Here is a 144179-nt window from a genome sequence, read left to right on the forward strand (position 1 = left end):
GATTTCATCTGAGGATATTTCCATTTTCACCATAGTCCTCTAGGGGCTTCCAAATATCACTTTGCAAATTCCACAAGAACTGTCTTAGCGAAAGGCTTCTTGAGGGGAAAGCTGTAACTCTGAGAGATGATTTCACAGAAAACAAAGAAGTTTCTCAGAAAGCTTCTTTCTCTTTGTTATCGGAGGATATTTGCTTTGGCCCTATAGTCTTCAAAGGGATCCGAAATATCTGTTCTCAGATACCACAGAAATAAGACTAGCAAAGAGATCCACGAAATACAGATGTAACTCTGTGAGATGAATTAACAGAACACTAAGCAGTTTCTCAGAAAGCTTCTTTCCAGATTTCATCTGAGGATATTTCCTTTTTCACCACAGCCCTCTATTGTCTTCCAAATATCACTTTGCCAATTCCACAAGAACTGTCTTAGCGAAAGGCTTCTTGAGGGGAAAGTTCCAACTCTGTGAGAAGATTTCACAGAACACAAAGAGGTTTCTCAGAAAGCTTCTTTCTCTTTGTTTTCGGAGGATATTTCCTTTGGCCCTATAGTCTTCAAAGGGATCCGAAATATCTGTTCTCAGATTCCACAGAAATAATGCTAGCAAAGAGATCCACGAAATACAAATGTAACTCTGAGAGATGAATTAACAGAACTCTAAGCAGTTTCTCAGAAAGCTTCTTTCCAGATTTCATCTGAGGATATTTCCTTTTTCACCAGAGCCCTCTATGGGCTTCCAAATATCACTTTGCCAATTCCACAAGATCTGTCTTAGCGAAAGTCTCCTTGAGGGGAAAGCTCAAACTCTGTGAAATGATTTCACAGAACACAAAGAAGCTTCTCACAAAGCTCCTTTCTCTTTGTTATCGGAGGATATTTGCTTTGGCCCTATAGTCTTCAAGGTTATCCGATATATCTGTTCTCAGATTCCACAGAAATAAGGCTAGCAAAGAGATCCACGAAATACAGATGTAACACTGTGAGATGAATTAACAGAACACTAAGCAGTTTCTCAGAAAGCTTCTTTCCAGATTTCATCTGAGGATATTTCCATTTTCACCATAGCCCTCTATGGGCTTCCAAATATCTCTTTGCCAATTCCACAAGAACTGTCTTATTGAACGGCTTCTTGAGGGGAAAGCTGTAACTCTGTGAGATGATTTCACAGAACACAAAAAAATTTCTCAGGAAGCTTCTTTCTCTTTGTAATCGGAGGATACTTCCTTTGGCCCTGTAGTCTTCAAAGGGATCCCAAATATCTGTTCTAAGATTCCAAAGAAAAGGCTAGCAAGAGATCCACCAAATACGGATGTAACTCTGTGAGATGAATTAACAGAACACTAAGCAGTTTCTCAGAATGCTTCCTTCCAGATTTCATCTGAGGATATTTCCTTTTTCACCATAGCCCTCTATGGGCTTCCAAATATCACTTGCCAATTCCACAAGAACTGTCTTAGCGAAAGGCTTCTTTAGGGGAAAGCTGTAACTCTGTGAGATGATTTCACAGAACACAAAGAAGTTTCTCAGAAAGCTTCTTTCTCTTTGTTATCGGAGGATATTTCCTTTAGCCCTATAGTCTTCAAAGGGATCCGAAATATCTGTTCTCAGATTCCACAGAAATAAGTCTACCAAAGATATCCACGAAATACAGATGTAACTCTGTGAGATGAATTCACAGAACACTAAGCAGTTTCTCAGAAAGCTTCTTTCCAGATTTCATCTGAGGATATATCCTTTTTCACAATAGCCCTCTATGGGCTTCCTAATATCACTTTGCCAATTCCACGAGAACTGTCTTAGCGAAAGGCTTCTTGAGGGGAAAGCTGTAACTCTGTGAGATGATTTCACAGAACACAAAGAAGTTTCTCAGAATGCTTCTTTCTCTTTGTTATCGGAGGATATTTCCTTTGGCCCTATAGTCTTCAAAGGGATCCCAAATATCTGTTCTCAGATTCCACAGAAATAAGGCTAGCAAAGAGATCCACGAAATACAGATGTAACTCTGTGAGATGAATTCAAAGAACACTAAGCAGTTTCTCAGAAAGCTTCTTTCTCTTTGTAATCGGAGGATATTTTCTTTGGCCCTATAGACTTCAAAGGGATCTGAAATATCTGTTCTCAGATTCCACAGAAATAAGGCTAGCAAAGAGATCTAAGAAATTCAGATGTAACTCTGTGAGATGATTTAACAGAACACTAAGCAGTTTCTCAGAAAGCTTCTTTCCAGATTTCATCTGAGGATATTTCCTTTTTCACCATAGCCCTCTATGGGCTTCCAAATATCACTTTGCCAATTCCAAAAGAACTGTCTTAGCGAAAGGTTTCTTGAGGAGAAAGCTGTAACTCTGTGAGATGATTTCACAGAACACAAAGAAGTTTCTCAGAAAGCTTCTTTCTCTTTGTAATCGGAGGATATTTCCTTTGGCCCTATAGTCTTCAAAGGGATCCGAAATATCTGTTCTCAGATGCCACAGAAATGAGGCTAGCAAAGAGATCCACGAAATACAGATGTAACTCTGTGAGATGAATTAACAGAACACTAAGCAGTTTCTCAGAAAGCTTCTTTCCAGATTTCATCAGAGGATATTTCCTTTTTCACCATAGCCCTCTATGGGCTTCCAAATATCACTTTGCCAACTCCCCAAGAACTGTCTTAGCGAAAGGCTTCTTGAGGGGAAAGCTGTAACTCTGTGAGATGATTTCACAGAACACAGAGAAGTTTCTCAGAAAGCTTCTTTCTCTTTGTTATCGGAGGATATTTCCTTTGGCCCTATAGTCTTCAAAGGGATCCGAAATATCTGTTCTCAGATTCCACAGAAATAAGGCTAGCAAAGAGATCCACGAAATACAGATGTAACTCTGTGAGGTGAATTCAAAGAACAATAAGCAGTTTCTCAGAAAGCTTCTTTCCAGATTTCATCTGAGGATATATCCTTTTTCACCATAGCCCTCTATGGGCTTCCAAATATCACTTTGCCAATTCCACAAGAACTGTCCTAGCGAAAGGCTTCTTGAGGGGAAAGATGTAACTCTGTGAGATGATTTCACAGAACACAAAGAAGTTTCTCAGAAAGCTTCTTTCTCTTTGTTATCGGAGGATATTTGTTTTGGCCCTATAGTCTTCAAAGGGATCCCAAATATCTGTTCTCAGATTCCACAGAAATAAGGCTAGCAAAGAGATCCACGAAATACAGATGTAACTCTGTGAGATGAATTAACCGAACACTAAGCAGTTTCTCAGAAAGCTTCTTTCCAGATTTCATCTGAGGATATTTCCTTTTTCACCGTAGACCTCTATGGGCTTCCAAATATCACTTTTCCAATTCCACAAGAACTGACTTAGCGAAAGGCTTATTGAGGGAAAAGCTGTAACTCTGTGAGATGATTTCACAGAACACAAAGAAGTTTCTCAGAAAGCTTCTTTCTCTTTGTTATCGGAGGATATTTCCTTTGGCCCTATATTCTTCAAAGAGATCAGAAATATCTGTTCTCATATTCCACAGAAATAAGGCTAGCAAAGAGTTCCACGAAATACACATGTAACTCTGTGAGATAAATTAACAGAACACCAAGCATTTTCTCAAAAAGCTTCTTTCCAGATTTCATCTGATGATATTTCCTTTTTCACCATAGCCCTCTAAGGGCTTCAAATATCACTTTGCAAATTTCACAAGAACTGTCTTAGCGAAAGGCTTCTTGAGGGGAAAGCTGTAACTCTGTGAGATGATTTCACAGAACACAAAGAAGTTTCTCAGAAAGCTTCCTTCTCTTTTTTATCGGAGGATATTTCCTTTGGCCCTATAGTCTTCAAAGGGATCCGAAATATCTGTTCTCAGATTCCACAGAAATAAGGCTAGCAAAGAGATCCACGAAATACAGATGTATCTCTGTGAGATGAATTAACAGAACACTAAGCAGTTTCTCAGAAAGCTTCTTTCCAGATTTCATCTGAGGATATTTCCTTTTTCACCATAGCCCTCTAGGGGCTTCCAAATATCTCTTTGCCAATTCCACAAGAACTGTCTTAGCGAAAGGCTTCTTGAGGGGAAAGCTGTAACTCTGTGAGATGATTTCACAGAACACAAAAAAATATCTCAGGAAGCTTCTTTCTCTTTGTTATCGGAGGATATTTCCTTTGGCCCTATAGTCTTCAAAGGGATCCGAAATATCTTTTCTCAGATTCCACAGAAATAAGGCTAGCAAAGAGATCCACGAAATACAGATGTAACTCTGTGAGATGAATTAACAGAACACCAAGCAGTTTCTCAGAAAGCTTCTTTCCAGATTTTATCAGAGGATATTTGCTTTTTCACCAGAGCCCTCTATGGGCTTCCAAATATCACTTTGCAAATTCCAAAAGAAGTGTATTAGCGTAAGGCTTCTTCAGGGAAAAGCTGTACCTCTGTGAGTTGATTTCAAAGACCACAAAGAAGTTTCTCAGGAAGCTTATTTCTCTTTATTATCGGAGGATATTTCCTTTGGCCCTATAATCTTCAAAGGGATCCGAAATATCTTTTCTCAGATTCCACAGAAATAAGGCTAGCAAAGAGATCCACGAAATACAGATGTAACTCAGTGAGATGAATTAACAGAACACTAGGCAGTTTCTCAGAAAGCTTCTTTCCATAATTCATCTGAGGATATTTCCTTTTTCACGAGAGCCCTCTATGGGCTTCCAAATATCACTTTGCCAATTCCACAAGAACCGTCTTAGCGAAAGGCTTCTTTAGGGGAAAGCTGTAACTCTGTGAGATGATTTCACAGAACACAAAGAAGTATCTCAGAAAGCTTCTTTCTCTTTGTTATCGGAGGATATTTCCTTTGGCCCTATAGTCTTCAAAGGGATCCGAAATATCAGTTCTCAGATTCCACAGAAAAAAGGCTAGCAAAGAGATCCACGAAATACAGATGTAACACAGTGAGATGAATTAACAGAACACTAAGAAGTTTCTCAGAAACCTTCTTTCCAGATTTCATCTGAGGATATTTCCTTTTTCACCAGAGCCCCCTATGGGCTTCCAAATATCACTTTGCCCATTCCACAAGAAGTGTCTTAGCGTAAGGCTTCTTGTGGGGAACGCTGTAACTCTGTGAGTTGATTTCACAGAACACAAAGAAGTTTCTCAGGAAGCTTCTTTCTCTTTGTTATCGGAGGATATTTCCTTTGGCCCTATAGTCTTCAAAGGGATCCGAAATATCTGTTCTCAGATTCCACAGATAAGGCTAGCAAAGAGATCCACGAAATACAGATGTAACTCTGTGAGATGAATTAACAGAACACCTAGCAGTTTCTCAGAAAGCTTCTTTCCAGATTTCATCTGAGGATATTTCCTTTTTCATCATTGCCCTCTATGGTCTTCCAAATATCACTTTGCCAATTCCACAAGAACTGTCTCAGTGAAAGGCTTCTTGAGGGGAACGCTGTAACTCTGTGAGATGATTTCACAGAACACAAAGAAGTTTCTCAGAAAGCTTCTTTCTCTTTGTTATCGGAGGATATTTCCTTTGGCCCTATAGTCTTCAAAGGCATCCGAAATATCTGTTCTCAGATTCCACAGAAATAAGGCTACCAAAGAGATCCACGAAATACAGATGTAACTCTGTGAGATGAATTCAAAGAACACTAAGCAGTTTCTCAGAAAGCTTCTTTCCAGATTTCATCTGAGGATATATCCTTTTTCACCATAGCCCTCTATGGGCTTCCAAATATCACTTTGCCAATTCCACAAGAACTGTCCTAGCGAAAGGCTTCTTGAGGGGAAAGATGTAACTCTGTGAGATGATTTCACAGAACACAAAGAAGTTTCTCAGAAAGCTTCTTTCTCTTTGTTATCGGAGGATATTTGCTTTGGCCCTATAGTCTTCAAAGGGATCCGAAATATCTGTTCTCAGATTCCACAGAAATAAGGCTAGCAAAGAGATCCACGAAATACAGATGTATCTCTGTGAGATGAATTAACAGAACACTAAGCAGTTTCTCAGAAAGCTTTTTTCCAGATATCATCTGAGGATATTTCCTTTTTCAACGTAGACCTCTATGGGCTTCCAAATATCACTTTTCCAATTCCACAAGAACTGACTTAGCGAAAGGCTTATTGAGGGAAAAGCTGTAAATCTGTGAGATGATTTCACAGAACACAAAGAAGTTTCTCAGAAAGCTTCTTTCTCTTTGTTATCGGAGGATATTTCCTTTGGCCCTATAGTCTTCAAAGGGATCCGAAATATCTGTTCTCAGATTCCACAGAAATAAGGCTACCAAAGAGTTCCACGAAATACAGATGTAACTCTGTGAGATAAATTAACAGAACACCAAGCAGTTTCTCAGAAAGCTTCTTTCCAGATTTCATCTGATGATATTTCCTTTTTCACCATAGCCCTCTATGGGCTTCCAAATATCACTTTGCCAATTCCACAAGAACTGTCTTAGCGAAAGGCTTCTTGAGGGGAAAGCTGTAACTCTGTGAGATGATTTCAAAGAACACAAAGAAGTTTCTCAGAAAGCTTTTTTCTCTTTGTTATCGGAGGATATTTCCTTTGGCCCTATAGTCTTCAAAGTGATCCGAAATATCTGTTCTCAGATTCCAGAGAAATAAGGCTAGCAAAGAGATCCACGAAATACAGATGTAACTCTGTGAGATGAATTAACAGAACACTAAGCAGTTTCTCAGAAAGCTTCTTTCCAGATTTCATCTGAGGGTATTTCCTTTTTCACGATAGCCCTCTATGGGCTTCCAAATATCTCTTTGCCAATTCCACAAGAACTGTCTTAGCGAAAGGCTTCTGGAGGAGAAAGCTGTAACTCTGTGATATGATTTCACAGAAAACAAAGAAATTTCTCAGAATGTTTTTTCTCTTTGTTATCGGAGGATATTTCCTTTGGCCCTATAGTCTTCAAAGGGATCCGAAATATCTGTTCTCAGATTCCACAGAAATAAGGCTAGCAAAGAGATCCACGAAATACAGATGTAACTCTGTGAGATGAATTAACCGAACACTAAGCAGTTTCTCAGAAAGCTTCTTTCCAGATTTCATCTGAGGATATTTCCTTTTTCACCGTAGAACTCTATGGGCTTCCAAGTATCACTTTTCCAATTCCACAAGAACTGACTTAGCGAAAGGCTTATTGAGGGAAAAGCTGTAACTCTGTGAGATGATTTCACAGAACACAAAGAAGTTTCTCAGAAAGCTTCTTTCTCTTTGTTATTGGAGGATATTTCCTTTGGCCCTATAGTCTTCAAAGGGATCAGAAATATCTGTTCTCAGATTCCACAGAAATAAGGCTAGCAAAGAGTTCCACGAAATACAGATGTAACTCTGTGAGATAAATTAGCAGAACACCAAGCAGTTTCTCAGAAAGCTTCTTTCCAGATTTCATCTGATGATATTTCCTTTTTCACCAAAGCCCTCTAAGGGCTTCAAATATCACTTTGCAAATTCCACAAGAACTGTCTTAGCGAAAGGCTTCTTGAGGGGAAAGCTGTAACTCTGTGAGATGATTTCACAGAACACAAAAAAATTTCTCAGAATGTTTTTTCTCTTTGTTATCGGAGGATATTTCCTTTGGCCCTATAGTCTTCAAAGGGATCCGAAATATCTGTTCTCAGATTCCACAGAAATAAGGCTAGCAAAGAGATCCACGAAATACAGATGTAACTCTGTGAGATGAATTAACCGAACACTAAGCAGTTTCTCAGAAAGCTTCTTTCCAGATTTCATCTGAGGATATTTCCTTTTTCACCGTAGAACTCTATGGGCTTCCAAGTATCACTTTTCCAATTCCACAAGAACTGACTTAGCGAAAGGCTTATTGAGGGAAAAGCTGTAACTCTGTGAGATGATTTCACAGGACACAAAGAAGTTTCTCAGAAAGCTTCTTTCTCTTTGTTATTGGAGGATATTTCCTTTGGCCCTATAGTCTTCAAAGGGATCAGAAATATCTGTTCTCAGATTCCACAGAAATAAGGCTAGCAAAGAGTTCCACGAAATACAGATGTAACTCTGTGAGATAAATTAGCAGAACACCAAGCAGTTTCTCAGAAAGCTTCTTTCCAGATTTCATCTGATGATATTTCCTTTTTCACCAAAGCCCTCTAAGGGCTTCAAATATCACTTTGCAAATTCCACAAGAACTGTCTTAGCGAAAGGCTTCTTGAGGGGAAAGCTGTAACTCTGTGAGATGATTTCACAGAACACAAAAAAATTTCTCAGGAAGCTTCTTTCTCTTTGTTATCGGAGGATATTTCCTTTGGCCCTATAGTCTTCAAAGGGATCCGAAATATCTGTTCTCAGGTTCCACAGAAATAAGGCTAGCAAACAGATCCACGAAATACAGATGTAACTCTGTGAGATGAATTAACAGAACACCAAGCAGTTTCTCAGAAAGCTTCTTTCCAGATTTCATCAGAGGATATTTCCTTTTTCACCAGAGCCCTCTATGGGCTTCCAAATATCACTTTGCCAATTCCACAAGAACTGTCTTAGCGAAAGGCTTCTTGAGGGGAAAGCTGTAACTCTGTGAGATGATTTCACGGAACACAAAGAAGTTTCTCAGAAAGCTTCTTTCTCTTTGTAATCGGAGGATATTTCCTTTGGCCCTATAGTCTTCAAAGGGATCCGAAATATCTGTTCTCAGATGCCACAGAATTAAGGCTAGCAAAGAGATCCACGAAATACAGATGAAACTCTGTGAGATGAATTCAAAGAACACTAAGCAGTTTCTCAGAAAGCTTCTTTCCAGATTTCATCTGAGGATATATCCTTTTTCACCACAGCCCTCTATGGGCTTCCAAATATCACTTTGCCAATTCCACAAGAACTGTCCTAGCGAAAGGCTTCTTGAGGGGAAAGCTGTAACTCTGTGAGATGATTTCACGGAACACAAAGAAGTTTCTCAGAAAGCTTCTTTCTCTTTGTTATCGGAGGATATTTGCTTTGGCCCTATAGTCTTCAAAGGGATCCGAAATATCTGCTCTCAGATTCCACAGAAATAAGGCTAGCAAAGAGATCCACGAAATACAGATGTAACTCTGTGAGATGAATTAACAGAATACTAAGTAGTTTCTCAGAAAGCTTCTTTATAGATTTCATCAGAGGATATTTGCTTTTTCACCAGAGCCCTTTATGGGCTTCCAAATATCACTTTGCAAATTCCACAAGAAGTGTCTTAGCGTAAGGCTTCTTGAGGGAAAAGCTGTACCTCTGTGAGTTGATTTCAAAGAACACAAAGAAGTTTCTCAGGAAGCTTATTTCTCTTTATTATCGGAGGATATTTCCTTTGGCCCTATAATCTTCAAAGGGATCCGAAATATCTGTTCTCAGATTCCACAGAAATAAGGCTAGCAAAGAGATCCACGAAATACAGATGTAACTCTGTGAGATGAATTAACAGAACACTAGGCATTTTCTCAGAAAGCTTCTTTCCATAATTCATCTGAGGATATTTCCTTTTTCACCATAGCCCTCTATGGGCTTCCAAATATCACTTTGCCAATTCCACAAGAACCGTCTTAGCGAAAGGCTTCTTTAGGGGAAAGCTGTAACTCTGTGAGATGATTTCACAGAACACAAAGAAGTATCTCAGAAAGCTTCTTTCTCTTTGTTATCGGAGGATATTTCCTTTGGCCCTATAGTCTTCAAAGGGATCCGAAATATCAGTTCTCAGATTCCACAGAAAAAAGGCTAGGAAAGAGATCCACGAAATACAGATGTAACACAGTGAGATGAATTAACAGAACACTAAGAAGTTTCTCAGAAAGCTTCTTTCCAGATTTCATCTGAGGATATTTCCTTTTTCACCAGAGCCCCCTATGGGCTTCCAAATATCACTTTGCCCATTCCACAAGAAGTGTCTTAGCGTAAGGCTTCTTGTGGGGAACGCTGTAACTCTGTGAGTTGATTTCACAGAACACAAAGAAGTTTCTCAGGAAGCTTCTTTCTCTTTGTAATCGGAGGATATTTCCTTTGGCCCTGTAGTCTTCAAAGGGATCCGAAATATCTGTTCTCAGATTCCACAGATAAGGCTAGCAAAGAGATCCACGAAATACAGATGTAACTCTGTGAGATGAATTAACAGAACACCTAGCAGTTTCTCAGAAAGCTTCTTTCCAGATTTCATCTGAGGATATTTCCTTTTTCATCATTGCCCTCTATGGTCTTCCAAATATCACTTTGCCAATTCCACAAGAACCGTCTCAGTGAAAGGCTTCTTGAGGGGAACGCTGTAACTCTGTGAGATGATTTCACAGAAAACAAAGAAGTTTCTCAGAAAGCTTCTTTCTCTTTGTTATCGGAGGATATTTCCTTTGGCCCTATAGTCTTCAAAGGGATCCGAAATATCTGTTCTCAGATTCCACAGAAATAAGGCTACCAAAGAGATCCACGAAATACAGATGTAACTCTGTGAGATGAATTCAAAGAACACTAAGCAGTTTCTCAGAAAGCTTCTTTCCAGATTTCATCTGAGGATATATCCTTTTTCACCATAGCCCTCTATGGGCTTCCAAATATCAATTTGCCACTTCCACAAAAACTGTCCTAGCGAAAGGCTTCTTGAGGGGAAAGCTGTAACTCTGTGAGATGATTTCACAGAACACAAAGAAGTTTCTCAGAAAGCTTCTTTCTCTTTGTTATCGGAGGATATTTGCTTTGGCCCTATAGTCTTCAAAGGGATCCGAAATATCTGTTCTCAGATTCCACAGAAATAAGGCTAGCAAAGAGATCCACGAAATACAGATGTAACTCTGTGAGATGAATTAACCGAACACTAAGCAGTTTCTCAGAAAGCTTCTTTCCAGATTTCATCTGAGGATATTTCCTTTTTCACCGTAGAACTCTATGGGCTTCCAAGTATCACTTTTCCAATCCCACAAGAACTGACTTAGCGAAAGGCTTATTGAGGGAAAAGCTGTAACTCTGTGAGATGATTTCACAGAACACAAAGAAGTTTCTCAGAAAGCTTCTTTCTCTTTGTTATTGGAGGATATTTCCTTTGGCCCTATAGTCTTCAAAGGGATCAGAAATATCTGTTCTCAGATTCCACAGAAATAAGGCTAGCAAAGAGTTCCACGAAATACAGATGTAACTCTGTGAGATAAATTAGCAGAACACCAAGCAGTTTCTCAGAAAGCTTCTTTCCAGATTTCATCTGATAATATTTCCTTTTTCACCAAAGCCCTCTAAGGGCTTCAAATATCACTTTGCAACTTCCACAAGAACTGTCTTAGCGAAAGGCTTCTTGAGGGGAAAGCTGTAACTCTGTGAGATGATTTCACAGAACACAAAAAAATTTCTCAGAATGTTTTTTCTATTTGTTATCGGAGGATATTTCCTTTGGCCCTATAGTCTTCAAAGGGATCCGAAATATCTGTTCTCAGATTCCACAGAAATAAGGCTACAAAAAGAGATCCACGAAATACAGATGTAACTCTGTGAGATGAATTAACCGAACACTAAGCAGTTTCTCAGAAAGCTTCTTTCCAGATTTCATCTGAGGATATTTCCTTTTTCACCGTAGAACTCTATGGGCTTCCAAGTATCACTTTTCCAATTCCACAAGAACTGACTTAGCGAAAGGCTTATTGAGGGAAAAGCTGTAACTCTGTGAGATGATTTCACAGAACACAAAGAAGTTTCTCAGAAAGCTTCTTTCTCTTTGTTATTGGAGGATATTTCCTTTGGCCCTATAGTCTTCAAAGGGATCAGAAATATCTGTTCTCAGATTCCACAGAAATAAGGCTAGCAAGGAGATCCACGAAATACAGATGTAACTCTGTGAGATAAATTAACAGAACACCAAGCAGTTTCTCAGAAAGCTTCTTTCCACATTTCATCTGATGATATTTCCTTTTTCACCAGAGCCCTCTATGGGCTTCCAAATATCACTTTGCCAATTCCACAAGAAGTGTCTTAGCGTAAGGCTTCTTGAGGGAAAAGCTGTACCTCTGTGAGTTGATTTCAAAGAACACAAAGAAGTTTCTCAGGAAGTTTCTTTCTCTTTGTTATCGGAGGATATTTCCTTTGGCCCTATAGTCTTCAAAGGGATCCGAAATATCTGTTCTCAGATTCCACAGAAATAAGGCTAGCAAAGAGATCCCCGAAATAAAGATGTAACTCTGTGAGATGAATTAACAGAACACTAAGCAGTTTCTCAGAAAGCTTCTTTCCAGATTTCATCTGAGGATATTTCCTTTTTCACCATAGCCCTCTATGGGCTTCCAAATATCACTTTGCCAATTCCACCAGAACTGTCTTAGCGAAAGGCTTCTAGAGGGGAAAGTTGTAACTCTGTGAGATGATTTCACAGAACACAAAGAAGTTTCTCAGAAAGCTTCTTTCTCTTTGTTATCGGAGGATATTACTTTTGGCCCTATAGTCTTCAAAGGGATCCGAAATATCACTTCTCAGATTCCATAGAAAAAAGGCTACCAAAGAGATCCACGAAATACAGATGTAACTCAGTGAGATGAATTAGCAGAACACTAAGCAGTTTCTCAGAAAGCTTCTTTCCAGATATCATCTGAGGATATTTCCTTTTTCAACGTAGACCTCTATGGGCTTCCAAATATCACTTTTCCAATTCCACAAGAACTGACATAGCGAAAGGCTTATTGAGAGAAAAGCTGTAACTCTGTGAGATGATTTCACAGAACACAAAGAAGTTTCTCAGAAACCATCTTTCTCTTTGTTATCGGAGGATATTTCCTTTGGCCCTATACTCTTCAAAGGGATCAGAAATATCTGTTCTCAGATTCCACAGAAATAAGGCTAGCAAAGAGTTCCACGAAATACAGATGTAACTCTGTGAGATAAATTAACAGAACACCAAGCAGTTTCTCAGAAAGCTTCTTTCCAGATTTCATCTGATGATATTTCCTTTTTCACCATAGCCCTCTATGGGCTTCCAAATATCACTTTGCCAATTCCACAAGAACTGTCTTAGCGAAAGGCTTCTTGAGGGGAAAGCTGTAACTCTGTGAGATGATTTCAAAGAACACAAAGAAATTTCTTAGAATGTTTTTTCTCTTTGTTATCGGAGGATATTTCCTTTGGCCCTATAGTCTTCAAAGGGATCCGAAATATCTGTTCTCAGATTCCACAGAAATAAGGCTAGCAAAGAGATCCACGAAATACAGATGTAACTCTGTGAGATGAATTAACCGAACACTAAGCAGTTTCTCAGAAAGCTTCTTTCCAGATTTCATCAGAGGATATTTGCTTTTTCACCAGAGCCCTCTATGGGCTTCCAAATATCACTTTGCAAATTCCACAAGAAGTGTCTTAGCGTAAGGCTTCTTGAGGGAAAAGCTGTACCTCTGTGAGTTGATTTCAAAGAACACAAAGAAGTTTCTCAGGAAGCTTATTTCTCTTTATTATCGGAGGATATTTCCTTTGGCCCTATAATCTTCAAAGGGATCCGAAATATCTGTTCTCAGATTCCACAGAAATAAGGCTAGCAAAGAGATCCACGAAATACAGATGTAACTCTGTGAGATGAATTAACAGAACACTAGGCATTTTCTCAGAAAGCTTCTTTCCATAATTCATCTGAGGATATTTCCTTTTTCACCATAGCCCTCTATGGGCTTCCAAATATCACTTTGCCAATTCCACAAGAACCGTCTTAGCGAAAGGCTTCTTTAGGGGAAAGCTGTAACTCTGTGAGATGATTTCACAGAACACAAAGAAGTATCTCAGAAAGCTTCTTTCTCTTTGTTATCGGAGGATATTTCCTTTGGCCCTATAGTCTTCAAAGGGATCCGAAATATCAGTTCTCAGATTCCACAGAAAAAAGGCTAGCAAAGAGATGCACGAAATACAGATGTAACACAGTGAGATGAATTAACAGAACACTAAGAAGTTTCTCAGAAAGCTTCTTTCCAGATTTCATCTGAGGATATTTCCTTTTTCACCAGAGCCCCCTATGGGCTTCCAAATATCACTTTGCCCATTCCACAAGAAGTGTCTTAGCGTAAGGCTTCTTGTGGGGAACGCTGTAACTCTGTGAGTTGATTTCACAGAACACAAAGAAGTTTCTCAGGAAGCTTCTTTCTCTTTGTAATCGGAGGATATTTCCTTTGGCCCTGTAGTCTTCAGAGGGATCCGAAATATCTGTTCTCAGATTCCACAGATAAGGCTAGCAAAGAGATCCACGAAATACAGATGTAACTCTGTGAGATGAATTAACAGAACACTAAGCAGTTTCTCAGAAAGCTTCTTTCCAGATTTCATCTGAGGATATTTCCATTTTCAGCATAGCCCTCTATGGGCTTCCAAATATCTCTTTGCCAATTCCACAAGAACTGTCTTAGGGAAAGGCTTCTTGAGGGGAATGCTGTAACTCTGTGAGATGATTTCACAGAACACAAAGAAATTTCTCAGGAAGCTTCTTTCTCTTTGTTATCGGAGGATATTTCCTTTTGGCCCTATAGTCTTCAAAGGGATCCGAAATATCTGTTCTCAGATTCCACAGAAATAAGGCTAGCAAAGAGATCCACGAAATACAGATGTAACTCTGTGAGATGAATTAACAGAACACCAAGCAGTTTCTCAGAAAGCTTCTTTCCAGATTTCATCTGAGGATATTTCCTTTTTCACCAGAGCCCTCTATGGGCTTCCAAATATCACTTTGCCAATTCCACAAGAAGTGTCTTAGCGTAAGGCTTCTTGAGGGAAAAGCTGTACCTCTGTGAGTTGATTTCAAAGAACACAAAGAAGTTTCTCAGGAACCTTCTTTCTCTTTGTTATCGGAGGATATTTCCTTTGGCCCTATAGTCTTCAAAGGGATCCGAAATATCTGTTCTCAGATTCCACAGAAATAAGGCTAGCAAAGAGATCCACGAAATACAGATGTAACTCTGTGAGATGAATTAACCGAACACTAAGCAGTTTCTCAGAAAGCTTCTTTCCAGATTTCATCTGAGGATATTTCCTTTTTCACCGTAGACCTCTATGGGCTTCCAAATATCACTTTTCCAATTCAACAAGAACTGACTTAGCGAAAGGCATATTGAGGGAAAAGCTGTAACTCTGTGAGATGCTTTCACAGAACACAAAGAAGTTTCTCAGAAAGCTTCTTTCTCTTTGTTATCGGAGGATATTTCCTTTGGCCCTATAGTCTTCAAAGGAATCAGAAATATCTGTTCTCAGATTCCACAGAAATAAGGCTAGCAAAGAGTTCCACGAAATACAGATGTAACTCTGTGAGATGAATTAACAGAACACCAAGCAGTTTCTCAGAAAGCTTCTTTCCAGATTTCATCAGAGGATATTTCCTTTTTCACCAGAGCCCTCTATGGGCTTCCAAATATCACTTTGCCAATTCCCCAAGAACTGTCTTAGCGAAAGGCTTCTTGAGGGGAAAGCTGTAACTCTGTGAGATGATTTCACAGAACACAAAGAAGTTTCTCAGAAAGCTTCTTTCTCTTTGTTATCGGAGGATATTACCTTTGGCCCTATAGTCTTCAAAGGGATCCGAATTATCACTTCTCAGATTCCACAGAAAAAAGGTTAGCAAAGTGATCCACGAAATACAGATGTAACACAGTGAGATGAATTAACAGAACACTAAGCAGTTTCTCAGAAAGCTTCTTTCCAGATATCATCTGAGGATATTTCCTTTTTCAACGTAGACCTCTATGGGCTTCCAAATATCACTTTTCCAATTCCACAAGAACTGACTTAGCGAAAGGCTTATTGAGAGAAAAGCTGTAACTCTGTGAGATGATTTCACAGAACACAAAGAAGTTTCTCAGAAAGCTTCTTTCTCTTTGTTATCGGAGGATATTTCCTTTGGCCCTATAGTCTTCAAAGGGATCCGAAATATCTGTTCTCAGATTCCACAGAAATAAGGCTAGCAAAGAGTTCCACGAAATACAGATGTAACTCTGTGAGATAAATTAACAGAACACCAAGCAGTTTCTCAGAAAGCTTCTTTCCAGATTTCATCTGATGATATTTCCTTTTTCACCGTAGCCCTCTATGGGCTTCCAAATATCACTTTGCCAATTCCACAAGAACTGTCTTAGCGAAAGGCTTCTTGAGGGGAAAGCTGTAACTCTGTGAGATGATTTCAAAGAACACAAAGAAATTTCTCAGAAAGCTTCTTTCTCTTTGTTATCGGAGGATATTTCCTTTGGCCCTATAGTCTTCAAAGGGATCCGAAATATCTGTTCTCAGATTCCACAGAAATAAGGCTAGCAAAGAGATCCACGAAATACAGATGTAACTCTGTGAGATGAATTAACAGAACACTAAGCAGTTTCTCAGAAAGCTCCTTTCCAGATTTCATCTGAGGATATTTCCTTTTTCACGATAGCCCTCTATGGGCTTCCAAATATCTCTTTGCCAATTCCACAAGAACTGTCTCAGTGAAAGGCTTCTTAAGGGGAACGCTGTATCTCTGTGAGATGATTTCACAGAACACAAAGAAGTTTCTCAGAAAGCTTCTTTCTCTTTGTTATCGGAGGATATTTCCTTTGGCCCTATAGTCTTCAAAGGGATCCGAAATATCTGTTCTCAGATTCCACAGAAATAAGGCTACCAAAGAGATCCACGAAATACAGATGTAACTCTGTGAGATGAATTCAAAGAACACTAAGCAGTTTCTCAGAAAGCTTCTTTCCAGATTTCATCTGAGGATATATCCTTTTTCACCATAGCCCTCTATGGGCTTCCAAATATCACTTTGCCACTTCCACAAGAACTGTCCTAGCGAAAGGCTTCTTGAGGGGAAAGATGTAACTCTGTGAGACGATTTCACAGAACACAAAGAAGTTTCTCAGAAAGCTTCTTTCTCTTTGTTATCGGAGGATATTTGCTTTGGCCCTATAGTCTTCAAAGGGATCCGAAATATCTGTTCTCAGATTCCACAGAAATAAGGCTAGCAAAGAGATCCACGAAATACAGATGTATCTCTGTGAGATGAATTAACAGAACACTAAGCAGTTTCTCAGAAAGCTTCTTTCCAGATTTCATCTGAGGATATTTCCATTTTCACCATAGCCCTCTATGGGCTTCCAAATATCTCTTTGCCAATTCCACAAGAACTGTCTTAGCGAAAGGCTTCTTGAGGCGAAAGCTGTAACTCTGTGAGATGATTTCACAGAACACAAAGAAATTTCTCAGGAAGCTTCTTTCTCTTTGTTATCGGAGGATATTTCCTTTTGGCCCTATATTCTTCAAAGGGATCCGAAATATCTGTTCTCAGATTCCACAGAAATAAGGCTAGCAAAGAGATCCACGAAATACAGATGTAACTCTGTGAGATGAATTAACAGAACACCAAGCAGTTTCTCAGAAAGCTTCTTTCCAGATTTCATCTGATGATATTTCCTTTTTTACCATAGCCCTCTAAGGGCTTCAAATATCACTTTGCAAATTCCACAAGAACTGTCTTAGCGAAAGGCTTCTTGAGGGGAAAGCTGTAACTCTGTGAGATGATTTCACAGAACACAAAGAAGTTTCTCAGAAAGCTTCCTTCTCTTTTTTATCGGAGGATATTTCCTTTGTCCCTATAGTCTTCAAAGGGATCCGAAATATCTGTTCTCAGATTCCACAGAAATAAGGCTAGCAAAGAGATCCACGAAATACAGATGTAACTCTGTGAGATAAATTAGCAGAACACCAAGCAGTTTCTCAGAAAGCTTCTTTCCAGATTTCATCTGATGATATTTCCTTTTTCACCATAGCCCTCAAAGGGCTTCAAATATCACTTTGCAAATTCCACAAGAACTGTCTTAGCGAAAGGCTTCTTGAGGGGAAAGCTGTAACTCTGTGAGATGATTTCACAGAACACAAAGAAGTTTCTCAGAAAGTTTCCTTCTCTTTTTTATCGGAGGATATTTCCTTTGGCCCTATAGTCTTCAAAGGTATCCGAAATATCTGTTCTCAGATTCCACAGAAATAAGGCTAGCAAAGAGATCCACGAAATACAGATGTATCTCTGTGAGATGAATTAACAGAACACTAAGCAGTTTCTCAGAAAGCTTCTTTCCAGATTTCATCTGAGGATATTTCCTTTTTCACCATAGCCCTCTATGGGCTTCCAAATATCTCTTTGCCAATTCCACAAGAACTGTCTTAGCGAAAGGCTTCTTGAGGGGAAAGCTGTAACTCTGTGAGATGATTTCACAGAACACAAAGAAATTTCTCAGGAAGCTTCTTTCTCTTTGTTATCAAGGATATTTCCTTTGGCCCTATAGTCTTCAAAGGGATCCGAAATATCTGTTCTCAGATTCCACAGAAATAAGGCTAGCAAAGAAATCCACGAAATACAGATGTAACTCTGTGAGATGAATTAACAGAACACCAAGCAGTTTCTCAGAAAGCTTCTTTCCAGATTTCATCAGAGGATATTTCCTTTTTCACCAGAGCCCTCTATGGGCTTCCAAATATCACTTTGCAAATTCCACAAGAAGTGTCTTAGCGTAAGGCTTCTTGAGGGAAAAGCTGTACCTCTGTGAGTTGATTTCAAAGAACACAAAGAAGTTTCTCAGGACGCTTATTTCTCTTTATTATCGGAGGATATTTCCTTTGGCCCTATAGTCTTCAAAGGGATCCGAAATATCTGTTCTCAGATTCCACAGAAATAAGGCTAGCAAAGAGATCCACGAAATACAGATGTAACTCTGTGAGATGAATTAACAGAACACTAGGCAGTTTCTCAGAAAGCTTCTTTCCATAATTCATCTGAGGATATTTCCTTTTTCACCATAGCCCTCTATGGGCTTCCAAATATCACTTTGCCAATTCCACAAGAACCGTCTTAGCGAAAGGCTTCTTGAGGGGGTAGCTGTAACTCTGTGAGATGATTTCACAGAACACAAAGAAGTATCTCAGAAAGCTTCTTTCTCTTTGTTATCGGAGGATATTTCCTTTGGCCCTATAGTCTTCAAAGGGATCCGAAATATCAGTTCTCAGATTCCACAGAAAAAAGGCTAGCAAAGAGATCCACGAAATACAGATGTAACACAGTGAGATGAATTAACAGAACACTAAGCAGTTTCTCAGAAAGCTTCTTTCCAGATTTCATCTGAGGATATTTCCTTTTTCACCAGAGCCCCCTATGGGCTTCCAAATATCACTTTGCCCATTCCACAAGAAGTGTCTTAGCGTAAGCCTTCTTGTGGGGAACGCTGTAACTCTGTGAGTTGATTTCACAGAACACAAAGAAGTTTCTCAGGAAGCATCTTTCTCTTTGTAATCGGAGGATATTTCCTTTGGCCCTGTAGTCTTCAAAGGGATCCGAAATATCTGTTCTCAGATTCCACAGATAAGGCTAGCAAAGAGATCCACGAAATACAGATGTAACTCTGTGAGATGAATTAACAGAACACCTAGCAGTTTCTCAGAAAGCTTCTTTCCAGATTTCATCTGAGGATATTTCCTTTTTCATCATTGCCCTCTATGGTCTTCCAAATACCACTTTGCCAGTTCCACAAGAACTGTCTCAGTGAAAGGCTTCTTGAGGGGAACGCTGTAACTCTGTGAGATGATTTCACAGAACACAAAGAAGTTTCTCAGAAAGCTTCTTTCTCTTTGTTATCGGAGGATATTTCCTTTGGCCCTATAGTCTTCAAAGGGATCCGAAATATCTGTTCTCAGATTCCACAGAAATAAGGCTACCAAAGAGATTCACGAAATACAGATGTAACTCTGTGAGATGAATTCACAGAACACTAAGCAGTTTCTCAGAAAGCTTCTTTCCAGATTTCATCTGAGGATATATCCTTTTTCACAATAGCCCTCTATGGGCTTCCAAATATCACTTTGCCAATTCCACAAGAACTGTCTTAGCGAAAGGCTTCTTGAGGGGAAAGCTGTAACTCTGTGAGATGATTTCAAAGAACACAAAGAAGTTTCTCAGAAAGCTTCTTTCTCTTTGTTATCGCAGGATATTTGCTTTGGCCCTATAGACTTCAAAGGGATCCGAAATATCTGTTCTCAGATTCCACAGGAATAAGGCTAGCAAAGAAATCCAAGAAATACAGATGTAACTCTGTGAGATGAATTAACAGAACACTAAGCAGTTTCTCAGAAAGCTTCTTTCCAGATTTCATCTGAGGATATTCACTTTTTCACGATATCCCTCTATGTGCTTCCAAATATCACTTTGCCAATTCCACAAGAAGTGTCTTAGCGAAAGGCTTCTTGAGGGGAAAGCTGTAACTCCGTGAAATGATTTCACAGAACACAAAGAAGTTTCTCAGAAACCTTGTTTCTCTTTGTTATCGGAGGATATTTCCTTTGACCCTATAGTCTTAAAAGAGATCCGAAATATCTGTTCTCAGATTCCACAGAAATAAGGGTAGCAAAGAGATCCACGAAATACAGATGAAACTCTGTGAGATGAATTAACAGAACACCAAGCCGTTTCTCAGAAAGCTTCTTTCCAGATTTCATCTGAGGATATTTCCTTTTTCAACGTAGACCTCTATGGGCTTCCAAATATCACTTTTCCAATTCCACAGGAACTGACTTAGCGAAAGGCTTATTGAGGGAAAAGCTGTAACTCTGTGAGATGATTTCACAGAACACAAAGAAGTTTCTCAGAAAGCTTCTTTGTCTTTGTTATCGGAGGATATTTCCTTTGGCCCTATAGTCTTCAAAGGGATCCGAAATATCTGTTCTCAAATTCCACAGAAATAAGGCTAGCAAAGAGTTCCACGAAATACAGATGTAACTCTGTGAGATAAATTAACAGAACACCAAGCAGTTTCTCAGAAAGCTTCTTTCCAGATTTCATCTGATGATATTTCCTTTTTCACCATAGCCCTCTATGGGCTTCCAAATATCACTTTGCCAATTCCACAAGAACTGTCTTAGCGAAAGGCTTCTTGAGGGGAAAGCTGTAACTCTGTGAGATGATTTCAAAGAACACCAAGAAGTTTCTCAGAAAGCTTCTTTCTCTTTGTTATCAGAGGATATTTCCTTTGGCCCTATAGTCTTCAAAGGGATCCGAAATATCTGTTCTCAGATTCCACAGAAATAAGGCTAGCAAAGAGATCCACGAAATACAGATGTAACTCTGTGAGATGAATTAACAGAACACTAAGCAGTTTCTCAGAAAGCTTCTTTCCAGATTTCATCTGAGGATATTTCCTTTTTCACGATAGCCCTCTATGGGCTTCCAAATATCTCTTTGCCAATTCCAGAAGAACTGTCTTAGCGAAAGGCTTCTTGAGGGGAAAGCTGTACCTCTGTGATATGATTTCACAGAAAACAAAGAAATTTCTCAGAATGTTTTTTCTCTTTGTTATCGGAGGATATTTCCTTTGGCCCTATAGTCTTCAAAGGGATCCGAAATATCTGTTCTCAGATTCCACAGAAATAAGGCTAGAAAAGAGATCCACGAAATACAGATGTAACTCTGTGAGATGAATTAACCGAACACTAAGCAGTTTCTCAGAAAGCTTCTTTCCAGATTTCATCTGAGGATGTTTCCTTTTTCACCGTAGACCTCTATGGGCTTCCAAATATCACTTTTCCAATTCCACAAGAACTGACTTAGCGAAAGGCTTATTGAGGGAAAAGCTGTAACTCTGTGAGATGATTTCACAGAACACAAAGAAGTTTCTCAGAAAGCTTGTTTCTCTTTGTTATCGGAGGATATTTCCTTTGTCCCTATAGTCTTCAAAGGGATCCGAAATATCTGTTCTCAGATTCCACAGAAATAAGGCTTGAAAGAGATCCACGAAATACAGATGTATCTCTGTGAGATGAATTAACAGAACACTAAGCAGTTTCTCAGAAAGCTTCTTTCCAGATTTCATCTGAGGATATTTCCTTTTTCACCATAGCCCTCTATGGGCTTCCAAATATCTCTTTGTCAATTCCACAAGAACTGTCTTAGCGAAAGGCTTCTTGAGGGGAAAGCTGTAACTCTGTGAGATGATTTCACAGAACACAAAGAAATTTCTCAGGAAGCTTCTTTCTCTTTGTTATCGGAGGATATTTCCTTTGGCCCTATAGTCTTCAAAGGGATCCGAAATATCTGTTCTCAGATTCCACAGAAATAAGGCCAGCAAAGAGATCCATGAAATACAGATGTAACTCTGTGAGATGAATTAACAGAACACCAAGCAGTTTCTCAGAAAGCTTCTTTCCAGATTTCATCAGAGGATATTTCCTTTTTCACCAGAGCCCTCTATGGGCTTCCAAATATCACTTTGCAAATTCCACAAGAAGTGTCTTAGCGTAAGGCTTCTTGAGGGAAAAGCTGTACCTCTGTGAGTTGATTTCAAAGAACACAAAGAAGTTTCTCAGGAAGCTTATTTCTCTTTATTATCGGAGGATATTTCCTTTGGCCCTATAGTCTTCAAAGGGATCCGAAATATCTGTTCTCAGATTCCACAGAAATAAGGCTAGCAAAGAGATCCACGAAATACAGATGTAACTCTGTGAGATGAATTAACAGAACACTAGGCAGTTTCTCAGAAAGCTTCTTTCCATAATTCATATGAGGATATTTCCTTTTTCACCATAGCCCTCTACGGGCTTCCAAATATCACTTTGCCAATTCCACAAGAACCGTCTTAGCGAAAGGCTTCTTGAGGGGAAAGCTGTAACTCTGTGAGATGATTTCACAGAACACAAAGAAGTATCTCAGAAAGCTTCTTTCTCTTTGTTATCGGAGGATATTTCCTTTGGCCCTATAGTCTTCAAAGGGATCCGAAATATCAGTTCTCAGATTCCACAGAAAAAAGGCTAGAAAAGAGATGCACGAAATACAGATGTAACACAGTGAGATGAATTAACAGAACACTAAGCAGTTTCTCAGAAAGCTTCTTTCCAGATTTCATCTGAGGATATTTCCTTTTTCATCATTGCCCTCTATGGTCTTCCAAATACCACTTTGCCAATTCCTCAAGAACTGTCTCAGTGAAAGGCTTCTTGAGGGGAACGCTGTAACTCTGTGAGATGATTTCACAGAACACAAAGAAGTTTCTCAGAAAGCTTCTTTCCCTTGTTATCGGAGGATATTTCCTTTGGCCCTATAGTCTTCAAAGGGATCCGAAATATCTGTTCTCAGATTCCACAGAAATAAGGCTACCAAAGAGATTCACGAAATACAGATGTAACTCTGTGAGATGAATTCACAGAACACAAAGCAGTTTCTCAGAAAGCTTCTTTCCAGATTTCATCTGAGGATATATCCTTTTTCACAATAGCCCTCTAAGGGCTTCCAAATATCACTTTGCCAATTCCACAAGAACTGTCTTAGCGAAAGGCTTCTTGAGGGGAAAGCTGTAACTCTGTGAGATGATTTCACAGAACACAAAGAAGTTTCTCAGAAAGCTTCTTTCTCTTTGTTATCGCAGGATATTTGCTTTGGCCCTATAGACTTCAAAGGGATCCGAAATATCTGTTCTCAGATTCCACAGGAATAAGGCTAGCAAAGAAATCCACGAAATACAGATGTAACTCTGAGATAAATTAACAGAACACCAAGCAGTTTCTCAGAAAGCTTCTTTCCAGATTTCATCTGAGGATATTTCCTTTTTCACCATAGCCCTCTATGGTCTTCCAAATATCACTTTGCCAATTTCACAAGAACTGTCTTAGCGAAAGTCTTCTTGAGGGGAAAGCTCAAACTCTGTAAATGATTTCACAGAACACAAAGAAGCTTCTCACAAAGCTCCTTTCTCTTTGTTATCGGAGGATATTTCCTTTGGCCCTATAGTCTTCAAAGGGATCCGAAATATGTGTACTCAGATTCCACAGAAATAAAGCTAGCAAATTGATCCACGAAATACAGATGTAACTCTCTCAGATGAATTAACAGAACACTAAGCAGTTTCTCAGAAAGCTTCTTTCCAGATTTCATCTGAGGATATTTCCTTTTTCACCAGAGCCCTCTATGGGCTTCCAAATATCACTTTGCCAATTCCACAAGAAGTGTCTTAGCGTAAGGCTTCTTGAGTGGAACGCTGTAATTCTGTGAGTCGATTTCACAGAACACAAAGAATTTTTTCAGGAAGCTTCTTTTTCTTTGTAATCGGAGGATATTTCCTTTGGCCCTATAGTCTTCAAAGGGATCCGAAATATCTGTTCTCAGATTCCACAGAAATAAGGCTACCAAAGAGATCCACGAAATACAGATGTAACACTGTGAGACGAATTAACAGAACACTAAGCAGTTTCTCAGAAAGCTTCTTTCCAGATTTCATCTGAGGATATTTCCATTTTCACCATAGCCCTCTATGGGCTTCCAAATATCACTTTGCCAATTCCACAAGAACTGTCTTATCGAAAGGCTTCTTGAGGGGAAAGCTGTAACTCTGTGAGATGATTTCACAGAAAACAAAGAAGTTTCTCAGAAAGCTTCTTTCTCTTTGTTATCGGAGGATATTTGCTTTGGCCCTATAGTCTTCAAAGGGATCCGAAATATCTGTTCTCAGATACCACAGAAATAAGACTAGCAAAGAGATCCACGAAATACAGATGTAACCCTGTGAGATAAATTTACAGAACACCAAGCAGTTTCTCAGAAAGCTTCTTTCCAGATTTCATCTGAGGATATTTCCTTTTTCAAAATAGCCCTCTATGGGCTTCCAAATATCACTTTGCCAATTCCACAAGAACTGTCTTAGCGAAAGGCTTCTTGAGGGGAAAGCTGTAACTCTGTGAGATGATTTCACAGAACACAAAGAAGTTTCTCAGAAAGCTTCTTTCTCTTTGTTATCGGAGAATATTTCCTTTGGCCCTATATTATTCAAGGGATCCGAAATATCTGTTCTCAGATTCCACAGAAATAAGGCTAGCAAAGAGATCCACGAAATACAGATGTAACTCTGTGAGATGAATTAACTGAACACTAAGCAGTTTCTCAGAAAGCTTCTTACCAGATTTCATCTGAGGATATTTACTTTTTCACCATAGCCCTCTATGGGCTTGCAAATATCACTTTGACTATTCCACAAGAACTGTCTTACCGAAAGGCTTCTGAGGGGAAAGCTGTAATTCTGTGAGATGATTTCACAGAACACAAAGAAGTTTCTCAGAAAGCTTCTTTCTCTTTGTTATCGGAGGATATTTCCTTTGGCCCTATAGTCTACAAAGGGATCCGAAATATCTGTTCTCAGATTCCACAGAAATAAGGCTACCAAAGAGAATCACGAAATACAGATGTAACTCTGTGAGATGAATTCACAGAACACTAAGCAGTTTCTCAGAAAGCTTCTTTCCAGATTTCATCTGAGGATATATCCTTTTTCACTATTGCCCTCTATGGGCTTCCAAATATCACTTTGCCAATTCCACAAGAACTGTCTTAGCGAAAGGCTTCTTGAGGGGAAAGCTGTAACTCTGTGAGATGATTTCACAGAACACAAAGAAGTTTCTCAGAAAGCTTCTTTCTCTTTGTTATCGGAGGATATTTGCTTTGGCCCTATAGACTTCAAAGGGATCCGAAATATCTGTTCTCAGATTCCACAGAAATAAGGCTAGCAAAGAGATCCACGAAATACAGATGTAACTCTGAGAGATGAATTAACAGAACTCTAAGCAGTTTCTCAGAAAGCTTCTTTCCAGATTTCATCTGAGGATATTTCCTTTTTCACCTTAGCCCTCTATGAGCTTCCAATTATCACTTTGCCAATTCCACAAGAACTGTCTTAGCGAAAGGCTTCTTGAGGGGAAAGCTGTAACTCTGTGAGATGATTTCACAGAACACAAAGAAGTTTCTCAGAAAGCTTCTTTCTCTTTGTTATCGGAGGATATTTCCTTTGGCCCTATAGTCTTCAAAGGGATCCGAAATATCTGTTCTCAGATTCCACAGAAATAAGGCTAGCAAAGAGATCCACGAAATACAGATGTAACACTGTGAGATGAATTAACAGAACACTAAGCAGTTTCTCAGAAAGCTTCTTTCCAGATTTCATCTGAGGATATTTCCTTTTTCACCATAGCCTTCTATGGGCTTCCAAATATCACTTTGCCAATTCCACCAGAACTGTCTTAGCGAAAGGCTTCTTGAGGGGAAAGCTGTAACTCTGTGAGATGATTTCACAGAACACAAAGAAATTTCTCAGGAAGCTTCTTTCTCTTTGTTATCAGAGGGTATTTCCTTTGTCCCTATAGTCTTCAAAGGGATCCGAAATATCTGTTCTCAGATTCCACAGAAATAAGGCTAGCAAAGAGATCCACGAAATACAGATGTAACTCTGTGAGATAAATTAGCAGAACACCAAGCAGTTTCTCAGAAAGCTTCTTTCCAGATTTCATCTGATGATATTTCCTTTTTCACCATAGCCCTCTAAGGGCTTCAAATATCACTTTGCAAATTCCACAAGAACTGTCTTAGCAAAAGGCTTCTTGAGGGGAAAGCTGTAACTCTGTGAGATGATTTCACAGAACACAAAGAAGTTTCTCAGAAAGCTTCCTTCTCTTTTTTATCGGAGGATATTTCCTTTGGCCGTATAGTCTTCAAAGGGATCCGAAATATCTGTTCTCAGATTCCACAGAAATAAGGCTAGCAAAGAGGTCAACGAAATACAGATGTATCTCTGTGAGATGAATTAACAGAACACTAAGCAGTTTCTCAGAAAGCTTCTTTCCAGATTTCATCTGAGGATATTTCCTTTTTCAACATAGCCCTCTATGGGCTTCCAAATATCTCTTTGCCAATTCCACAAGAACTGTCTTAGCGAAAGGCTTCTTGAGGGGAAAGCTGTAACTCTGTGAGATGATTTCACAGAACACAAAGAAATTTCTCAGGAAGCTTCTTTCTCTTTGTTATCGGAGGATATTTCCTTTGGCCCTATAGTCTTCAAAGGGATCCGAAATATCTGTTCTCAGATTCCACAGAAATAAGGCTAGCAAAGAGATCCACGAAATACAGATGTAACTCTGTGAGATGAATTAACAGAACACCAAGCAGTTTCTCAGAAAGCTTCTTTCCAGATTTCATCAGAGGATATTTCCTTTTTCACCAGAGCCCTCTATGGGCTTCCAAATATCACTTTGCAAATTCCACAAGAAGTGTCTTAGCGTAAGGCTTCTTGAGGGAAAAGCTGTAACTCTGTGAGTTGATTTCAAAGAACACAAAGAAGTTTCTCAGGAAGCTTATTTCTCTTTATTATCGGAAGATATTTCCTTTGGCCCTATAGTCTTCAAAGGGATCCGAAATATCTGTTCTCAGATTCCACAGAAATAAGGCTAGCAAAGAGATCCACGAAATACAGATGTAACTCTGTGAGATGAATTAACAGAACACTAGGCAGTTTCTCATAAAGCTTCTTTCCATAATTCATCAGAGGATATTTCCTTTTTCACCAGAGCCCACTATGGGCTTCCAAATATCACTTTGCCAATTCCACAAGAACCGTCTTAGCGAAAGGCTTCTTGAGGGGAAAGCTGTAACTCTGTGAGATGATTTCACAGAACACAAAGAAGTATCTCAGAAAGCTTCTTTCTCTTTGTTATCGGAGGATATTTCCTTTGGCCCTATAGTCTTCAAAGGGATCCGAAATATCAGTTCTCAGATTCCACAGAAAAAAGGCTAGCAAACAGATCCACGAAATACAGATGTAACACAGTGAGATGAATTAACAGAACACTAAGCAGTTTCTCAGAAAGCTTCTTTCCAGATTTCATCTGAGGATATTTCCTTTTTCACCAGAGCACCATATGGGCTTCCAAATATCACTTTGCCCATTCCACAAGAAGTGTCTTAGCGTAAGGCTTCTTGTGGGGAACGCTGTAACTCTGTGAGTTGATTTCACAGAACACAAAGAAGTTTCTCAGGAAGCATCTTTCTCTTTGTAACCGGAGGATATTTCCTTTGGCCCTGTAGTCTTCAAAGGGATCCGAAATATCTGTTCTCAGATTCCACAGATAAGGCTAGCAAAGAGATCCACGAAATACAGATGTAACTCTGTGAGATGAATTAACAGAACACCTAGCAGTTTCTCAGAAAGCTTCTTTCCAGATTTCATCTGAGGATATTTCCTTTTTCACCAGAGCCCTCTATGGTCTTACAAATATCACTTTGCCAATTCCACAAGAACTGTCTTAGCGAAAGTCTTCTTGAGGGGAAAGCTCAAACTCTGTAAATAATTTCACAGAACACAAAGAAGTTTCTCAGAAAGCTTCTTTCTCTTTGTTATCGGAGAATATTTCCTTTGGCCCTATAGTCTTCAAAGGGATCCGAAATATCTGTTCTCAGATTCCACAGAAATAAGGCTAGCAAAGAGATCAACGAAATACAGATGTAACTCTGTGAGATGAATTAACAGAACACTAAGCAGTTTCTCAGAAAGCTTCTTTCCAGATTTCATCTGAGGATATTTCCTTTTTCACGATAGCCCTCTATGGGCTTCCAAATATCTCTTTGCCAATTCCACAAGAACTGTCTTAGCGAAAGGCTTCTTGAGGGGAAAGCTGTAACTCTGTGAGATGATTTCACAGAAAACAAAGAAATTTCTCAGAATGTTTTTTCTCTTTGTTATCGGAGGATATTTCCTTTGGCCCTATAGTCTTCAAAGGGATCCGAAATATCTGTTCTCAGATTCCACAGAAATAAGGCTAGCAAAGAGATCCACGAAATACAGATGTAACTCTGTGAGATGAATTAACCGAACACTAAGCAGTTTCTCAGAAAGCTTCTTTCCAGATTTCATCTGAGGATGTTTCCTTTTTCACCGTAGACTTCTTTGGGCTTCCAAATATCACTTTACCAATTCCACAAGAACTGACTTAGCGAAAGGCTTATTGAGGGAAAAGCTGTAACTCTGTGAGATGATTTCACAGAACACAAAGAAGTTTCTCAGAAAGCTTCTTTCTCTTTGTTATCGGAGGATATTTCCTTTGTCCCTATAGTCTTCAAAGGGATCCGAAATATCTGTTCTCAGATTCCACAGAAATAAGGCTAGCAAAGAGTTCCACGAAATACAGATGTAACTCTGTGAGATAAATTAGCAGAACACCAAGCAGTTTCTCAGAAAGCTTCTTTCCAGATTTCATCTGAGGATATTTCCTTTTTCACCATAGACCTCTATGGGCTTCCAAATATCTCTTTGCCAATTCCACAAGAACTGTCTTAGCGAAAGGCTTCTTGAGGGGAAAGCTGTAACTCTGTGAGATGATTTCACAGAACACAAAGAAGTTTCTCAGAAAGCTTCTTTCTCTTTGTTATCGCAGGATATTTGCTTTGGCCTTATAGACTTCAAAGGGATCCGAAATATCTGTTCTCAGATTCCACAGGAATAAGGCTAGCAAAGAAATCCACGAAATACAGATGTAACTCTGAGATAAATTAACAGAACACCAAGCAGTTTCTCAGAAAGCTTCTTTCCAGATTTCATCTGAGGATATTTCCTTTTTCACCTTAGCCCTCTATGAGCTTCCAATTATCAATTTGCCAATTCCACAAGAACTGTCTTAGTGAAAGGCTTCTTGAGGGGAAAGCTGTAACTCTGTGAGATGATTTCACAGAACACAAAGAAGTTTCTCAGAAAGCTTCTTTCTCTTTGTTATCGGAGGATATTTCCTTTGGCCCTATAGTCTTCAAAGGGATCCGAAATATCTGTTCTCAGATTCCACAGAAATAAGGCTAGCAAAGGGATCCACGAAATACAGTTGTAACACTGTGAGATGAATTAACAGAACACTAAGCAGTTTCTCAGAAAGCTTCTTTCAATAATTCATCTGAGGATATTTCCTTTTTCAGCATAGCCTTCTATGGGCTTCCAAATATCACTTTGCCAATTCCACCAGAACTGTCTTAGTGAAAGGCTTCTTGAGGGGAAAGCTGTAACTCTGTGAGATGATTTCTCAGAACACAAAGAAATTTCTCAGGAAGCTTCTTTCTCTTTGTTATCAGAGGATATTTCCTTTAGCCCTATAGTCTTCAAAGGGATCCGAAATATCTGTTCTCAGATTCCACAGAAATAATGCTAGCAAAGAGATCCACGAAATACAGATGTAACTCTGAGAGATGAATTAACAGAACTCTAAGCAGTTTCTCAGAAAGCTTCTTTCCAGATTTCATCTGAGGATATTTCCTTTTTCACCAGAGCCCTCTATGGTCTTCCAAATATCACTTTGCCAATTCCACAAGAACAGTCTTAGCGAAAGTCTTCTTAAGGGGAAAGCTCAAACTCTGTAAATGATTTCACAGAACACAAAGAAGTTTCTCAGAAAGCTTCTTTCTCTTTCTTATCGGAGGATATTTCCTTTGGCCCTATAGTCTTCAAAGGGATCCGAAATATCTGTTCTCAGATTTCACAGAAATAAGGCTAGCAAGGAGATCAACGAAATACAGATGTAACTCTGTGAGATGAATTAACAGAACACTAAGCAGTTTCTCAGAAAGCATCTTTCCAGATTTCATCTGAGGATATTACCTTTTTCACGATAGCCCTCTATGGGCTTCCAAATATCTCTTTGCCAATTCCACAAGAACTGTCTTAGCGAAAGGCTTCTTGAGGGGAAAGCTGTAACTCTGTGAGATGATTTCACAGAACACAAAGAAGTTTCTCAGAAAGCTTCCTTCTCTTTTTTATCGGAGGATATTTCCTTTGGCCGTATAGTCTTCAAAGGGATCCGAAATATCTGTTCTCAGATTCCACAGAAATAAGGCTAGCAAAGAGATCCAGGAAATACAGATGTATCTCTGTGAGATGAATTAACAGAACACTAAGCAGTTTCTCAGAAAGCTTCTTTCCAGATTTCATCTGAGGATATTTCCTTTTTCACCATAGCCCTCTATGGGCTTCCAAATATCTCTTTGCCAATTCCACAAGAACTGTCTTAGCGAAAGGCTTCTTGAGGGGAAAGCTGTAACTCTGTGAGATGATTTCACAGAACACAAAGAAATTTCTCAGGAAGCTTCTTTCTCTTTGTTATCGGAGGATATTTCCTTTGGCCCTATAGTCTTCAAAGGGATCCGAAATATCTGTTCTCAGATTCCACAGAAATAAGGCTAGCAAAGAGATCCACGAAATACAGATGTAACTCTGTGAGATGAATTAACAGAAACCAAGCAGTTTCTCAGAAAGCTTCTTTCCAGATTTCATCAGAGGATATTTCCTTTTTCACCAGAGCCCTCTATGGGCTTCCAAATATCACTTTGCAAATTCCACAAGAAGTGTCTCAGCGTAAGGCTTCTTGAGGGAAAAGCTGTACCTCTGTGAGTTGATTTCAAAGAACACAAAGAAGTTTCTCAGGAAGCTTATTTCTCTTTATTATCGGAGGATATTTCCTTCGGCCCTATAGTCTTCAAAGGGATCCGAAATATCTGTTCTCAGATTCCAGAGAAATAAGGCTAGCAAAGAGATCCACGAAATACAGATGTAACTCTGTGAGATGAATTAACAGAACTCTAGGCAGTTTCTCAGAAAGCTTCTTTCCATAATTCATCTGAGGATATTTCCTTTTTCACCATAGCCCTCTATGGGCTTCCAAATATCACTTTGCCAATTCCACAAGAACCGTCTTAGCGAAAGGCTTCTTTAGGGGAAAGCTGTAACTCTGTGAGATGATTTCACAGAACACAAAGAAGTATCTCAGAAAGCTTCTTTCTCTTTGTTATCGGAGGATATTTCCTTTGGCCCTATAGTCTTCAAAGGGATCCGAAATATCAGTTCTCAGATTCCACAGAAAAAAGGGTAGCAAAGAGATCCACGAAATACAGATGTAACACAGTGAGATGAATTAACAGAACACTAAGCAGTTTCTCAGAAAGCTTCTTTCCAGATTTCATCTGAGGATATTTCCTTTTTCACCAGAGCACCCTATGGGCTTCCAAATATCACTTTGCCAATTCCACAAGAAGTGTCTTAGCGTAAGGCTTCTTTTGGGGAACGCTGTAACTCTGTGAGTTGATTTCACAGAACACAAAGAAGTTTCTCAGAAAGCTTCTTTCTCTTTGTTATCGCAGGATATTTGCTTGGGCCCTATATACTTCAAAGGGATCCGAAATATCTGTTCTCAGATTCCACAGGAATAAGGCTAGCAAAGAAATCCACGAAATACAGATGTAACTCTGAGATAAATTAACAGAACACCAAGCAGTTTCTCGGAAAGCTTCTTTCCAGATTTCATCTGAGGATATTTCCTTTTTCACCTTAGCCCTCTATGAGCTTCCAATTATCAATTTGCCAATTCCACAAGAACTGTCTTAGTGAAAGGCTTCTTGAGGGGAAAGCTGTAACTCTGTGAGATGATTTCTCAGAACACAAAGAAATTTCTCAGGAAGCTTCTTTCTCTTTGTTATCAGAGGATATTTCCTTTGGCCCTATAGTCTTCAAAGGGATCCGAAATATCTGTTCTCAGATTCCACAGAAATAATGCTAGCAAAGAGATCCACGAAATACAGATGTAACTCTGAGAGATGAATTAACAGAACTCTAAGCAGTTTCTCAGAAAGCTTCTTTCCAGATTTCATCTGAGGATATTTCCTTTTTCACCAGAGCCCTCTATGGTCTTCCAAATATCACTTTGCCAATTCCACAAGAAGTGTCTTAGCGAAAGTCTTCTTGAGGGGAAAGCTCAAACTCTGTAAATGATTTCACAGAACACAAAGAAGTTTCTCAGAAAGCTTCTTTCTCTTTGTTATCGGAGGATATTTCCTTTGGCCCTATAGTCTTCAAAGGGATCCGAAATATCTGTTCTCAGATTCCACAGAAATAAGGCTAGCAAAGAGATCAACGAAATACAGATGTAACTCTGTGAGATGAATTAACAGAACACTAAGCAGTTTCTCAGAAAGCTTCTTTCCAGATTTCATCTGAGGATATTTCCTTTTTCACGATAGCCCTCTATGGGCTTCCAAATATCTGTTTGCCAATTCCACAAGAACTGTCTTAGCGAAAGGCTTCTTGAGGGGAAAGCTGTAACTCTGTGAGATGATTTCACAGAAAACAAAGAAATTTCTCAGAATGTTTTTTCTCTTTGTTATCGGAGGATATTTCCTTTGGCCCTATAGTCTTCAAAGGGATCCGAAATATCTGTTCTCAGATTCCACAGAAATAAGGCTAGCAAAGAGATTCACGAAATACAGATGTAACTCTGTGAGATGAATTAACCGAACACTAAGCAGTTTCTCAGAAAGCTTCTTTCCAGATATCATCTGAGGATATTTCCTTTTTCAACGTAGACCTCTATGGGATTCCAAATATCACTTTTCCAATTCCACAAGAACTGACTTAGCGAAAGGCTTATTGAGGGAAAAGCTGTAACTCTGTGAGATGATTTCACAGAACACAAAAAAGTTTCTCAGAAAGCTTCTTTCTCTTTGTTATCGGAGGATATTTCCTTTGGCCCTATAGTCTTCAAAGGGATCAGAAATATCTGCTCTCAGATTCCACAGAAATAAGGCTAGCAAAGAGTTCCACGAAATACAGATGTAACTCTGTGAGATAAATTAACAGAACACCAAGCAGTTTCTCAGAAAGCTTCTTTCCAGATTTCATCTGATGATATTTCCTTTTTCACCGTAGCCCTCTATGGGCTTCCAAATATCACTTTGCCAATTCCACAAGAACTGTCTTAGCGAAAGGCTTCTTGAGGAGAAAGCTGTAACTCTGTGAGATGATTTCAAAGAACACCAAGAAGTTTCTCAGAAAGCTTCTTTCTCTTTGTTATCGGAGGATATTTCCTTTGGCCATATAGTCTTCAAAGGGATCCGAAATATCTGTTCTCAGATTCCACAGAAATAGGGCTAGCAAAGAGATCCACGAAATACAGATGTAACTCTGTGAGATGAATTAACAGAACACTAAGCAGTTTCTCAGAAAGCTTCTTTCCAGATTTCATCTGAGGATATTTCCTTTTCCACGATAGCCCTCTATGGGCTTCCAAATATCTCTTTGCCAATTCCACAAGAACTGTCTTAGCGAAAGGCTTCTTGAGGGGAAAGCTGTAACTCTGTGATATGATTTCACAGAAAACAAAGAAATTTCTCAGAATGTTTTTTCTCTTTGTTATCGGAGGATATTTCCTTTGGCCCTATAGTCTTCAAAGGGATCCGAAATATCTGTTCTCAGATTCCACAGAAATAAGGCTAGCAAAGAGATCCACGAAATACAGATGTAACTCTGTGAGATGAATTAACCGAACACTAAGCAGTTTCTCAGAAAGCTTCTTTCCAGATTTCATCTGCGGATGTTTCCTTTTTCACCGTAGACCTCAATGGGCTTCCAAATATCACTTTTCCAATTCCACAAGAACTGACTTAGCGAAAGTCTTATTGAGGGAAAAGCTGTAACTCTGTGAGATGATTTCACAGAACACAAAGAAGTTTCTCAGAAAGCTTCTTTCTCTTTGTTATCGGAGGATATTTCCTTTGTCCCTATAGTCTTCAAAGGGATCCGAAATATCTGTTCTCAGATTCCACAGAAATAATGCTAGCAAAGAGTTCCACGAAATACAGATGTAACTCTGTGAGATAAATTAGCAGAACACCAAGCAGTTTCTCAGAAAGCTTCTTTCCAGATTTCATCTGATGATATTTCCTTTTTCACCATAGCCCTCTAAGGGCATCAAATATCACTTTGCAAATTCCACATGAACTGTCTTAGCGAAAGGCTTCTTGAGGGGAAAGCTGTAACTCTGTGAGATGATTTCACAGAACACAAAGAAGTTTCTCAGAAAGCTTCCTTCTCTTTTTTATCGGAGGATATTTCCTTTGGCCGTATAGTCTTCAAAGGGATCCGAAATATCTGTTCTCAGATTCCACAGAAATAAGGCTAGCAAAGAGATCCACGAAATACAGATGTAACTCTGTGAGATGAATTAACAGAACACTAGGCAGTTTCTCAGAAAGCTGCTTTCCATAATTCATATGAGGATATTTCCTTTTTCACCATAGCCCTCTATGGGCTTCCAAATATCACTTTGCCAATTCCACAAGAACCGTCTTAGCGAAAGGCTTCTTGAGGGGAAAGCTGTAACTCTGTGAGAGGATTTCACAGAACACAAAGAAGTATCTCAGAAAGCTTCTTTCTCTTTGTTATTGGAGGATATTTCCTTTGGCCCTATAGTCTTCAAAGGGATCCGAAATATCAGTTCTCAGATTCCACAGAAAAAAGGCTAGCAAAGAGATCCACGAAATACAGATGTAACACAGTGAGATGAATTAACAGAACACTAAGCAGTTTCTCAGAAAGCTTCTTTCCAGATTTCATCTGAGGATATTTCCTTTTTCATCATTGCCCTCTATGGTCTTCCAAATACCACTTTGCCAATTCCACAAGAACTGTCTCAGTGAAAGGCTTCTTGAGGGGAACGCTGTAACTCTGTGAGATGATTTCACAGAACACAAAGAAGTTTCTCAGAAAGCTTTTTTCTCTTTGTAATCGGAGGATATTTCCTTTGGCCCTATAGTCTTCAAAGGGATCCCAAATATCTGTTCTCAGATTCCACAGAAATAAGGCTACCAAAGAGATTCACGAAATACAGATGTAACACTGTGAGATGAATTCACAGAACACAAAGCAGTTTCTCAGAAAGCTTCTTTCCAGATTTCATCTGAGGATATATCCTTTTTCACAATAGCCCTCTATGGGCTTCCAAATATCACTTTGCCAATTCCACAAGAACTGTCTTAGCGAAAGGCTTCTTGAGGGGAAAGCTGTAACTCTGTGAGATGATTTCACAGAACACAAAGAAGTTTCTCAGAAAGCTTCTTTCTCTTTGTTATCGCAGGATATTTGCTTTGGCCCTATAGACCTCAAAGGGATCCGAAATATCTGTTCTCAGATTCCACAGGAATAAGGCTAGCAAAGAAATCCACGAAATACAGATGTAACTCTGAGATAAATTAACAGAACACCAAGCAGTTTCTCAGAAAGCTTCTTTCCAGATTTCATCTGAGGATATTTCCTTTTTCAACTTAGCCCTCTATGAGCTTCCAATTATCAATTTGCCAATTCCACAAGAACTGTCTTAGTGAAAGGCTTCTTGAGGGGAAAGCTGTAACTCTGTGAGATGATTTCACAGAACACAAAGAAGTTTCTCAGAAAGATTCTTTCTCTTTGTTATCGGAGGATATTTCCTTTGGCCCTATAGTCTTCAAAGGGATCCGAAATATCTGTTCTCAGATTCCACAGAAATAAGGCTAGCAAAGAGATCCACGACATACAGTTGTAACACTGTGAGATGAATTAACAGAACACTAAGCAGTTTCTCAGAAAGCTTCTTTCCATAATTCATCTGAGGATATTTCCTTTTTCAGCATAGCCTTCTATGGGCTTCCAAATATCACTTTGCCAATTCCACAAGAACTGTCTTAGCGAAAGGCTTCTTGAGGGGAAAGCTGTAACTCTGTGAGATGATTTCTCAGAACACAAAGAAATTTCTCAGGAAGCTTCTTTCTCTTTGTTATCAGAGGATATTTCCTTTGGCCCTATAGTCTTCAAAGGGATCCGAAATATCTGTTCTCAGATTCCACAGAAATAATGCTAGCAAAGAGATCCACGAAATACAGATGTAAATCTGAGAGATGAATTAACAGAACTCTAAGCAGTTTCTCAGAAAGCTTCTTTCCAGATTTCATCTGAGGATATTTCCTTTTTCACCAGAGCCCTCTATGGTCTTCCAAATATCACTTTGCCAATTCCACAAGAACTGTCTTAGCGAAAGTCTTCTTGAGGGGAAAGCTCAAACTCTGTAAATGATTTCACAGAACACAAAGAAGCTTCTCACAAAGCTCCTTTCTCTTTGTTATCGGAGGATATTTCCTTTGGCCCTATAGTCTTCAAAGGGATCCGAAATATGTGTACTCAGATTCCACAGAAATAAAGCTAGCAAATTGATCCACGAAATACAGATGTAACTCTCTCAGATGAATTAACAGAACACTAAGCAGTTTCTCAGAAAGCTTCTTTCCAGATTTCATCTGAGGATATTTCCTTTTTCACCAGAGCCCTCTATGGGCTTCCAAATATCACTTTGCCAATTCCACAAGAAGTGTCTTAGCGTAAGGCTTCTTGAGTGGAACCCTGTAACTCTGTGAGTTGATTTCACAGAACACAAAGAATTTTCTCAGGAAGCTTCTTTTTCTTTGTAATCGGAGGATATTTCCTTTGGCCCTATAGTCTTCAAAGGGATCCGAAATATCTGTTCTCAGATTCCACAGAAATAAGGCTACCAAAGAGATCCACGAAATACAGATGTAACACTGTGAGATGAATTAACAGAACACTAAGCAGTTTCTCAGAAAGCTTCTTTCCAGATTTCATCTGAGGATATTTCCATTTTCACCATAGCCCTCTATGGGCTTCCAAATATCACTTTGCCAATTCCACAAGAACTGTCTTAGCGAAAGGCTTCTTGAGGGGAAAGCTGTAACTCTGTGAGATGATTTCACAGAAAACAAAGAAGTTTCTCAGAAAGCTTCTTTCTCTTTTTTATCGGAGGATATTTGCTTTGGCCCTATAGTCTTCAAAGGGATCCGAAATATCTGTTCTCAGATACCACAGAAATAAGACTAGCAAAGAGATCCACGAAATACAGATGTAACCCTGTGAGATGAATTAACAGAACACCAAGCAGTTTCTCAGAAAGCTTCTTTCCAGATTTCATCTGAGGATATTTCCTTTTTCACCATAGCCCTCTATGGGCTTCCAAATATCACTTTGCCAATTCCACAAGAACTGTCTTAGCGAAAGGCTTCTTGAGGGGAAAGCTGTAACTCTGTGAGATGATTTCACAGAACACAAAGAAGTTTCTCAGAAAGCTTCTTTCTCTTTGTTATCGGAGAATATTTCCTTTGGCCCTATATTCTTCAAAGGGATCCGAAATATCTGTTCTCAGATTCCACAGAAATAAGGCTAGCAAAGAGATCCACGAAATACAGATGTAGCTCTGTGAGATGAATTAACAGAACACTAAGCAGTTTCTCAGAAAGCTTCTTACCAGATTTCATCTGAGGATATTTACTTTTTCACCATAGCCCTCTATGGGCTTGCAAATATCACTTTGACAATTCCACAAGAACTGTCTTACCGAAAGGCTTCTGAGGGGAAAGCTGTAATTCTGTGAGATGATTTCACAGAACACAAAGAAGTTTCTCAGAAAGCTTCTTTCTCTTTGTTATCGGAGAATATTTCCTTTGGCCCTATAGTCTTCAAAGGGATCCGAAATATCTGTTCTCAGATTCCACAGAAATAAGGCTACCAAAGAGAATCACGAAATACAGATGTAACTCTGTGAGATGAATTCACAGAACACTAAGCAGTTTCTCAGAAAGCTTCTTTCCAGATTTCATCTGAGGATATTTCCTTTTTCACTAGAGCCCTCTATGGGATTCCAAATATCACTTTGCCAATTCCACAAGAAGTGTCTTAGCGTAAGGCTTCTTGAGGGGAACGCTGTAACTCTGTGAGTTGATTTCACAGAACACAAAGAATTTTCTCAGGAAGCTTCTTTTTCTTTGTAATCGGAGGATATTTCCTTTGGCCCTATAGTCTTCAAAGGGATCCGAAAAATCTGTTCTCAGATTCCACAGAAATAAGGCTAGCAAAGAGATCCACGTAATACAGATGTAACACTGTGAGATGAATTAACAGAACACTAAGCAGTTTCTCAGAAAGCTTCTTTCCATAATTCATCTGAGGATATTTCCTTTTTCAGCATTGCCTTCTATGGGCTTCCAAATATCACTTTGCCAATTCCACCAGAACTGTCTTAGCGAAAGGCTTCTTGAGGGGAAAGCTGCAACTCTGTGAGATGATTTCTCAGAACACAAAGAAATTTCTCAGGAAGCTTCTTTCTCTTTGTTATCAGAGGATATTTCCTTTGGCCCTATAGTCTTCAAAGGGATCCGAAATATCTGTTCTCAGATTCCACAGAAATAATGCTAGCAAAGAGATCCACGAAATACAGATGTAACTCTGAGAGATGAATTAACAGAACTCTAAGCAGTTTCTCAGAAAGCTTCTTTCCAGATTTCATCTGAGGATATTTCCTTTTTCACCAGAGCCCTCTATGGTCTTCCAAATATCACTTTGCCAATTCCACAAGAACTGTCTTAGCGAAAGGCTTCTTGAGGGGAAAGCTGAAACTCTGTGAGATGATTTCACAGAACACAAAGAAGTTTCTCAGAAAGCTTCTTTCTCTTTGTTATCGGAGAATATTTCCTTTGGCCCTATATTCTTCAAAGGGATCCGAAATATGTGTTCTCAGATTCCACAGAAATAAGGCTAGCAAAGAGATCCACGAAATACAGATGTAACTCTGTGAGATGAATTAACAGAACACTAAGCAGTTTCTCAGAAAGCTTCTTACCAGATTTCATCTGAGGATATTTACTTTTTCACCATAGCCCTCTATGGGCTTGCAAATATCACTTTGACAATTCCACAAGAACGGTCTTACCGAAAGGCTTCTGAGGGGAAAGCTGTAATTCTGTGAGATGATTTCACAGAACACAAAGAAGCTTCTCAGAAAGCTTCTTTCTCTTTGTTATCGGAGGATATTTCCTTTGGCCCTATAGTCTTCAAAGGGATCCGAAATATCTGTACTCAGATTCCACAGAAATAAGGCTAGCAAAGAGATCCACGAAATACAGATGTAACTCTCTGAGATGAATTAACAGAACACTAAGCAGTTTCTCAGAAAGCTTCTTTCCAGATTTCATCTGAGGATATTTCCTTTTTCACCAGTGCCCTCTATGGGCTTCCAAATATCACTTTGCCAATTCCACAAGAAGTGTTTTAGCGTAAGGCTTCTTGAGGGGAACGCTGTAACTCTGTGAGTTGATTTCACAGAACACAAAGAAGTTTCTCAGGAAGCTTCTTTCTCTTTGTAATCGGAGGATATTTCCTTTGGCCCTATAGTCTTAAAGGGATCCCAAATATCTGTTCTCAGATTCCACAGAAATAAGGAAAGCAAAGAGATCCACGAAATACAGATGTAACTCTGTGAGATGAATTAACAGAACACTAAGCAGGTTCTCAGAAAGCTTCTTTCCAGATTTCATCTGAGGATATTTCCTTTTTCACCATAGCCCTCTATGGGCTTCCAAATATCACTTTGCCAATTCCACCAGAACTGTCTTAACGAAAGGCTTCTTGAGGGGAAAGCTGTAACTCTGTGAGATGATTTCACAGAACACAAAGAAATTTCTCAGGAAGCTTCTTTCTCTTTGTTATCAGAGGATATTTCCTTTGGCCTTATAGTCTACAAAGGGATCCGAAATATCTGTTCTCAGATTCCACAGAAATAATGCTAGCAAAGAGATCCACGAAATACAGATGTAACTCTGAGAGATGAATTAACAGAATTCTAAGCAGTTTCTCAGAAAGCTTCTTTCCAGATTTCATCTGAGGATATTTCCTTTTTCACCACAGCCCTCTATGGTCTTCCAAATATCACTTTGCCAATTCCACAAGAACTGTCTTAGCGAAAGTCTTCTTGAGGGGGAAGCTCAAACTATGTGAAATGATTTCACAGAACACAAAGAAGCTTCTCACAAAGCTCCTTTCTCTTTGTTATCGGAGGATATTTCCTTTGGCCCTATAGTCTTCAAAGGGATCCGAAATATGTGTACTCAGATTCCACAGAAATAAAGCTAGCAAATTGATCCACGAAATACAGATGTAACTCTCTGAGATGAATTAACAGAACACTAAGCAGTTTCTCAGAAAGCTTCTTTCCAGATTTCATCTGAGGATATTTACTTTTTCACCATAGCCCTCTATGGGCTTCCAAATATCACTTTGCCAATTCCACAAGAAGTGTCTTAGCGTAAGGCTTCTTGAGGGGAACGCTGTAACTCTGTGAGTTGATTTCACAGAACACAAAGAATTTTCTCAGGAAGCTTCTTTTTCTTTGTATTCGGAGGATATTTCCTTTGGCCCTATAGTCTTCAAAGGGATCCGAAATATCTGTTCTCAGATTCCACAGAAATAAGGCTAGCAAAGAGATCCACGTAATACAGATGTAACACTGTGAGATGAATTAAGAGAACACTAAGCAGTTTCTCAGAAAGCTTCTTTCCATAATTCATCTGAGGATATTTCCTTTTTCAGCATTGCCTTCTATGGGATTCCAAATATCACTTTGCCAATTCCACCAGAACTGTCTTAGCGAAAGGCTTCTTGAGGGGAAAGCTGTAACTCTGTGAGATGATTTCTCAGAACACAAAGAAATTTCTCAGGAAGCTTCTTTCTCTTTGTTATCAGAGGATATTTCCTTTGGCCCTATAGTCTTCAAAGGGATCCGAAATATCTGTTCTCAGATTCCACAGAAATAATGCTAGCACAGAGATCCACGAAATACAGATGTAACTCTGAGAGATGAATTAACAGAACTCTAAGCAGTTTCTCAGAAAGCTTCTTTCCAGATTTCATCTGAGGATATTTCCTTTTTCACCAGAGCCCTCTATGGTCTTCCAAATATCACTTTGCCAATTCCACAAGAACTGTCTTAGCGAAAGTCTTCTTGAGGGGAAAGCTCAAACTCTGTAAATGATTTCACAGAACACAAAGAAGCTTCTCACAAAGCTCCTTTCTCTTTGTTATCGGAGGATATTTCCTTTGGCCCTATAGTCTTCAAAGGGATCCGAAATATCTGTTCTCAGATTCCACAGAAATACGGCTACCAAAGAGATCCACGAAATACAGATGTAACACTGTGAGATGAATTAACAGAACACTAAGCAGTTTCTCAGAAAGCTTCTTTCCAGATTTCATCTGAGGATATTTCCATTTTCACCATAGCCCTCTATGGGCTTCCAAATATCACTTTGCCAATTCCACAAGAACTGTCTTAGCGAAAGGCTTCTTGAGGGGAAAGCGGTAACTCTGTGAGATGATTTCACAGAAAACAAAGAAGTTTCTCAGAAAGCTTCTTTCTCTTTGTTATCAGAGGATATTTCCTTTGGCCCTATAGTCTTCAAAGGGATCCGAAATATCTGTTCTCAGACACCACAGAAATAAGACTAGCAAAGAGATCGACGAAATACAGATGTAACCCTGTGAGATGAATTAACAGAACACCAAGCAGTTTCTCAGAAAGCTTCTTTCCAGATTTCATCTGAGGATATTTCCTTTTTCACCATAGCCCTCTATGGCTTCCAAATATCACTTTGCCAATTCCACAAGAACTGTCTTAGCGAAAGGCTTCTTGAGGGGAAAGCTGAAACTCTGTGAGATGATTTCACAGAACACAAAGAAGTTTCTCAGAAAGCTTCTTTCTCTTTGTTATCGGAGAATATTTCCTTTGGTCCTATATTCTGCAAAGGGATCCGAAATATCTGTTTTCAGATTCCACAGAAATAAGGCTAGCAAAGAGATCCACGAAATACAGATGTAACTCTGTGAGATGAATTAACAGAACACTAAGCAGTTTCTAGAAAGCTTCTTACCAGATTTCATCTGAGGATATTTACTTTTTCACCTTAGCCCTCTATGGGCTTGCAAATATCACTTTGACAATTCCACAAGAACTGTCTTACCGAAAGGCTTCTGAGGGGAAAGCTGTAATTCTGTGAGATGATTTCACAGAACACAAAGAAGTTTCTCAGAAAGCTTCTTTCTCTTTGTTATCGGAGGATATTTCCTTTGGCCCTATAGTCTTCAAAGGGATCCGAAATATCTGTTCTCAGATTCCACAGAAATAAGGCTACCAAAGAGAATCACGAAATACAGATGTAACTCTGTGAGGTGAATTCACAGAACACTAAGCAGTTTCTCAGAAACCTTCTTTCCAGATTTCATCTGAGGATATATCCTTTTTCACTATAGCCCTCTATGGGCTTCCAAATATCACTTTGCCAATTCCACAAGAACTGTCTTAGCGAAAGGCTTCTTGAGGGGAAAGCTGTAACTCTGTGAGATGATTTCACAGAACACAAAGAAGTTTCTCAGAAAGCTTCTTTCTCTTTGTTATCGGAGGATATTTGCTTTGGCCCTATAGACTTCAAAGGGATCCGAAATATCTGTTCTCAGATTCCACAGAAATAAGGCTAGCAAAGAGATCCACGAAATACAGATGTAACTCTGAGAGATGAATTAACAGAAATCTAAGCAGTTTCTCAGAAAGCTTCTTTCCAGATTTCATCTGAGGATATTTCCTTTTTCAACTTAGCCCTCTATGAGCTTCCAATTATCACTTTGCCAATTCCACAAGAACTGTCTTAGCGAAAGGCTTCTTGAGGGGAAAGCTGTAACTCTGTGAGATGATTTCACAGAACACAAAGAAGTTTCTCAGAAAGCTTCTTTCTCTTTGTTATCGGAGGATATTTCCTTTGGCCCTATAGTCTTCAAAGGGATCCGAAATATCTGTTCTCAGATTCCACAGAAATAAGGCTAGCAATGAGATCCACGAAATACAGATGTAACACTGTGAGATGAATTAACAGAACACTAAGCAGTTTCTCAGAAAGCTTCTTTCCATAATTCATCTGAGGATATTTCCTTTTTCACCATAGCCTTCTATGGGCTTCCAAATATCACTTTGCCAATTCCACCAGAACTGTCTTAGGGAAAGGCTTCTTGAGGGGAAAGCTGTAACTCTGTGAGATGATTTCACAGAACACAAAGAAATTTCTCAGGAAGCTTCTTTCTCTTTGTTATCAGAGGATATTTCCTTTGGCCCTATAGTCTTCAAAGGGATCCGAAATATCTGTTCTCAGATTCCACAGAAATAATGCTAGCAAAGAGATCCACGAAATACAGATGTAACTCTGAGAGATGAATTAACAGAATGCTAAGCAGTTTCTCAGAAAACTTCTTTCCAGATTTCATCTGAGGATATTTCCTTTTTCACCATAGCCCTCTATTGTCTTCCAAATATCACTTTGCCAATTCCACAAGAACTGTCTTAGCGAAAGTCTTCTTGAGGGGAAAGCTCTAACTCTGTGAGATGATTTCACAGAACACAAAGAAGCTTCTCAGAAAACTTCTTTCTCTTTGTTATCGGAGGATATTTCCTTTGGCCCTATAGTCTTCAAAGGGATCCGAAATATCTGTACTCAGATTCCACAGAAATAAGGCTAGCAAAGAGATCCACGAAATACAGATGTAACTCTCTGAGATGAATTAACAGAACACTAAGCAGGTTCTCAGAAAGCTTCTTTCCAGATTTCATCTGAGGATATTTCCTTTTTCACCAGTGCCCTCTATGGGCTTCCAAATATCACTTTGCCAATTCCACAAGAAGTGTTTTAGCGTAAGGCTTCTTGAGGGGAACGCTGTAACTCTGTGAGTTGATTTCACAGAACACAAAGAAGTTTCTCATGGAGGTTCTTTCTCTTTGTAATCGGAGGATATTTCCTTTGGCCCTATAGTCTTAAAGGGATCCCAAATATCTGTTCTCAGATTCCACAGAAATAAGGAAAGCAAAGAGATCCACGAAATACAGATGTAACTCTGTGAGATGAATTAACAGAACACTAAGCAGTTTCTCAGAAAGCTTCTTTCCAGATTTCATCTGAGGATATTTCCTTTTTCACCATAGCCCTCTATGGGCTTCCAAATATCACTTTGCCAATTCCACCAGAACTGTCTTAACGAAAGGCTTCTTGAGGGGAAAGCTGTAACTCTGTGAGATGATTTCACAGAACACAAAGAAATTTCTCAGGAAGCTCCTCTCTCTTTGTTATCAGAGGATATTTCCTTTGGCCCTATAGTCTTCAAAGGGATCCGAAATATCTGTTCTCAGATTCCACAGAAATAATGCTAGCAAAGAGATCCACGAAATACAGATGTAACTCTCTCAGATGAATTAACAGAACGCTAAGCAGGTTCTCAGAAAGCTTCTTTCCAGATTTCATCTGAGGATATTTCCTTTTTCACCATAGCCCTCTATTGTCTTCCAAATATCACTTTGCCAATTCCACAAGAACTGTCTTAGCGAAAGGCTTCTTGAGGGGAAAGTTCTAACTCTGTGAGAAGTTTTCACAGAACACAAAGAGGTTTCTCAGAAAGCTTCTTTCTCTTTGTTTTCGGAGGATATTTCCTTTGGCCCTATAATCTTCAAAGGGATCCGAAATATCTGTTCTCAGATTCCACAGAAATAATGCTAGCAAAGAGATCCACGAAATAGAGATGTAACTCTGAGAGATGAATTAACAGAACTCTAAGCAGTTTCTCAGAAAGCTTCTTTCCAGATTTCATCTGAGGATATTTCCTTTTTCACCACAGCCCTCTATGGTCTTCCAAATATCACTTTGCCAATTCCACAAGAACTGTCTTAGCGAAAGTCTTCTTGAGGGGAAAGCTCAAACTATGTGAAATGATTTCACAGAACACAAAGAAGCTTCTCACAAAGCTCCTTTCTCTTTGTTATCGGAGGATATTTCCTTTGGCCCTATAGTCTTCAAAGGGATCCGAAATATGTGTACTCAGATTCCACAGAAATAAAGCTAGCAAATTGATCCACGAAATACAGATGTAACTCTCTGAGATGAATTAACAGAACACTAAGCAGTTTCTCAGAAAGCTTCTTTCCAGATTTCATCTGAGGATATTTCCTTTTTCACTAGAGCCCTCTATGGGCTTCCAAATATCACTTTGCCAATTCCACAAGAAGTGTCTTAGCGTAAGGCTTCTTGAGGGGAACGCTGTAACTCTGTGAGTTGATTTCACAGAACACAAAGAATTTTCTCAGGAAGCTTCTTTTTCTTTGTAATCGGAGGATATTTCCTTTGGCCCTATAGTCTTCAAAGGGATCCGAAATATCTGTTCTCAGATTCCACAGAAATAAGGCTAGCAAAGAGATCCACGTAATACAGATGTAACACTGTGGGATGAATTAACAGAACACTAAGCAGTTTCTCAGAAAGCTTCTTTCCAGATTTCATCTGAGGATATTTCCATTTTCACCATAGCCCTCTATGGGCTTCCAAATATCACTTTGCCAATTCCACCAGAACTGTCTTAGCGAAAGGCTTCTTGAGGGGAAAGCTGTAACTCTGAGAGATGATTTCTCAGAAAACAAAGAAGTTTCTCAGAAAGCTTCTTTCTCTTTGTTATCAGAGGATATTTGCTTTGGCCCTATAGTCTTCAAAGGGATCCGAAATATCTGTTCTTAGATACCACAGAAATAAGACTAGCAAAGATATCCACGAAATACAGATGTAACTCTGTGAGATGAATTAACAGAACACCAAGCAGTTTCTCAGAAAGCTTCTTTCAAGATTTCATCTGAGGATATTTCCTTTTTCACCATAGCCCTCTATGGGCTTCCAAATGTCACTTTGCCAATTCCACAAGAACTGTCTTAGCGAAAGTCTTCTTGAGGGGAAAGCTCAAACTCTGTGAAATGATTTCACAGAACAAAAAGAAGCTTCTCACAAAGCTCCTTTCTCTTTGTTATCGGAGGATATTTCCTTTGGCCCTATAGTCTTCAAAGGGATCCGAAATATGTGTACGCAGATTCCACAGAAATAAAGCTAGCAAATTGATCCACGAAATACAGATGTAACTCTCTCAGATGAATTAACAGAACACTAAGCAGTTTCTCAGAAAGCTTCTTTCCAGATTTCATCTGAGGATATTTCCTTTTTCACCAGAGCCCTCTATGGGCTTCCAAATATCACTTTGCCAATTCCACAAGAAGTGTCTTAGCGTAAGGCTTCTTGAGGGGAACGCTGTAAATCTGTGAGTTGATTTCACAGAACACAAAGAATTTTCTCAGGGAGCTTCTTTTTCTTTGTAATCGGAGGATATTTCCTTTGGCCCTATAGTCTTCAAAGGGATCCGAAATATCTGTTCTCAGATTCCACAGAAATAAGGCTAGCAAGGAGATCCACGAAATACAGATGTAACACTGTGAGATGAATTAACAGAACACTAAGCAGTTTCTCAGAAAGCTTCTTTCCAGATTTCATCTGAGGATATTTCCATTTTCACCATAGTCCTCTATGGGCTTCCAAATATCACTTTGCAAATTCCACAAGAACTGTCTTAGCGAAAGGCTTCTTGAGGGGAACGCTGTATCTCTGTGAGTTGATTTCACAGAACACAAAGAATTTTCTCAGGAACCTTCTTTTTCTTTGTAATCGGAAGATATTTGCTTTGGCCCTATAGTCTTCAAGGGGATCCGAAATATCTGTTCTCAGATTCCACAGAAATAAGGCTAGCAAAGAGATCCACGAAATACAGATGTAACACTGTGAGATGAATTAACAGAACACTAAGCAGTTTCTCAGAAAGCTTCTTTCCAGATTTCATCTGAGGATATTTCCATTTTCACCATAGCCCTCTATGGGCTTCCAAATATCACTTTGCCAATTCCACAAGAACTGTCTTAGCGAAAGGCTTCTTGAGGGGAAAGCTGTAACTCTGAGAGATGATTTCACAGAAAACAAAGAAGTTTCTCAGAAAGCTTCTTTCTCTTTGTTATCGGAGGATATTTCCTTTGGCCCTATACTTTTCAAAGGGATCCGAAATATCTGTTCTCAGATTCCACAGAAATAAGGTTAGCAAAGAGATCCACAAAATACAGATGTAACTCTGTGAGATGAATTAACAGAACACCAAGCAGTTTCTCAGAAAGCTTCCTTCCAGAATTCATCTGAGGATATTTCCTTTTTCACCATAGCTCTCTATGGGCTTCCAAATATCACTTTGCCAATTCCACAAGAACTGTCTTAGCAAAAGGCTTCTTGAGGGGAAAGCTGTAACTCTGTGAGATGATTTCACAGAATGCCAAGAAGTTTCTCAGAAAGCTTCTTTCTCTTTGTTATCGGAGGATATTTCCTTTGGCCCTATAGTCTTCAAAGGGATCCGAAATATCTGTTTCAGATTCCACAGAAATAAGGTTAGCACAGAGATCCACGAAATACAGATGTAACTCTGTGAGATGAATTAACAGAACACCAAGCAGTTTCTCAGAAAGCTTCTTTCCAGATTTCATCTGAGGATATTTCCTTTTTCACCGTAGCCCTCTATGGGCTTCCAAATATCAATTTGCCAATTCCACAAGAACTGTCTTAGCGAAAAGCTTCTTGAGGGGAAAGCTGTATCTCTGTGAGATCATTTCACAGAACGCCAAGAAGTTTCTCAGAAAGCTTCTTTCTCTTTGTTATTGGAGGATATTTCCTTTGGCCCTATAGTCTTCAATGGGATCCGAAATATCTGTTCTCAGATTGCACAGAAATAAGGCTAGCAAAGAGATTCACGAAATACAGATGTAACTCTGTGAGAAGAATTAAGAGAACACCAAGCAGTTTCTCAGAAAGCTTCTTTCCAGATTTCATCTGAGGATATTTCCTTTTTCACCATAGCCCTCTATGGGCTTCCAAATATCACTTTGCCAATTCCACAAGAACTGTCTTAGCGAAAGGCTCCTTGAGGGGAAAGCTGTAACTCTGTGAGATGATTTCACAGAACACCAAGAAGTTTCTCTGAAAGCTTCTTTCTCTTTGTTATCGGAGGATATTTCCTTTGGCCCTATAGTCTTCAAAGGGATCCGAAATATCTGTTCTCAGATTCTACAGAAATAAGGCTAGCAAAGAGATCCAGGAAATACAGATGTATCTCTGTGAGATGAATTAACAGAACACTAAGCAGTTTCTCAGAAAGCTTCTTTCCAGATTTCATCTGAGGATACTTCCTTTTTCTCCATAGCCCTCCTTGGGCTACCAAATATCACTTTGCCAATTCCACAAGAACTGTCTTAGCGAAAGGCTTCTTGAAGGGAAACCTGTAACTCTGTGAGATGATTTCACAGAACACAAAGGAATTTCTCAGAAAGCTTCTTTCTCTTTGTTATCGGAGGATATTTCCTTTGGCCCTAAAGTCTTCAAAGGGATCCGAAATATCTGTTCTCAGATTCCACAGAAAAAAGGCTAGCAAAGAGATTCACGAAATACAGATGTAACTCTGTGAGATGAATTAACAGAACACCAAGCAGTTTCTCAGAAAGCTTCTTTCCAGATTTCATCTGAGTATATTTCCTTTTTCACCATAGCCCTCTATGGGCTTCCAAATATCACTTTGCCAATTCCACAAGAACTGTCTTAGCGAAAGGCTTCTTGAGGGGAAAGCTGTAACTCTGTGAGATGATTTCACAGAACACAAAGAAATTTCTCAGAAAGCTTCTTTCTCTTTGTTTTCAGAGGATATTTCCTTTGGCCCTATACTCTTCAAAGGGATCCGAAATATCTGTTCTCACATTCCACAGAAATAAGGCTAGCAAACAGATCCACGAAATACAGATGTAACTCTGTGAGATGAATTAACAGAACACCAAGCAGTTTCTCAGAAAGCTTCTTTCCAGATTTCATCTGAGGATATTTCCTTTTTCACCATAGCTCTCTATGGGCTTCCAAATATCACTTTGCCAATTCCACAAGAACTGTCTTAGCAAAAGGCTTCTTGAGGGGAAAGCTGTAACTCTGTGAGATAATTTCACAGAACGCCAAGAAGTTTCTCAGAAAGCTTTTTTCTCTTTGTTATCCGAGGATATTTCCTTTGGCCCTATAGTCTTCAAAGGGATCCGAAATATCTGTTCTCAGATTCCACAGAAATAAGGCTAGCAAAGAGATTCACGAAATACAGATGTAACTCTGTGAGAAGAATTACTAGAACACCAAGGAGTTTCTCAGAAAGTTTCTTTCCAGATTTCATCTGAGGATATTTCCTTTTTCACCATAGCCCTCTATGGGCTTCCAAATATCACTTTTCCAATTCCACAAGAACTGTCTAAGCGAAAGGCTTCTTGAGGGGAAAGCTGTTACTCTGTCAGATGATTTCACAGAACACAAAGAAACTTCTCAGAAAGTTTCTTTCTCTTTGTTATCGGAGGATATTTCTTTTGGCCCTATTGTTTTCAAAGGGATCCGAAATATATGTTCTCAGATTCCACAGAAATAAGGCTAGCAAAGAGATCCACGAAATACAGATGTAACTCAGTGAGATGAATTAAAAAAACACCAAGCAGTTTCTCAGAAAGCTTCTTTCCAGATTTCATCTGAGGATATTTCCTTTTTCACCATAGCCCTCTATCGGCTTCCAAATATCACTTTGCCAATTCCACAAGAACTGTCTTAGCGAAAGGCTCCTTGAGGGGAAACCTGTAACTCTGTGAAATGATTTAACAGAACGCCAAGAAGTTTCTCTGAAAGCTTCTTTCTCTTTGTTATCGGAGGATATTTCCTTTGGCCCTATAGTCTTCAAAGGGATCCGAAATATCTGTTCTCAGATTCCACAGAAATAAGGCTAGCAAAGAGATCCACGAAATACAGATGTAACTCTGTGAGATGAATTAACAGAACACCAAGCAGTTTCTCAGAAAGCTTCTTTCCATATTTCATCTGAGGATATTTCCTTTTTCACCATAGCCCTCTATGGGCTTCCAAATATCACTTTGCCAATTCCACAAGAACTGTCTTAGCGAAAGGCTTCTTGAGGGGAAAGCTGTAACTCTGTGAGATGATTTCACAGAACACAAAGAAGTTTCTCAGAAAGCTTCTTTCTCTTTGTTATCGGAGGATATTTCCTTTGGCCCTGTTGTCTTCAAAGGGATCCGAAATATCTGTTCTCAGATTCCACAGAAATAAGGCTAGCAAAGAGATCCACGGAATACAGATGTAACTCTGTGAGATGAATTAACAGAACACTAGGCAGTTTCTCAGAAAACTTCCTTCCAGATTTCATCTGAGGATATTTCCTTTTTCACCATAGCCCTCTATGGGCTTCCAAATATCACTTTGCCAATTCCACAAGAACTGTCTTGGCGAAAGTCTTCTTGAGGGGAAAGCTGTAACTCTGTGAGATGATTTCACAGAACACAAAGAAGTTTCTCAGGAAGCTTCTTTCTCTTTGTTATCGGAGGATATTTCCTTTGGCCCTATAGTCTTCAAAGGGATCCGAAATATCTGTTCTCAGATTCCTCTGAAATAAGGCTAGCAAAGAGATACACGAAATACAGATATAACTCTGTGAGATGAATTAACAGAACACTAAGCAGTTTCTCAGAAAGCTTCTTTCCAGATTTCATCTGAGGATATTTCCTTTTTCACCAGAGCCCTCTATGGGCTTCCAAATATCACTTTGCCCATTCCACAAGAACTGTCTTAGAAGCGACAGGCTTCTTGAGGGGAAAGCTGTAACTCTGTGAGATGATTTCACAGAACACAAATATGTTTCTCAGGAAGCTTCTTTCTCTTTGTTATCGGAGGATATTTCCTTTGGCCCTATAGTCTTCAAAGGGATCCGAAATATCTGTTCTCAGATTCCACAGAAATAAGGCTAGCAAAGAGATCCACGAAATACAGATGTAACTCTGTGAGATGAATTAACAGAACACTAAGCAGTTTCTCAGAAAGCTTTCCAGATTTCATCTGAGGATATTTCCTTTTTCTCCATAGCCCTCTTTGGGATACCAAATATCACTTTGACAATTCCAAAAGAACTGTCTTAGCGAAAGGCTTCTTGAAGGGAAAGCTGTAACTCTGTGAGATGATTTCACAGAACAGAAAGAAATTTCTCAGAAAGCTTCTTTCTCTTTGTTATCGGAGGATATTTCCTTTGTCCCTATAGTCTTCAAAGGGATCCGAAATATCTGTTCTCAGATTCCACAGAAATAAGGCTAGCAAAGAGATTCACGAAATACAGATGTAACTCTGTGATATGAATTAACAGAACACCAAGCAGTTTCTCAGAAAGCTTCTTTCCAGAGTTCATCTGAGGATATTTCCTTTTTCACCATAGCCCTGTATGGGCTTCCAAATATCACTTTGCCAATTCCACAAGAACTGTCTTAGCGAAAGGCTTCTTGAGGGGAAAGCTTTAACTCTGTGAGATGATTTCACAGAACACAAAGAAGTTTCTCAGAAAGCTTCTTTATCTTTGTCATCGGAGGATATTTCCTTTGGCCCTATAGTCTTCAAAGGGATCCGAAATATCTGTTCTCAGATTCCACAGAAATAAGGTTAGCAAAGAGATCCACGAAATACAGATGTAACTCTCTGAGATGAATTAACAGAACACTAAGCAGTTTCTCAGAAAGCTTCTTTCCAGGTTTCATCTGAGGATATTTCCTTTTTCACCATAGCCCTCTAAGGGTTTCCAAATATCACTTTGCCAATTCCACAACAACTGTCTTAGTGAAAGGCATCTTGAGGGGAAAGCTGTAACTCTGTGAGTTGATTTCACAGAACACAAAGAAGTTATTAAAAAGCTTCTTTCTCTTTGTTATCGGAGGATATTTCCTTCGGCCCTATAGTCTTCAAAGGGATCCGCAATATCTATTTTCAGATTCCACAGAAATAAGGCTAGCAAAGAGATCCACGAAAGACAGATGTAACTCTGTTAGATGAATTAAGAGAACGCTAAGCATTTTCTCAGAAAGCTTCTTTCCAGATTTTATCTGAGGATATTTCCTTTTTCACCATAGCCCTATATGGGCTTCCGAATATTACTTGGCCAACTCCACAAGAACTGACTTAGTGAAAGGCTTCTTGAGGGGAAAGCTGTAACTCTGTGAGATGATTTCACAGAACACAAAGAAGTTTCTCAGAAAGCTTCTTTCTCTTTGTAATCGGAGGATATTTCCTTTGGCCCTATAGTCTTCAAAGGGATCCGAAATATCTGTTCTCAGATTCCACAGAAATAAGGCTAGCAAGGAGATCCACGAAATACAGATGTAACACTGTGAGATGAATTAACAGAACACTAAGCAGTTTCTCAGAAAGCTTCTTTCCAGATTTCATCTGAGGATATTTCCATTTTCACCATAGTCCTCTATGGGCTTCCAAATATCACTTTGCAAATTCCACAAGAACTGTCTTAGCGAAAGGCTTCTTGAGGGGAACGCTGTATCTCTGTGAGTTGATTTCACAGAACACAAAGAATTTTCTCAGGAACCTTCTTTTTCTTTGTAATCGGAGGATATTTGCTTTGGCCCTATAGTCTTCAAGGGGATCTCAAATATCTGTTCTCAGATTCCACAGAAATAAGGCTAGCAAAGAGATCCACGAAATACAGATGTAACACTGTGAGATGAATTAACAGAACACTAAGCAGTTTCTCAGAAAGCTTCTTTCCAGATTTCATCTGAGGATATTTCCATTTTCACCATAGCCCTCTATGGGCTTCCAAATATCACTTTGCCAATTCCACAAGAACTGTCTTAGCGAAAGGATTCTTGAGGGGAAAGCTGTAACTCTGAGAGATGATTTCACAGAAAACAAAGAAGTTTCTCAGAAAGCTTCTTTCTCTTTGTTATCGGAGGATATTTGCTTTGGCCCTATAGTCTTCAAAGGGATCCGAAATATCTGTTCTCAGATACCACAGAAATAAGACTAGCAAGGAGATCCACGAAATACAGATGTAACTCTGTGAGATGAATTCACAGAACACTAAGCAGTTTCTCAGAAAGCTTCTTTCCAGATTTCATCTGAGGATATATCCTTTTTCACTATAGCCCTCTATGGGCTTCCAAATATCACTTTGCCAATTCCACAAGAACTGTCTTAGCGAAAGGCTTCTTGAGGGGAAAGCTGTAACTCTGTGAGATGATTTCACAGAACACAAAGAAGTTTCTCAGAAAGCTTCTTTCTCTTTGTTATCGGAGGATATTTGCTTTGGCCCTATAGTCTTCAAAGGGATCCGAAATATCTGTACTCAGATTCCACAGAAATAAGGCTAGCAAAGAGATCCAGGAAATACAGATGTAACTCTCTGAGATGAATTAACAGAACACTAAGGAGTTTCTCAGAAAGCTTCTTTCCAGATTTCATCTGAGGATATTTCCTTTTTCACCAGTGCCCTCTATGGGCTTCCAAATATCACTTTGCCAATTCCACAAGAAGTGTTTTAGCGTAAGGCTTCTTGAGGGGAACGCTGTAACTCTGTGAGTTGATTTCACAGAACACAAAGAAGTTTCTCAGGAAGCTTCTTTCTCTTTGTAATCGGAGGATATTTCCTTTGGCCCTATAGTCTTAAAGGGATCCCAAATATCTGTTCTCAGATTCCACAGAAATAAGGAAAGCAAAGAGATCCACGAAATACAGATGTAACTCTGTGAGATGAATTAACAGAACACTAAGCAGTTTCTCAGAAAGCTTCTTTCCAGATTTCATCTGAGGATAATTCCTTTTTCACCATAGCCCTCTATGGGCTTCCAAATATCACTTTGCCAATTCCACCAGAACTGTCTTAACGAGAGGCTTCTTGAGGGGAAAGCTGTAACTCTGTGAGATGATTTCACAGAACACTAAGAAATTTCTCAGGAAGCTTCTTTCTTTTTGTTATCAGAGGATATTTCTTTTGGCCCTATAGTCTTCAAAGGGATCCGAAATATCTGTTCTCAGATTCCACAGAAATAATGCTAGCAAAGAGATCCACGAAATACAGATGTAACTCTGAGAGATGAATTAACAGAACGCTAAGCAGTTTCTCAGAAAGCTTCTTTCCAGATTTCATCTGAGGATATTTCCTTTTTCAGCATAGCCCTCTATTGTCTTCCAAATATCACTTTGCCAATTCCACAAGAACTGTCTTAGCGAAAGGCTTCTTGAGGGGAAAGTTCTAACTCTGTGAGAAGTTTTCACAGAACACAAAGAGGTTTCTCAGAAAGCTTCTTTCTCTTTGTTTTCGGAGGATATTTCCTTTGGCCCTATAGTCTTCAAAGGGATCCGAAATATCTGTTCTCAGATTCCACAGAAATAATGCTAGCAAAGAGATCCACGAAATAGAGATGTAACTCTGAGAGATGAATTAACAGAACTCTAAGCAGTTTCTCAGAAAGCTTCTTTCCAGATTTCATCTGAGGATATTTCCTTTTTCACCAGAGCCCTCTATGGTCTTCCAAATATCACTTTGCCAATTCCACAAGAACTGTCTTAGCGAAAGTCTTCTTGAGGGGAAAGCTCAAACTATGTGAAATGATTTCACAGAACACAAAGAAGCTTCTCACAAAGCTCCTTTCTCTTTGTTATCGGAGGATATTTCCTTTGGCCCTATAGTCTTCAAAGGGATCCGAAATATGTGTACTCAGATTCCACAGAAATAAAGCTAGCAAATTGATCCACGAAATACAGATGTAACTCTCTGAGATGAATTAACAGAACACTAAGCAGTTTCTCAGAAAGCTTCTTTCCAGATTTCATCTGAGGATATTTCCTTTTTCACTAGAGCCCTCTATGGGCTTCCAAATATCACTTTGCCAATTCCACAAGAAGTGTCTTAGCGTAAGGCTTCTTGAGGGGAACGCTGTAACTCTGTGAGTTGATTTCACAGAACACAAAGAATTTTCTCAGGAAGCTTCTTTTTCTTTGTAATCGGAGGATATTTCCTTTGGCCCTATAGTCTTCAAAGGGATCCGAAATATCTGTTCTCAGATTCCACAGAAATAAGGCTAGCAAAGAGATCCACGTAATACAGATGTAACACTGTGGGATGAATTAACAGAACACTAAGCAGTTTCTCAGAAAGCTTCTTTCCAGATTTCATCTGAGGATATTTCCATTTTCACCATAGCCCTCTATGGGCTTCCAAATATCACTTTGCCAATTCAACCAGAACTGTCTTAGCGAAAGGCTTCTTGAGGGGAAGGCTGTAACTCTGAGAGATGATTTCTCAGAAAACAAAGAAGTTTCTCAGAAAGCTTCTTTCTCTTTGTTATCAGAGGATATTTGCTTTGGCCCTATAGTCTTCAAAGGGATCCGAAATATCTGTTCTTAGATACCACAGAAATAAGACTAGCAAAGATATCCACGAAATACAGATGTAACTCTGTGAGATGAATTAACAGAACACCAAGCAGTTTCTCAGAAAGCTTCTTTCAAGATTTCATCTGAGGATATTTCCTTTTTCACCATAGCCCTCTATGGGCTTCCAAATGTCACTTTGCCAATTCCACAAGAACTGTCTTAGCGAAAGTCTTCTTGAGGGGAAAGCTCAAACTCTGTGAAATGATTTCCCAGAACAAAAAGAAGCTTCTCACAAAGCTCCTTTCTCTTTGTTATCGGAGGATATTTCCTTTGGCCCTATAGTCTTCAAAGGGATCCGAAATATGTGTACGCAGATTCCACAGAAATAAAGCTAGCAAATTGATCCACGAAATACAGATGTAACTCTCTCAGATGAATTAACAGAACACTAAGCAGTTTCTCAGAAAGCTTCTTTCCAGATTTCATCTGAGGATATTTCCTTTTTCACCAGAGCCCTCTATGGGCTTCCAAATATCACTTTGCCAATTCCACAAGAAGTGTCTTAGCGTAAGGCTTCTTGAGGGGAACGCTGTAAATCTGTGAGTTGATTTCACAGAACACAAAGAATTTTCTCAGGGAGCTTCTTTTTCTTTGTAATCGGAGGATATTTCCTTTGGCCCTATAGTCTTCAAAGGGATCCGAAATATCTGTTCTCAGATTCCACAGAAATAAGGCTAGCAAGGAGATCCACGAAATACAGATGTAACACTGTGAGATGAATTAACAGAACACTAAGCAGTTTCTCAGAAAGCTTCTTTCCAGATTTCATCTGAGGATATTTCCATTTTCACCATAGTCCTCTATGGGCTTCCAAATATCACTTTGCAAATTCCACAAGAACTGTCTTAGCGAAAGGCTTCTTGAGGGGAACGCTGTATCTCTGTGAGTTGATTTCACAGAACACAAAGAATTTTCTCAGGAACCTTCTTTTTCTTTGTAATCGGAGGATATTTGCTTTGGCCCTATAGTCTTCAAGGGGATCCGAAATATCTGTTCTCAGATTCCACAGAAATAAGGCTAGCAAAGAGGTCCACGAAATACAGATGTAACACTGTGAGATGAATTAACAGAACACTAAGCAGTTTCTCAGAAAGCTTCTTTCCAGGTTTCATCTGAGGATATTTCCTTTTTCACCATAGCCCTCTAAGGGCTTCCAAATATCACTTTGCCAATTCCACAACAACTGTCTTAGCGAAAGGCTTCTTGAGGGGAAAGCTGTAACTCTGTGAGATGATTTCACAGAACACAAAGAAATTTCTCAGAAAGCTTCTTTCTCTTTGTTTTCGGAGGATATTTCTTTTGGCCCTATAGTCTTCAATGGGATCCGAAATATCTGTTCTCAGATTCCACAGAAATAAGGCTAACAAAGAGATCCACGAAATACAGATGTAACTCTCTGAGATGAATTAACAAAACGCCAAGCAGTTTCTCAGAAAGCTTCTTTCCAGATTTCATCTGAGGATATTTCCTTTTTCACCATAGCCCTCTATGGGCTTCCAAATATCACTTTGCCAATTCCACAAGAACTGTCTTAGCGAAAGGCTTCTTGAGGGGAAAGCTGTAACTCTGTGAGATGATTTCAAAGAACGCCAAGAAGTTTCTCAGAAAGCTTCTTTCTCTTTGTTATCGGAGGATATTTCCTTTGGCCCTATAGTCTTCAAAGGGATCCGAAATATCTGTTCTCAGATTCCACAGAAATAAGGCTAGCAAAGAGATCCACGAAATACAGATGTAACTCTGGGAGATGAATTAACAGAACACCAAGCAGTTTCTCAGAAAGCTTCTTTCCAGATTTCATCTGAGGATATTTACTTTTTCAACATAGCCCTCTAAGGGCTTCCAAATATCACTTTGCCAATTCCACAAGAACTGTCTTAGTGAAAGGCATCTTGAGGGGAAAGCTGTAACTCTGTGAGTTGATTTCACAGAACACAAAGAAGTTATTAAAAAGCTTCTTTCTCTTTGTTATCGGAGGATATTTCCTTCGGCCCTATAGTCTTCAAAGGGATCCGAAATATCTGTTCTCAGATTCCACAGAAATAATGCTAGCAAAGAGATCCACGAAAGACAGATGTAACTCTGAGAGATGAATTAACAGAACACCAAGCAGTTTCTCAGAAAGCTTCTTTCCAGATTTCATCTGAGGATATTTCCTTTTTCAGCATAGCCCTCTATTGTCTTCCAAATATCACTTTGCCAATTCCACAAGAACTGTCTTAGCGAAAGGCTTCTTGAGGGGAAAGTTCTAACTCTGTGAGAAGTTTTCACAGAACACAAAGAGGTTTCTCAGAAAGCTTCTTTCTCTTTGTTTTCGGAGGATATTTCCTTTGTCCCTATAGTCTTCAAAGGGATCCGAAATATCTGTTCTCAGATTCCACAGAAATAATGCTAGCAAAGAGATCCACGAAATAGAGATGTAACTCTGAGAGATGAATTAACAGAACTCTAAGAAGTTTCTCAGAAAGCTTCTTTCCAGATTTCATCTGAGGATATTTCCTTTTTCACCAGAGCCCTCTATGGTCTTCCAAATATCTCTTTGCCAATTCCACAAGAACTGTCTTAGCGAAAGTCTTCTTGAGGGGAAAGCTCAAACTATGTGAAATGTTTTCACAGAACACAAAGAAGCTTCTCACAAAGCTCCTTTCTCTTTGTTATCGGAGGATATTTCCTTTGGCCCTATAGTCTTCAAAGGGATCCGAAATATGTGTACTCAGATTCCACAGAAATAAAGCTAGCAAATTGATCCACGAAATACAGATGTAACTCTCTGAGATGAATTAACAGAACACTAAGCAGTTTCTCAGAAAGCTTCTTTCCAGATTTCATCTGAGGATATTTCCTTTTTCACTAGAGCCCTCTATGGGCTTCCAAATATCACTTTGCCAATTCCACAAGAAGTGTCTTAGCGTAAGGCTTCTTGAGGGGAACGCTGTAACTCTGTGAGTTGATTTCACAGAACACAAAGAATTTTCTCAGGAAGCTTCTTTTTCTTTGTAATCGGAGGATATTTCCTTTGGCCCTATAGTCTTCAAAGGGATCTGAAATATCTGTTCTCAGATTCCACAGAAATAAGGCTAGCAAAGAGATCCACGTAATACAGATGTAACACTGTGGGATGAATTAACAGAACACTAAGCAGTTTCTCAGAAAGCTTCTTTCCAGATTTCATCTGAGGATATTTCCATTTTCACCATAGCCCTCTATGGGCTTCCAAATATCACTTTGCCAATTCCACAAGAACTGTCTTAGCGAAAGGCTTCTTGAGGGGAAAGCTGTAACTCTGAGAGATGATTCCTCAGAAAACAAAGAAGTTTCTCAGAAAGCTTCTTTCTCTTTGTTATCGGAGGATATTTGCTTTGGCCCTATAGTCTTCAAAGGGATCCGAAATATCTGTTCTTAGATACCACAGAAATAAGACTAGCAAAGAGATCCACGAAATACAGATGTAACTCTGTGAGATGAATTAACAGAACACCAAGCAGTTTCTCAGAAAGCTTCTTTCCAGATTTCATCTGAGGATATTTCCATTTTCACCATAGCCCTCTATGGGCTTCCAAATATCACTTTGCCAATTCCACAAGAACTGTCTTAGCGAAAGGCTTCTTGAGGGGAAAGCTGTAACTCTGAGAGATGATTTCACAGAAAACAAAGAAGTTTCTCAGAAAGCTTCTTTCTCTTTGTTATCGGAGGATATTTGCTTTGGCCCTATAGTCTTCAAAGGGATCCGAAATATCTGTTCTCAGATACCACAGAAATAAGACTAGCAAAGAGATCCACGAAATACAGATGTAACTCTCTGAGATGAATTAACAGAACACCAAGCAGTTTCTCAGAAAGCTTCTTTCCAGATTTCATCTGAGGATATTTCCTTTTTCACCATAGCCCTCTATGGGCTTCCAATTATCACTTTGCCAATTCCACAAGAACTGTCTTAGCGAAAGGCTTCTTGAGGGGAAAGCTGTAACTCTGTGAGATGATTTCACAGAACACAAAGAAGTTTCTCAGAAAGCTTCTTTCTCTTTGTTATCGGAGAATATTTCCTTTGGCCCTATATTCTTCAAAGGGATCCGAAATATCTGTTCTCAGATTCCACAGAAATAAGGCTAGCAAAGAGATCCACGAAACAGATGTAACTCTGTGAGATGAATTAACAGAACACTAAGCAGTTTCTCAGAAAGCTTCTTTCCAGATTTTATCTGAGGATATTTACTTTTTCACCATAGCCCTCTATGGGCTTGCAAATATCACTTTGACAATTCCACAAGAACTGTCTTACCGAAAGGCTTCTGAGGGGAAAGCTGTAACTCTGAGAGATGATTTCACAGAAAACAAAGAAGTTTCTCAGAAAGCTTCTTTCTCTTTGTTATCGGAGGATATTTCCTTCGGCCCTATAGTCTTCAAAGGGATCCGCAATATCTATTTTCAGATTCCACAGAAATAAGGCTAGCAAAGAGATCCACGAAAGACAGATGTAACTCTGTTAGATGAATTAAGAGAACGCTAAGCATTTTCTCAGAAAGCTTCTTTCCAGATTTTATCTGAGGATATTTCCTTTTTCACCATAGCCCTATATGGGCTTCCGAATATTACTTGGCCAACTCCACAAGAACTGACTTAGCGAAAGGCTTCTTGAGGGGAAAGCTGTAACTCTGTGAGATGATTTCACAGAACACAAAGAAGTTTCTCAGAAAGCTTCTTTCTCTTTGTAATCGGAGGATATTTCCTTTGGCCCTATAGTCTTCAAAGGGATCCGAAATATCTGTTCTCAGATTCCACAGAAATAAGGCTAGCAAGGAGATCCACGAAATACAGATGTAACACTGTGAGATGAATTAACAGAACACTAAGCAGTTTCTCAGAAAGCTTCTTTCCACATTTCATCTGAGGATATTTCCATTTTCACCATAGTCCTCTATGGGCTTCCAAATATCACTTTGCAAATTCCACAAGAACTGTCTTAGCGAAAGGCGTCTTGAGGGGAACGCTGTATCTCTGTGAGTTGATTTCACAGAACACAAAGAATTTTCTCAGGAACCTTCTTTTTCTTTGTAATCGGAGGATATTTGCTTTGGCCCTATAGTCTTCAAGGGGATCCGAAATATCTGTTCTCAGATTCCACAGAAATAAGGCTAGCAAAGAGATCCACGAAATACAGATGTAACACTGTGAGATGAATTAACAGAACACTAAGCAGTTTCTCAGAAAGCTTCTTTCCAGATTTCATCTGAGGATATTTCCATTTTCACCATAGCCCTCTATGGGCTTCCAAATATCACTTTGCCAATTCCACAAGAACTGTCTTAGCGAAAGGCTTCTTGAGGGGAAAGCTGTAACTCTGAGAGATGATTTCACAGAAAACAAAGAAGTTTCTCAGAAAGCTTCTTTCTCTTTGTTATCGGAGGATATTTGCTTTGGCCCTATAGTCTTCAAAGGGATCCGAAATATCTGTTCTCAGATACCACAGAAATAAGACTAGCAAGGAGATCCACGAAATACAGATGTAACTCTGTGAGATGAATTAACAGAACACCAAGCAGTTTCTCAGAAAGATTCTTTCCAGATTTCATCTGAGGATATTTACTTTTTCACCATAGCCCTCTATGTGCTTGCAAATATCACTTTGACAATTGAACAAGCACTGTCTTACCGAAAGGCTTCTGAGGGGAAAGCTGTAATTCTGTGAGATGATTTCACAGAACACAAAGAAGTTTCTCAGAAAGCTTCTTTCTCTTTGTTATCGGAGGATATTTCCTTTGGCCCTATAGTCTTCAAAGGGATCCGAAATATCTGTTCTCAGATTCCACAGAAATAAGGCTACCAAAGGGATTCACGAAATACAGATTTAACTCTGTGAGATGAATTCACAGAACACTAAGCAGTTTCTCAGAAAGCTTCTTTCCAGATTTCATCTGAGGATATATCCTTTTTCACTATAGCCCTCTATGGGCTTCCAAATATCACTTTGCCAATTCCACAAGAACTGTCTTAGCGAAAGGATTCTTGAGGGGAAAGCTGTAACTCTGTGAGATGATTTCACAGAACACAAAGAAGTTTCTCAGAAAGCTTCTTTCTCTTTGTTATCGGAGGATATTTGCTTTGGCCCTATAGTCTTCAAAGGGATCCGAAATATCTGTACTCAGATTCCACAGAAATAAGGCTAGCAAAGAGATCCAGGAAATACAGATGTAACTCTCTGAGATGAATTAACAGAACACTAAGGAGTTTCTCAGAAAGCTTCTTTCCAGATTTCATCTGAGGATATTTCCTTTTTCACCAGTGCCCTCTATGGGCTTCCAAATATCACTTTGCCAATTCCACAAGAAGTGTTTTAGCGTAAGGCTTCTTGAGGGGAACGCTGTAACTCTGTGAGTTGATTTCACAGAACACAAAGAAGTTTCTCAGGAAGCTTCTTTCTCTTTGTAATCGGAGGATATTTCCTATGGCCCTATAGTCTTAAAGGGATCCCAAATATCTGTTCTCAGATTCCACAGAAATAAGGAAAGCAAAGAGATCCACGAAATACAGATATAACTCTGTGAGATGAATTAACAGAACACTAAGCAGTTTCTCAGAAAGCTTCTTTCCAGATTTCATCTGAGGATAATTCGTTTTTCACCATAGCCCTCTATGGGCTTCCAAATATCACTTTGCCAATTCCACCAGAACTGTCTTAACGAGAGGCTTCTTGAGGGGAAAGCTGTAACTCTGTGAGATGATTTCACAGAACACTAAGAAATTTCTCAGGAAGCTTCTTTCTTTTTGTTATCAGAGGATATTTCTTTTGGCCCTATAGTCTTCAAAGGGATCCGAAATATCTGTTCTCAGATTCCACAGAAATAATGCTAGCAAAGAGATCCACGAAATACAGATGTAACTCTGAGAGATGAATTAACAGAACGCTAAGCAGTTTCTCAGAAAGCTTCTTTCCAGATTTCATCTGAGGATATTTCCTTTTTCAGCATAGCCCTCTATTGTCTTCCAAATATCACTTTGCCAATTCCACAAGAACTGTCTTAGCGAAAGGCTTCTTGAGGGGAAAGTTCTAACTCTGTGAGAAGTTTTCACAGAACACAAAGAGGTTTCTCAGAAAGCTTCTTTCTCTTTGTTTTCGGAGGATATTTCCTTTGGCCCTATAGTCTTCAAAGGGATCCGAAATATCTGTTCTCAGATTCCACAGAAATAATGCTAGCAAAGAGATCCACGAAATAGAGATGTAACTCTGAGAGATGAATTAACAGAACTCTAAGAAGTTTCTCAGAAAGCTTCTTTCCAGATTTCATCTGAGGATATTTCCTTTTTCACCAGAGCCCTCTATGGTCTTCCAAATATCTCTTTGCCAATTCCACAAGAACTGTCTTAGCGAAAGTCTTCTTGAGGGGAAAGCTCAAACTATGTGAAATGTTTTCACAGAACACAAAGAAGCTTCTCACAAAGCTCCTTTCTCTTTGTTATCGGAGGATATTTCCTTTGGCCCTATAGTCTTCAAAGGGATCCGAAATATGTGTACTCAGATTCCACAGAAATAAAGCTAGCAAATTGATCCACGAAATACAGATGTAACTCTCTGAGATGAATTAACAGAACACTAAGCAGTTTCTCAGAAAGCTTCTTTCCAGATTTCATCTGAGGATATTTCCTTTTTCACTAGAGCCCTCTATGGGCTTCCAAATATCACTTTGCCAATTCCACAAGAAGTGTCTTAGCGTAAGGCTTCTTGAGGGGAACGCTGTAACTCTGTGAGTTGATTTCACAGAACACAAAGAATTTTCTCAGGAAGCTTCTTTTTCTTTGTAATCGGAGGATATTTCCTTTGGCCCTATAGTCTTCAAAGGGATCTGAAATATCTGTTCTCAGATTCCACAGAAATAAGGCTAGCAAAGAGATCCACGTAATACAGATGTAACACTGTGGGATGAATTAACAGAACACTAAGCAGTTTCTCAGAAAGCTTCTTTCCAGATTTCATCTGAGGATATTTCCATTTTCACCATAGCCCTCTATGGGCTTCCAAATATCACTTTGCCAATTCCACAAGAACTGTCTTAGCGAAAGGCTTCTTGAGGGGAAAGCTGTAACTCTGAGAGATGATTTCTCAGAAAACAAAGAAGTTTCTCAGAAAGCTTCTTTCTCTTTGTTATCGGAGGATATTTGCTTTGGCCCTATAGTCTTCAAAGGGATCCGAAATATCTGTTCTTAGATACCACAGAAATAAGACTAGCAAAGAGATCCACGAAATACAGATGTAACTCTGTGAGATGAATTAACAGAACACCAAGCAGTTTCTCAGAAAGCTTCTTTCCAGATTTCATCTGAGGATATTTCCATTTTCACCATAGCCCTCTATGGGCTTCCAAATATCACTTTGCCAATTCCACAAGAACTGTCTTAGCGAAAGGCTTCTTGAGGGGAAAGCTGTAACTCTGAGAGATGATTTCACAGAAAACAAAGAAGTTTCTCAGAAAGCTTCTTTCTCTTTGTTATCGGAGGATATTTGCTTTGGCCCTATAGTCTTCAAAGGGATCCGAAATATCTGTTCTCAGATACCACAGAAATAAGACTAGCAAAGAGATCCACGAAATACAGATGTAACTCTCTGAGATGAATTAACAGAACACCAAGCAGTTTCTCAGAAAGCTTCTTTCCAGATTTCATCTGAGGATATTTCCTTTTTCACCATAGCCCTCTATGGGCTTCCAATTATCACTTTGCCAATTCCACAAGAACTGTCTTAGCGAAAGGCTTCTTGAGGGGAAAGCTGTAACTCTGTGAGATGATTTCACAGAACACAAAGAAGTTTCTCAGAAATCTTCTTTCTCTTTGTTATCGGAGAATATTTCCTTTGGCCCTATATTCTTCAAAGGGATCCGAAATATCTGTTCTCAGATTCCACAGAAATAAGGCTAGCAAAGAGATCCACGAAACAGAAGTAACTCTGTGAGATGAATTAACAGAACACTAAGCAGTTTCTCAGAAAGCTTCTTTCCAGATTTTATCTGAGGATATTTACTTTTTCACCATAGCCCTCTATGGGCTTGCAAATATCACTTTGACAATTCCACAAGAACTGTCTTACCGAAAGGCTTCTGAGGGGAAAGCTGTAATTCTGTGAGATGATTTCACAGAACACAAAGAAGTTTCTCAGAAAGCTTCTTTCTCTTTGTTATCGGAGGATATTTCCTTTGGCCCTATAGTCTTCAAAGGGATCCGAAATATCTGTTCTCAGATTCCACAGAAATAAGGCTACCAAAGAGATTCACGAAATACAGATGTATATCTGTGAGATGAATTCACAGAACACTAAGCAGTTTCTCAGAAAGCTTCTTTCCAGATTTCATCTGAGGATATATCCTTTTTCACTATAGCCCTCTATGGGCTTCCAAATATCACTTTGCCAATTCCACAAGAACTGTCTTAGCGAAAGGCTTCTTGAGGGGAAAGCTGTAACTCTGTGAGATGATTTCACAGAACACAAAGAAGTTTCTCAGAAAGCTTCTTTCTCTTTGTTATCGGAGGATATTTGCTTTGGCCCTATAGACTTCAAAGGGATCCGAAATATCTGTTCTCAGATTCCACAGAAATAAGGCTAGCAAAGAGATCCACGAAATACAGATGTAATTCTGAGATAAATTAACAGAACACTAAGCAGTTTCTCAGAAAGCTTCTTTCCAGATTTAATCTGAGGATATTTCCTTTTTCACCTTAGCCCTCTAAGAGCTTCCAGTTTTCACTTTGCCAATTCCACAAGAACTGTCTTAGCGAAAGCCTTCTTGAGGGGAAAGCTGTAACTCTGTGAGATGATTTCACAGAACACAAAGAAGTTTCTCAGAAAGCTTCTTTCTCTTTGTCATCGGAGGTAATTTCCTTTGGCCCTATAGTCTTCAAAGGGATCCGAAATATCTGTTCTCAGATTCCACAGAAATAAGGCTAGCAAAGAGATCCACGAAATACAGATGTAACACTGTGAGATGATTAACAGAACACCAAGCAGTTTCTCAGAAAGCTTCTTTCCAGATTTCATCTGAGGATATTTCCTTTTTCACCATAGCCCTCTATGGGCTTGCAAATATCACTTTGACAATTCCACAAGAACTGTCTTACCGAAAGTCTTCTGAGGGGAAAGCTGTAATTCTGTGAGATGATTTCACAGAACACAAAGAAGTTTCTCAGAAAGCTTCTTTCTCTTTGTTATCGGAGGATATTTGCTTTGGCCCTATAGTCTTCAAAGGGATCCGAAATATCTGTTCTCAGATTCCACAGAAATAAGGCTAGCAAAGAGATCCACGAAATGCAGATGTAACTCTGAGATAAATTAACAGAACACCAAGCAGTTTCTGATAAAGCTTCTTTCCAAATTTCATCTGAGGATATTTCCTTTTTCACCTTAGCCCTCTATGGGCTTCCAAATATCACTTTGCCAATTCCACAAGAACTGTCTTAGCGAAAGGCTTCTTGAGGGGAAAGCTGTACCTCTGTGAGATGATTTCACAGAACACAAAGAAGCTTCTCAGAAAGCTTTTTTCTCTTTGTTATCGGAGGATATTTCCGTTGGCCCTATAGTCTTCAAAGGGATCCCAAATATCTGTTCTCAGTTTCCACAGAAATAAGGCAAGCAAAGAGATCCACGAAATACAGAAGTAACTCTGTGAGATGAAGTCACAGAACACTAAGCAGTTTCTCAGAAAGCTTCTTTCCAGATTTCATCTGAGGATATTTCCTTTTTCACCAGAGCCCTCTATGGGATTCCAAATATCACTTTGCCAATTCCACGGGAAGTGTCTTAGCGTAAGGCTTCTTGAGTGGAAAGCTGTAACTCTGTGAGATGATTTCACGGAACACAAAGAAGTTTCTCAGCAACCTTCTTTCTCTTTGTAATCGGAGGATATTTCCTTTGGCCCTATAGTCTTCAAAGGGATCCCAAATATCTGTTCTCAGATTCCACAGAAATAAGGCAAGCAAAGAGATCCACGAAATACAGATGTAAATCTGTGAGATGAATTAACAGAACACTAAGCAGTTTCTCAGAAAGCTTCTTTTCAGATTTCATCTGAGGATATTTCCTTTTTCACCATAGCCCTCTAAGGGCTTCCAAATATCACTTTGCCAATTCCACCAGAACTGTCTTAGCGAAAGTCTTCTTGAGGGGAAAGCTCTAACTCTGTGAGATGATTTCACAGAACACAAAGACGTTTCTCAGAAAGCTTCTTTCTCTTTGTTATTGGAGGATATTTCCTTTGGACCTATAGTCTTCAAAGGGATCCGAAATATCTGTTCTCAGATTCCACAGAAATAAGGCTAGCAAAGAGATCCACGAAATACAGAAGTAACTCTGTGAGATGAATTAACAGAACACTAAGCAGTTTCTAAGAAAGGTTCTTTCCAGATTTCATCTGAGTATATTACCTTTTTCACGATAGCCCACTATGGGCTTCCAAATATCTCTTTCCAATTCCACAAGAACTGTCTTAGCGAAAGGCTTCTTGAGGGGAAAGCTGTAACTCTGTGAGATGATTTCACAGAACACAAAGAAGTATCTCAGAAAGCTTCTTTCTCTTTGTTATCGGAGGATATTTCCTTTGGCCCTATAGTCTTCAAAGGGATCCGAAATATCAGTTCTCAGATTCCACAGAAAAAAGGCTAGCAAAGAGATCCACGAAATACAGATGTAACACAGTGAGATGAATTAACAGAACACTAAGCAGTTTCTCAGAAAGCTTCTTTCCAGATTTCATCTGAGGATATTTCCTTTTCCACCAGAGCCCAATATGGGCTTTCAAATATCACTTTGCAATTCCACAAGAAGTGTCTTAGCGTAAGGCTTCTTGAGGGGAACGCTCTAACTCTGTGAGTTGCTTTCACAGAACACAAAGAAGTTTCTCAGGAAGCTTCTTTCTCTTTGTAATCGGAGGATATTTCCTTTGGCCCTGTAGTCTTCAAAGGGATCCCAAATATCTGTTCTAAGATTCCACAGAAAAGGCTAGCAAGAGATCCAACAAATACAGATGTAACTCTGTGAGATGATTTCACAGATAACAAAGAAATTTCTCAGAAAATTTTTTCTCTTTGTTATCGGAGGATATTTCCTTTGGCCCTATAGTCTTCAAAGGGATCAGATATATCTTTTCCAGATTCCACAGAAATAAGGCTAGCAAAGAGATCCACGAAATACAGATGTAACTCTGTGAGATGAATTAACAGAATACTAAGCAGTTTCTCAGAAATCTTCTTTCCAGATTTCATCTGAGGATATTTCCTTTTTCACCATAGCCCTCTATGGGCTTCCATATATCACTTTGCCAATTCCACCAGAACTGTCTTAGCTAAAGGCTTCTTGAGGGGAAAGCTGTAACTCTGTGAGATGATTTCACAGAACACAAAGAAATTTCTCAGGAAGCTTCTTTCTCTTTGTTATCGGAGGATATTTCCTTTGGCCCTATAGTCTTCAAAGGGATCCGAAATATCTGTTCTCAGATTCCACAGAAATAACGCTGGCAAAGAGATACAAGAAATACAGATGTAACTCTGAGAGATGAATTAACACAACACTGAGCAGTTTCTCAGAAAGCTTCTTTCCAGATTTCATCTGAGGATATTTCCTTTTTCACCATATCCCTCTATGGTCTTCCAAATATCCCTTTTCCAATTCCACAAGAACTGTCTTAGCGAAAGGCTTCTTGAGGGGAAAGCTCTAACTCTGTGAGATGATTTCACAGAACACAAAGAGGTTTCTCAGAAAGCTTCTTTCTCTTTGTTATCGGAGGATATTTCCTTTGGCCCAATAGTCTTCAAAGGGATCCGAAATATCTGTTCTCAGATTCCACAGAAATAAGGCTAGCAAAGAGATCCACGAAATACAGATGTAACTCTGTGAGATGAATTAACAGAACACTAAGCAGTTTCTCAGAAAGCTTCTTTCCAGATTTCATCTGAGGATATTTCCTTTTTCACCATAGCCCTCTATGGGCTTCCAAATATCTCTTTGCCAATTCCACAAGAACTGTCTTAGCGAAAGGCTTCTTGAGGGGAAAGCTGTAACTCTGTGAGATGATTTCACAGAACACAAAGAAATTTCTCAGGAAGCTTCTTTCTCTTTGTTACCGGAGGATATTTCCTTTTGGCCCTATAGTCTTCAAAGGGATCCGAAATATCTGTTCTCAGATTCCACAGAAATAAGGCTAGCAAAGAGATCCACGAAATACAGATGTAACTCTGTGAGATGAATTAACAGAACACCAAGCAGTTTCTCAGAAAGCTTCTTTCCAGATTTCATCTGAGGATATTTCCTTTTTCACCAGAGCCCTCTATGGGCTTCCAAATATCACTTTGCCAATTCCACAAGAAGTGTTTTAGCGTAAGGCCTCTTGAGGGAAAAGCTGTACCTCTGTGAGTTGATTTCAAAGAACACAAAGAATTTTCTCAGGAAGCTTCTTTCTCTTTGTTATCGGAGGATATTTCCTTTGTCCCTATAGTCTTCAAAGGGATCCGAAATATCTGTTCTCAGATTCCACAGAAATAAGGCTAGCAAAGAGATCCCCGAAATAAAGATGTAACTCTGTGAGATGAATTAACAGAACACTAAGCAGTTTCTCAGAAAGCTTCTTTCCAGATTTCATCTGAGGATATTTCCTTTTTCACTGTAGCCCTCTATGGGCTTCCAAATATCACTTTGCCAATTCCACAAGAACTGTCTTAGCGAAAGGCTTCTTGTGGGGAAAGCTGTAACTCTGTGAGATGATTTCACAGAACACAAAGAAGTTTCTCAGAAAGCTTCTTTCTCTTTGTTATCGGAGGATATTTCCTTTAGCCCTATAGTCTTCAAAGGGATCCGAAATATCACTTCTCAGATTCCACAGAAAAAAGGCTAGCAAAGAGATCCACGAAATACAGATGTAACACTGTGCGATGAATTAACAGAACACTAAGCAGTTTCTCAGAAAGCTTCTTTCCAGATTTCATCTGAGGATATTTCCATTTTCACCATAGCCCTCTATGGGCTTCCAAATATCACTTTGCCAATTCCACAAGAACTGTCTTATCGAAAGCCTTCTTGAGGGGAAAGCTGTAACTCTGTGAGATGATTTCACAGAACACAAAGAAGTTTCTCAGAAAGCTTCTTTCTCTTTGTTATCGGAGGATATTTCCTTTGGCCCTATAGTCTTCAAAGGGATCCGAAATATCTGTTCTCAGATTCCACAGAAATAAGTCTACCAAAGATATCCAAGAAATACAGATGTAACTCTATGAGATGAATTCACAGAACACTAAGCAGTTTCTCAGAAAGCTTCTTTCCAGATTTCATCTGAGGATATATCCTTTTTCACAATAGCCCTCTATGGGCTTCCAAATATCACTTTGCCTATTTCAAAAGAACTGTCTTAGCGAAAGGCTTCTTGAGGGGAAAGCTGTAACTCTGTGAGATGATTTCACAGAACACAAAGAAGTTTCTCAGAAAGCTTCTTTCTCTTTGTTATCGGAGGATATTTGCTTTGGCCCTATAGACTTCAAAGGGATCCGAAATATCTCTTCTCAGATTCCACAGAAATAAGGCTAGCAAAGAGATCCACGAAATACAGATGTTACTCTGAGATAAATTATCAGAACACCAAGCAGTTTCTCTGAAAGCTTCTTTCCAGATTTCATCTGAGGATATTTCCTTTTTCACCAGAGCCCTCTATGGGATTCCAAATATCACTTTGCCAATTCCACAAGAAGTGTCTTAGCGTAAGGCTTCTTGAGGGGAACGCTGTAACTCTGTGAGTTGATTTCACAGAACACAAAGAAGTTTCTCAGAAAGCTTCTTTCTCTTTGTAATCGGAGAATATTTCCTTTGGCCCTGTAGTCTTCAAAGGGATCCGAAATATCTGTTCTCAGATTCCACAGAAATAAGGCTAGCAAAGAGATCCACGAAATACAGATATAACTCTGTGAGATGAATTAACAGAACACCAAGAAGTTTCTCAGAAAGCTTCTTTCCAGATTTCATCTGAGGATATTTCCTTTTTCACCATCGCCCTCTATGGGCTTACAAATATCACTTTGCAAATTCCACAAGAACTGTCTTAGCGAATGTCTTCTTCAGGGGAAAGCTGTAACTCTGTGAGATGATTTCACAGAACACAAAGAAGTTTCTCAGAAAGCTTCTTTCTCTTTGTTATCGGAGGATATTTCCTTTGGCCCTATAGTCTTCAAAGGGATCCGAAGTATCTGTTCTCAGATTCCACAGAAATAAGGCTAGCAAAGAGATCCACGAAATACAGATGTATCTCTGTGAGATGAATTAACAGAACACTAAGCAGTTTCTCAGAAAGCTTCTTTCCAGATTTTATCTGAGGATATTTCCATTTTCACCATAGCCCTCTATGGGCTTCCAAATATCTCTTTGCCAATTCCACAAGAACTGTCTTAGCGAAAGGCTTCTTGAGGGGAAAGCTGTAACTCTGTGAGATGATTTCACAGAACACAAAGAAATTTCTCAGGAAGCTTCTTTCTCTTTGTTACCGGAGGATATTTCCTTTTGGCCCTATAGTCTTCAAAGGGATCCGAAATATCTGTTCTCAGATTCCACAGAAATAAGGCTAGCAAAGAGATCCACGAAATACAGATGTAACTCTGTGAGATGAATTAACAGAACACCAAGCAGTTTCTCAGAAAGCTTCTTTCCAGATTTCATCTGAGGATATTTCCTTTTTCACCAGAGCCCTCTATGGGCTTCCAAATATCACTTTGCCAATTCCACAAGAAGTGTTTTAGCGTAAGGCTTCTTGAGGGAAAAGCTGTACCTCTGTGAGTTGATTTCAAAGAACACAAAGAAGTTTCTCAGGAAGCTTCTTTCTCTTTGTTATCGGAGGATATTTCCTTTGGCCCTATAGTCTTCAAAGGGATCCGAAATATCTGTTCTCAGATTCCACAGAAATAAGGCTAGCAAAGAGATCCCCGAAATAAAGATGTAACTCTGTGAGATGAATTAACAGAACACTAAGCAGTTTCTCAGAAAGCTTCTTTCCAGATTTCATCTGAGGATATTTCCTTTTTCACCGTAGCCCTCTATGGGCTTCCAAATATCACTTTGCCAATTCCACAAGAACTGTCTTAGCGAAAGGCTTCTTGTGGGGAAAGCTGTAACTCTGTGAGATGATTTCACAGAACACAAAGAAGTTTCTCAGAAAGCTTCTTTCTCTTTGTTATCGGAGGATATTTCCTTTAGCCCTATAGTCTTCAAAGGGATCCGAAATATCACTTCTCAGATTCCACAGAAAAAAGGCTAGCAAAGAGATCCACGAAATACAGATGTAACACAGTGAGATGAATTAACAGAACACTAAGCAGTTTCTCTGAAAGCTTCTTTCCAGATTTCATCTGAGGATATTTCCTTTTTCACCAGAGCCCTCTATGGGCTTCCAAATATCACTTGTCAATTCCACAAGAACTGTCTTAGCGAAAGCCTTCTTGAGGGGAAAGCTGTAACTCTGTGAGATGATTTCACAGAACACAAAGAAGTTTCTCAGAAAGCTTCTTTCTCTTTGTTATCGGAGGATATTTCCTTTGGCCCTATAGTCTTCAAAGGAATCCGAAATATCTGTTCTCAGATTCCACAGAAATAAGTCTACCAAAGATATCCACGAAATACTGATGTAATTCTGTGAGATGAATTCACAGAACACTAAGCAGTTTCTCAGAAAGCTTCTTTCCAGATTTCATCTGAGGATATATCCTTTTTCACAATAGCCCTCTATGGGCTTCCAAATATCACTTTGCCAATTCCACAAGAACTGTCTTAGCGAAAGGCTTCTTGAGGGGAAAGCTGTAACTCTGTGAGATGATTTCACAGAACACAAAGAAGTTTCTCAGAAAGCTTCTTTCTCTTTGTAATCGGAGGATATTTGCTTTGGCCCTATAGACTTCAAAGGGATCCGAAATATCTGTTCTCAGATTCCACAGAAATGAGGCTAGCAAAGAGATCCACGAAATACAGATGTTACTCTGAGATAAATTATCAGAACACCAAGCAGTTTCTCTGAAAGCTTCTTTCCAGATTTCATCTGAGGATATTTCCTTTTTCACCAGAGCCCTCTATGGGATTCCAAATATCACTTTGCCAATTCCACAAGAAGTGTCTTAGCGTAAGGCTTCTTGAGTGGAACGCTGTAACTCTGTGAGTTGATTTCACAGAACACAAAGAAGTTTCTCAGAAAGCTTCTTTCTCTTTGTAATCGGAGAATATTTCCTTTGGCCCTGTAGTCTTCAAAGGGATCCGAAATATCTGTTCTCAGATTCCACAGAAATAAGGCTAGCAAAGAGATCCACGAAATACAGATATAACTCTGTGAGATGAATTAACAGAACACCAAGAAGTTTCTCAGAAAGCTTCTTTCCAGATTTCATCTGAGGATATTTCCTTTTTCACCATAGACCTCTATGGGCTTCCAAATATCACTTTGCCAATTCCACAAGAACTGTCTTAGGGAAACGCTTCTTGAGGGGAAAGCTGTAACTCTGTGAGATGATTTCACAGAACACAAAGAAGTTTCTCAAAAAGCTTCTTTCTATTTGTTATCGGAGGATATTTCCTTTGGCCCTATAGTCTTCAAAGTGATCCGAAACATCTGTTCTCAGATTCCAGAGAAATAAGGCTAGCAAAGAGACCCACGAAATACAGATGTAACTCTGTGAGATGAATTAACAGAACACTAAGCAGTTTCTCAGAAAGCTTCTTTCCAGATTTCATCTGAAGATATTTCCTTTTCACCATAGCCCTCTATGGACTTCCAAATATCACTTTACCAATACCACAAGAACTTTCTTAGTGAAAGGCTTCTTGAGGGGAAAGCTGTACCTCTGTGAATTGATTTCACAGAACACAAAGAAGTTTCTCAGAAAGCTTCCCTGTCTTTGTTATCGGAGGATATTTCCTTTGGCCCTATAGTCTTCAAAGGGATCCAAATTATCTGTTTTCAGATTCCACAGAAATAAGGCTATCAAAGAGATCCACTAAATACAGATGTAACTCTGTGAGATGAATTAACAGAACACTAAGCAGTTTCTCAGAAAGCTTCTTTCCAGATTTCATCTGAGGATATTTCCTTTTTCATCTTAGCCCTCTATGGACTTCCAAATATCACTTTGCCAATTCCACAAGAACAGTCTTATCGAAAGGCTTCTTGAGGGGAAACTGTAATTCTGTGAGATGATTTCAGAGAACACAAAGAAGTTTCTCAGAAAGCTTCTTTCTCTTTGTAATCGGAGGATATTTCCTTTGGCCCTATAGTCTTCAAAGGGATCCAAATTATCTGTTTTCAGATACCACAGAAATGAGGCTAGCAAAGAGATCCAAGAAATAGAGATGTAACTCTGTGAGATGAATTAACAGAACACTAAGCAGTTTCTCAAAAACTTCTTTCCAAATTTCATCTGAGGATATTTCCTTTTTCACCAGAGCCCTCTATGGGCTTCCAAATATCACTTTACCAATACCACAAGAACTGTCTTAGTGAAAGGCTTCTTGAGGGGAAAGCTGTAACTCTGTGAGTTGATTTCACAGAACACAAAGAAGTTACTCAGAAAGCTTCCTTGTCTTTGTTATCGGAGGATATTTCCTTTGGCCCTATAGTCTTCAAAGGGATCCGAAATATCAGTTCTCATATTTCACAGAAAAAAGGCTAGCAAAGAGATCCACGAAATACAGATGTAACTCTGTGAGATGAATTAACAGAACACCCAGCAGTTTCTCAGAAAGCTTCTTTCCAGATCTCATCTGAGGATATGTCCTTTTGCACCAGAGCCCTCTATGGGCTTCCAAATATCACGTTGCCTATTCCACAAGAAGTGTCTTAGCGTAAGGCTTCTTGAGGGGAAAGCTGTACCTCTGTGAGTTGATTTCAAAGAACACAAAGAAGTTTCTCAGGAAGCTTCTTTCTCTTTGTATTCGGAGGATATTTCCTTTGGCCCTATAGTCTTCAAAGGGATCCGAAATATCTGTTCTCAGATTCCACAGAAATAAGGCTAGCAAAGAGATCCACGAAATACAGATGTAACTCTGTGAGATGAATTAACAGAACACTAAGCAGTTTCTCAGAAAGCTTCTTTCCAGATTTCATCTGAGGATATTTCCTTTTTCACCATAGCCCTCAATGGGCTTCCAAATATCACTTTGCCAATTCCACAAGAACTGTCTTAGCGAAAGGCTTCTTGAGGGGAAAGCTGTAACTCTGTGAGATGATTTCACAGAACACAAAGAAATTTCTCAGGAAGCTTCTTTCTCTTTGTTATGGGAGGATATTTCCTTTAGCCCTATAGTCTTCAAAGGGATCCGAAATATCTGTTCTCGGATTCCACAGAAATAAGGCTAGCAAAGAGATCCACGAAATACAGATGTAACTCTGAGAGATGAATTAAGAGAACACTAAGCAGTTTCTCAGAAAGCTTCTTTCCAGATTTCATCTGAGGATATTTCCTTTTTCACCATAGCCCTCTATGGGCTTCCAAATATCACTTTGCCAATTCCACAAGAACTGTCTTAGCGAAAGGCTTCTTGAGGGGAAAGCAGTAACTCTGTGATATGATTTCACAACACAAAGAAGGTTCTCAGAAAGCTTCTTTCTCTTTGTTATCGGAGGATATTTAATTTGGCCCTATAGACTTCAAAGGGATCCGAAACATCTGTTCTCAGATTCCAGAGAAATAAGGCTAGCAAAGAGATCCACGAAATACAGAAGTAATTCTGTGAGATGAATTAACAGAACACTAAGCAGTTTCTCAGAAAGCTTCTTTCCAGATTTCATCTGAGGATATTTCCTTTTTCACCATAGCCCTCTATCGGCTTCCAAATATCACTTTACCAATACCACAAGAACTGTCTTAGTGAAAGGCTTCTTGAGGGGAAAGCTGTACCTCTGTGAATTGATTTCACAGAACACAAAGAAGTTTCTCAGAAAGCTTCCCTGTCTTTGTTATCGGAGGATATTTCCTTTGGCCCTATAGTCTTCAAAGGGATCCGAAATATCAGTTCTCAGATTCCACAGAAATAAGGCTAGCAAAGAGATCCACGAAATACAGATGTAACTCTGTGAGATGAATTACAGAACACCAAGCAGTTTCTCAGAAAGCTTCTTTCCAGATTTCATCTGAGGATATTTCCTTTTTCACCATAGCCCTCTATGGGCTTCCAAATATCACTTTACCAATTCCAGAAGAAGTTTCTTAGCGTAAGGCTTCTTGAGGGGAAAGCTGTACCTCTGTGAGTTGATTTCAAAGAACACAAAGAAGTTTCTCAGGAAGCTTCTTTCTCTTTGTAATCGGAGGATATTTCCTTTGGCCCTATAGTCTTCAAAGGGATCCGAAATATCTGTTCTCAGATTCCACAGAAATAAGGCTAACAAAGAGATCCACGAAATACAGATGTAACTCTGTGAGATGAATTAACAGAACACTAAGCAGTTTCTCAGAAAGCTTCTTTCCAGATTTCATCTGAGGATATTTCCTTTTTCACCATAGCCCTCAATGGGCTACCAAATATCACTTTGCCAATTCCACAAGAACTGTCTTAGCGAAAGGCTTCTTGAGGGGAAAGCTGTAACTCTGAGAGATGATTTCATAGAACACAAAGAAATTTCTCAGGAAGCTTCTTTTTCTTTGTTATGGGAGGATATTTCCTTTGTCCCTATAGTCTTCCAAGGGATCCGAAATATCTGTTCTCAGATTCCACAGAAATAAGGCTAGCAAAGAGATCCACGAAATACAGATGTAACTCTGAGAGATGAATTAAGAGAACACTAAGCAGTTTCTCAGAAAGCTTCTTTCCAGATTTCATCTGAGGATATTTCCTTTTTCACCATAGCCCTCTATGGGCTTCCAAATATCACTTTGCCAATTCCACAAGAACTGTCTTAGCGAAAGTCTTCTTGAGGGGAAAGCTGTAACTCTGTGATATGATTTCACAGAACACAAAGAAGTTTCTCAGAAAGCTTCTTTCTCTTTGTTATCTGAGGGTATTTCCTTTGGCCCAATAGTCTTCAAAGGGATCCGAAATATCTGTTCTCAGATACCACAGAAATAAGGCTAGCAAAGAGATCCACGAAATACAGATGAAATTCTGTGAGATGAATTAACAGAACACTAAGCAGTTTCTCAGAAAGCTTCTTTCCAGATTTCATCTGAGGATATTTCCTTTTTCACCATAGCCCTCAATGGGCTTCCAAATATCACTTTGCCAATTCCACAAGAACTGTCTTAGCGAAAGGCTTCTTGAGGGGAAAGCTGTAACTCTGTGAGATGATTTCATAGAACACAAAGAAATTTCTCAGGAACCTTCTTTCTCTTTGATATTGGAGGATATTTCCTTTGGCCCTATCATCTTCAAAGGGATCCGAAATATCTGTTCTCAGATTCCACAGAAATAAGGCTAGCTTAGATATCCACGAAATACAGATGTAACTCTGAGAGATGAATTAACAGAACACTAAGCAGTTTCTCAGAAAGCTTCTTTCCAGATTTCATCTGAGGATATTTCCTTTTTCACCATAGCCCTCTATGGGCTTCCAAATATCACTTTGCCAATTCCACAAGAACTGTCTTAGCGAAAGGGTTCTTGAGGGGAAAGCTGTAACTCTGTGAGATGATTTCACAGAACACAAAGAAGTTTCTCAGAAAGCTTCTTTCTCTTTGTAATCGGAGAATATTTCCTTTGGCCCTGTAGTCTTCAAAGGGATCCGAAATATCTGTTCTCAGATTCCACAGAAATAAGGCTAGCAAAGAGATCCACGAAATACAGATATAACTCTGTGAGATGAATTAACAGAACACCAAGAAGTTTCTCAGAAAGCTTCTTTCCAGATTTCATCTGAGGATATTTCCTTTTTCACCATAGCCCTCTATGGGCTTCCAAATATAACTTTGCCAATTCCACAAGAACTGTCTTAGCGAAAGGCTTCTTGAGGGGAAAGCTGTAACTCTGTGAGATGATTTCACAGAACAGAAAGAAGTTTCTCAAAAAGCTTCTTTCTATTTGTTATCGGAGGATATTTCCTTTGGCCCTATAGTCTTCAAAGGGATCCGAAATATCTGTTCTCAGATTCCACAGAAATAAGGCTAGCAAAAGATCCACGAAATGCAGATGTAACTCTGTGAGATGAATTAACAGAACACTAAGCAGTTTCTCAGAAAATTTCTTTCCAGATTTCCTCTGAGGATATTTCCTTTTTCACCATAGACCTCTACGGGCTTGCAAATATTACTTTGCCAATTCCACAAGAAGTGTCTTAGCGAAAGACTTCTTGAGGGGAAAGCTGTAACTCTGTGAGATGATTTCACAGAACACAAAGAAGTTTCTCAGAAAGCTTCTTTCTCTTTGTTATCGGAGGATATTTCCTTTGGCCCTATAGTCTTCAAAGGGATCCGAAATATCTGTTCTCAGATTCCACAGAAATAAGGCTATCAAAGAGATCCACTAAATACAGATGTAACTCTGTGAGATGAATTAACAGAACACTAAGCAGTTTCTCAGAAAGCTTCTTTCCAGATTTCATCTGAGGATATTACCTTTTTCACGATAGCCCTCTATGGTGTTCCAAATATTGCATTGCCAATTCCACAAGAACTGTCTTAGCGAAAGGCTTCTTGAGGGGAACGCTGTAACTCTGTGAGATGATTTCACAGAACGCAAAGAAGTTTCTCAGAAAGCTTCTTTCTCGTTGTTATCGGAGGTTATTTCCTTTGGCCCTATAGTCTTCAAAGGGATCCGAAATATCTGTTCTCAGATTCCACAGAAATAAGGCTAGCAAGGAGATCCACGAAATACAGATGTAACTCTGTGAGATAAATTAACAGAACACCAAGCAGTTTCTCAGAAAGCTTCTTTCCAGATTTCATCTGAGGATATTTCCTTTTTCACCTTAGCCCTTTATGGACTTCCAAATATCACTTTGCCAATTCCACAAGAACAGTCTTATCGAAAGGCTTCTTGAGGGGAAACTGTAATTCTGTGAGATGATTTCAGAGAACACAAAGAAGTTTCTCAGAAAGCTTCTTTCTCTTTGTTATCGGAGGATATTTCCTTTGGCCCTATAGTCTTCAAAGGGATCCAAATTATCTGTTTTCAGATTCCACAGAAATAAGGCTAGCAAAGAGATCCAAGAAATAGAGATGTAACTCTGTGAGATGAATTAACAGAACACTAAGCAGTTTCTCAAAAACTTCTTTCCAGATTTCATCTGAGGATATTTCCTTTTTCACCAGAGCCCTCTATGGGCTTCCAAATATCACTTTACCAATACCACAAGAACTGTCTTAGTGAAAGGCTTCTTGAGGGGAAAGCTGTAACTCTGTGAGTTGATTTCACAGAACACAAAGAAGTTTCTCAGAAAGCTTCCTTGTCTTTGTTATCGGAGGATATTTCCTTTGGCCCTATAGTCTTCAAAGGGATCCGAAATATCAGTTCTCAGATTCCACAGAAATAAGGCTAGCAAAGAGATCCACGAAATACAGATGTAACTCTGTGAGATGAATTAACAGAACACCAAGCAGTTTCTCTGAAAGCTTCTTTCCAGATTTCATCTGAGGATATGTCCTTTTTCACCAGAGCCCTCTATGGGCTTCCAAATATCACGTTGCCTATTCCACAAGAAGTGTCTTAGCGTAAGGCTTCTTGAGGGGAAAGCTGTACCTCTGTGAGTTGATTTCAAAGAACACAAAGAAGTTTCTCAGGAAGCTTCTTTCTCTTTGTATTCGGAGGATATTTCCTTTGGCCCTATAGTCTTCAAAGGGATCCGAAATATCTGTTCTCGGATTCCACAGAAATAAGGCTAGCAAAGAGATCCACGAAATACAGATGTAACTCTGAGAGATGAATTAAGAGAACACTAAGCAGTTTCTCAGAAAGCTTCTTTCCAGATTTCATCTGAGGATATTTCCTTTTTCACCATAGTCCTCTATGGGCTTCCAAATATCACTTTGCCAATTCCACAAGAACTGTCTTAGCGAAAGGCTTCTTGAGTGGAAAGCAGTAACTCTGTGATATGATTTCACAGAACACAAAGAAGGTTCTCAGAAAGTTTCTTTCTCTTTGTTATCGGAGGATATTTAATTTGGCCCTATAGTCTTCAAAGGGATCCGAAACATCTGTTCTCAGATTCCAGAGAAATAAGGCTAGCAAAGAGATCCACGAAATACAGATGTAACTCTATGAGATGAATTAACAGAACACTAAGCAATTTCTCAGAAAGCTTCTTTCCAGATTTCATCTGAGGATATTTCCTTTTTCACCATAGCCCTCTATGGGCTTCCAAATATCACTTTGCCAATTCCAGAAGAAGTGTCTTATCGTAAGGCTTCTTGAGGGGAAAGCTGTACCTCTGTGAGTTGATTTCAAAGAACACAAAGAAGTTTCTCAGGAAGCTTCTTTCTCTTTGTAATCGGAGGATATTTCCTTTGGCCCTATAGTCTTCAAAGGGATCCCAAATATCTGTTCTCAGTATCCACAGAAATAAGGCTAGCAAAGAGATCCACGAAATACAGATGTAACTCTGTGAGATGAATTAACAGAACACTAAGCAGTTTCTCCGAAAGCTTCTTTCCAGATTTCATCTGAGGATATTTCCTTTTTCACCAGAGCCCTCAATGGGCTACCAAATATCACTTAGCCAATTCCACAAGAACTGTCTTAGCGAAAGGCTTCTTGAGGGGAAAGCTGTAACTCTGTGAGATGATTTCATAGAACACAAAGAAATTTCTCAGGAAGCCTCTTTTTCTTTGTTATGGGAGGATATTTCCTTTGGCCCTATAGTCTTCAAAGGGATCCGAAATATCTGTTCTCAGATTCCACAGAAATAAGGCTAGCAAAGGGATCCACGAAATACAGATGTAACTCTGAGAGACGAATTAAGAGAACACTAAGAAGTTTCTCCGAAAGCTTCTTTCCTGATTTCATCTGAGGATATTTCCTTTTTCACCATAGCCCTCTATGGGCTTCCAAATATCACTTTGCCAATTCCACAAGAACTGTCTTAGCGAAAGGCCTCTTGAGGGGAAAGCTGTAACTCTGTGATATGATTTCACAGAACACAAAGAAGTTTCTCAGAAAGTTTCTTTCTCTTTGTTATCGGAGGATATTTCCTTTGGCCCTATAGTCTTCAAAGGGATCCGAAACATCTGTTCTCAGATTCCACAGAAATAAGGCTAGCAAAGAGATCCACGAAATACAGATGTAACTCTGTGAGATGAATAAACAGAACAATAAGCAGTTTCTCAGAAAGCTTCTTTCCAGATTTCATCTGAGGATATTTCCTTTTTCACCAGAGCCCTCTAAGGGCTTCCAAATATCACTATTCCTATTCCACAAGAAGTGTCTTAGCGTAAGGCTTCTTGAGGGGAACGCTGTAACTCTGTGAGATGATTTCACAGAACACAAAGTAGTTTCTCAGAAAGCTTCTTTCTCTTCGTTATCTGAGGGTATTTCCTTTGGCCCTATAGTCTTCAAAGGGATCCGATATATCTGTTCTCAGATTCCACAGAAATAAGGCTAGGAAAGAGATCCACGAAATACAGATGTAACTCTGTGAGATGAATTAACAGAACACCAAGCAGTTTCTCAGAAAGCTTCTTTCCAGATTTCATCTGAGGATATTTCCTTTTTTACCAGAGCCCTCTATGGGCTTCCAAATATCACTTTGCCAATTCCACAAGAACTGTCTTAGCGTAAGGCTTCTTGAAGGGAAAGCTGTACCTCTGTGAGTTGATTTCAAAGAACACAAAGAAGTTTCTCAGGAAGCTTCTTTCTCTTTGTTATCGGAGGATATTTCCTTTGGCCCTATAGTCTTCCGAGGGATCCGAAATATCTGTTCTCAGATTCCACAGAAATAAGGCTAGCAAAGAGATCCACGAAATACAGATGTAACTCTGTGAGATGAATTAACAGAACACTAAGCAGTTTCTCAGAAAGCTTCTTTCCAGATTTCATCTGAGGATATTTCCTTTTTCAACAGAGCCCTCTATGGGCTTCGAAATATCACTTTGCCTATTCCACAAGAAGTGTCTTAGCGTAAGGCTTCTTGAGGGGAACGCTGTAACTCTGTGAGATGATTTTACAGAACACAAAGAAGTTTCTCAGGAAGCTTCTTTCCAGATTTCATCTGAGGATATTTCCTTTTTCACCAGAGCCCTCTATGGGCTTCCAAATATCACTTTGCCAATTAAACAAGAACTGTCTTAGCGTAAGGCTTCTTGAGGGGAAAGCTGTACCTCTGTGAGTTGATTTCAAAGAACACAAAGAAGTTTCTCAGGAACCTTCTTTGTCTTTGTAATCGGAGGATATTTCCTTTGGCCCTATAGTCTTCAAAGGGATCTGAAATATCTGTTCTCAGATTCCAGAGAAATAAGGCTAGCAAAGAGATCCACGAAATACAGATGAAATTCTGTGAGATGAATTAACAGAACACTAAGCAGTTTCTCAGAAAGCTTCTTTCCAGATTTGATCTGAGGATATTTCCTTTTTCACCAGAGCCCTCTATGGGATTCCAAATATCACTTTGCCAATTCCACAAGAAGTGTCTTAGCGTAAGGCTTCTTGAGGGGAACGCTGTAACTCTGTGAGTTGATTTCACAGAACACAAAGAAGTTTCTCAGGAAGCTTCTTTCTCTTTGTAATCGGAGAATATTTCCTTTGGCCCTATAGTCTTCAAAGGGATCCGAAATATCTTTTCTCAGATTCCACAGAAATAAGGCTAGCAAAGAGATGTAAGAAATACAGATGTAACTCTGTGAGATGAATTAACAGAACACTAAGCAGTTTCTCAGAAAGCTTCTTTCCAGATTTCATCTGAGGATATTTCCTTTTTCACCATAGCCCTCTATGGGCTTCCAAATATCACTTTACCAATACCACAAGAACTGTCTTAGTGAAAGGCTTCTTGAGGGGAAAGCTGTAACTCTGTGAGTTGATTTCACAGAACACAAAGAAGTTTCTCAGAAAGCTTCCTTGTCTTTGTTATCGGAGGATATTTCCTTTGGCCCTATAGTCTTCAAAGGGATCCGAAATATCAGTTCTCAGAATCCACAGAAATAAGGCTAGCAAGGAGATCCACGAAATACAGATGTAACTCGGTGAGATGAATTAACAGAACACCAAGCAGTTTCTCAGAAAGCTTCTTTTCAGATTTCATCTGAGGATATTTCCTTTTTCACCAGAGCCCTCTATGGGCTTCCAAATATCACTTTGCCAATTCCACAAGAAGTGTCTTAGCGTAAGGCTTCTTGAGGGGAAAGCTGTACCTCTGTGAGTTGATTTCAAAGAACACAAAGAAGTGTCTCAGGAAGCTTCTTTCTCTTTGTAATCGGAGGATATTTCCTTTGGCCCTGTAGTCTTCAAAGGGATCCGAAATATCTGTTCTCAGATTCCACAGAAATAAGGCTAGCAAAGAGATCCACGAAATACAGATGTAACTCTGTGAGATGAATTAACAGAACACTAAGCAGTTTCTCAGAAAGCTTCTTTCCAGATTTCATCTGAGGATATTTCCTTTTTCACCATAGCCCTCAATGGGCTTCCAAATATCACTTTGCCAATTCCACAAGAACTGTCTTAGCGGAAGGCTTCTTGAGGGGAAAGCTGTAACTCTATGAGATGATTTCACAGAACACAAAGAAATTTCTCAGGAAGCATCTTTCTCTTTGTTATGGGAGGATATTTCCTTTAGCCCTATAGTCTTCAAAGGGATCCGAAATATCTGTTCTCGGATTCCACAGAAATAAGGCTAGCAAAGAGATCCACGAAATACAGATGTAACTCTGAGAGATGAATTAAGAGAACACTAGGCAGTTTCTCAGAAAGCTTCTTTCCAGATTGCATCTGAGGATATTTCCTTTTTCACCATAGCCCTCTATGGGCTTCCAAATATCACTTTGCCAATTCCACAAGAACTGTCTTAGCGAAACGCTTCTTGAGGGGAAAGCAGTAACTCTGTGATATGATTTCACAGAACACAAAGAAGTTTCTCAGAAAGCTTCTTTCTCTTTGTTATCGGAGGATATTTTATTTGGCCCTATAGTCTTCAAAGGGATCCGAAACATCTGTTCTCAGATTCCAGAGAAATAAGGCTAGCAAAGAGATCCACGAAATACAGATGTAACTCTGTGAGATGAATTAACAGAACACTAAGCAGTTTCTCAGAAAGCTTCTTTCCAGATTTTATCTGAGGATATTTCCTTTTTCACCATAGCCCTCTATGGGCTTCCAAATATCACTTTACCAATACCACAAGAACTGTCTTAGTGAAAGGCTTCTTGAGGGGAAAGCTGTAACTCTGTGAATTGATTTCACAGAACACAAAAAGTTTCTCAGAAAGCTTCCTTGTCTTTGTTATCGGAGGATATTTCCTTTGGCCCTATAGTCTTCAAAGGGATCAAAAATATCTGTTCTCAGATTCCACAGAAATAATGCTGGCAAAGAGATCCAAGAAATACAGATGTAACTCTGTGAGATGAATTAACAGAACACTAAGCAGTTTCTCAGAAAGCTTCTTTCCAGATTTTATCTGAGGATATTTCCTTTTTCACCATAGCCCTCTATGGGCTTCCAAATATCACTTTACCAATACCACAAGAACTGTCTTAGCGTACGGCTTCTTGAGGGGAAAGCTGTACCTCTGTGAGTTGATTTCAAAGAACACAAAGAAGTTTCTCAGGAAGCTTCTTTCTCTTTGTAATCGGAGGATATTTCCTTTGGCCCTATAGTCTTCAAAGGGATCCGAAATATCTGTTCTCAGATTCCACAGAAATAAGGCTAGCAAAGAGATCCACGAAATACAGATGTAACTCTGTGAGATGAATTAACAGAACACTAAGCAGTTTCTCAGAAAGCTTCTTTCCAGATTTGATCTGAGGATATTTCCTTTTTCACCATAGCCCTCAATGGGCTACCAAATATCACTTTGCCAATTTCACAAGAACTGTCTTAGCGAAAGGCTTCTTGAGGGGAAAGCTGTAACTCTGTGAGATGATTTCAAAGAACACAAAGAAGTTTCTCAGGAAGCTTCTTTTTCTTTGTTATGGGAGGATATTTCCTTTGGCCCTATAGTCTTCAAAGGGATCCGAAACATCTGTTCTCAGATTCTACAGAAATAAGGCTAGCAAAGAGATCCACGAAATACAGATGTAACTCTGTGAGATGAATTAACAGAACACCAAGCAGTTTCTCAGAAAGCTTCTTTCCAGATTTCATCTGGGGATATTTCCTTTTTCACCAGAGCCCTCTATGGGCTTCCAAATATCACTTTGCCAATTCCACAAGAACTGTCTTAGCGTAGGCTTCTTGAGGGGCAAGCTGTACCTCTGTGAGTTGATTTCAAAGAACACAAAGAAGTTTCTCAGGAAGCTTCTTTCTCTTTGTAATCGAAGGATATTTCCTTTGGCCCTATAGTCTTCAAAGGGATCCGAAATATCTGTTCTCAGATTCCACAGAAATAAGGCTAGCAAAGAGATCCACGAAATACAGATGAAATTCTGTGAGATGAATTAACAGAACACTAAGCAGTTTCTCAGAAAGCTTCTTTCCAGATTTCATCTGAGGATATTTCCTTTTTCACCATAGCCCTCAAAGGGCTTCCAAATATCACTTTGCCAATTCCACAAGAGCTGTCTTAGCGAAAGGCTTCTTGAGGGGAAAGCTGTAACTCTGTGAGATGATTTCATAGAACACAAAGAAATTTCTCAGGAACCTTCTTTCTCTTTGTTATTGGAGGATATTTCCTTTGGCCCTATCATCTTCAAAGGGATCCGAAATATCTGTTCTCAGATTCCACAGAAATAAGGCTAGCTTAGATATCCACGAAATACAGATGTAACTCTGAGAGATGAATTAACAGAACACTAAGCAGTTTCTCAGAAAGCTTCTTTCCTGATTTCATCTGAGGATATTTCCTTTTTCACCAGAGACCTCTATGGGCTTCCAAATATCACTTTGACAATTCCACAAGAACTGTCTTAGCGAAAGGCTTCTTGAAGGGAAAGCAGTAACTCTGTGATATGATTTCACAGAACACAAAGAAGTTTCTCAGCAAGCTTTTTTCTCTTTGTAATCGGAGGATATTTCCTTTGGCCCTATAGTCTTCAAAGGGATCCCAAATATCTGTTCTCACATTCCAGAGAAATAAGGCTAGCAAAGACATCCCCGAAATACAGATGTAACTCTGTGAGATGAATCAACAGAACACTAAGCAGTTTCTCAGAAAGCTTCTTTCCAGATTTCATCTGAGGATATTTCCTTTTTCACCAAAGCCCTCTATGGGCTTCCAAATATCACTTTGCCAATTCCACAAGAACTGTCTTAGCGAAAGGCTTCTTCAGATGAAAGCTGTAACTCTGTGAGATGATTTCACAGAACACAAAGAAATTTCTCAGGAAGCTTCTTTTTCTTTGTTATCGGAGGATATTTCCTTTGGCCCTATAGTCTTCAAAGGGATCCGAAATATCTGTTCTCAGATTCCACAGAAATAATGCTGGCAAAGAAATCCACGAAATACAGATGTAACTCTGAGAGATGAATTAACAGAACACTAAGCAGTTTCTCAGAAAGCTTCTTTCCAGATTTCATCTGAGGATATTTCCTTTTTCACCATAGCCCTCTATGGTCTTACAAATATCACTTTGCCAATTCCACAAGAACTGTCTTAGCGAAAGGCTTCTTGAGGGGAAAGCTCTAACTCTGTGAGATGATTTCACAGAACACAAAGAGGTTTCTCAGAATGCTTCTTTCTCTTTGTTATCGGAGGATATTTCCTTTGGCCCTATAGTCTTCAAAGGGATCCGAAATATCTGTTCTCAGATTCCACAGAAATAAGGCTAGCAAAGAGATCCACGAAATACAGATGTAACTCTGTGAGATGAATTAACAGAACACTAAGCAGTTTCTCAGAAAGCTTCTTTCCAGATTTCATCTGAGGATATTTCCTTTTTCAACATAGCCCTCTATGGGCTTCCAAATATCACTTTGCCAATTCCACAAGAACTGTCTTAGCGAAAGGTTTCTTGAGGGGAAAGCTGTAACTCTGAGAGATGATTTCACAGAACACAAAGAAGTTTCTCAGAAAGCTTCTTTCACTTTGTAATCGGAGGATATTTCCTTTGGCCCTATGGTCTTCAAAGGGATCCGAAATATCTGTTCTCAGATGCCACAGAAATAAGGCTAGCAAAGAGATCCACGAAATACAGATGTAACTCTGTGAGATGAATTAACAGAACACAAAGAAGTTTCTCAGAAAGCTTCTTTCTTTTTGTTATCGGAGGATATTTCCTTTGGCCCTATAGTCTTCAAAGGGATCCGAAATATCTGATCTCAGATTCCACAGAAATAAGGCTAGCTAAGAGATCCACGAAATAGAGATGTAATTCTGTGAGATGAATTAACAGAACACTAAGCAGTTTCATAGAAAGCTTCTTTCCATATTTCATCTGAGGATATTTTCTTTTTCACCATAGCCCTCTATGGGCTTCCAAATATCACTTTGCCAATTCCACAAGAAATGTCTTAGCGTAAAGCTTCTTGAGGGGAAAGCTGTAACTCTGTGAGATGATTTCACAGAACACAAAGAAGTTTCTCAGCAAGCTTCTTTCTCTTTGTAATCGGGGGATATTTCCTTTGGCCCTATAGTCTTCAAAGGGATCCGAAATATCTGTACTCAGATTCCACAGAAATAAGGCTAGCAAAGAGATCCACGAAATACAGATGTAACTCTGTGAGATAAATTAACAGAACACCAAGCAGTTTCTCAGAAAGCTTCTTTCCAGATTTCATCTGAGGATATTTCCTTTTTCACCTTAGCCCTCTATGGGATTCCAAATATCACTTTGCCAATTCCACAAGAACTGTGTTAGCGAAAGGCTTCTTGAGGGGAAACTGTAAATCTGTGAGATGATTTCAGAGAACACAAAGAAGTTTCTCAGAAAGCTTCTTTCTCTTTGTTATCGGAGGATATTTCCTTTGGCCCTATAGTCTTCAAAGGGATCCGAAACATCTGTTCTCAGATTCCACAGAAATAAGGCTAGCAAAGAGATCCACGAAATACAGATGTAACTCTGTGAGATGAATTAACAGAACACTAAGCAGTTTCTCAGAAAGCTCCTTTCCAGATTTCATCTGAGGATATTTCCTTTTTCACCAGAGCCCTGTATGGGCTTCCAAATATCACTTTGCCTATTCCACAAGAAGTGTCTTAGCGTAAGGCTTCTTGAGGGGAACGCTGTAACTCTGTGAGATGATTTCACAGAACACAAAGAAGTTCCTCAGAAAGCTTCTTTCTCTTTGTTATCTGAGGGTATTTCCTTTGGGCCTATAATCTTCAAAGGGATCCGAAATATCTATTCTCAGATTCCACAGAAATAAGGCTAGGAAAGAGATCCACGAAATACAGATGTAACTCTGTGAGATTAATTAACAGAACACCAAGCAGTTTCTCAGAAAGCTTCTTTCCAGATTTCATCTGAGGATATTTCCTTTTTCACCATAGCCCTCTATGGGCTTCCAAATATCACATTGCCAATTCCACAAGATCTGTCTTAGCGTTAGGCTTCTTGAGGGGAAAGCTGTACCTCTGTGAGTTGATTTCAAAGAACACAAAGAAGTTTCTCAGGAAGCTTTTTCTCTTTGTAATCGGAGGATATTTCCTTTGGCCCTATAGTCTTCAAAGGGATCCGAAATATCTGTTCTCAGATTCCACAGAAATAAGGCTAGCAAAGAGATTCACGAAATACAGATGAAATTCTGTTAGATGAATTAACAGAACACTAAGCAGTTTCTCAGAAAGCTTCTTTCCAGATTTCATCTGAGGTTATTTCCTGTTTCACCATAGCCCTCAATGGGCTTCCAAATATCACTTTGCCAATTCCACCAGAACTGTCTTAGCGAAAGGCTTCTTGAGGGGAAAGCTGTAACTCTGTGAGATGATTTCATAGAACACAAAGAAATTTCTCAGGAACCTTCTTTCTCTTCGTTATTGGAGGATATTTCCTTTGGCCCTATCATCTTCAAAGAGATCCGAAATATCTGTTCTCAGATTCCACAGAAATAAGGCTAGCTTAGATATCCACGAAATACAGATGTAACTCTGAGAGATGAATTAACAGAACACTAAGCAGTTTCTCATAAAGCTTCTTTCCTGATTTCATCTGAGGATATTTCCTTTTTCACCAGAGACCTCTATGGGCTTCCAAATATCACTTTGCCAATTCCACAAGAAGTATCTTAGCGTAAGAATTCTTGAGGGGACACGCTCTAACTCTGTGAGTTGATTTCACAAACACAAAAAAGTTTCTCAGAAAGCTTCTTTCTCTTTGTTATCAGAGGATATTTCCTTTGGCCCTATAGTCTTCAAAGGAATCCGAAATGTCTGTTCTCAGATTCCACAGAAATAAGGCTAGCAAAGAGATCCACGAAATACAGATGTAACTCTGAGAGATGAATTAACAGAACACTAAGCAGTTTCTCAGAAAGCTTCTTTCCAGATTTCATCTGAGGATATATCCTTTTTCACCATAGCCGTCTATGGGCTTCCAAATATAACTTTGCCAATTCCACAAGAACTGTCTTAGCGAAAGGCTTCTTGAGGGGAAAGCTGTAACTCTGTGAGATGATTTCACAGAACACAAAGAAGTTTCTCAAAAAGCTTCTTTCTCTTTGTTATCGGAGGATATTTCTTTTGGCCCTATAGTCTTCAAAGGGATCCGAAATATCTGTTCTCAGATTCCACAGAAATAAGGCTAGCAAAGAGATCCACGAAATACAGATGTAACTCTGAGAGATGAATTAACAGAACACTAAGCAGTTTCTCAGAAAGCTTCTTTCCAGATTTCATCTGAGGATATTTCCTTTTTCACCATAGCCTTCTATGGGCTTCCAAATATCACTTTGCCAATTCCACAAGAAGTGTCTTAGCGTAAGGCTTCTTGAGGGGAAAGCAGTAACTCTGTGATATGATTTCACAGAACACAAAGAAGTTTCTCAGAAAGCTTCTTTCTCTTTCTTATCGGAGGATATTTTCTTTGGCCCTATAGTCTTCCAAGGGATCCGAAATATCTGTTCTCAGATTCCACAGAAATAAGGCTAGCAAAGAGATCCACGAAATACAGATGTAACTCTGTGAGATGAATTAACAGAACACTAAGCAGTTTCTCAGAAAGCTTCTTTCCAGATTTCATCTGAGGATATTTCCTTTTTCAACAGAGCCCTCTATGGGCTTCGAAATATCACTTTGCCTATTCCACAAGAAGTGTCTTAGCGTAAGGCTTCTTGAGGGGAACGCTGTAACTCTGTGAGATGATTTCACAGAACACAAAGAAGTTTCTCAGGAAGCTTCTTTCCAGATTTCATCTGAGGATATTTCCTTTTTCACCAGAGCCCTCTATGGGCTTCCAAATATCACTTTGCCAATTAAACAAGAACTGTCTTAGCGTAAGGCTTCTTGAGGGGAAAGCTGTACCTCTGTGAGTTGATTTCAAAGAACACAAAGAAGTTTCTCAGGAACCTTCTTTCTCTTTGTAATCGGAGGATATTTCCTTTGGCCCTATAGTTTTCAAAGGGATCTGAAATATCTGTTCTCAGATTCCAGAGAAATAAGGCTAGCAAAGAGATCCACGAAATACAGATGAAATTCTGTGAGATGAATTAACAGAACACTAAGCAGTTTCTCAGAAAGCTTCTTTCCAGATTTCATCTGAGGATATTTCCTTTTTCACCAGAGCCCTCTATGGGATTCCAAATATCACTTTGCCAATTCCACAAGAAGTGTCTTAGCGTAAGGCTTCTTGAGGGGAACGCTGTAACTCTGTGAGTTGATTTCACAGAACACAAAGAAGTTTCTCAGGAAGCTTCTTTCTCTTTGTAATCGGAGAATATTTCCTTTGGCCCTATAGTCTTCAAAGGGATCCGAAATATCTTTTCTCAGATTCCACAGAAATAAGGCTAGCAAAGAGATGTAAGAAATACAGATGTAACTCTGTGAGATGAATTAACAGAACACTAAGCAGTTTCTCAGAAAGCTTCTTTCCAGATTTCATCTGAGGATATTTCCTTTTTCACCATAGCCCTCTATGGGCTTCCAAATATCACTTTACCAATACCACAAGAACTGTCTTAGTGAAAGGCTTCTTGAGGGGAAAGCTGTAACTCTGTGAGTTGATTTCACAGAACACAAAGAAGTTTCTCAGAAAGCTTCCTTGTCTTTGTTATCGGAGGATATTTCCTTTGGCCCTATAGTCTTCAAAGGGATCCGAAATATCAGTTCTCAGAATCCACAGAAATAAGGCTAGCAAAGAGATCCACGAAATACAGATGTAACTCGGTGAGATGAATTAACAGAACACCAAGCAGTTTCTCAGAAAGCTTCTTTTCAGATTTCATCTGAGGATATTTCCTTTTTCACCAGAGCCCTCTATGGGCTTCCAAATATCACTTTGCCTATTCCACAAGAAGTGTCTTAGCGTAAGGCTTCTTGAGGGGAAAGCTGTACCTCTGTGAGTTGATTTCAAAGAACACAAAGAAGTTTCTCAGGAAGCTTCTTTCTCTTTGTAATCGGAGGATATTTCCTTTGGCCCTGTAGTCTTCAAAGGGATCCGAAATATCTGTTCTCAGATTCCACAGAAATAAGGCTAACAAAGAGATCCACGAAATACAAATGTAACTCTGTGAGATGAATTAACAGAACACTAAGCAGTTTCTCAGAAAGCTTCTTTCCAGATTTCATCTGAGGATATTTCCTTTTTCACCATAGCCCTCAATGGGCTTCCAAATATCACTTTGCCAATTCCACAAGAACTGTCTTAGCGAAAGGCTTCTTGAGGGGAAAGCTGTAACTCTATGAGATGATTTCACAGAACACAAAGAAATTTCTCAGGAAGCATCTTTCTCTTTGTTATGGGAGGATATTTCCTTTAGCCCTATAGTCTTCAAAGGGATCCGAAATATCTGTTCTCGGATTCCACAGAAATAAGGCTAGCAAAGAGATCCACGAAATACAGATGTAACTCTGAGAGATGAATTAAGAGAACACTAGGCAGTTTCTCAGAAAGCTTCTTTCCAGATTGCATCTGAGGATATTTCCTTTTTCACCATAGCCCTCTATGGGCTTCCAAATATCACTTTGCCAATTCCACAAGAACTGTCTTAGCGAAACGCTTCTTGAGGGGAAAGCAGTAACTCTGTGATATGATTTCACAGAACACAAAGAAGTTTCTCAGAAAGCTTCTTTCTCTTTGTTATCGGAGGATATTTTATTTGGCCCTATAGTCTTCAAAGGGATCCGAAACATCTGCTCTCAGATTCCAGAGAAATAAGGCTAGCAAAGAGATCCACGAAATACAGATGTAACTCTGTGAGATGAATTAACAGAACACTAAGCAGTTTTTCAGAAAGCTTCTTTCCAGATTTTATCTGAGGATATTTCCTTTTTCACCATAGCCCTCTATGGGCTTCCAAATATCACTTTACCAATACCACAAGAACTGTCTTAGTGAAAGGCTTCTTGAGGGGAAAGCTGTAACTCTGTGAATTGATTTCACAGAACACAAAAAGTTTCTCAGAAAGCTTCCTTGTCTTTGTTATCGGAGGATATTTCCTTTGGCCCTATAGTCTTCAAAGGGATCAAAAATATCTGTTCTCAGATTCCACAGAAATAATGCTGGCAAAGAGATCCAAGAAATACAGATGTAACTCTGTGAGATGAATTAACAGAACACTAAGCAGTTTCTCAGAAAGCTTCTTTCCAGATTTTATCTGAGGATATTTCCTTTTTCACCATAGCCCTCTATGGGCTTCCAAATATCACTTTACCAATACCACAAGAACTGTCTTAGCGTACGGCTTCTTGAGGGGAAAGCTGTACCTCTGTGAGTTGATTTCAAAGAACACAAAGAAGTTTCTCAGGAAGCTTCTTTCTCTTTGTAATCGGAGGATATTTCCTTTGGCCCTATAGTCTTCAAAGGGATCCGAAATATCTGTTCTCAGATTCCACAGAAATAAGGCAATCAAAGAGATCCACGAAATACAGATGTAACTCTGTGAGATGAATTAACAAAACACTAAGCAGTTTCTCAGAAAGCTTGTTTCCAGATTTCATCTGAGGATATTTCCTTTTTCACCATAGCCCTCTATGGTCTTACAAATATCACTTTGCCAATTCCACAAGAACTGTCTTAGCGAAAGGCTTCTTGAGGGGAAAGCTCTAACTCTGTGAGATGATTTCACAGAACACAAAGAGGTTTCTCAGAATGCTTCTTTCTCTTTGTTATCTGAGGATATTTCCTTTGGCCCTATAGTCTTCAAAGGGATCCGAAATATCTGTTCTCAGATTCCACAGAAATAAGGCTAGCAAAGAGATCCACGAAATACAGATGTGACTCTGTGAGATGAATTAACAGAACACTAAGCAGTTTCTCAGAAAGCTTCTTTCCAGATTTCATCTGAGGATATTTCCTTTTTCACCATAGCCCTCTATGGGCTTCCAAATATCACTTTGCCAATTCCAGAAGAACTGTCTTAGCGAAAGGCTTCTTGAGGGGAAAGCTGTAACTCTGAGAGATGATTTCACAGAACACAAAGAAGTTTCTCAGAAAGCTTCTTTCACTTTGTAATCGGAGGATATTTCCTTTGGCCCTATAGTCTTCAAAGGGATCCGAAATATCTGTTCTCAGATGCCACAGAAATAAGGCTAGCAAAGAGATCCACGAAATACAGATGTAACCCTGTGAGATGAATTAACAGAACACAAAGAAGTTTCTCAGAAAGCTTCTTTCTTTTTGTTATCGGAGGATATTTCCTTTGGCCCTATAGTCTTCAAAGTTATCCGAAATATCTGATCTCAGATTCCACAGAAATAAGGCTAGCTAAGAGATCCACGAAATAGAGATGTAATTCTGTGAGATGAATTAACAGAACACTAAGCAGTTTCATAGAAAGCTTCTTTCCATATTTCATCTGAGGATATTTTCTTTATTCACCATAGCCCTCTATGGGCTTCCAAATATCACTTTGCAAATTCCACAAGAAATGTCTTAGCGTAAGGCTTCTTGAGGGGAAAGCTGTAACTCTGTGAGATGATTTCACAGAACACAAAGAAGTTTCTCAGCAAGCTTCTTTCTCTTTGTAATCGGGGGATATTTCCTTTGGCCCTATAGTCTTCAAAGGGATCCGAAATATCTGTACTCAGATTCCACAGAAATAAGGCTAGCAAAGAGATCCACGAAATACAGATGTAACTCTGTGAGATGAATTAACAGAACACTAAGCAGTTTCTCAGAAAGCTCCTTTCCAGATTTCATCTGAGGATATTTCCTTTTTCACCAGAGCCCTCTATGGGCTTCCAAATATCACTTTGCCTATTCCACAAGAAGTGTCTTAGCGTAAGGCTTCTTGAGGGGAACGCTGTAACTCTGTGAGATGATTTCACAGAACACAAAGAAGTTCCTCAGAAAGCTTCTTTCTCTTTGTTATCTGAGGGTATTTCCTTTGGGCCTAAAATCTTCAAAGGGATCCGAAATATCTGTTCTCAGATTCCACAGAAATAAGGCTAGGAAAGAGATCCACGAAATACAGAGGTAACTCTGTGAGATGAATTAACAGAACACCAAGCAGTTTCTCAGAAAGCTTCTTTCCAGATTTCATCTGAGGATATTTCCTTTTTCACCATAGCCCTCTATGGGCTTCCAAATATCACTTTGCCAATTCCACAAGATCTGTCTTAGCGTAAGGCTTCTTGAGGGGAAAGCTGTACCTCTGTGAGTTGATTTCAAAGAACACAAAGAAGTTTCTCAGGAAGCTTTTTCTCTTTGTAATCGGAGGATATTTCCTTTGGCCCTATAGTCTTCAAAGGGATCCGAAATATCTGTTCTCAGATTCCACAGAAATAAGGCTAGCAAAGAGATTCACGAAATACAGATGAAAATCTGTGAGATGAATTAACAGAACACTAAGCAGTTTCTCAGAAAGCTTCTTTCCAGATTTCATCTGAGGTTATTTCCTGTTTCACCGTAGCCCTCAATGGGCTTCCAAATATCACTTTGCCAATTCCACAAGAACTGTCTTAGCGAAAGGCTTCTTGAGGGGAAAGCTGTAACTCTGTGAGATGATTTCATAGAACACAAAGAAATTTCTCAGGAACCTTCTTTCTCTTCGTTATTGGAGGATATTTCCTTTGGCCCTATCATCTTCAAAGAGATCCGAAATATCTGTTCTCAGATTCCACAGAAATAAGGCTAGCTTAGATATCCACGAAATACAGATGTAACTCTGAGAGATGAATTAACAGAACACTAAGCAGTTTCTCATAAAGCTTCTTTCCTGATTTCATCTGAGGATATTTCCTTTTTCACCAGAGACCTCTATGGGCTTCCAAATATCACTTTGCCAATTCCACAAGAAGTATCTTAGCGTAAGAATTCTTGAGGGGACACGCTCTAACTCTGTGAGTTGATTTCACAAACACAAAGAAGTTTCTCAGAAAGCTTCTTTCTCTTTGTTATCAGAGGATATTTCCTTTGGCCCTATAGTCTTCAAAGGAATCCGAAATGTCTGTTCTCAGATTCCACAGAAATAAGGCTAGCAAAGAGATCCACGAAATACAGATGTAACTCTGAGAGATGATTTAACAGAACACTAAGCAGTTTCTCAGAAAGCTTCTTTCCAGATTTCATCTGAGGATATATCCTTTTTCACCATAGCCGTCTATGGGCTTCCAAATATAACTTTGCCAATTCCACAAGAACTGTCTTAGCGAAAGGCTTCTTGAGGGGAAAGCTGTAACTCTGTGAGATGATTTCACAGAACACAAAGAAGTTTCTCAAAAATCTTCTTTCTCTTTGTTATCGGAGGATATTTCTTTTATCCCTATAGTCTTCAAAGGGATCCGAAATATCTGTTCTCAGATTCCACAGAAATAAGGCTAGCAAAGAGATCCACGAAATACAGATGTAACTCTGAGAGATGAATTAACAGAACACTAAGCAGTTTCTCAGAAAGCTTCTTTCCAGATTTCATCTGAGGATATTTCCTTTTTCACCATAGCCTTCTATGGGCTTCCAAATATCACTTTGCCAATTCCACAAGAACTGTCTTAGCGAAAGGCTTCTTGAGGGGAAAGCAGTAACTCTGTGATATGATTTCACAGAACACAAAGAAGTTTCTCAGAAAGCTTCTTTCTCTTTCTAATCGGAGGATATTTCCTTTGGCCCTATAGTCTTCAAAGGGATCCGAAATATCTGTTCTCAGATTCCACAGAAATAAGGCTAGCAAAGAGATCCACGAAATACAGATGTAATTCGGTGAGATGAATTAACAGAACACTAAGCAGTTTCTCAGAAAGCTTCTTTCCAGATTTCATCTGAGCATATTTCCTTTTTCAACAGAGCCCTCTATGGGCTTCCAAATATCACTTTGCCTATTCCACAAGAAGTCTCTTAGCGTAAGGCTTCTTGAGGGGAACGCTGTAACTCTGTGAGATGATTTCACAGAACACAAAGAAGTTTCTCAGGAAACTTCTTTCCAGATTTCACCTGAGGATATTTCCTTTTTCACCAGAGCCCTCTATGGGCTTCCAAATATCACTTTGCCAATTCCACAAGAACTGTCTTAGCGAAAGGCTTCTTGAGGGGAAAGCTGTAACTCTGTGAGATGATTTCATAGAACACAAAGAAATTTCTCAGGAAGCTTCTTTCTCTTTGTTATTGGAGGATATTTCCTTTGGCCCTATCATCTTCAAAGGGATCCGAAATATCTGTTCTCAGATTCCACAGAAATAAGGGTAGCTTAGAGATCCACGAAATACAGATGTAACTGTGAGAGATGAATTAACAGAACACTAAGCAGTTTCTCAGAAAGCTTCTTTCAAGATTTCATCTGAGGATATATCCTTTTTCACCATAGCCCTCTATGGGCTTCCAAATATCACTTTGCCAATTCCACAAGAACTGTCTTAGCGAAAGGCTTCTTGAGGGGAAAGCTGTAACTCTGTGAGTCGATTTCACAGAACACAAAGAAGTTTCTCATAAAGCTTCTTTCTCTTTGTTATCGGAGGATATTTGCTTTGGCCCTATAGTCTTCAAAGGGATCCGAAATATCTGTACTCAGATTCCACAGAAATAAGGCTAGCAAAGAGATCCACGAAATACAGATGTAACTCTGAGATAAATTAACAGAACACCAAGCAGTTTCTCAGAAAGCTTCTTTCCAGATTTCATCTGAGGATATTTCCTTTTTCACGATAGCCCTCTATGGGCTTCCAAATATCTCTTTGCCAATTCCACAAGAACTGTCTTAGCGAAAGGCTTCTTGAGGGGAAAGCTGTAACTCTGTGAGATGATTTCACAGAAAACAAGGAAATTTCTCAGAAAGCTTTTTTCTCTTTGTTATCGGAGGCTATTTCCTTTGGCCCTGTAGTCTTCAAAGGGATCCGAAATATCTGTTATCAGATTCCACAGAAATAAGGCTAGCAAAGAGAACCACGAAATACAGATGTAACTCTGTGAGATGAATTAACCGAACACTAGGCAGTTTCTCAGAAAGCTCCTTTCCAGATTTCATCTGAGGATATTTCCTTTTTCAAAATAGCCCTCTATGGGCTTCCAAATATCACTTTTCCAATTCCACAAGAACTGTCTTAGCGAAAGGGTTATTGAGGGAAAAGCTGTAACTCTGTGAGATGATTTCACAGAACACAAAGAAGTTTCTCAGAAAGCTTCCTTCTCTTTGTTATCGAAGGATATTTTCTTCGGCCCTATAGTCTTCAAAGGGATCCGAAATATCTGTTCTCAGATTCCACAGAAATAAGGCTAGCAAAGAGATCCACGAAATACAGATGTAACTCTGTGAGATAGATTAACAGAACACCAAGCAGTTTCTCAGAAAGCTTCTTTCCAGATTTCATCTGAGGATATTTCCTTTTTCACCATAGCCCCCTATGGGCTTCCAAATATCACCTTGCCAATTCCACAAGAACTGTCTTAGCGAAAGGCCTCTTGAGGGGAAAGATGTAACTCTTTGAGATGATTTCACAGAAGACAAAGAAGTTTCTCAGAAAGCTTCTTTCTCTTTGTTATCGGAGGATATTTCCTTTGGCCCTATAGTCTTCAAAGGGATCCGAAATATCTGTTCTCAGATTCCACAGAAATAAGGCTACCAAAGAGATCCACGAAATACAGATGTAACTCTGTGAGATGAATACAAAGAACACTAAGCAGTTTCTCAGAAATCTTCTTTCCAGATTTCATCTGAGGATATATCCTTTTTCACCACAGCCCTCTATGGGCTTCCAAATATCACTTTGCCAATTCCACAAGAACTGTCTTAGCGAAAGGCTTCTTCAGGGGAAAGCTGTAACTCTCTGAGAAGATTTCACAGAACACAAAGAAGTTTCTCAGAAAGCTTCTTTCTCTTTGTTATCGGAGGATATTTCCTTTGGCCCTATAGTCTTCAAAGGGATCCGAAATATCTGATCTCAGGTTCCACAGAAATAAGGCTAGCAAAGAGATCCACGAAATAGAGATGTAACTCTGTGAGATGAATTAACAGAACACTAAGCAGTTTCTCAGAAAGCTTCTTTCCAGATTTCATCTGAGGATATTTCCTTTTCCACCATAGCCCTCTATGGGCTTCCAAATATTACATTGCCAATTCCACAAGAACTGTCTTAGAGAAAGTCTTCTTGAGGGGAACGCTGTAACTCTGTGGGATGATTTCACAGAACGCAAAGAGTTTCTCAGAAAGCTTCTTTCTCTTTGTTATCGGAGGATATTTCCTTTGGCCCTATAGTCTTCAAAGGGATCCGAAATATCTGTTCTCAGATTCCACAGAAATAAGGCTAGCAAAGAGATCCACGAAATACAGATGTAACTCTGTGAGATGAATTAACAGAACACAAAGCAGTTTCTCAGAAAGCTTCTTTCCAGATTTCATCTGAGGATATTTCCTTTTTCACCATAGCCCTCTATGGCCTTCCAAATATCACTTTGCCCTTTCCACAAGAACTGTCTTAGCGAAAGTCTTCTTGTGGGGAAAGCTGTACCTCTGTGAGATGATTTCACAGAACACAAAGAAGTTTCTCAGAAAGCTTCTTTCTCTTTGTTATCGGAGGATATTTGCATTGGCCCTATAGTCTTCAAAGGGATCCGAAATATCTGTTCTCAGATTCCACAGAAATAAGGCTAGCAAAGAGATCCACGAAATACAGATGTAACTCTGTGAGATAAATTAAAAGAATACTAAGCAGTTTCTCAGAAAGCTTCTTTCCAGATTCATCTGAGGATACTTCCTTTTTCAGCATAGCCCTCTATGGGCTACCAAATATCACTTTGCCAATTCCACAAGAACTGTCTTAGCGAAAGGCTTCTTGAGGGGAAAGCTGTAACTCTGTGAGATGATTTCACAGAACACAAAGAAGTTCTCAGAAAGCTTCTTTCTCTTTGTTATCGGAGGATATTTCCATTGGCCCTATAGTCTTCAAAGGGATCAGAAATATCTGATCTCAGATTCCAGAGAAATAAGGCTAGCAAAGAGATCCAAGAAAGAGAGATGTAACTCTGTGAGATGAAGTAACAGAACACTAAGCAGTTTCTCAGAAAGCTTCTTTCCAGATTTCATCTGAGGATATTTCCTTTTCCACCATAGCCCTCTATGGGCTTCCAAATATTACATTGCCAATTCCACAAGAACTGTCTTTGCGAAAGGCTTCTTGAGGGGAAAGCTGTAACTCTGTGAGATGATTTCACAGAACACAAAGAAGTTTCTCAGAAAGCTTCTTTCTCTTTGTTATCGGAGGTTATTTCCTTTGGCCCTGTAGTCTTCAAAGGGATCCGAAATATCTGTTCTCAGATTCCACAGAAATAAGGCTAGCAAAGAGATCCACGAAATAGAGATGTAACTCTGTGAGATAAATTAACAGAACACCAAGCAGTTTCTCAGAAAGCTTCTTTCCAGATTTCATCTGAGGATATTTCCTTTTTCACCATAGCCCTCTATGGGCTTCCTAATGTCACTTTGCCAATTCCACAAGAATTGTCTTAGCGAAAGGCTTCTTGAGCGGAATGCTGTAACTCTGTGAGATGATTTCACAGAAGACAAAGAAGTTTCTCAGAAAGTTTCTTTCTCTTTGTTATCGGAGGATATTTGCTTTGGCCCTATAGTCTTCAAAGGGATCCGAAATATCTGTTCTCAGATTCCACAGAAATAAGGCTAGCAAAGAGATCCACGAAATACAGATGTAACTCTCTGAGATGAATTAACAGAACACTGAGCAGTTTTTCAGAAAGCTTCATTCCAGATTTCATCTGAGGATATTTCCTTTTCCATCATAGCCCTCTATGGGCTTCCAAATATTACATTGCCAATTCCACAAGAACTGTCTTAGCGAAAGGCTTCTTGAGGGTTACGCTGTAACTCCGTGAGATGACTTCACAGAACGCAAAGAAGTTTCAAAAAGCTTCTTTCTCTTTGTTATCGGAGGATATTTCCTTTGGCCCTATTGTCTTCAAAGGGATCCGAAATATCTGTTCTCAGATTCCACAGAAATAAGGTTAGCAAAGAAATCCTCGAAATAGAGATGTAAATCTGTGAGATGAATTAACAGAACACTAAGCAGTTTCTCAGAAAGCTTCTTTCCAGATTTCATCTGAGGATAATTCCTTTTTCACCATAGCCCACTATGGGCTTCCAAATATCACTTTGCCAATTCCACAAGAACTGTCTTAGCGAAAGGCTTCTTTAGGGAAAAGCTGTAACTGTGTGAGATGATTTCACAGAACACAAAGAAGTTTCTCAGAAAGCTTCTTTCTCTTTGTTATCGGAGGATATTTGCTTTGGCACTATAGTCTTCAAAGGGATCCGAAATATCTGTTCTCAGATTCCACAGAAATAAGGCTAGCAAAGAGATCCACGAAATACAGATGTACCTCTGTGAGATAAATTAACAGAACACCAAGCAGTTTCTCAGAAAGCTTCTTTCCAGATTTCATCTGAGGATATTTCCTTTTTCACCATAGCCCTCTATGGGCTTCCAAATGTCACTTTGCCAATTCCACAAGAATTGTCTTAGCGAAAGGCTTCTTGACGGGAATGCTGTAACTCTGTGAGATGATTTCACAGAAGACAAAGAAGTTTCTCAGAAAGTTTCTTTCTCTTTGTTATCGGAGGATATTTGCTTTGGCCCTATAGTCTTCAAAGGGATCCGAAATATCTGTTCTCAGATTCCACAGAAATAAGGCTAGCAAAGAGATCCACGAAATACAGATGTAACTCTGTGAGATGAATTAACAGAACACTAAGCAGTTTTTCAGAAAGCTTCATTCCAGATTTCATCTGAGGATATTTCCTTTTCCACCATAGCCCTCTATGGGCTTCCAAATATTACATTGCCAATTCCACAAGAACTGTCTTAGCGAAAGGCTTCTTCAAGGTAACGCTATAACTCCGTGAGATGACTTCACAGAATGCAAAGAAGTTTCAAAAAGCTTCTTTCTCTTTGTTATCGGAGGATATTTCCTTTGGCCCTATAGTCTTCAAAGGGATCCGAAATATCTGTTCTCAGATTCCACAGAAATAAGGTTAGCAAAGAGATCCTCGAAATACAGATGTAAATCTGTGAGATGAATTAACAGAACACTAAGCAGTTTCTCAGAAATCTTCTTTCCAGATTTCATCTGAGGATAATTCCTTTTTCACCATAGCCCTCTATGGGCTTCCAAATATAACTTTGCCAATTCCACAAGAACTGTCTTAGCGAAAGGCTTCTTGAGGGGAAAGCTGTAACTCTGTGAGATGATTTCACAGAACACAAAGAAGTTTCTCAGAAAGCTTCTTTCTCTTTGTTATCGGAGGATATTTGCTTTGGCCCTATAGTCTTCAAAGGGATCCGAAATATCTGTTCTCAGATTCCACAGAAATAAGGCTAGCAAAGAGATCCACGAAATACAGATGTAACTCTGTGAGATGAATTAACACAACACCAAGCTGTTTCTCAGAAAGCTTCTTTCCAGATTTCATCTGAGGATATTTCCTTTTTCAACTTAGCCCTCTATGGGCTTGTAAATATCACTTTGCCAATTCCACAAGAACTGTCTTAGCGAAAGGCTTCTTGAGGGGAAAGCTGTAACTCTGTGAGATGATTTCACAGAACACAAAGAAGTTTCTCAGAAAGCTTCTTTCTCTTTGTTATGGGAGGATATTTCCTTTGGCCCTATAGTCTTCAAAGGGATCCGAAATATCTGTTCTCAGATTCCACAGAAATAAGGCTAGCAAAGAGATCCACGAAATACAGATGTACCTCTGTGAGATGAATTAACAGAACACTAAGCAGTTTCTCAGAAAGCTTCTTTCCAGATTTCATCTGAGGATATTTCCTTTTTCACCATAGCCCTCAATGGGCTTCCAAATATCACTTTGCCAATTCCACAAGAGTTGTCTTAGCGAAAGGCTTCTTGAGGGGAAAGCTGTAACTCTGTGCGATGATTTCACAGAATGCAAAGAAGTTTCTCAGAAAGCTTCTTTCTCTTTGTTATCGGAGGATATTTGTTTTGGCCCTATAGTCTTCAAAGGGATCCGAAATATCTGTTCTCAGATTCCACAGAAATAAGGCTAGTAAAGAGATCCACGAAATACAGATGTAACTCTGTGAGATGAATTAACAGAACACTAAGCAGTTTCTCAGAAAGCTTCTTTCCAGATTTCATCTGAGGATAATTCCTTTTTCACCCTAGCCCACTATGGGCTTCCAAATATCACTTTGCCAATTCCACAAGAACTGTCTTAGCGAAAGGCTTCTTGAGGGGAAAGCTGTAACTCTGGGAGATGATTTCACAGAACACAAAGAAGTTTCTCAGAAAGCTTTTTTCCCTTTGTTATCGGAGGATATTTGCTTTGGCCCTATAGTCTTCAAAGGGATCCGAAATATCTGTTATCAGATTCCAGAGAAATAAGGCTAGCAAAGAGATCCACGAAATACAGATGTAACTCTGTGAGATGAATTAACAGAACACCAAGCACTTTCTCAGAAAGCTTCTTTCCAGATTTCATCTGATGATATTTCCTTTTTCACCATAGCCCTCTGTGGGCTTCCAAATGTCACTTTGCCAATTCCACAAGAATTGTCTTAGCGAAAGGCTTCTTGAGGGGAATGCTGTAACTATGTGAGATGATTTCACAGAAGACAAAGAAGTTTCTCGGAAAGCTTCTTTCTCTTTGTTATCGGAGGATATTTGCTTTGGCCCTATAGTCTTCAAAGGGATCCGAAATATCTGTTCTCAGATTCCACAGAAATAAGTCTAGCAAAGAGATCCACGAAATACAGATGTAACTCTGTGAGATGAATTTACAGAACACTAAGCAGTTTCTCAGAAAGCTTCTTTCCAGATTTCATCTGAGGATATTTCCTTTTTCACCATAACCCTCTATGGGCTTCCAAATATCACTTTGCCAATTCCAGAAGAAGTGTCTTAGCGTAAGGCTTCTTGAGGGGAAAGCTGTAACTCTGTGAGATGATTTCACAGAACACAAAGAAGTTTCTCAGAAAGCTTCTTTCTCTTTGTTATCGGAGGGTATTTCCTTTGGCCCTATAGTCTTCAAAGAGATCCGAAATATCTGTTCTCAGATTCCTCAGAAATAAGGCTGGCAAAGAGATCCACGAAATACAGATGTAACTCTGTGAGATGAATTAACAGAACACTAAGCAGTTTCTCAGAAAGCTTCTTTCCAGATTTTATCTGAGGATATTTCCTTTTCCACCATAGCCCTCTATGGGCTTCCAAATATTACATTGTCAATTCCAAAAGAACTGTCTTTGCGAAAGGCTTCTTGAGGGTAACGTTGTAACTCTGTGAGATGATTTCACAGAACGCAAAGAAGTTTCTCAGAAAGCTTCTTTCTCTTAGTTATCGGAGGATATTTCCTTTGGCCCTATAGTCTTCAAAGGGATCCGAAATATCTGTTCTCAGATTCCACAGAAATAAGGCTAGCAAAGAGATCCACGAAATACAGATATAACTCTGTGAGATGAATTAACAGAACCCTAAGCAGTTTCTCAGAAAGCTTCTTTCCAGATTTCATCTGAGGATATTTCCTTTTTCACCGAAGCCCTCTATGGCCTTCCAAATATCACTTTGCCAATTCTACAAGAACTGTCTTAGCGAAAGGCTTCTTGAGGGGAAAGCTGTAACTCTGTGAGATGATTTCACAGAACACAAAGCAGTTTCTCAGAAAGCTTCTTTCTCTTTGATATCGGAGGATATTTGCTTTGGCCCTATAGCCTTCAAAGGGATCCGAAATATCTGTTCTCAGATTCCACAGAAATAAGGCTAGCAAAGAGATCCACGAAATACAGATATAACTCTGTGAGATGAATTAACAGAACACTAAGCAGTTACTCAGAAAGCTTCTTTCCAGATTTCATCTGAGGATATTTCCTTTTCCACCATAGCCCTCTAAGGGCTTCCAAATATTACATTGCCAATTCCACAAGAACTGTCTAAGCCAAAGGCTTCTTGAGGGTAACGTTGTAACTCCGTAAGATGACTTCACAGAATGCAAAGAAGTTTCAAAAAGCTTCTTTCTCTTTGTTATCGGAGGAAATTTCCTTTGGCCATATAGTCTTCAAAGGGATCCGAAATATCCCTTCTCAGATTCCACAGAAATAAGGTTAGCAAAGAGATCCTCGAAATACAGATGTAACTCTGTGAGATGAATTAACAGAACACTAAGCAGTTTCCCAGAAAGCTTCTTTCCAGATTTCATCTGAGGATAATTCCTTTTTCACCATAGCCCTCTATGGGCTTCCAAATATCACTTTGCCAATTCCACAAGAACTGTGTAGCGAAAGGCTTCTTGAGGGGAAAGCTGTAACTCTGTGAGATGATTTCACAGAACACAAAGAAGTTTCTCAGAAAGCTTCTTTCTCTTTGTTATTGGAGGATATTTGCTTTGGCCCTATATTCTTCAAAGGGATCCGAAATATCTGTTCTCAGATTCCACAGAAATAAGGCTACCAAAGAGATCCACGAAATACAGATGTAACTATGTGAGATAAATTAACAGAACACCAAGCAGTTTCTCAGAAAGCTTCTTTCCAGATTTCATCTGAGGATATTTCCTTTTTCAACTTAGCCCTCTATGGCTTCCAAATATCACTTTGCCAATTCCTCATGAACTGTCTTAGCGAAAGGCTTCTTGAGGGGAAATCTGTAACTCTGTGAGATGATTTCACAGAACACAAAGAAGTTTCTCAGAAAGCTTCTTTCTCTTTGTTATCGGAGGATATTTCCTTTGGCCGTATAGTCTTCAAAGGGATCCGAAATATCTGTTCTCAGATTCCACAGAAATAAGGCTAGCAAAGAGATCCACGAAATACAGATGTACCTCTGTGAGATGAATTAACAGAACACTAAGCAGTTTCTCAGAAAGCTTCTTTCCAGCTTTCATCTGAGGATATTTCCTTTTTCACCCTAGCCCTCTATGGGCTTCAAAATATCACTTTGCCAATTCCACAAGAACTGTCTTAGCGAAAGGCTTCTTGAGGGGAAAGCTGTAACTCTGTAAGATGATTTCACAGAACACAAAGAAGTTTCTCAGAAAGCTTCTTTCTCTTTGTTAACGGAGGATATTTGTTTTGGCCCTATAGTCTTCAAAGGGATCCGAAATATCTGTTCTCAGATTCCACAGAAATAAGGCTAGTAAAGAGATCCACGAAATACAGATGTAACTCTGTGAGATGAATTCAAAGAACACTAAGCAGTTTCTCAGAAAGCTTCTTTCCAGATTTCATCTGAGGATATTTCCTTTATCACCATAGCCCTCTATGGGCTTCCTAATATCACTTTGCCAATTCCACAAGAACAGTCTTAGCGAAAGGCTTCTTGAGGGGAAAGCTGTAACTCTGTGAGATGATTTCACAGAACACAAAGAAGTTTCTCAGAAAGCTTCTTTCCCTTTGATATCGGAGGATATTTCCTTTGGCCCTATAGTCTTCAAAGGGATCCGAAATATCTGTTCTCAGATTCCACAGAAATAATGCTAGCAAAGAGATCCACGAAATACAGATATAACTCTGTGAAATGAATTAACAGAACCCTAAGCAGTTTCTCAGAAATCTTCTTTCCAGATTTCATCTGAGGATATTTCCTTTTTCACCGTAGCCCTCTATGGCCTTCCAAATATCACTTTGCCAATTCCACAAGAACTGTCTTAGCGAAAGGCTTCTGAAGGGGAAAGCTGTAACTCTGTGAGATGATTTCACAGAACACAAAGAAGTTTCTCAGAAAGCTTCTTTCTCATTGATATCGGAGGATATTTGCTTTGGCCCTATAGTCTTCAAAGGGATCCGAAATATCTGTTCTCAGATTCCACAGAAATAAGGCTAGTAAAGAGATCCACGAAATACAGATGTAACTCTGTGAGATGAATTAACAGAACACTAAGCAGTTTCTCAGAAAGCTTCTTTCCAGATTTCATCTGAGGATATTTCCTTTATCACCATAGCCCTCTATGGGCTTCCAAATATCACTTTGCCAATTCCACAAGAACTGTCTTAGCGAAATGCTTCTTGAGGGGAAAGATGTAACTCTGTGAGATGATTTCACAGAACACAAAGAAGTTTCTCAGAAAGCTTCTTTCTCTTTGTTATCGGAGGATATTTCCTTTGGCCCTATAGTCTTCAAAGGGATCCGAAATATCTGTTCTCAGATTCCACAGAAATAAGGCTAGCATAGAGATCCACGAAATACAGATGTAACTCTTTGAGATGAATTAAGAGAACACCAAGCACTTTCTCAGAAACCTTCTTTCCAGAATTCATCTGAGGATATTTCCTTTTTCAACATAGCCCTCTATGGGCTTCCAAATATCACTTTCCCAATTCCACAAGAACTGTCGTAGCGAAAGGCTTCATGAGGGGAGAGCTGTAACTCTGTGAGATGATTTCACAGAACACAAAGAGGATTCCCAGAAAGCTTCTTTCTCTTTTTAAACGGAGGATATTTCCTTTGGCCCTATAGTCTTCAAAGGGATCTGAAATACCTGTTCTCAGCTACCACAGAAATAAGGCTAGCAAAGAGATCCACGAATACAGATGTAACTCTGTGAGATGAATTAACAGAACACTAAGCAGTTTCTCAGAAAGCTTCTTTCCAGATTTCATCTGAGGATATTTCCTTTTTCACCATAGCCCTCTAGGGGCTTCCAAATATCACTTTGCCAATTCCACAAGAACTGTCTTAGCGAAATGCTTCTTGAGGGGAAAGCTGTAACTCTGTGAGATGATTTCACAGAACACAAAGAAGTTTCTCAGAAAGCTTCTTTCTCTTTGTTATCGGAGGATATTTCCTTTGGCCCTATAGTCTTCAAAGGGATCCGAAATATCTGTTCTCAGATTCCACAGAAATAAGGCTAGCATAGAGATACACGAAATACAGATGTAACTCTGTGAGATGAATTAACAGAACACCAAGCACTTTCTCAGAAAGCTTCTTTCCAGATTTCATCTGAGGATATTTCCTTTTTCACCATAGCCCACTGTGGGCTTCCAAATATCACTTTGCCAATTCCACAAAAACTGTCGTAGCGAAAGGCTTCATGAGGGGAGAGCTGTAACTCTGTGAGATGATTTCACAGAAAACAAAGGAGTCTCTCAGAAAGCTTCTTTCTCTTTGATATCGGAGGATATTTCTTTGGCCCTATAGTCTTGAAAGGGATCCGAAATATCTGTTCTCAGATTCCACAGAAATAAGGCTAGCAAAGAGATCCATGAAATACAGATGTAACTCTGTGAGATGAATTAACAGAACATAAGCAGTTTCTCAGAAAGCTTCTTTCCAGATTTCATCTTAGGATATTACCTTTTTCACGATAGCCCTCTATGGGCTTCCAAATATCTCTTTGCCAATTCCACAAGAACTGTCTTAGCGAAAGGCTACTTGAGGGGAAAGCTGTAACTCTGTGAGATGATTTCACAGAACACAAAGAAGTTTCTCAGAAAGCTTCTTTCTCTTTGTTATCGGAGGATATTTCCTTTGTTCCTACAGTCTTCAAAGGGATCCGAAATATCTGTTCTCAGATTCCACAGAAATAAGGCTAGAAAAGAGATACACGAAATACAGATGTAACTATGTGAGATGAATTAACAGAACACCAAGCATTTTCACAGAAAGCTTCTTTCCAGATTTCATCTGAGGATATTTCCTTTTTCACCATAGCCCTCTGTGGGCTTCCAAATATCACTTTGCCAATTCCACAAGAACTGTCGTAGCAAAAGGCTTCATGAGGGGAGAGCTGTAACTCTGTGAGATGATTTCACAGAACACAAAGAAGTTTCTCAGAAAGCTTCTTTCTCTTTGTTATCGGAGGATATTTCCTTTGTTCCTACAGTCTTCAAAGGGATCCGAAATATCTGTTCTCAGATTCCACAGAAATAAGGCTAGCAAAGAGATCCACGAAATACAGATATAACTCTGTGAGATGAACTAACAGAACACCAAGTAGTTTCTCAGAAAGCTTCTTTCCAGATTTCATCTGAGGATATTTCCTTTTTCACCATAGCCCTCTATGTTCTTCCAAATGTCACTTTGCCAATTACACAAGAATTGTCTTAGCGAAAGGCTTCTTGAGGGGAATGCTGTAACTCTGTGAGATGATTTCACAGAACACAAAGAAGTTTCTCAGAAAGCTTCTTTCTCTTTGTTATCGGAGGATATTTCTTTGGCCCTATAGTCTTCAAAGGGATCCGAAATATCTGTTCTCAGATTCCACAGAAATAAGGCTAGCAAAGAGATCCACGAAATACAGATGTAACTCTGTGAGATGAATTAACAGAACACTAAGCAGTTTCTCAGAAAGCTTCTTTCCAGATTTCATCTGAGGATATTTCCTTTTCCACCATAGCCCTCTATGGGCTTCCAAATATTACATTGCCAATTCCACAAGAACTGTCTTAGCCAAAGGCTTCTTGAGGGTAACGTTGTAACTCCGTGAGATGACTTCACAGAACGCAAAGAAGTTTCAAAAAGCTTCTTTCTCTTTGTTATCGGAGGATATTTCCTTTGGCCCTATAGTCTTCAAAGGGATCCGAAATATCTGTTCTCAGATTCCACAGAAATAAGGCTAGCAAAGAGATCCACGAAATACAGATGTAACTCGGTGAGATAAATTAACAGAACACCAAGCAGTTTCTCAGAAAGCTTCTTTCCAGATTTCATCTGAGGATATTTCCTTTTTCACCATAGCCCTCTATGGGCTTCCAAATATCACTTTACTAATTCCACAAGAACTGTCTTAGCGAAAGGCTTCTTGAGGGGAAAGCTGTAACTCTGTGAGATGATTTCACAGAACACAAAGAAGTTTCTCAGAAAGCTTCTTTCTCTTTGTTATCGGAGGATATTTCCTTTGGCCCTATAGTCTTCAAAGGGATCCGAAATATCTGTTCTCAGATTCCACAGAAATAAGGCTAACAAAGAGATCCACGGAATACAGATGTAACTCTGTGAGATGAATTAACAGAACACTAAGCAGTTTCTCAGATAGCTTCTTTCCAGATTTCATCTGAGGATGTTTCCTTTTCCACCATAGCCCTCTATGGGTTTCCAAATATTACATTGCCAATTCCAAAGGAACTGTCTTAGCGAAAGGCTTCTTGAGGGGAACGCTGTAACTCTGAGAGATGATTTCACAAAACGCAAAGAAGTTTCTCAGAAAGCTTCTTTCTCTTTGTCATCGGAGGATATTTCCTTTGGTCCTATAGTCTTCAAAGGGATCCGAAATATCTGTTCTCAGATTCCACAGAAATAAGGCTAGCAAAGAGATCCACGAAATACAGATGTAACTCGGTGACATAAATTAACAGAACACCAAGCAGTTTCTCAGAAAGCTTCTTTCCAGATTTCATCTGAGGATATTTCCCTTTTCACCATAGCCCTCTATGGGCTTACAAATATCACTTTGCCAATTCCACAAGAACTGTCTTAGCGAAAGGCTTCTTGAGGGGAAAGCTGTAACTCTGTGAGATGATTTCACAGAACACAAAGAAGTTTCTCAGAAAGCTTCTTTCTCTTTGTTATCGGAGGATATTTCCTTTGGCCCTATAGTCTTCAAAGGGATCCGAAATATCTGTTCTCAGATTCCACAGAAATAAGGCTAGCAAAGAGATCCACGAAATACAGATGTAACACTGTGAGATGAATTAACAGAACACTAAGCAGTTTCTCAGAAAGCTTCTTTCCAGATTTCATCTGAGGATATTTCCTTTTCCACCATAGCCCTCTATGGGCTTCCAAATATCACTTTGCCAATTCCACAAGAACTGTCTTAGGAATGGCTTCTTGAGTGGAAAGCTGTAACTCTCTGAGATGATTTCACAGAACACAAAGAAATTTCTCGGGAAGCTTCTTTCTCTTTGTTATCGGAGGATATTTCCTTTGGCCCTATAGTCTTCAAAGGGATCCAAAATATCTGTTCTCAGATTCCACAGAAATAAGGCTGGCAAAGAGATCCACGAAATACAGATGTAACTCTGAGAGATGAATTAACAGAAGACTAAGCAGTTTCTCAGAAAGCTTCTTTCCAGTTTTCATCTGAGGATATTTCCTTTTTCACCATAGCCCTCAATGGGCTTCCAAATATCACTTTGCCAATTCCACAAGAACTGTCTTAGCGAAAGGCGTCTCGAGGGGAAACCTGTAACTCTGTGAGATGATTTCACAGAACGCAAAGAAGTTTCTCAGAAAGCTTCTTTCTCTTTGTAATCGGAGGATATTTCCTTTGGCCCTACAGTCTTCAAAGGGATCCGAAATATCTGTTCTCAGATTCCACAGAAATAAGGCTAGCAAGGAGATCCACGAAATACAGATGTAACACTGTGAGATGAATTAACAGAACACTAAGCAGTTTCTCAGAAAGCTTCTTTCCAGATTTCATCTGAGGATATTACCTTTTTCACGATAGCCCTCTATGGGCTTCCAAATATCACTTTGCCAATTCCACAAGAACTGTCTTAGCGAAAGGCTTCTTGAGGGGAAAGCTGTAACTCTGTGAGAGATTTCACAGAACACAAAGAAATTTCTCAGAAAGCTTTTTTCTCTTTGTAATCGGAGGATATTTCCTTTGGCCATATAGCCTTCAAAGAGATCCGAAATAACTTTTCTCAGATTCCACAGAAATAAGGCTAGCAAAGAGATCCACGAAATACAGATGTAACTCTATGAGATGAATTAACCGAACACTAAGCAGTTTCTCAGAAAGCTTCTTTCCAGATTTCATCTGAGGATATTTCCTTTTTCCCCATAGCCCTCTAGGGGCTTCCAAATATCACTTTGCCAATTCCACAAGAACTGTCTTAGCGAAAGGCTTATTGAGGGAAAAGCTGTAACTCTATGAGATGATTTCAGAGAACACAAAGAAGTTTCTCAGAAAGCTTCTTTCTCTTTGTTATCGGAAGGTATTTCCTTTGGCCCTATAGTCTTCAAAGGGATCCGAAATATCTGTTCTCAGATTCCACAGAAATAAGGCTAGCAAAGAGATCCACGAAATACAGATGTAACTCGGCGAGATAAATTAACAGAACACCAAGCAGGTTCTCAGAAAGCTTCTTTCCAGATTTCATCTGAGGATATTTCCTTTTTCACCAGAGCCCTCTATGGGCTTCCATATATCACTTTACTAATTCCAGAAAAACTGTCTTAGCGAAAGGCTTCTTGAGGGGAAAGCTGTAACTCTGTGAGATGATTTCACAGAACACAAAGAAGTTTCTCAGAAACCTTCTTTCTCTTTGTTATCGGAGGATATTTCCTTTGGCCCTATAGTCTTCAAAGGGATCCGAAATATCTGTTCTCAGATTCCACAGAAATAAGGCTAACAAAGAGATCCACGGAATACAGATGTAACTCTGTGAGATGAATTAACAGAACACTAAGCAGTTTCTCAGATAGCTTCTTTCCAGATTTCATCTGAGGATACTTCCTTTTCCACCATAGCCCTCTATAGGTTTCCAAATATTACATTGCCAATTCCAAAGGAACTGTCTTAGCGAAAGGCTTCTTGAGGGGAACGCTGTAACTCTGAGAGATGATTTCACAGAACGCAAAGAAGTTTCTCAGAAAGCTTCTTTCTCTTTGTTATCGGAGGATATTTCCTTTGGTCCTATAGTCTTCAAAGGGATCCGAAATATCTGTTCTCAGATTCCACAGGAATAAGGCTAGCAAAGAGATCCACGAAATACAGATGTAACTCGTTGACATAAATTAACAGAACACCAAGCAGTTTCTCAGAAAGCTTCTTTCCAGATTTCATCTGAGGATATTTCCCTTTTCACCATAGCCCTCTATGGGCTTACAAATATCACTTTGCCAATTCCACAAGAACTGTCTTAGCGAAAGGCTTCTTGAGGGGAGACCTGTAACTCTGTGAGATGATTTCACAGAACGCAAAGAAGTTTCTCAGAAAGCTTCTTTACTTTGTTATCGGAGGATATTTCCTTTGGCCCTATAGTCTTCAAAGGATCCGAAATATCCGTTCTCAGATTCCACAGAAATAAGGCTAGCAAAGATCCACGAAATACAGATGTAACTCTGTGAGATGAATTAACAGAACACTAAGCAGTTTCTCAGAAAGCTTCTTTCCAGATTTCATCTGAGGATATTTCCTTTTTCACCATAGCCCTCTATGGGCTTCCAAATATCACTTTGCCAATTCCACAAGAACTGTCTTATCGAAAGGCTTCTTGAGGGGAGAGCTGTAACTCTGTGAGATGATTTCAATGACCACAAAGAAGTTTCTCAGAAAGCTTCTTTCTCTTTGTTATCGGAGGATATTTCCTTTGTCCCTGTAGTCTTCAAAGGGATCCGAAATATCTGTTCTCAGATTCCACAGAAATAAGGCTAGCAAAGAGATCCACGAAATACAGATGTAACTCTGTGAGATGAATTAACAGAACATCATGCAGTTTCTCAGAAAGCTTCTTTCCATATTTCATCTGAGGATATTTCCTTTTTCTCCATAGCCCTCTATGGGCTTACAAATATCACTTTGCCAATTCCACAAGAACTATCTTATCGAAAGGCTTCCTGAGGGGAGAGCTGAAACTCTGTGAGTTGATTTCACAGAACACAAAGAAGTTTCTCAGAAAGCTTCTTTCTCTTTGTAATCGGGGAAAATCCCTTTGGCCCTATAGTCTTCAAAGCGATCTGAAATACCTGTTCTCAGATACCAGAGAAATAAGGCTAGCAAAGAGATCCACGAAATACAGATGTAACTCTGTGAGATGAATTAACAGAACACTAAGCAGTTTCTCAGAAAGCTTCTTTCCAGATTTCATCTGAGGATATTTCCTTTATCACCAGAGCCCTCTATGGGCTTCCAAATATCACTTTGCCAATTCCAAAAGAACTGTCTTATCGTAAGGCTTCTTGAGGGGAAAGCTGTAACTCTGTGAGTTGATTTCACAGAACACAAAGAAGTTTTTCAGAAAGCTTCTTTCTCTTTGTTATCGGAGGATATTTCCTTTGGCCCTATAGTCTTCAAAGGGATCCGAAATATCTGTTCTCAGATTCCACAGAAATAAGGCTAGTAAAGAGATCCGCGAAATACAGATGTAACTCTGTGAGATGAATTAACAGAACACTAAGCAGTTTCTCAGAAAGCTTCTTTCCAGATTTCATCTGAGGATATTACCTTTTTCACGATAGCCCTCTATGGGCTTCCAAATATCACTTTGCCAATTCCACAAGAACTGTCTTAGCGAAAGGCTTCTTGAGGGGAAAGCTGTGACTCTGTGAGAGATTTCACAGAACACAAAGAAATTTCTCAGAAAGCTTTTTTCTCTTTGTAATCGGAGGATATTTCCTTTGGCCCTATAGTCTTCAAAGAGATCCGAAATAACTTTTCTCAGATTCCACAGAAATAAGGCTAGCAAAGAGGTCCACGAAATACAGATGTAACTCTGTGAGATGAATTAACCGAACACTAAGCAGTTTCTTAGAAAGCTTCCTTCCAGATTTCATCTGAGGATATTTCCTTTTTCACCATAGCCCTCTAGGGGCTTCCAAATATCACTTTGCCAATTCCACAAGAACTGTCTTAGCGAAAGGCTTATTGAGGGAAACGCTGTAACTGTGTGAGATGATTTCACAGAACACAAAGAAGTTTCTCAGAAAGCTTCTTTCTCTTTGTTATCGGAGGATATTTCCTTTGGCCCTATAGTCTTCAAAGGGATCCGAAATATCTGTTCTCAGATTCCACAGAAATAAGGCTAGCAAAGAGATCCACGAAATACAGATGTAACTCGGTGAGATAAATTAACAGAACACCACGCAGTTTCTCAGAAAACTTCTTTCCAGATTTCATCTGAGGATATTTCCTTTTTCACCATAGCCCTCTATGGGCTTCCAAATATCACTTTACTAATTCCACAAGAACTGTCTTAGCGAAAGGCTTCTTGAGGGGAAAGCTGTAACTCTGTGAGATGATTTCACAGAACACAAAGAAGTTTCTCAGAAAGCTTCTTTCTCTTTGTTATCGGAGGATATTTCCTTTGGCCCTATAGTCTTCAAAGGGATCCGAAATATCTGTTCTCAGATTCCACAGAAATAAGGCTAACAAAGAGATCCACGGAATACAGATGTAACTCTGTGAGATGAATTAACAGAACACTAAGCAGTTTCTCAGAAAGCTTCTTTCCAGATATCATCTGAGGATATTTCCTTTTCCACCATAGCCCTCTATGGGTTTCCAAATATTACATTGCCAATTCCAAAGGAACTGTCTTAGCGAAAGGCTTCTTGAGGGGAACGCTATAACTCTGAGAGAAATTTCACAGAACGCAAAGAAGTTTCTCAGAAAGTTTCTTTCTCTTTGTTATCGGAGGGTATTTCCTTTGGCCCTATAGTCTTCAAAGGGATCCGAAATATCTGTTCTCAGATTCCACAGAAATAAGGCTATCAAAGAGATCCACGAAATACAGATGTAACACTGTGAGATGAATTAACTGAACACTAAGCAGTTTCTCAGAAAGCTTCTTTCCAGATTTCATCTGAGGATATTTCCTTTTCCACCATAGCCCTCTATGGGCTTCCAAATATCACTTTGCCAATTCCACAAGAACTGTCTTAGGAATGGCTTCTTGAGTGGAAAGCTGTAACTATGTGAGATGATTTCACAGAACACAAAGAAATTTCTCGGGAAGCTTCTTTCTCTTTGTTATCGGAGGATATTTCCTTTGGCCCTATATTCTTCAAAGGGATCCGAAATATCTGTTCTAAGATTCCACAGAAATAAGGCTGGCAAAGAGATCCACGAAATACAGATGTAACTCTGAGTGATGGATTAACAGAAGACTAAGCAGTTTCTCAGAAAGCTTCTTTCCAGATTTCATCTGAGGATATTTCCTTTTTCACCATAGCCCTCAATGGGCTTCCAAATATCACTTTGCCAATTCCACAAGAACTGTCTTAGCGAAAGGCTTCTCGAGGGGAAACCTGTAACTCTGTGAGATGATTTCACAGAACGCAAAGAAGTTTCTCAGAAAGCTTCTTTCTCTTTGTAATCGGAGGATATTTCCTTTGGCCCTACAGTCTTCAAAGGGATCCGAAATATCTGTACTCAGATTCCACAGAAATAAGGCTGGCAAAGAGATCCACAAAATACAGATGTAACACTGAGAGATGAATTAACAGAACACTAAGCAGTTTCTCAGAAAGCTTCTTTCCAGATTTCATCTGAGGATATTACCTTTTTCACGATAGCCCTCTATGGGCTTCCAAATGTCACTTTGCCAATTCCACAAGAACTGTCTTAGCGAAAGGCTTCTTGAGGGGAAAGCTGTAACTCTGGGAGATGATTTCACAGAACACAAAGAAGTTTCTCAGAAAGCTTTTTTCCCTTTGTTATCGGAGGATATTTGCTTTGGCCCTATAGTCTTCAAAGGGATCCGAAATATCTGTTATCAGATTCCAGAGAAATAAGGCTAGCAAAGAGATCCACGAAATACAGATGTAACTCTGTGAGATGAATTAACAGAACACCAAGCACTTTCTCAGAAAGCTTCTTTCCAGATTTCATCTGATGATATTTCCTTTTTCACCATAGCCCTCTGTGGGCTTCCAAATGTCACTTTGCCAATTCCACAAGAATTGTCTTAGCGAAAGGCTTCTTGAGGGGAATGCTGTAACTATGTGAGATGATTTCACAGAAGACAAAGAAGTTTCTCGGAAAGCTTCTTTCTCTTTGTTATCGGAGGATATTTGCTTTGGCCCTATAGTCTTCAAAGGGATCCGAAATATCTGTTCTCAGATTCCACAGAAATAAGTCTAGCAAAGAGATCCACGAAATACAGATGTAACTCTGTGAGATGAATTTACAGAACACTAAGCAGTTTCTCAGAAAGCTTCTTTCCAGATTTCATCTGAGGATATTTCCTTTTTCACCATAACCCTCTATGGGCTTCCAAATATCACTTTGCCAATTCCAGAAGAAGTGTCTTAGCGTAAGGCTTCTTGAGGGGAAAGCTGTAACTCTGTGAGATGATTTCACAGAACACAAAGAAGTTTCTCAGAAAGCTTCTTTCTCTTTGTTATCGGAGGGTATTTCCTTTGGCCCTATAGTCTTCAAAGAGATCCGAAATATCTGTTCTCAGATTCCTCAGAAATAAGGCTGGCAAAGAGATCCACGAAATACAGATGTAACTCTGTGAGATGAATTAACAGAACACTAAGCAGTTTCTCAGAAAGCTTCTTTCCAGATTTTATCTGAGGATATTTCCTTTTCCACCATAGCCCTCTATGGGCTTCCAAATATTACATTGTCAATTCCAAAAGAACTGTCTTTGCGAAAGGCTTCTTGAGGGTAACGTTGTAACTCTGTGAGATGATTTCACAGAACGCAAAGAAGTTTCTCAGAAAGCTTCTTTCTCTTAGTTATCGGAGGATATTTCCTTTGGCCCTATAGTCTTCAAAGGGATCCGAAATATCTGTTCTCAGATTCCACAGAAATAAGGCTAGCAAAGAGATCCACGAAATACAGATATAACTCTGTGAGATGAATTAACAGAACCCTAAGCAGTTTCTCAGAAAGCTTCTTTCCAGATTTCATCTGAGGATATTTCCTTTTTCACCGAAGCCCTCTATGGCCTTCCAAATATCACTTTGCCAATTCTACAAGAACTGTCTTAGCGAAAGGCTTCTTGAGGGGAAAGCTGTAACTCTGTGAGATGATTTCACAGAACACAAAGCAGTTTCTCAGAAAGCTTCTTTCTCTTTGATATCGGAGGATATTTGCTTTGGCCCTATAGCCTTCAAAGGGATCCGAAATATCTGTTCTCAGATTCCACAGAAATAAGGCTAGCAAAGAGATCCACGAAATACAGATATAACTCTGTGAGATGAATTAACAGAACACTAAGCAGTTACTCAGAAAGCTTCTTTCCAGATTTCATCTGAGGATATTTCCTTTTCCACCATAGCCCTCTAAGGGCTTCCAAATATTACATTGCCAATTCCACAAGAACTGTCTAAGCCAAAGGCTTCTTGAGGGTAACGTTGTAACTCCGTAAGATGACTTCACAGAATGCAAAGAAGTTTCAAAAAGCTTCTTTCTCTTTGTTATCGGAGGAAATTTCCTTTGGCCATATAGTCTTCAAAGGGATCCGAAATATCCCTTCTCAGATTCCACAGAAATAAGGTTAGCAAAGAGATCCTCGAAATACAGATGTAACTCTGTGAGATGAATTAACAGAACACTAAGCAGTTTCCCAGAAAGCTTCTTTCCAGATTTCATCTGAGGATAATTCCTTTTTCACCATAGCCCTCTATGGGCTTCCAAATATCACTTTGCCAATTCCACAAGAACTGTGTAGCGAAAGGCTTCTTGAGGGGAAAGCTGTAACTCTGTGAGATGATTTCACAGAACACAAAGAAGTTTCTCAGAAAGCTTCTTTCTCTTTGTTATTGGAGGATATTTGCTTTGGCCCTATATTCTTCAAAGGGATCCGAAATATCTGTTCTCAGATTCCACAGAAATAAGGCTACCAAAGAGATCCACGAAATACAGATGTAACTATGTGAGATAAATTAACAGAACACCAAGCAGTTTCTCAGAAAGCTTCTTTCCAGATTTCATCTGAGGATATTTCCTTTTTCAACTTAGCCCTCTATGGCTTCCAAATATCACTTTGCCAATTCCTCATGAACTGTCTTAGCGAAAGGCTTCTTGAGGGGAAATCTGTAACTCTGTGAGATGATTTCACAGAACACAAAGAAGTTTCTCAGAAAGCTTCTTTCTCTTTGTTATCGGAGGATATTTCCTTTGGCCGTATAGTCTTCAAAGGGATCCGAAATATCTGTTCTCAGATTCCACAGAAATAAGGCTAGCAAAGAGATCCACGAAATACAGATGTACCTCTGTGAGATGAATTAACAGAACACTAAGCAGTTTCTCAGAAAGCTTCTTTCCAGCTTTCATCTGAGGATATTTCCTTTTTCACCCTAGCCCTCTATGGGCTTCAAAATATCACTTTGCCAATTCCACAAGAACTGTCTTAGCGAAAGGCTTCTTGAGGGGAAAGCTGTAACTCTGTAAGATGATTTCACAGAACACAAAGAAGTTTCTCAGAAAGCTTCTTTCTCTTTGTTAACGGAGGATATTTGTTTTGGCCCTATAGTCTTCAAAGGGATCCGAAATATCTGTTCTCAGATTCCACAGAAATAAGGCTAGTAAAGAGATCCACGAAATACAGATGTAACTCTGTGAGATGAATTCAAAGAACACTAAGCAGTTTCTCAGAAAGCTTCTTTCCAGATTTCATCTGAGGATATTTCCTTTATCACCATAGCCCTCTATGGGCTTCCTAATATCACTTTGCCAATTCCACAAGAACAGTCTTAGCGAAAGGCTTCTTGAGGGGAAAGCTGTAACTCTGTGAGATGATTTCACAGAACACAAAGAAGTTTCTCAGAAAGCTTCTTTCCCTTTGATATCGGAGGATATTTCCTTTGGCCCTATAGTCTTCAAAGGGATCCGAAATATCTGTTCTCAGATTCCACAGAAATAATGCTAGCAAAGAGATCCACGAAATACAGATATAACTCTGTGAAATGAATTAACAGAACCCTAAGCAGTTTCTCAGAAATCTTCTTTCCAGATTTCATCTGAGGATATTTCCTTTTTCACCGTAGCCCTCTATGGCCTTCCAAATATCACTTTGCCAATTCCACAAGAACTGTCTTAGCGAAAGGCTTCTGAAGGGGAAAGCTGTAACTCTGTGAGATGATTTCACAGAACACAAAGAAGTTTCTCAGAAAGCTTCTTTCTCATTGATATCGGAGGATATTTGCTTTGGCCCTATAGTCTTCAAAGGGATCCGAAATATCTGTTCTCAGATTCCACAGAAATAAGGCTAGTAAAGAGATCCACGAAATACAGATGTAACTCTGTGAGATGAATTAACAGAACACTAAGCAGTTTCTCAGAAAGCTTCTTTCCAGATTTCATCTGAGGATATTTCCTTTATCACCATAGCCCTCTATGGGCTTCCAAATATCACTTTGCCAATTCCACAAGAACTGTCTTAGCGAAATGCTTCTTGAGGGGAAAGATGTAACTCTGTGAGATGATTTCACAGAACACAAAGAAGTTTCTCAGAAAGCTTCTTTCTCTTTGTTATCGGAGGATATTTCCTTTGGCCCTATAGTCTTCAAAGGGATCCGAAATATCTGTTCTCAGATTCCACAGAAATAAGGCTAGCATAGAGATCCACGAAATACAGATGTAACTCTTTGAGATGAATTAAGAGAACACCAAGCACTTTCTCAGAAACCTTCTTTCCAGAATTCATCTGAGGATATTTCCTTTTTCAACATAGCCCTCTATGGGCTTCCAAATATCACTTTCCCAATTCCACAAGAACTGTCGTAGCGAAAGGCTTCATGAGGGGAGAGCTGTAACTCTGTGAGATGATTTCACAGAACACAAAGAGGATTCCCAGAAAGCTTCTTTCTCTTTTTAAACGGAGGATATTTCCTTTGGCCCTATAGTCTTCAAAGGGATCTGAAATACCTGTTCTCAGCTACCACAGAAATAAGGCTAGCAAAGAGATCCACGAATACAGATGTAACTCTGTGAGATGAATTAACAGAACACTAAGCAGTTTCTCAGAAAGCTTCTTTCCAGATTTCATCTGAGGATATTTCCTTTTTCACCATAGCCCTCTAGGGGCTTCCAAATATCACTTTGCCAATTCCACAAGAACTGTCTTAGCGAAATGCTTCTTGAGGGGAAAGCTGTAACTCTGTGAGATGATTTCACAGAACACAAAGAAGTTTCTCAGAAAGCTTCTTTCTCTTTGTTATCGGAGGATATTTCCTTTGGCCCTATAGTCTTCAAAGGGATCCGAAATATCTGTTCTCAGATTCCACAGAAATAAGGCTAGCATAGAGATACACGAAATACAGATGTAACTCTGTGAGATGAATTAACAGAACACCAAGCACTTTCTCAGAAAGCTTCTTTCCAGATTTCATCTGAGGATATTTCCTTTTTCACCATAGCCCACTGTGGGCTTCCAAATATCACTTTGCCAATTCCACAAAAACTGTCGTAGCGAAAGGCTTCATGAGGGGAGAGCTGTAACTCTGTGAGATGATTTCACAGAAAACAAAGGAGTCTCTCAGAAAGCTTCTTTCTCTTTGATATCGGAGGATATTTCTTTGGCCCTATAGTCTTGAAAGGGATCCGAAATATCTGTTCTCAGATTCCACAGAAATAAGGCTAGCAAAGAGATCCATGAAATACAGATGTAACTCTGTGAGATGAATTAACAGAACATAAGCAGTTTCTCAGAAAGCTTCTTTCCAGATTTCATCTTAGGATATTACCTTTTTCACGATAGCCCTCTATGGGCTTCCAAATATCTCTTTGCCAATTCCACAAGAACTGTCTTAGCGAAAGGCTACTTGAGGGGAAAGCTGTAACTCTGTGAGATGATTTCACAGAACACAAAGAAGTTTCTCAGAAAGCTTCTTTCTCTTTGTTATCGGAGGATATTTCCTTTGTTCCTACAGTCTTCAAAGGGATCCGAAATATCTGTTCTCAGATTCCACAGAAATAAGGCTAGAAAAGAGATACACGAAATACAGATGTAACTATGTGAGATGAATTAACAGAACACCAAGCATTTTCACAGAAAGCTTCTTTCCAGATTTCATCTGAGGATATTTCCTTTTTCACCATAGCCCTCTGTGGGCTTCCAAATATCACTTTGCCAATTCCACAAGAACTGTCGTAGCAAAAGGCTTCATGAGGGGAGAGCTGTAACTCTGTGAGATGATTTCACAGAACACAAAGAAGTTTCTCAGAAAGCTTCTTTCTCTTTGTTATCGGAGGATATTTCCTTTGTTCCTACAGTCTTCAAAGGGATCCGAAATATCTGTTCTCAGATTCCACAGAAATAAGGCTAGCAAAGAGATCCACGAAATACAGATATAACTCTGTGAGATGAACTAACAGAACACCAAGTAGTTTCTCAGAAAGCTTCTTTCCAGATTTCATCTGAGGATATTTCCTTTTTCACCATAGCCCTCTATGTTCTTCCAAATGTCACTTTGCCAATTACACAAGAATTGTCTTAGCGAAAGGCTTCTTGAGGGGAATGCTGTAACTCTGTGAGATGATTTCACAGAACACAAAGAAGTTTCTCAGAAAGCTTCTTTCTCTTTGTTATCGGAGGATATTTCTTTGGCCCTATAGTCTTCAAAGGGATCCGAAATATCTGTTCTCAGATTCCACAGAAATAAGGCTAGCAAAGAGATCCACGAAATACAGATGTAACTCTGTGAGATGAATTAACAGAACACTAAGCAGTTTCTCAGAAAGCTTCTTTCCAGATTTCATCTGAGGATATTTCCTTTTCCACCATAGCCCTCTATGGGCTTCCAAATATTACATTGCCAATTCCACAAGAACTGTCTTAGCCAAAGGCTTCTTGAGGGTAACGTTGTAACTCCGTGAGATGACTTCACAGAACGCAAAGAAGTTTCAAAAAGCTTCTTTCTCTTTGTTATCGGAGGATATTTCCTTTGGCCCTATAGTCTTCAAAGGGATCCGAAATATCTGTTCTCAGATTCCACAGAAATAAGGCTAGCAAAGAGATCCACGAAATACAGATGTAACTCGGTGAGATAAATTAACAGAACACCAAGCAGTTTCTCAGAAAGCTTCTTTCCAGATTTCATCTGAGGATATTTCCTTTTTCACCATAGCCCTCTATGGGCTTCCAAATATCACTTTACTAATTCCACAAGAACTGTCTTAGCGAAAGGCTTCTTGAGGGGAAAGCTGTAACTCTGTGAGATGATTTCACAGAACACAAAGAAGTTTCTCAGAAAGCTTCTTTCTCTTTGTTATCGGAGGATATTTCCTTTGGCCCTATAGTCTTCAAAGGGATCCGAAATATCTGTTCTCAGATTCCACAGAAATAAGGCTAACAAAGAGATCCACGGAATACAGATGTAACTCTGTGAGATGAATTAACAGAACACTAAGCAGTTTCTCAGATAGCTTCTTTCCAGATTTCATCTGAGGATGTTTCCTTTTCCACCATAGCCCTCTATGGGTTTCCAAATATTACATTGCCAATTCCAAAGGAACTGTCTTAGCGAAAGGCTTCTTGAGGGGAACGCTGTAACTCTGAGAGATGATTTCACAAAACGCAAAGAAGTTTCTCAGAAAGCTTCTTTCTCTTTGTCATCGGAGGATATTTCCTTTGGTCCTATAGTCTTCAAAGGGATCCGAAATATCTGTTCTCAGATTCCACAGAAATAAGGCTAGCAAAGAGATCCACGAAATACAGATGTAACTCGGTGACATAAATTAACAGAACACCAAGCAGTTTCTCAGAAAGCTTCTTTCCAGATTTCATCTGAGGATATTTCCCTTTTCACCATAGCCCTCTATGGGCTTACAAATATCACTTTGCCAATTCCACAAGAACTGTCTTAGCGAAAGGCTTCTTGAGGGGAAAGCTGTAACTCTGTGAGATGATTTCACAGAACACAAAGAAGTTTCTCAGAAAGCTTCTTTCTCTTTGTTATCGGAGGATATTTCCTTTGGCCCTATAGTCTTCAAAGGGATCCGAAATATCTGTTCTCAGATTCCACAGAAATAAGGCTAGCAAAGAGATCCACGAAATACAGATGTAACACTGTGAGATGAATTAACAGAACACTAAGCAGTTTCTCAGAAAGCTTCTTTCCAGATTTCATCTGAGGATATTTCCTTTTCCACCATAGCCCTCTATGGGCTTCCAAATATCACTTTGCCAATTCCACAAGAACTGTCTTAGGAATGGCTTCTTGAGTGGAAAGCTGTAACTCTCTGAGATGATTTCACAGAACACAAAGAAATTTCTCGGGAAGCTTCTTTCTCTTTGTTATCGGAGGATATTTCCTTTGGCCCTATAGTCTTCAAAGGGATCCAAAATATCTGTTCTCAGATTCCACAGAAATAAGGCTGGCAAAGAGATCCACGAAATACAGATGTAACTCTGAGAGATGAATTAACAGAAGACTAAGCAGTTTCTCAGAAAGCTTCTTTCCAGTTTTCATCTGAGGATATTTCCTTTTTCACCATAGCCCTCAATGGGCTTCCAAATATCACTTTGCCAATTCCACAAGAACTGTCTTAGCGAAAGGCGTCTCGAGGGGAAACCTGTAACTCTGTGAGATGATTTCACAGAACGCAAAGAAGTTTCTCAGAAAGCTTCTTTCTCTTTGTAATCGGAGGATATTTCCTTTGGCCCTACAGTCTTCAAAGGGATCCGAAATATCTGTTCTCAGATTCCACAGAAATAAGGCTAGCAAGGAGATCCACGAAATACAGATGTAACACTGTGAGATGAATTAACAGAACACTAAGCAGTTTCTCAGAAAGCTTCTTTCCAGATTTCATCTGAGGATATTACCTTTTTCACGATAGCCCTCTATGGGCTTCCAAATATCACTTTGCCAATTCCACAAGAACTGTCTTAGCGAAAGGCTTCTTGAGGGGAAAGCTGTAACTCTGTGAGAGATTTCACAGAACACAAAGAAATTTCTCAGAAAGCTTTTTTCTCTTTGTAATCGGAGGATATTTCCTTTGGCCATATAGCCTTCAAAGAGATCCGAAATAACTTTTCTCAGATTCCACAGAAATAAGGCTAGCAAAGAGATCCACGAAATACAGATGTAACTCTATGAGATGAATTAACCGAACACTAAGCAGTTTCTCAGAAAGCTTCTTTCCAGATTTCATCTGAGGATATTTCCTTTTTCCCCATAGCCCTCTAGGGGCTTCCAAATATCACTTTGCCAATTCCACAAGAACTGTCTTAGCGAAAGGCTTATTGAGGGAAAAGCTGTAACTCTATGAGATGATTTCAGAGAACACAAAGAAGTTTCTCAGAAAGCTTCTTTCTCTTTGTTATCGGAAGGTATTTCCTTTGGCCCTATAGTCTTCAAAGGGATCCGAAATATCTGTTCTCAGATTCCACAGAAATAAGGCTAGCAAAGAGATCCACGAAATACAGATGTAACTCGGCGAGATAAATTAACAGAACACCAAGCAGGTTCTCAGAAAGCTTCTTTCCAGATTTCATCTGAGGATATTTCCTTTTTCACCAGAGCCCTCTATGGGCTTCCATATATCACTTTACTAATTCCAGAAAAACTGTCTTAGCGAAAGGCTTCTTGAGGGGAAAGCTGTAACTCTGTGAGATGATTTCACAGAACACAAAGAAGTTTCTCAGAAACCTTCTTTCTCTTTGTTATCGGAGGATATTTCCTTTGGCCCTATAGTCTTCAAAGGGATCCGAAATATCTGTTCTCAGATTCCACAGAAATAAGGCTAACAAAGAGATCCACGGAATACAGATGTAACTCTGTGAGATGAATTAACAGAACACTAAGCAGTTTCTCAGATAGCTTCTTTCCAGATTTCATCTGAGGATACTTCCTTTTCCACCATAGCCCTCTATAGGTTTCCAAATATTACATTGCCAATTCCAAAGGAACTGTCTTAGCGAAAGGCTTCTTGAGGGGAACGCTGTAACTCTGAGAGATGATTTCACAGAACGCAAAGAAGTTTCTCAGAAAGCTTCTTTCTCTTTGTTATCGGAGGATATTTCCTTTGGTCCTATAGTCTTCAAAGGGATCCGAAATATCTGTTCTCAGATTCCACAGGAATAAGGCTAGCAAAGAGATCCACGAAATACAGATGTAACTCGTTGACATAAATTAACAGAACACCAAGCAGTTTCTCAGAAAGCTTCTTTCCAGATTTCATCTGAGGATATTTCCCTTTTCACCATAGCCCTCTATGGGCTTACAAATATCACTTTGCCAATTCCACAAGAACTGTCTTAGCGAAAGGCTTCTTGAGGGGAGACCTGTAACTCTGTGAGATGATTTCACAGAACGCAAAGAAGTTTCTCAGAAAGCTTCTTTACTTTGTTATCGGAGGATATTTCCTTTGGCCCTATAGTCTTCAAAGGATCCGAAATATCCGTTCTCAGATTCCACAGAAATAAGGCTAGCAAAGATCCACGAAATACAGATGTAACTCTGTGAGATGAATTAACAGAACACTAAGCAGTTTCTCAGAAAGCTTCTTTCCAGATTTCATCTGAGGATATTTCCTTTTTCACCATAGCCCTCTATGGGCTTCCAAATATCACTTTGCCAATTCCACAAGAACTGTCTTATCGAAAGGCTTCTTGAGGGGAGAGCTGTAACTCTGTGAGATGATTTCAATGACCACAAAGAAGTTTCTCAGAAAGCTTCTTTCTCTTTGTTATCGGAGGATATTTCCTTTGTCCCTGTAGTCTTCAAAGGGATCCGAAATATCTGTTCTCAGATTCCACAGAAATAAGGCTAGCAAAGAGATCCACGAAATACAGATGTAACTCTGTGAGATGAATTAACAGAACATCATGCAGTTTCTCAGAAAGCTTCTTTCCATATTTCATCTGAGGATATTTCCTTTTTCTCCATAGCCCTCTATGGGCTTACAAATATCACTTTGCCAATTCCACAAGAACTATCTTATCGAAAGGCTTCCTGAGGGGAGAGCTGAAACTCTGTGAGTTGATTTCACAGAACACAAAGAAGTTTCTCAGAAAGCTTCTTTCTCTTTGTAATCGGGGAAAATCCCTTTGGCCCTATAGTCTTCAAAGCGATCTGAAATACCTGTTCTCAGATACCAGAGAAATAAGGCTAGCAAAGAGATCCACGAAATACAGATGTAACTCTGTGAGATGAATTAACAGAACACTAAGCAGTTTCTCAGAAAGCTTCTTTCCAGATTTCATCTGAGGATATTTCCTTTATCACCAGAGCCCTCTATGGGCTTCCAAATATCACTTTGCCAATTCCAAAAGAACTGTCTTATCGTAAGGCTTCTTGAGGGGAAAGCTGTAACTCTGTGAGTTGATTTCACAGAACACAAAGAAGTTTTTCAGAAAGCTTCTTTCTCTTTGTTATCGGAGGATATTTCCTTTGGCCCTATAGTCTTCAAAGGGATCCGAAATATCTGTTCTCAGATTCCACAGAAATAAGGCTAGTAAAGAGATCCGCGAAATACAGATGTAACTCTGTGAGATGAATTAACAGAACACTAAGCAGTTTCTCAGAAAGCTTCTTTCCAGATTTCATCTGAGGATATTACCTTTTTCACGATAGCCCTCTATGGGCTTCCAAATATCACTTTGCCAATTCCACAAGAACTGTCTTAGCGAAAGGCTTCTTGAGGGGAAAGCTGTGACTCTGTGAGAGATTTCACAGAACACAAAGAAATTTCTCAGAAAGCTTTTTTCTCTTTGTAATCGGAGGATATTTCCTTTGGCCCTATAGTCTTCAAAGAGATCCGAAATAACTTTTCTCAGATTCCACAGAAATAAGGCTAGCAAAGAGGTCCACGAAATACAGATGTAACTCTGTGAGATGAATTAACCGAACACTAAGCAGTTTCTTAGAAAGCTTCCTTCCAGATTTCATCTGAGGATATTTCCTTTTTCACCATAGCCCTCTAGGGGCTTCCAAATATCACTTTGCCAATTCCACAAGAACTGTCTTAGCGAAAGGCTTATTGAGGGAAACGCTGTAACTGTGTGAGATGATTTCACAGAACACAAAGAAGTTTCTCAGAAAGCTTCTTTCTCTTTGTTATCGGAGGATATTTCCTTTGGCCCTATAGTCTTCAAAGGGATCCGAAATATCTGTTCTCAGATTCCACAGAAATAAGGCTAGCAAAGAGATCCACGAAATACAGATGTAACTCGGTGAGATAAATTAACAGAACACCACGCAGTTTCTCAGAAAACTTCTTTCCAGATTTCATCTGAGGATATTTCCTTTTTCACCATAGCCCTCTATGGGCTTCCAAATATCACTTTACTAATTCCACAAGAACTGTCTTAGCGAAAGGCTTCTTGAGGGGAAAGCTGTAACTCTGTGAGATGATTTCACAGAACACAAAGAAGTTTCTCAGAAAGCTTCTTTCTCTTTGTTATCGGAGGATATTTCCTTTGGCCCTATAGTCTTCAAAGGGATCCGAAATATCTGTTCTCAGATTCCACAGAAATAAGGCTAACAAAGAGATCCACGGAATACAGATGTAACTCTGTGAGATGAATTAACAGAACACTAAGCAGTTTCTCAGAAAGCTTCTTTCCAGATATCATCTGAGGATATTTCCTTTTCCACCATAGCCCTCTATGGGTTTCCAAATATTACATTGCCAATTCCAAAGGAACTGTCTTAGCGAAAGGCTTCTTGAGGGGAACGCTATAACTCTGAGAGAAATTTCACAGAACGCAAAGAAGTTTCTCAGAAAGTTTCTTTCTCTTTGTTATCGGAGGGTATTTCCTTTGGCCCTATAGTCTTCAAAGGGATCCGAAATATCTGTTCTCAGATTCCACAGAAATAAGGCTATCAAAGAGATCCACGAAATACAGATGTAACACTGTGAGATGAATTAACTGAACACTAAGCAGTTTCTCAGAAAGCTTCTTTCCAGATTTCATCTGAGGATATTTCCTTTTCCACCATAGCCCTCTATGGGCTTCCAAATATCACTTTGCCAATTCCACAAGAACTGTCTTAGGAATGGCTTCTTGAGTGGAAAGCTGTAACTATGTGAGATGATTTCACAGAACACAAAGAAATTTCTCGGGAAGCTTCTTTCTCTTTGTTATCGGAGGATATTTCCTTTGGCCCTATATTCTTCAAAGGGATCCGAAATATCTGTTCTAAGATTCCACAGAAATAAGGCTGGCAAAGAGATCCACGAAATACAGATGTAACTCTGAGTGATGGATTAACAGAAGACTAAGCAGTTTCTCAGAAAGCTTCTTTCCAGATTTCATCTGAGGATATTTCCTTTTTCACCATAGCCCTCAATGGGCTTCCAAATATCACTTTGCCAATTCCACAAGAACTGTCTTAGCGAAAGGCTTCTCGAGGGGAAACCTGTAACTCTGTGAGATGATTTCACAGAACGCAAAGAAGTTTCTCAGAAAGCTTCTTTCTCTTTGTAATCGGAGGATATTTCCTTTGGCCCTACAGTCTTCAAAGGGATCCGAAATATCTGTACTCAGATTCCACAGAAATAAGGCTGGCAAAGAGATCCACAAAATACAGATGTAACACTGAGAGATGAATTAACAGAACACTAAGCAGTTTCTCAGAAAGCTTCTTTCCAGATTTCATCTGAGGATATTACCTTTTTCACGATAGCCCTCTATGGGCTTCCAAATGTCACTTTGCCAATTCCACAAGAACTGTCTTAGCGAAAGGCTTCTTGAGGGGAAAGCTGTAACTCTGGGAGATGATTTCACAGAACACAAAGAAGTTTCTCAGAAAGCTTTTTTCCCTTTGTTATCGGAGGATATTTGCTTTGGCCCTATAGTCTTCAAAGGGATCCGAAATATCTGTTATCAGATTCCAGAGAAATAAGGCTAGCAAAGAGATCCACGAAATACAGATGTAACTCTGTGAGATGAATTAACAGAACACCAAGCACTTTCTCAGAAAGCTTCTTTCCAGATTTCATCTGATGATATTTCCTTTTTCACCATAGCCCTCTGTGGGCTTCCAAATGTCACTTTGCCAATTCCACAAGAATTGTCTTAGCGAAAGGCTTCTTGAGGGGAATGCTGTAACTATGTGAGATGATTTCACAGAAGACAAAGAAGTTTCTCGGAAAGCTTCTTTCTCTTTGTTATCGGAGGATATTTGCTTTGGCCCTATAGTCTTCAAAGGGATCCGAAATATCTGTTCTCAGATTCCACAGAAATAAGTCTAGCAAAGAGATCCACGAAATACAGATGTAACTCTGTGAGATGAATTTACAGAACACTAAGCAGTTTCTCAGAAAGCTTCTTTCCAGATTTCATCTGAGGATATTTCCTTTTTCACCATAACCCTCTATGGGCTTCCAAATATCACTTTGCCAATTCCAGAAGAAGTGTCTTAGCGTAAGGCTTCTTGAGGGGAAAGCTGTAACTCTGTGAGATGATTTCACAGAACACAAAGAAGTTTCTCAGAAAGCTTCTTTCTCTTTGTTATCGGAGGGTATTTCCTTTGGCCCTATAGTCTTCAAAGAGATCCGAAATATCTGTTCTCAGATTCCTCAGAAATAAGGCTGGCAAAGAGATCCACGAAATACAGATGTAACTCTGTGAGATGAATTAACAGAACACTAAGCAGTTTCTCAGAAAGCTTCTTTCCAGATTTTATCTGAGGATATTTCCTTTTCCACCATAGCCCTCTATGGGCTTCCAAATATTACATTGTCAATTCCAAAAGAACTGTCTTTGCGAAAGGCTTCTTGAGGGTAACGTTGTAACTCTGTGAGATGATTTCACAGAACGCAAAGAAGTTTCTCAGAAAGCTTCTTTCTCTTAGTTATCGGAGGATATTTCCTTTGGCCCTATAGTCTTCAAAGGGATCCGAAATATCTGTTCTCAGATTCCACAGAAATAAGGCTAGCAAAGAGATCCACGAAATACAGATATAACTCTGTGAGATGAATTAACAGAACCCTAAGCAGTTTCTCAGAAAGCTTCTTTCCAGATTTCATCTGAGGATATTTCCTTTTTCACCGAAGCCCTCTATGGCCTTCCAAATATCACTTTGCCAATTCTACAAGAACTGTCTTAGCGAAAGGCTTCTTGAGGGGAAAGCTGTAACTCTGTGAGATGATTTCACAGAACACAAAGCAGTTTCTCAGAAAGCTTCTTTCTCTTTGATATCGGAGGATATTTGCTTTGGCCCTATAGCCTTCAAAGGGATCCGAAATATCTGTTCTCAGATTCCACAGAAATAAGGCTAGCAAAGAGATCCACGAAATACAGATATAACTCTGTGAGATGAATTAACAGAACACTAAGCAGTTACTCAGAAAGCTTCTTTCCAGATTTCATCTGAGGATATTTCCTTTTCCACCATAGCCCTCTAAGGGCTTCCAAATATTACATTGCCAATTCCACAAGAACTGTCTAAGCCAAAGGCTTCTTGAGGGTAACGTTGTAACTCCGTAAGATGACTTCACAGAATGCAAAGAAGTTTCAAAAAGCTTCTTTCTCTTTGTTATCGGAGGAAATTTCCTTTGGCCATATAGTCTTCAAAGGGATCCGAAATATCCCTTCTCAGATTCCACAGAAATAAGGTTAGCAAAGAGATCCTCGAAATACAGATGTAACTCTGTGAGATGAATTAACAGAACACTAAGCAGTTTCCCAGAAAGCTTCTTTCCAGATTTCATCTGAGGATAATTCCTTTTTCACCATAGCCCTCTATGGGCTTCCAAATATCACTTTGCCAATTCCACAAGAACTGTGTAGCGAAAGGCTTCTTGAGGGGAAAGCTGTAACTCTGTGAGATGATTTCACAGAACACAAAGAAGTTTCTCAGAAAGCTTCTTTCTCTTTGTTATTGGAGGATATTTGCTTTGGCCCTATATTCTTCAAAGGGATCCGAAATATCTGTTCTCAGATTCCACAGAAATAAGGCTACCAAAGAGATCCACGAAATACAGATGTAACTATGTGAGATAAATTAACAGAACACCAAGCAGTTTCTCAGAAAGCTTCTTTCCAGATTTCATCTGAGGATATTTCCTTTTTCAACTTAGCCCTCTATGGCTTCCAAATATCACTTTGCCAATTCCTCATGAACTGTCTTAGCGAAAGGCTTCTTGAGGGGAAATCTGTAACTCTGTGAGATGATTTCACAGAACACAAAGAAGTTTCTCAGAAAGCTTCTTTCTCTTTGTTATCGGAGGATATTTCCTTTGGCCGTATAGTCTTCAAAGGGATCCGAAATATCTGTTCTCAGATTCCACAGAAATAAGGCTAGCAAAGAGATCCACGAAATACAGATGTACCTCTGTGAGATGAATTAACAGAACACTAAGCAGTTTCTCAGAAAGCTTCTTTCCAGCTTTCATCTGAGGATATTTCCTTTTTCACCCTAGCCCTCTATGGGCTTCAAAATATCACTTTGCCAATTCCACAAGAACTGTCTTAGCGAAAGGCTTCTTGAGGGGAAAGCTGTAACTCTGTAAGATGATTTCACAGAACACAAAGAAGTTTCTCAGAAAGCTTCTTTCTCTTTGTTAACGGAGGATATTTGTTTTGGCCCTATAGTCTTCAAAGGGATCCGAAATATCTGTTCTCAGATTCCACAGAAATAAGGCTAGTAAAGAGATCCACGAAATACAGATGTAACTCTGTGAGATGAATTCAAAGAACACTAAGCAGTTTCTCAGAAAGCTTCTTTCCAGATTTCATCTGAGGATATTTCCTTTATCACCATAGCCCTCTATGGGCTTCCTAATATCACTTTGCCAATTCCACAAGAACAGTCTTAGCGAAAGGCTTCTTGAGGGGAAAGCTGTAACTCTGTGAGATGATTTCACAGAACACAAAGAAGTTTCTCAGAAAGCTTCTTTCCCTTTGATATCGGAGGATATTTCCTTTGGCCCTATAGTCTTCAAAGGGATCCGAAATATCTGTTCTCAGATTCCACAGAAATAATGCTAGCAAAGAGATCCACGAAATACAGATATAACTCTGTGAAATGAATTAACAGAACCCTAAGCAGTTTCTCAGAAATCTTCTTTCCAGATTTCATCTGAGGATATTTCCTTTTTCACCGTAGCCCTCTATGGCCTTCCAAATATCACTTTGCCAATTCCACAAGAACTGTCTTAGCGAAAGGCTTCTGAAGGGGAAAGCTGTAACTCTGTGAGATGATTTCACAGAACACAAAGAAGTTTCTCAGAAAGCTTCTTTCTCATTGATATCGGAGGATATTTGCTTTGGCCCTATAGTCTTCAAAGGGATCCGAAATATCTGTTCTCAGATTCCACAGAAATAAGGCTAGTAAAGAGATCCACGAAATACAGATGTAACTCTGTGAGATGAATTAACAGAACACTAAGCAGTTTCTCAGAAAGCTTCTTTCCAGATTTCATCTGAGGATATTTCCTTTATCACCATAGCCCTCTATGGGCTTCCAAATATCACTTTGCCAATTCCACAAGAACTGTCTTAGCGAAATGCTTCTTGAGGGGAAAGATGTAACTCTGTGAGATGATTTCACAGAACACAAAGAAGTTTCTCAGAAAGCTTCTTTCTCTTTGTTATCGGAGGATATTTCCTTTGGCCCTATAGTCTTCAAAGGGATCCGAAATATCTGTTCTCAGATTCCACAGAAATAAGGCTAGCATAGAGATCCACGAAATACAGATGTAACTCTTTGAGATGAATTAAGAGAACACCAAGCACTTTCTCAGAAACCTTCTTTCCAGAATTCATCTGAGGATATTTCCTTTTTCAACATAGCCCTCTATGGGCTTCCAAATATCACTTTCCCAATTCCACAAGAACTGTCGTAGCGAAAGGCTTCATGAGGGGAGAGCTGTAACTCTGTGAGATGATTTCACAGAACACAAAGAGGATTCCCAGAAAGCTTCTTTCTCTTTTTAAACGGAGGATATTTCCTTTGGCCCTATAGTCTTCAAAGGGATCTGAAATACCTGTTCTCAGCTACCACAGAAATAAGGCTAGCAAAGAGATCCACGAATACAGATGTAACTCTGTGAGATGAATTAACAGAACACTAAGCAGTTTCTCAGAAAGCTTCTTTCCAGATTTCATCTGAGGATATTTCCTTTTTCACCATAGCCCTCTAGGGGCTTCCAAATATCACTTTGCCAATTCCACAAGAACTGTCTTAGCGAAATGCTTCTTGAGGGGAAAGCTGTAACTCTGTGAGATGATTTCACAGAACACAAAGAAGTTTCTCAGAAAGCTTCTTTCTCTTTGTTATCGGAGGATATTTCCTTTGGCCCTATAGTCTTCAAAGGGATCCGAAATATCTGTTCTCAGATTCCACAGAAATAAGGCTAGCATAGAGATACACGAAATACAGATGTAACTCTGTGAGATGAATTAACAGAACACCAAGCACTTTCTCAGAAAGCTTCTTTCCAGATTTCATCTGAGGATATTTCCTTTTTCACCATAGCCCACTGTGGGCTTCCAAATATCACTTTGCCAATTCCACAAAAACTGTCGTAGCGAAAGGCTTCATGAGGGGAGAGCTGTAACTCTGTGAGATGATTTCACAGAAAACAAAGGAGTCTCTCAGAAAGCTTCTTTCTCTTTGATATCGGAGGATATTTCTTTGGCCCTATAGTCTTGAAAGGGATCCGAAATATCTGTTCTCAGATTCCACAGAAATAAGGCTAGCAAAGAGATCCATGAAATACAGATGTAACTCTGTGAGATGAATTAACAGAACATAAGCAGTTTCTCAGAAAGCTTCTTTCCAGATTTCATCTTAGGATATTACCTTTTTCACGATAGCCCTCTATGGGCTTCCAAATATCTCTTTGCCAATTCCACAAGAACTGTCTTAGCGAAAGGCTACTTGAGGGGAAAGCTGTAACTCTGTGAGATGATTTCACAGAACACAAAGAAGTTTCTCAGAAAGCTTCTTTCTCTTTGTTATCGGAGGATATTTCCTTTGTTCCTACAGTCTTCAAAGGGATCCGAAATATCTGTTCTCAGATTCCACAGAAATAAGGCTAGAAAAGAGATACACGAAATACAGATGTAACTATGTGAGATGAATTAACAGAACACCAAGCATTTTCACAGAAAGCTTCTTTCCAGATTTCATCTGAGGATATTTCCTTTTTCACCATAGCCCTCTGTGGGCTTCCAAATATCACTTTGCCAATTCCACAAGAACTGTCGTAGCAAAAGGCTTCATGAGGGGAGAGCTGTAACTCTGTGAGATGATTTCACAGAACACAAAGAAGTTTCTCAGAAAGCTTCTTTCTCTTTGTTATCGGAGGATATTTCCTTTGTTCCTACAGTCTTCAAAGGGATCCGAAATATCTGTTCTCAGATTCCACAGAAATAAGGCTAGCAAAGAGATCCACGAAATACAGATATAACTCTGTGAGATGAACTAACAGAACACCAAGTAGTTTCTCAGAAAGCTTCTTTCCAGATTTCATCTGAGGATATTTCCTTTTTCACCATAGCCCTCTATGTTCTTCCAAATGTCACTTTGCCAATTACACAAGAATTGTCTTAGCGAAAGGCTTCTTGAGGGGAATGCTGTAACTCTGTGAGATGATTTCACAGAACACAAAGAAGTTTCTCAGAAAGCTTCTTTCTCTTTGTTATCGGAGGATATTTCTTTGGCCCTATAGTCTTCAAAGGGATCCGAAATATCTGTTCTCAGATTCCACAGAAATAAGGCTAGCAAAGAGATCCACGAAATACAGATGTAACTCTGTGAGATGAATTAACAGAACACTAAGCAGTTTCTCAGAAAGCTTCTTTCCAGATTTCATCTGAGGATATTTCCTTTTCCACCATAGCCCTCTATGGGCTTCCAAATATTACATTGCCAATTCCACAAGAACTGTCTTAGCCAAAGGCTTCTTGAGGGTAACGTTGTAACTCCGTGAGATGACTTCACAGAACGCAAAGAAGTTTCAAAAAGCTTCTTTCTCTTTGTTATCGGAGGATATTTCCTTTGGCCCTATAGTCTTCAAAGGGATCCGAAATATCTGTTCTCAGATTCCACAGAAATAAGGCTAGCAAAGAGATCCACGAAATACAGATGTAACTCGGTGAGATAAATTAACAGAACACCAAGCAGTTTCTCAGAAAGCTTCTTTCCAGATTTCATCTGAGGATATTTCCTTTTTCACCATAGCCCTCTATGGGCTTCCAAATATCACTTTACTAATTCCACAAGAACTGTCTTAGCGAAAGGCTTCTTGAGGGGAAAGCTGTAACTCTGTGAGATGATTTCACAGAACACAAAGAAGTTTCTCAGAAAGCTTCTTTCTCTTTGTTATCGGAGGATATTTCCTTTGGCCCTATAGTCTTCAAAGGGATCCGAAATATCTGTTCTCAGATTCCACAGAAATAAGGCTAACAAAGAGATCCACGGAATACAGATGTAACTCTGTGAGATGAATTAACAGAACACTAAGCAGTTTCTCAGATAGCTTCTTTCCAGATTTCATCTGAGGATGTTTCCTTTTCCACCATAGCCCTCTATGGGTTTCCAAATATTACATTGCCAATTCCAAAGGAACTGTCTTAGCGAAAGGCTTCTTGAGGGGAACGCTGTAACTCTGAGAGATGATTTCACAAAACGCAAAGAAGTTTCTCAGAAAGCTTCTTTCTCTTTGTCATCGGAGGATATTTCCTTTGGTCCTATAGTCTTCAAAGGGATCCGAAATATCTGTTCTCAGATTCCACAGAAATAAGGCTAGCAAAGAGATCCACGAAATACAGATGTAACTCGGTGACATAAATTAACAGAACACCAAGCAGTTTCTCAGAAAGCTTCTTTCCAGATTTCATCTGAGGATATTTCCCTTTTCACCATAGCCCTCTATGGGCTTACAAATATCACTTTGCCAATTCCACAAGAACTGTCTTAGCGAAAGGCTTCTTGAGGGGAAAGCTGTAACTCTGTGAGATGATTTCACAGAACACAAAGAAGTTTCTCAGAAAGCTTCTTTCTCTTTGTTATCGGAGGATATTTCCTTTGGCCCTATAGTCTTCAAAGGGATCCGAAATATCTGTTCTCAGATTCCACAGAAATAAGGCTAGCAAAGAGATCCACGAAATACAGATGTAACACTGTGAGATGAATTAACAGAACACTAAGCAGTTTCTCAGAAAGCTTCTTTCCAGATTTCATCTGAGGATATTTCCTTTTCCACCATAGCCCTCTATGGGCTTCCAAATATCACTTTGCCAATTCCACAAGAACTGTCTTAGGAATGGCTTCTTGAGTGGAAAGCTGTAACTCTCTGAGATGATTTCACAGAACACAAAGAAATTTCTCGGGAAGCTTCTTTCTCTTTGTTATCGGAGGATATTTCCTTTGGCCCTATAGTCTTCAAAGGGATCCAAAATATCTGTTCTCAGATTCCACAGAAATAAGGCTGGCAAAGAGATCCACGAAATACAGATGTAACTCTGAGAGATGAATTAACAGAAGACTAAGCAGTTTCTCAGAAAGCTTCTTTCCAGTTTTCATCTGAGGATATTTCCTTTTTCACCATAGCCCTCAATGGGCTTCCAAATATCACTTTGCCAATTCCACAAGAACTGTCTTAGCGAAAGGCGTCTCGAGGGGAAACCTGTAACTCTGTGAGATGATTTCACAGAACGCAAAGAAGTTTCTCAGAAAGCTTCTTTCTCTTTGTAATCGGAGGATATTTCCTTTGGCCCTACAGTCTTCAAAGGGATCCGAAATATCTGTTCTCAGATTCCACAGAAATAAGGCTAGCAAGGAGATCCACGAAATACAGATGTAACACTGTGAGATGAATTAACAGAACACTAAGCAGTTTCTCAGAAAGCTTCTTTCCAGATTTCATCTGAGGATATTACCTTTTTCACGATAGCCCTCTATGGGCTTCCAAATATCACTTTGCCAATTCCACAAGAACTGTCTTAGCGAAAGGCTTCTTGAGGGGAAAGCTGTAACTCTGTGAGAGATTTCACAGAACACAAAGAAATTTCTCAGAAAGCTTTTTTCTCTTTGTAATCGGAGGATATTTCCTTTGGCCATATAGCCTTCAAAGAGATCCGAAATAACTTTTCTCAGATTCCACAGAAATAAGGCTAGCAAAGAGATCCACGAAATACAGATGTAACTCTATGAGATGAATTAACCGAACACTAAGCAGTTTCTCAGAAAGCTTCTTTCCAGATTTCATCTGAGGATATTTCCTTTTTCCCCATAGCCCTCTAGGGGCTTCCAAATATCACTTTGCCAATTCCACAAGAACTGTCTTAGCGAAAGGCTTATTGAGGGAAAAGCTGTAACTCTATGAGATGATTTCAGAGAACACAAAGAAGTTTCTCAGAAAGCTTCTTTCTCTTTGTTATCGGAAGGTATTTCCTTTGGCCCTATAGTCTTCAAAGGGATCCGAAATATCTGTTCTCAGATTCCACAGAAATAAGGCTAGCAAAGAGATCCACGAAATACAGATGTAACTCGGCGAGATAAATTAACAGAACACCAAGCAGGTTCTCAGAAAGCTTCTTTCCAGATTTCATCTGAGGATATTTCCTTTTTCACCAGAGCCCTCTATGGGCTTCCATATATCACTTTACTAATTCCAGAAAAACTGTCTTAGCGAAAGGCTTCTTGAGGGGAAAGCTGTAACTCTGTGAGATGATTTCACAGAACACAAAGAAGTTTCTCAGAAACCTTCTTTCTCTTTGTTATCGGAGGATATTTCCTTTGGCCCTATAGTCTTCAAAGGGATCCGAAATATCTGTTCTCAGATTCCACAGAAATAAGGCTAACAAAGAGATCCACGGAATACAGATGTAACTCTGTGAGATGAATTAACAGAACACTAAGCAGTTTCTCAGATAGCTTCTTTCCAGATTTCATCTGAGGATACTTCCTTTTCCACCATAGCCCTCTATAGGTTTCCAAATATTACATTGCCAATTCCAAAGGAACTGTCTTAGCGAAAGGCTTCTTGAGGGGAACGCTGTAACTCTGAGAGATGATTTCACAGAACGCAAAGAAGTTTCTCAGAAAGCTTCTTTCTCTTTGTTATCGGAGGATATTTCCTTTGGTCCTATAGTCTTCAAAGGGATCCGAAATATCTGTTCTCAGATTCCACAGGAATAAGGCTAGCAAAGAGATCCACGAAATACAGATGTAACTCGTTGACATAAATTAACAGAACACCAAGCAGTTTCTCAGAAAGCTTCTTTCCAGATTTCATCTGAGGATATTTCCCTTTTCACCATAGCCCTCTATGGGCTTACAAATATCACTTTGCCAATTCCACAAGAACTGTCTTAGCGAAAGGCTTCTTGAGGGGAGACCTGTAACTCTGTGAGATGATTTCACAGAACGCAAAGAAGTTTCTCAGAAAGCTTCTTTACTTTGTTATCGGAGGATATTTCCTTTGGCCCTATAGTCTTCAAAGGATCCGAAATATCCGTTCTCAGATTCCACAGAAATAAGGCTAGCAAAGATCCACGAAATACAGATGTAACTCTGTGAGATGAATTAACAGAACACTAAGCAGTTTCTCAGAAAGCTTCTTTCCAGATTTCATCTGAGGATATTTCCTTTTTCACCATAGCCCTCTATGGGCTTCCAAATATCACTTTGCCAATTCCACAAGAACTGTCTTATCGAAAGGCTTCTTGAGGGGAGAGCTGTAACTCTGTGAGATGATTTCAATGACCACAAAGAAGTTTCTCAGAAAGCTTCTTTCTCTTTGTTATCGGAGGATATTTCCTTTGTCCCTGTAGTCTTCAAAGGGATCCGAAATATCTGTTCTCAGATTCCACAGAAATAAGGCTAGCAAAGAGATCCACGAAATACAGATGTAACTCTGTGAGATGAATTAACAGAACATCATGCAGTTTCTCAGAAAGCTTCTTTCCATATTTCATCTGAGGATATTTCCTTTTTCTCCATAGCCCTCTATGGGCTTACAAATATCACTTTGCCAATTCCACAAGAACTATCTTATCGAAAGGCTTCCTGAGGGGAGAGCTGAAACTCTGTGAGTTGATTTCACAGAACACAAAGAAGTTTCTCAGAAAGCTTCTTTCTCTTTGTAATCGGGGAAAATCCCTTTGGCCCTATAGTCTTCAAAGCGATCTGAAATACCTGTTCTCAGATACCAGAGAAATAAGGCTAGCAAAGAGATCCACGAAATACAGATGTAACTCTGTGAGATGAATTAACAGAACACTAAGCAGTTTCTCAGAAAGCTTCTTTCCAGATTTCATCTGAGGATATTTCCTTTATCACCAGAGCCCTCTATGGGCTTCCAAATATCACTTTGCCAATTCCAAAAGAACTGTCTTATCGTAAGGCTTCTTGAGGGGAAAGCTGTAACTCTGTGAGTTGATTTCACAGAACACAAAGAAGTTTTTCAGAAAGCTTCTTTCTCTTTGTTATCGGAGGATATTTCCTTTGGCCCTATAGTCTTCAAAGGGATCCGAAATATCTGTTCTCAGATTCCACAGAAATAAGGCTAGTAAAGAGATCCGCGAAATACAGATGTAACTCTGTGAGATGAATTAACAGAACACTAAGCAGTTTCTCAGAAAGCTTCTTTCCAGATTTCATCTGAGGATATTACCTTTTTCACGATAGCCCTCTATGGGCTTCCAAATATCACTTTGCCAATTCCACAAGAACTGTCTTAGCGAAAGGCTTCTTGAGGGGAAAGCTGTGACTCTGTGAGAGATTTCACAGAACACAAAGAAATTTCTCAGAAAGCTTTTTTCTCTTTGTAATCGGAGGATATTTCCTTTGGCCCTATAGTCTTCAAAGAGATCCGAAATAACTTTTCTCAGATTCCACAGAAATAAGGCTAGCAAAGAGGTCCACGAAATACAGATGTAACTCTGTGAGATGAATTAACCGAACACTAAGCAGTTTCTTAGAAAGCTTCCTTCCAGATTTCATCTGAGGATATTTCCTTTTTCACCATAGCCCTCTAGGGGCTTCCAAATATCACTTTGCCAATTCCACAAGAACTGTCTTAGCGAAAGGCTTATTGAGGGAAACGCTGTAACTGTGTGAGATGATTTCACAGAACACAAAGAAGTTTCTCAGAAAGCTTCTTTCTCTTTGTTATCGGAGGATATTTCCTTTGGCCCTATAGTCTTCAAAGGGATCCGAAATATCTGTTCTCAGATTCCACAGAAATAAGGCTAGCAAAGAGATCCACGAAATACAGATGTAACTCGGTGAGATAAATTAACAGAACACCACGCAGTTTCTCAGAAAACTTCTTTCCAGATTTCATCTGAGGATATTTCCTTTTTCACCATAGCCCTCTATGGGCTTCCAAATATCACTTTACTAATTCCACAAGAACTGTCTTAGCGAAAGGCTTCTTGAGGGGAAAGCTGTAACTCTGTGAGATGATTTCACAGAACACAAAGAAGTTTCTCAGAAAGCTTCTTTCTCTTTGTTATCGGAGGATATTTCCTTTGGCCCTATAGTCTTCAAAGGGATCCGAAATATCTGTTCTCAGATTCCACAGAAATAAGGCTAACAAAGAGATCCACGGAATACAGATGTAACTCTGTGAGATGAATTAACAGAACACTAAGCAGTTTCTCAGAAAGCTTCTTTCCAGATATCATCTGAGGATATTTCCTTTTCCACCATAGCCCTCTATGGGTTTCCAAATATTACATTGCCAATTCCAAAGGAACTGTCTTAGCGAAAGGCTTCTTGAGGGGAACGCTATAACTCTGAGAGAAATTTCACAGAACGCAAAGAAGTTTCTCAGAAAGTTTCTTTCTCTTTGTTATCGGAGGGTATTTCCTTTGGCCCTATAGTCTTCAAAGGGATCCGAAATATCTGTTCTCAGATTCCACAGAAATAAGGCTATCAAAGAGATCCACGAAATACAGATGTAACACTGTGAGATGAATTAACTGAACACTAAGCAGTTTCTCAGAAAGCTTCTTTCCAGATTTCATCTGAGGATATTTCCTTTTCCACCATAGCCCTCTATGGGCTTCCAAATATCACTTTGCCAATTCCACAAGAACTGTCTTAGGAATGGCTTCTTGAGTGGAAAGCTGTAACTATGTGAGATGATTTCACAGAACACAAAGAAATTTCTCGGGAAGCTTCTTTCTCTTTGTTATCGGAGGATATTTCCTTTGGCCCTATATTCTTCAAAGGGATCCGAAATATCTGTTCTAAGATTCCACAGAAATAAGGCTGGCAAAGAGATCCACGAAATACAGATGTAACTCTGAGTGATGGATTAACAGAAGACTAAGCAGTTTCTCAGAAAGCTTCTTTCCAGATTTCATCTGAGGATATTTCCTTTTTCACCATAGCCCTCAATGGGCTTCCAAATATCACTTTGCCAATTCCACAAGAACTGTCTTAGCGAAAGGCTTCTCGAGGGGAAACCTGTAACTCTGTGAGATGATTTCACAGAACGCAAAGAAGTTTCTCAGAAAGCTTCTTTCTCTTTGTAATCGGAGGATATTTCCTTTGGCCCTACAGTCTTCAAAGGGATCCGAAATATCTGTACTCAGATTCCACAGAAATAAGGCTGGCAAAGAGATCCACAAAATACAGATGTAACACTGAGAGATGAATTAACAGAACACTAAGCAGTTTCTCAGAAAGCTTCTTTCCAGATTTCATCTGAGGATATTACCTTTTTCACGATAGCCCTCTATGGGCTTCCAAATGTCACTTTGCCAATTCCACAAGAACTGTCTTAGCGAAAGGCTTCTTGAGGGGAAAGCTGTAACTCTGTGAGAGATTTCACAGAACACAAAGAAATTTCTCAGAAAGCTTTTTTCTCTTTGTAATCGGAGGATATTTAGTTTGGCCCTATAGTCTTCAAAGGGATCCGAAATATCTGTTCTCAGATTCCACAGAAATAAGGCTAGCAAAGAGATCCACGAAATACAGATGTAACTCTGTGAGATAAATTAACAGAACACCAAGCAGTTTCTCAGAAAGCTTCTTTCCAGATTTCATCTGAGGATATTTCCTTTTTCACCATAGCCCTCTATGGGCTTCCAAATATCACGTTACTAATTCCAAAAGAACTGTCTTAGCGAAAGGCTTCTTTAGGGGAAAGCTGTAACTCTGTGAGATGATTTCACAGAACACAAAGAAGTTTCTCAGAAAGCTTCTTTCTCTTTGTTATTGGAGGATATTTCCTTTGGCCCTATAGTCTTCAAAGGGATCCGAAATATCTGTTCTCAGATTCCACAGAAATAAGGCTAGCAAAGAGATCCTCGAAATACAGATGTAAGACTGTGAGATGAATTAACAGGACACTAAGCAGTTTCTCAGAAAGCTTCTTTCCAGATTTCATCTGAGGATATTTCCTTTTCCACCATAGCCCTCTATGGGCTTCCAAATATCACTTTGCCAATTCCACAAGAACTGTCTTAGGAATGGCTTCTTGAGTGGAAAGCTGTAACTCTGTGAGATGATTTCGCAGAACACAAAGAAATTTCTCGGGAAGCTTCTTTCTCTTTGTTATCGGAGGATATTTCCTTTGGCCCTATAGTCTTCAAAGGGATCCGAAATATCTGTTCTAAGATTCCACAGAAATAAGGCTGGCAAACAGATCCACGAAATACAGATGTAACTCTGAGAGATGAATTAACAGAACACTAAGCAGTTTCTCAGATAGCTTCTTTCCAGATTTCATCTGAGGATAATTCCTTTTTCATCATAGCCCTCTATGGGCTTCCAAATATCACTTTACTAATTCCACAAGAACTGTCTTAGCGAAAGGCTTCTTGAGGGGAAAGCTGTAACTCTGTGAGATGATTTCACAGAACACAAAGAAGTTTCTCAGAAAGCTTCTTTCTCTTTGTTATCGGAGGATATTTCCTTTGGCCCTATAGTCTTCAAAGGGATCCGAAATATCTGTTCTCAGATTCCACAGAAATAAGGCTAACAAAGAGATCCACGGAATACAGATGTAACTCTGTGAGATGAATTAATAGAACACTAAGCAGTTTCTCAGATAGCTTCTTTCCAGATTTCATCTGAGGATATTTCCTTTTCCACCATAGCCCTCTATGGGTTTCCAAATATTACATTGCCAATTCCAAAGGAACTGTCTTAGCGAAAGGCTTCTTGAGGGGAACGCTGTAACTCTGAGAGATGATTTCACAGAACGCAAAGAAGTTTCTCAGAAAGCTTCTTTCTCTTTGTCATCGGAGGATATTTCCTTTGGTCCTATAGTCTTCAAAGGGATCCGAAATATCTGTTCTCAGATTCCACAGAAATAAGGCTAGCAAAGAGATCCACGAAATACAGATGTAACTCGGTGACATAAATTAACAGAACACCAAGCAGTTTCTCAGAAATCTTCTTTCCAGATTTCATCTGAGGATATTTCCCTTTTCACCATAGCCCTCTATGGGCTTACAAATATCACTTTGCCAATTCCACAAGAACTGTCTTAGCGAAAGGCTTCTTGAGGGGAAAGCTGTAACTCTGTGAGATGATTTCACAGAACACAAAGAAGTTTCTCAGAAAGCTTCTTTCTTTTTGTTAACGGAGGATATATCCTTTGGCCCTATAGTCTTAAAAGGGATCCAAAATATCTGTTCTCAGATTCCACAGAAATAAGGCTAGCAAAGAGATCCACGAAATACAGATGTAAGACTGTGAGATGAATTAACAGGACAATAAGCAGTTTCTCAGAAAGCTTCTTTCCAGATTTCATCTGAGGATATTTCCTTTTCCACCATAGCCCTCTATGGGCTTCCAAATATCACTTTGCCAATTCCACAAGAACTGTCTTAGGAATGGCTTCTTGAGTGGAAAGCTGTAACTCTGTGAGATGATTTCACAGAACACAAAGAAATTTCTCGGGAAGCTTCTTTCTCTTTGTTATCGGAGGATATTTCCTTTGGCCCTATAGTCTTCAAAGGGATCCGAAATATCTGTTCTAAGATTCCACAGAAATAAGGCTGGCAAAGAGATCCACGAAATACAGATGTAACTCTGTGAGGTGAATTAACAGAATAGTAAGCAGTTTCTCAGTAAGCTTCTTTCCAGATTTCATCTGAGGATATTTCCTTTTTTACCATAGCCCTCTATGGGCTTCCAAATATCACTTTGCCAATTCCAAAAGAACTGTCTTATCGTAAGGCTTCTTGAGGGGAAAGCTGTAACAATGTGAGTTGATTTCACAGAACACAAAGAAGTTTCTCAGAAAGCTTCTTTCTCTTTGTAATCGGAGGATATTTCCTTTGGCCCTATAGTCTTCAAAGGGATCTGAAATATCTGTTCTCAGATTCCACAGAAATAAGTCTAGCAAAGAGATCCACGAAATACAGATGTAACTCTGTGGGATGAATTAACAGAACACTAAGCAGTTTCTCAGAAAGCTTCTTTCCAGATTTCATCTGAGGATATTTCCTTTTCCACCATAGCCCTCTATGGGCTTCCAAATATCACTTTGCCAATTGCACAATAACTATCTTATCGAAAGGCTTCCTGCGGGGAAAGCTGTA

This window comes from Macaca mulatta, chromosome 10 (genome assembly GCF_049350105.2).
Source record: "Macaca mulatta isolate MMU2019108-1 chromosome 10, T2T-MMU8v2.0, whole genome shotgun sequence".
NCBI classification, from domain to species: domain Eukaryota; kingdom Metazoa; phylum Chordata; class Mammalia; order Primates; family Cercopithecidae; genus Macaca; species Macaca mulatta.